We start from the raw sequence: 144,179 nt of genomic DNA, 5'->3' as shown, positions 1-144,179 counted from the left end.
TATCCATGTGGGCTTGAGTTATAGCGGATCACCGCAGCCAGGGGTGGGAGGTAGATTTCATGTAGGAACCTACAACGTATGCTGTCATTACATGTTTAAAGAATTTGTTTATGAGGGAAGGTTTTCCTAAAGAAATTGTCTCTGACAATGGAGTGTAATTTGCGTCTAATGAGACGGTCATTTTTTGTAATAATGCTATTCAGCATAAACATACAGCCAATAAGCAGATAACTCAAGACATCCTGTGTGAGGTGTATTGGGTCCGCTCACACTACGACTCCTATCCCCAAATTTAGATTTGGAATTCCCACTAGATAACTCTGAGCTTTATTGATGGTGAGGAAGGAGGAGCAGAGTTTTTAAGCTGAACATTGAATTGTATTCATTTGTATTTGGGTTATTTCATCTGCGCTATTAATAGTCCTTCTATTGTCTCGCCACAATCCTCACTGATGCATTCATTTACTTGTTGTAATGCTTCATGTCCATAATACCTTTTTTTTTTGCCTATTTACTGATTGTTTATCAAGCTGTAATAAATACACTTACCCCTAGTTACCAAACCCTTGTCTTTATTGAGGAGCCAAATGGGCTACACAAATGTTTAAATGTGAATTCTTACTAACCCCCTTGACTCTAGACAACCACTCAAAGGTCCATAGGATGAAGGCCGACCTACGCTTCCAAATGCGCCCCTGCAATATGGCCCTGTGGAAGAAACAGGATCTACAAGACGAGCAGCAGAACTTGGGAACCAGCTGAATCCAGCCAAAGGTTACAAGATAATGTTTTGTCTATATGACACCTTGCCAGCCTCTTTTCAGGTTTTGCATCTTGACCATCATTTCATATGCAAATTTCAAATCTCTGATGTCTGCGGCAGGTGAGGTTCACTCCTCCTCATATCCAAAACCTTGTAGTGTCTTACAACAAAAACACAATGAAAGAGTTGAAGTGAAGCCTCCTCCTACCTGCGGGTACTTGTAGAGCGCCAGGAGTTGGGCCATGGAGTGGGTTGTTGATGAGTACGTGTCTCCGATGAAACCCACCAGGGTGTCCCCACTCTGGCACCTGTAGTTTGGAACTGGCTCACTTTGCTGGGAAATGATGCTCAGGGTGCTCTGAAGAGCTTTTATCTCACTAGCACAAGAGTCAAATAAATGGTACCCCAGCGTGAGGTTTGGTAAGAGAGTAGGGTTTCTGTTAATCTCCTCCACGGCGTAGATGAAGACCAGGCCATTCACAACGGACTGCAAGGTAGCCCTAAAGAGTGGACAACAGAGAATATAATTATTGATTTTTCACAACAAATCTTAATAAAATGACCACCTTAGAAAATAAGGATAGGAACAATAAATAAGGCTCTACATAGAAGAGGTGTATGCTTGCATGTCATAAAAAGTCTACTTTCAAGACTAGTGAAGCTTTCCTTTTCGTTTTCTGTCTAGTTCTGGGATAGGATGAGCAAAATGTCTTTCTAGATGTGGACAATCTAGAAACTATGCCTACTCTAGCACAACTTCAGATGACAGGAAAAGTCATGGAAGGAATCTCTCCGCAAGCCATGGACTGCTGCAATAGTAGGAAATAGTCACAACTAATCTATCCAATCACAGGCAGCCCATGGGCAAGGACCAGCAGCAAATCAGAATGGTCTTAACAAAGAAGCAACCATGACTGAATCAGCAATGCAAACTCTCTGAAACAATCAGAGCTCATCTTTACTTTCCAACTCCTCCAAAAGGCTTTTTGACAACCAATCTAAATAGCTGTTGGCAGTCGTTACACTCCCTTGCACCATTATTTTCCCCTTCCCAGGAAGGAAATGAACCACTTGTATTTATCCGCCCGAGGATTGAACTCTGTGGTGTCAGCTGGTTAGCTCTCAACTACACTATAGATGTATGCATGCTGCCTATACGCTAAATACTTTGGCCTATATTTATAATTTGTTCACACAGCATAACGCAGCAAGACACCTTGCAGTGCTGCATGTAAGAGAAGGGGCAGGAAAGCACAGTATTTAAAATTATACTGGACATTCCTGCCCTTTCCTGGTGCTGGCAACCTTTGAATGCCGAGCACCAACGCAGGCACCCGTGTGCCATGGTGTAAGGGTGCCTGCGTTGTAGGCAGGATTGTGTTTGAGTATGAAGGGACAGATGCCTGCACAAACAGTCCTGAGAATTGTTTTCCTCTTTCTATTTGTGCTGCAGACATAGGAAGGAGAAAATAAATAAGAGAAATAATAAGATATTTCTCCTCATTATTATGAGTCCTGTAATGAGTGCAGCTACCCAGAAGAGTTTCCCAGTGCAGAGCAAATGCAAGTAGGGTGTCCATGAAAAGGTAATACAAATTGCCAGGCCTTTGCGAAAGGTCATCAATAAATTACAATTTCTTAAGCTTCCAGAAGAGGTTACCACATTTCAAACCAAGATACTTGAAAGAGAAGCCTTGTATGCTAGTTAAACGGAACCTCGGTACAGGGAACAAAGCTTGATTTGATGATCTCAAGGGACAGGTCTGCTGGTAAGGGACTGCCTGTTCTTGTATTGTTTGGCCTTGAACATGAAGCACAATGCTTGAAATTCAATACCCTTTTATTTATGTATTTTATTTATTCATTCAAGAGTTTTATATAGCGCTGGCTAGACCCGGAGGTATCAGAGCGCTTTACATGAGGTTCCACAAAAATTACATTACAAGATTACATCAGTTCCAATTTACATCAGATGTTAGACAAACAAATGCCAGAGCATAGAAGACGAGTTGATTGAAGTGTAGAGGGGAAGGGGGTAAGGGTAAAGGGATAGCGGGGAGATACGGTAGAGAGCCGAAAGGAAAGTCTGTCCAAAGTCCGGCTGGGTAGGTGACGGTCGAGGGGAAGTTCCAGAACCCATCTCCTCAATAGCTATCAGGTAGCTCCACCGGGCATTGGCCAAATAGCTCGGTCTCAATGGGAAAAACAATTAAAGAAACACGTAGGGCAAAAAAAATGCAGCATAGAGGGGAGGGGACTTGGAAGGAGAGAAACGGGGGGATGGGCAAGAGACAACAGGGAGAGACAAAATGAAGTCTGTTTAACGGCCGACTGGGTATTTGACGACCTAGGAGGGAGACCTCGGCTCATCTCCCCTATAGCTAAACCAGGTAGCTCCATCGGGCATTCGACAAAATAGTTCAGTCTCAATACATTGAGAGAGGAGAGAAGGAGAGACAAAAATAGAGGGAGGATGCGGGAAGAGACGACAGGAGAGACGAAAGGAAGTCTGGCTGAAGACCGACTGGGTAGGTGACGTCCAAGGAGGGAATCCCCGACCTGTCACCCCTGTAGCTAAACCAGGTAGCTCCATTGGGCATCAGACAAAATAGCTAGATCTCAAATGATGAGGGAAAATTCACAGATAGACAGGGTGGGGACTAAGGGCCAGGACAGGTGAAGGTAAAGGTCAGCAGCAGGAAAGTGAAGAGGAGTAGAGCGAGGAGAAAAACAGGGTGAGAACTAGGGCCAGGACAGGTGAAGGCAGAGGTGAATAGCAGGGGGTATGGTAAAAGGGGTGGGAGGGTGATATGACGGAGACGAAGGGAAAGTCTGCCCAGGTCCGGCTGGGTATGTGAGGGCCAAGGGGGAAGTCCGCAGCCCATCTCCTCTATAGCTATAGCCTAAGTCAATGCAGTTACTGCAACAAGTGAGAAACTGAGGCAGGTTTCAGTAGGCGAAAGACCATAAGGAGATGGGCTGGGCAGGGTCCCTAAGAATTCCAGCCAGTGTCTAGGGCCCCAAAGAGAGGCGTTTTTACACAGAACCATCACTCATTCTTGTCACCATTAAGCTTGAGTGACTACTTATCGATCCATAAGGAAATTCTACTAAAGCCCAGGTTTAGAAAAGATGCTTAATGGTTCTGTGCCAATGACAGAGAGAAGATGGTCTGTGTGTTATCGGCATATAAACATCTTGTTACGCCTCATTTGGGGAGGAGTAGCATTTTGATGCACTCCAAGGTCTACCACGAAATCAGAGATCTTGATTTTTGGAGGTGCCAAGACAATTTGGAACGCCACATGGTGGCCACAATCACTCGGCACTGCCCCTATCCCTAAGCAATGTGTAAGAAACCGGGGCATTCTTATCGATGACACTCTTTCCATGAAGGACCATGTGTGGGCCCTTTGCGTTAAGGGTTTCGGACCCTGAAACTGCTATCCAGGCTCTTCCCCTGGATTCCTTTGGATTGCATAAGAACAGTTACGCAAGCCCTGCTCATAAGTCAGCTTGACTACGGAAACACCTTGTTTGTGGGCGTGAATGAGGACCTTTATACGCGGCTGCAGGTGCTTCAAAATGCCACAGCCAAACTGGTATGTAATAAAAACAGACCAAGCTCTGCATTAATGTGCATGAAAAATCTGCATTGGCTACCCATGCATCAAAGAGCAGTATTTAAACTGCTCAGTCATACACATAGAGCACTGTACTTAAGTGGCCCTAAGGTACTCCAGGAGAAAATTGAGTTGAATGTCCCCACAAGGAGCCTTCGGTCATTACATCAAGCATTGGCCAGAACAAAGCGTATCAAGAAGGTCAGGACTGGAGGGTGCTCCTTCTCATATCTGGCAGATAGAAAATGAAATGAGCTTCCCCTGGACCTACGGCTTACTCCTAGCTACCTGACGTTCCGTAAAAAAACTAAGAACTCATCTATTACCTAAATATTAACACTCACCAGTATCCCCTTATCAGCAGACTTGTCCTGTTTGCTACCAGCGCCTCGATATCCCTCGGGATTAGTGTTGCGCTCTACAAGTAAATAAATAAATAAATGTGCCAAAGTCCATGGGTGGGTGCTTGGAACACCCATGCTCCACCCAAGGAATTCCTCCCTGGGGCAGACTAATACAAGGCCACCTTGTATGGCTTGATAAGTCTCACCTAGGTTTTCCATTGCTCTTACCCCCCCTTGCATGGCACACCCATCAATGAATCAAGTGTTGGTATAGCGCAACTACTCACCCTTAGGGTCTCAAGCAGCTGGGGGGGTCTGGAGTCCAGGATATTCATTATTGTTCAGTCTAAGAGCCAGGTCTTGTGGTCCTTTGTGAACTTGGAGAGTGTTGGTGCCTGCCAGAGGTGGAGTGGGAGGGAGTTCCATGTTTTTGCTGTGAGGAAGGAGAAGGACCATCCTCCTGTTCTGGTTTTTTTAATGCGTGGCACCATAGCTAGGGAGAGCTGGGCTGAGCAGAGGGATCTCTGGGGGGGTGTGGAACGAGAGGCGGTGGTTGAGGTAGGCTGATCCGGTGTTGAGGAGGGCTTTGTGGGAGCAGGAGAATGTCCTTTCCAGTGGTTCAAAAATAGGAGTGTGTTGCTTAGCCTGCATTTGATGAAACAAGATAAGTGGGTTTGGAACATCATTGTTTATTTGTATAATTACTTTTACCTTAATGTGAGTCTCTAATCTTCTGTTTCCTCTTTCTCATCCCTCTTGGACGGCTGGAGGTCTAATCCACTGGCGCCCCAGAACAAGGAAACAAGACACACCTAAGTTGTGATTTTCCTCCCAGATTAAGGTTTAATACATGTGCTCTTCTTCTCTGGGTTTACAATCTTTTGTGATGCTAGTTGTGGTGACAGCCAAATAAAGTAAGAAAGTGAACAGAAATGTGAAAAGAAGAATTCCTCTTCTTTTAGCTATCAACCGGTCTTTGGTTAAAGATTAATTAATTTTAATTAATTAATTAACCGCATGCGTGCGGGCGGAATTCCGCTCGTACGCTGAGATTTTTTAAAGCGCACTTTACGTGACGAGCTGGGCTCGTCATCAGCGTGCGAGGAGGCTACGCCATGACGAGCCCAGCTCGTCATCAGCGTGGAAGGGGTTAAAGATCTAATTAATTTTGGGATTAATTACTGCTTGACTTCAGTTGCAAGTATAACACAGCTCCAGCAATGCTCTGGGGCCCTACGCTCACAAAGCTGTATCGATCCTTACACCTGCTTCACGCATATGCAAGGTTTTGATGCAGCATAAGCTCAAAAGTGACTGAATGAAATGTTATACATTTCACTCAGTCACTTTTAGGAGGCGTTGCTGCACCCCCTTCTGCACAGGAAAGCCTCTTCTGGTGCAGGACTTTACAATGTAATGCACCCTCCACATGCGTCACATTGTTAATAGCACACACCATGGCACATCTTTTGCACCACCGCTGTCTCACAAAAGTGACGCAACGGCTGTGCAAAAGAGGCACAAGGGGATCATAAATCTGCCCCTAACACATACAAATTCACCCAGGCAGTTTCACCAGCAGCGCAAATTGAAACATAGACTTGTCACATATTTATGTACATATATTACATATATTACATTCAAGTGCTTCGGACATACTACAGTATACTATAGGTAAACACCTTATAGATTTATGCTGTAGCACTTCCTTATACTTCTGCACTTTCATATTCTCCATAAACTAGTAATATATTCATTCATTCATTTATCAACTACACATTCATTCTGACAAACTTTAACACACTAACATAGAAATATAGCTATTTCTTTGACCATTGAAGGTAGTTCTAAAAATATATATATATTTTTTTTTTGTGTGTTTTCTGAACAAATTCCAAGTGGAACAAAAGAATAAAAACTAAAACAACTGATGTTGAGCACAGCGATGCTCCTGCATCCTGCATTTCATCAGGTCCATAGACTGTTCCCAATAACACAAAAGTTTATCGCAATAAATGCATAGAATTTAACTTTAGCAAAGTCAGAATCGATTTGTGGGCGTGGACTGCTTGCTGAAAATGCTGCTGCAGCAGTTGATGTGCTTGGTGTAGCAGCAGGTAGGTTCTTGTGCAACGTGCGCCTTGCAGCTGGAGCAAAGTTGTTGGGGTGCAAGTTCTTCACGTGTCCCAAAGGAGTATTTTTTACATCGATCACCTCTTGAAAGAGTTGTTTCGCAAATTTTACAGGTTACTTTTCGAGCATTAACCTTTTTTTGTCCTTCTGGAAAAGCAAAAATGTCAATATGGGAAATCTCTGTAACTAGTTTCAAAAACAGTTTGGAAAAGAAAATTAAACAAACATTGGCAAAGGCAGTAAGTCTAAAATTGATGGTCAGCTTTTTAGTTTTGGAAGCTGCTGTGCCCTCTCCATTAAAACAAACTTTGGCAAAACTAAAAAAAAAATGTAGGTTTTAAAAAGCACAAACTTCCACAGTAGTTACTGGCACTGAACAAAGGGGCATATTACCAACAACTAGCGATATTTATCGCTGTGTTGGCTTAGCGGGAATATTTCTATCGCCGCCCTTCACCTGTTTTTATCGCTGAGATACCTTGCTATTAGCAAGGTTTATCTCAGGAGCGATAAAAAACAGGCGAAATGCGTGAATATCGCTGTCAATACAGCGATATTCCGGCATTACCGTGAAATTGTTCTTAGCCATGTTATCCACCTCTCATTGGATAACATGGCTAAGAACTGGTCAGGGCAGGCGTAAGCTTTTGGAGATATTCGCGCTTAGCACGAATATTTCCAAAACAACGCCTGTGTTGATCATAGGCAATAGTGATAGCGATGGCAGCGACTGTTTTCAGTCGCTGACATTTTGGCACGCCAACTTTGCATGTCATTAGCGATAATTATCGCTGACATGCAAAGCACGCCCCAAAATGCCCGCTATCGCCTACAAGCTGTCGCTAACTGGTGTTAGCGACAGCTTGGTAATAGGGCGATAAAATTATCGCCGCTTTAGCAGGAAAAAGTCCCGCTAAAGCGGCAAGAATGGCCCTTGGTAATATGCCCCAAAATTACTTTGTGTGCCGATATCCAGGTTATGATACTGCATATTCTGACCCTGGAACTATGTTTACCATATAAATACTTGTAAAGATTTTATTTCAACAACTTATCCATCTTTAAACCATGCAATATTAATTACAACTTACTTTTCACTTTCTTTTCAACAGGCCCAATGTTTCGAATGCAGCAGATGACCACCTTCAATCCATAAAAGGAAATATAAATTATACTTACCTGTTACTGCCTATATATGTAAAAAAAAAATCATTTTGTTGACTCTATCATTCATTCTATTGTCAGATAAATATTCCTTGGTGACAGTAAAATTACTACTACTTTTTAGACTACCATCAAACAATATTGTGTAGAGGAGCAGTGTTGCTTCTTGACCTTCGAAGAGGAACATTTAAATGTATATTTCAACAGGTACAGAAAATGATTGCTGAATATCAAAAAGAAAATTAAGTACCAATGTTACAGGAACTCTGCTCCAACTTTAAAAAGATTAGTATCTCAAGCTTTTACAATCCTGAAGGCTACGTTTTCTCTGAGACGATGCCCATGCATGACCATGCTAAGTTTTCTTTAGCTCCATGCACAAATGTAGTGTAACCTATCGAACACTTTAAAATGCTACCCTCCCACTAGTTCTAAAGGCGGATTTAGAATTCAACAGTTCTTCACAAAATAGAATTTGACGTCACTAAGTACAAAGTGTTTCTGTATTCTGAAAGCTCTAATGTGTCCCTTAAACATTCCAGCAAAGTCAACACACATACTAACTGAAACACACCAACCATTAGTAACCTGTTAAATTTACCAAACAACTCTTTCAAGGTGTGATCAATCCAAAAAATCCTCCTTTGACACACCAAATATAGTGCAGCATTTAAACAACTTGCACCCCAACAACTTAGCTTCACTGTAACATAGAGATTGCAGAACAACCAACTTCCTGCTGCATCAAGCACATCAACTACTGCAACACCATCTTCAGCAAACAGTCCATACTCACATATTGATCTTCAATTTGGTCAACTTAAATTTCTATGCATTTATTGCGAATAACTTTTGTGTTATGCAAAAAAATCTATCAACCTCATCAAAAACAACAAACTGAAGCGTCACTATCCTTAACATTAGTTATTAGACATTTAACAAACTTTTTTGTTATAAAAACTATCCCGTCCAAAGGCAGTGGAAAATTTGCACAGTTGCTGCCTTTCTTGGCTGGAGTTATGAATTATGCTCAAATTAATTCAAATTCAAAATGCAGACCCTTTATTCAGCCTTCATGCTAACTACTAACTGTGAATACCAGTGAGTAATTTGCACACTTGTGTCCTTTCTTCAGTCCTTTCTACCGCACAGTGACTGTACTTTCTGCACTTGCATTGTTTGGTTAGATGTGATACACATTTCTCAGGCTCCCACTGTGGAATCCGACGCACAGTCTGGGTAATGGACTGCAAAACCAAACACCCACTTCCTTTACAAAGCAGTGGGTATTTTGCACGTCTGCTGCCTCTCTTAATTTTCACCTTATTCTGCATCCACTAGCACAAACACACCTACCTGCTGCCTTTCTTGACTGTCTTTGCCAACTATTATTCTAATTCAAAGTAGAGACCCTGAAAAGGGTCAGGTGTTCTTATTTTTAAACTCTACGGCCACAGTGGGAACTCACTACACTTGCCATGCTTCCTTAGATGTGGTAGTCATTTCTCAGCCTCCCACTGCAGAATACGACACCCTCTCTGTACAGTCGCGGCCGGCATTACGTGCGGGTGGGGGGGGTTGGAAATGGGGTCCCACTCGCGAGGGGATGAGGGGGAGGCGGGAGGGGTATGGAAACGAAAAATAAATATATAAAATAAAATACAGTACTCTCACCGTCCGAGACTTCATCCCGAATCCCGCCGTCCTCGATTTGAAGTCCTGCAGCAGCACGTCATCAGGAAGGCGGCGCTGCAGGCAGCCTCCCGCCCCTCCACCGCCTCGTTCTTGATTGGTGCGGCCGGCTGCCCCAGGCTAAGTAATTTTCTCGCTGAGAGAACAGGGAGAGTGAGTGGGTGGTGTTACTCAAGGGCAGGGGGAGTGGCTTGGGGGAGTGGCTTTCCCACTATTGTTAATACTGTCTGTGTGGGCGGCCTCAGGCAGCCCACACAGTCAGTATTAACAACAGTGGGCAAGCCACTCCCCCAAGCCACTCCCCCTGCCCTCGAGTAACACCCACTCTAAACCAGGAAGTTAGTTCTGCTTTCTCGCCGTGCGAGAAGGCAGAAACAAATGGTAGTTATAAATAACTACCATTTGTTTCTGCCTTCTTGCACGGCGAGAAAGCAGGGGGGGCGGCGCCCTAACGCCCCCATGGGAAAACCGCCACTGTCTCTGTATAATAAAAAAGGATATCCAAAGATCCACTTCCCTGACAAGGCAGAGAGTAGATTGCATATCTGCAGGCTTTCTTATTTTTCACCTAATTCATCTTCTACTCGATCTAGACACCATCCGCACGTCCACACACTTATTGCTGCCTTTTTTGGCTGGGGTTATCAATTATTCTTCAATTTCATATTCTAATTCAAACACAAATTCCGATATCGAGCCTTTTTGTTGTAACTACTTCCCCAAGTAAACACTAGGTAATTTCCACTTTTGCAGCCAATAACAATATTGGACATTTTTATTAAAAATGTTGTAGCCGGTCAAGTTTCAATATCAGGAAGAACTTTTGTAACTGTTGCAATTATTTTTCATAATGGACCTTCTACAACATCTGGACATTACACTATTTATTTAAAATCATTGAAAGCTTGGATACATTGCAATGATAGGTAATTAGTTTATAAGAAACGTTTGCCTAAAGAGTTACCAAAACTTTACCTAATATTTTTAAAGTCAAAATTTTAAGGTCAAAATTTGGCCTTTTTAGGATTACTACTGTTAAAGTAGATTACTCTGGTCTTGTAGAGTATTTTATAAGTGAGGGTGAGCAGCTTGATGATGATCCTATTCATGGTACTAAGGTAGTGTAGTTGTATCAGGTAGTGAATGATGTGCCTGCAGCAGATGACATTGAGAATCACTCAGGTGGACGCCTTTTGGACTTGTTGTAACTGTTGTACATGTTTTACTGGAATTCTTATATACAGTGTATAGCCACTGTGTAGTCTGCTGCTCATGAAGGACTGTCACTGTTTTGTTTTTCTTTTGTTTACAACCCAATAGTAAATGTTTTAGAGCATGTGGAGGGTGTTATAGCAGTACAAGGAGACGGAGTAGACTTGCTTACACATACAAAGGGAGGAGTTGAGGATGAACTCTAGGTTGTGCACATGCTTGATAGCTGTTGGTACTGTCCACAATGTACTCAGCTAGCGTAAGTCATCCGAGGCTGAGAGGGTGGGTCTGAGGATGAGTACCTTCCTTTTGTGCGACTTCATGTTTAGAGAGCTGCTCTTTATGTACTTTGTGATGTTGCAGCCGTTTCTTACGCTCCCACTGCAGAATCCGACTAATACTCTGTAATGTACTGGAAAACAAAACACCCATTTACTTTACAAGACGGTAGGATCTGTCCGCATCTGCTACCTTTCTTCCTTTTCACCTTATTCTACATCCTCTACCTTAAATACCCTACCTACTACATTTCTTGCTGCCTTTGCCAAGTATTATTGTAATTCAAAATGGAGTCCCTGAAATGGGCTCAGTATGTGGAGAAGTGTGGCTCAATGGTTAGAGCGGCAGACCCTGATGCAGAGGTCTGGCCCGGGACCAGGGTTCAATACCCGCCTCGGCGGGTATTGAACCTTTGCTCGAACCTGATAATTCTCGCCTTGGTGCCTAGTCTAACCATGGGTTCCACTCTGCAACTCTGGGCAATAGCTTGCTTAATCTCCACAACGGCGCCAACAGCTCTGGATGTCTGGCTTCACCTTGGGGTGCCCAGGAGTGGACATTTCGCAGGGAAAAGCCAGGAAGGGTTCCATAGCGGTATACGGACAGCGCTGGGACACTTCCGTTGGAGGTTGCTGTGCGCTTTACAAATGCTGGCATTTCATTTCATATTTCAATTTTTCAGCCCTACCGCCGCGATGGTAACTTAGTACACTTACATTCCTTCATTTCATGTAGTAGTCATTTCTCACACTCCACTATGAAATTCGACAATCTATCAGTGGCACCATCACGGGCACTCGAACCCTGCTCACCCCCACATTGTTTGGTCTCGCAGCCGAATAGCTGCTGTTGAGACCAATACTCTAGCTGGCCGCCATCTTGGGGGTAGAACACAGGTTGCGCTCTAGCAGCTTGGCCCCTCCCAACCTCCTCCACTACAAATGACACCATCCGCGCCAAAGTCAAGCCCGTCTGCGCCCGTCCGTGCCAGTACGGGGCAATGGGCACCTCACTCTGTGCAATTATTTACATACTCCTCTGAGGACCTCTGCAGTCTACACATGACACCTCTAAGGTTAGACGTGGATATACAGGACCGCCTTGCAAATCTGGGATTAATGCAATCACGTGGCAGATTTCTGGAGTTATTGCATGTCCAGGGGAAAAACTCCACAACTATCCCCTCAAAACAGGTGACTCTTCGGATCTCCTACTTAAACACACGCTCATTAGTGAAACATAAATTGGAGATTTTTACACTACTGTCGAATGAATCACCGGACATTCTGTTTCTTACCGAAACATGGCTGTCTCCTGATTCCATTCCTGATATACTGACCGCTCTCCCTACAGATTACTATATACTCCACACTGATCGTTCTCCAGGAAAAGCGGGTGGTGGAGTGGCTTCTATTATTCAGCGTAAACATACTTTTACGACTATTACGCCCCTTAATTTGGTTGCTGCAGACAATGTAGTGATCAAGTTAGATTCTGATCACACCTCTCTGATCTGCATCATTGTGTACAGGCCCCCTCAGCCTATGCCCCTCTTCCCCCTCCCCTTGAGCGAGCAGATAGCAAACTTAGCAACTAAATACTCAAATATTTTGCTCATTGGTGATTTTAACTACTGGTTTGGCGATCCGTTAGGCGCCCCTCATTCTCTTGAATTCACTAACCTCTTAACAAATTTTAATCTTACACAACATCTCTTAACGCCAACGCATCAGAAAGGCCATATACTGGACCAGATCTGGACGACAAACCCGATTATCTCTGCCCTGAGGGTACTCCCATGCATATGGTCTGACCAAATTTTGGTCACATTCCAACTAACTCTGCCCATAAGAGTCAAGCCCCCCCTAGTTGAGGGTGGCTCAGTGAGATGCTGGAATACTATTGATAAGCCAGAATTTATGAACATTCTAACTAGCTCTATGCCAAGTCCTGTGCAGAATGTGGCCATTTACGATTCTCAGATCTCGCTGTGGCTAACAACAGCGAGCGACCATCCTGCACCACTAAAAAAGATCAGGATTAATCGAAAGGCAGAAACTCATAAGTGGTTTACCAAGGAATTAAAAGAAATGAAACTGTTACTCCGCCAGAGGGAAAGAAAATTGAGAGCTCGTTATGACTTAGGGGACAGGATCCTTTATAAACAAGAGCAGGTAAAATATAATAAAGCCATTAAAGCAGCTACGGTATGACACTTTTCCTCGAGGTTCCTTACCTCTTCCAATAATTCGAGAGAGATCTTCTCGATTGTGGATGAGCTATCTAACCCGGATAGACTGTCACTTAAACCAACTCCTTAATTGGAGCTATGCGACAAGCTGAACACTTTCTTTCTGGAAAAGATTGTAGCTATTAAAGCTAGCATTGTATGCTCTCCATTAACTGAGCCTCCGACTGATACTATCATGAATACTTCTACGATGGACATCTTTCCTATAATTAATGCTGAATCACTCTCTCCTCTACTGTCTAAAGTAAAATCAGGTTCCCCCCAGGATTGTTGTCTACCGCACATACTGAGGGAGGTTTTTTCCATCACTCCTCAGCCTGCCTTGTCCTTGCTCAACTCCTCATTAACTCAAGGCTGTGTCCCTAAATCGTTTAAAGATGTCATAGTGGTTCCTCTTTTAAAAAAGGTTGGTGGCGATCCTTCGGAACCTTCCAATTATCGCCCCATCTCTTTGCTCCCTTACCTGGCTAAGGTGCTGGAGGCACACGTGGCAAAATGTATGTCCGACTTTATGGAACACACTGGATATCTGGACTCCCACCAATCCGGCTTCCGGCTAGGTCGCTCCACGGAGGTGGTTATCTTGGCAGTCCTGGACGAGCTCCGAAGGAAGGCTGATGCTGGAATCCCCCAAGCACTGGTCCTTTTAGATATGTCTGCCGCATTCGACACGGTGGACCACAAGATCTTGGTGGACCGTGTCGGACGTGCAGGCTTTCAGGGCAAGGCCTTGAAATGGATTGCCTCCTTTTTGTAAGATCGTACGCAGGCAGTTCGCTTAGTAAATTTCACTGCTTCTAGGTCGAACACCACATGTGGGGTCCCACAGGGATCTTCTTTGTCCCCACATTTGTTCAATCTCTACCTTCTCCCCCTGATTAAAGCTTTAAAACAGAGGAAAGTATCCACATTTAATTATGCGGACGACTTGCAGCTCTCTTTCACCATAGATAATTCAACTGAGTCTATCACTAATTTTCAGGAAACTATGGTGTTTATCCGTCATTGGATGGATCATAATCAATTGAAACTCAACCCCAGGAAGACGGAGGTGCTATTGATAGGAGACAGCTGCATCTCCTGGGGCCCCCACTATTGGCCTACAGAATTAGGGCCTTTTCCCAAACCCTCCTCCTCTGTAAAAAGTCTAGGGGTAACTATTGATAGAGATCTCTCTCTGAATACTCAGGTGGGTACAGTACTATCTAAATGCTTCTTTCAATTGCGAAAGATCCAGAAGATACACCACCTGCTCACCCAGGCAGCACTGATACAAGTTGTGATAGGACTGATCCTGTCTCATCTAGACTATGCAAATTCAATCTATCTAGGACTCCCTTTGTATCAGATCAAGAGTCTCCAGCTGGTACAGAACCAGGCTGCGAGATTGATCTATCAGCAGCCTAAATGGCAATCGGTAAGACCCTTAATAAAGAAGCTACATTGGCTTCCACTGCTCCAACGGTCCATTTTTAAAACAGCTTGCCTAACATTCAAGTCCTTAAATTGCTATAGCCCCATCTTTATTAATAACCTGATATTAAGGCACACTCCCACTCGCGATCTCTGTTCCAAATATCAAAATCTGTTAGTGAGTGCCAGGTTCAAACGGAAGCGACATGGCGGCCGTCGCTTCGGGTTCCTGGCACCACAACTCAGGAACACACTTCCATTAGAGATCCGCTCCTGCTCTGAGTTACTCCGATTCAGAAAGCAGCTTAAGACCTGGCTGTTCACACAGGCATATGAGTAAATTTGTCCTGCCCGTATTATACTCTGAACAGCGCCATGAAACGTGTGCTTTACAAATGGGTTATAACATAGCATAACATAACATATAATGAGATGTGAAACCAAACATCCACTTCCCTGACAAGGCAGTGGGTACTTTGCATCTCTGCAGCCTTTCTAATTTTTCACCTTTTTTATCTTCTCAATCAACACATCATCTACACATAACACACACCAACGTGCTGCCTTTTTTTGGCTAGGCTTATCAATTATCCTTGAATTTTATATTCTGATTCAAACTCATGCCCTTTATTGAGCCTTTTTGTTCTAACAAAAGTGGAAACAATAATATTTTGGAATGGTTAAGATGAATAGACATATTCTACATTTTTTAGTACTGTATTTTGCTTTAACAGCCTCAGCCTTTTCCTAAAGTCATAAAGAATGACTGATTTCAAAATTTAAGAAAACATAAGAACACAATATCCTTATAAGTAACAGCCTCATACTGAGGAGATTTTGCATATTACCTTGAGTGTACTTCAAGAACTAATCGTATCTATCACAGGCAATGAGTGAAGATGGGAAATTAGTGCTCCAGACATGAGCTATGATTTCAAAGACGAAAGCTTTGATACACACTTTCTAGAAGCAATAAATTATGTTGAAACTTTAGAACAAATTAATTCTGATACTGCTAACAAGAAAATTGATGTGTATGAAATACCCGATGAACTGATTCAAAGTCAAGACCCTTTATTGAGCCTTTCTGTTCTAGCTATTTCCACGGCCGAAAGGAGTGGAAAATTTGCACACCTGCAGACTTTTTTCGCAGAGGTTACCAATTATTCTTAAAGTAATTCAAAGTTCAGGCCCTTTATTGAACCTTCTTCGTAACTACTACCCATGAATGGCAGTGGGTAATTTGTACACTTGCATCCTTTTTTGTGTCCTTTCTACCGCAAAGTGTGTGTACTTTGTGCACTCGCTAAACTCCTTAGATGAGATTCCCATTTCTCACGCTCCCACTGCACAATCCGACGCACAGTCTGTGTAATGGACTGGGAAATGAAACACCCACTTTCTTTACAAAGCAGTGGGTAGTTTGTGCGTCAGCTCTCTTTCTTATTTTTCACCTTTTTTATCTTCCACTTAATACATCATGTACACGCACACACACCTACTTTCTACGTTTCTTTGCTATGGTTAACTAATATTCTATTTCATATCCGTATTCAAAATACAGCCCGTTTATCAAACTTTTTTATTGTAGCTTCTACCGCGGCCAAAGACAGTGGAAAGTTTGCACACTTACTGCCTTTCTTGCCTGGGATTATCAATTATTCTTCAATTCCATATTTTGATTCAAAGACCTTCTTCAAGTCTTTTTGTTGTAGCTACTACCCCAGCCGAAAGTAGTAGGAAATTCGCACACTTGCTGCCTTTCTTTCCTAGGGTTATCAAATACTCTTGAATTTCAAATTCTAATTCAAACTCATGTCCCTTTATCAAGCCTTTTGCATGTAGATATTGCACAGCCAGAAGTCAGCTGGAAATGTGCGCACTTGCTATCTTTCTTAAGTGGGCTTATCAATTATTCCTCTTAAAATTCAAAGTGCAGGCCTTTATTGAACCTTCTTCGTAACTACTACCCATGAATGGCAGTGGGTAATTTGTACACTTGCATACTTTATTGCATCCTTTCTACCGCACAGTGTGTGTTCTTTGTGCACTCGCTAAACTCCTTAGATGAGATACCCATTTCTCACGCTCACAATGCACAATCCAACGCACAGTCTGTGTAATGGACTGGGAAACCAAACACCCACTTTCTTTACAAAGCAGTGGGTAGTTCGTGCGTCCGCTCTCTTTCTTATTTTTCACCTTTTTTTATCTTCCACTTTAATCAACACATCATGTACACGCACACACACCTACTTTCTACGTTTCTTTGCTATGGTTAACTAATATTCTATTTCATATCCATATTCAAAATACAGGCCGTTTATCAAACCTTTTTATTGTAGCTACTATCGCGGCCAAAGACAGTAGAAAGTTTGCACACTTACTGCCTTTCTTGCCTGGCATTATCAATTATTCTTCAATTTCATATTCGGATTCAAATTCCTTCTTCAAGTCTTTTTGTTGTAGCTACTACCCCAGCCGAAAGCAGTAAGAAATTCGCACACTTGCTGCCTTTCTTTCCTAGGGTTATCAAATACCCTTGAATTTCAAATTCTAATTCAAACTCATGTCCCTTTATCAAGCCTTTTTCATGTAGATATTGCACAGCCAGAAGTCAGTTGGAAATTTGCGCACTTGCTATCTTTCTTAAGTGGGCTTATCAATTATTCCTCTTAAAATTCAAAGTGCAGGCCCTTTATTGAACCTTCTTCGTAACTACTACCCATGAATGGCAGTGGGTAATTTGTACGCTTGCATCCTTTTTTGCATCCTTTCTACCGCACAGTGTGCGTACTTTCTACACTCGCTAAACTCCTTAGATGAGATACCCATTTCTCAGGCTCCCACTGCACAATCCGACGCACACTCCATGTAATGTACTGGGAAACCAAACACCCACTTTCTTTACAAAGCAGTGGGTAGTTTGTGCGTCTGCTCTCTTTCTTAATTTTCACCTCATTTATCTTCCACTTAATCAACACATCGTCTACACGCACACACACCTACTTTCTACTTTTCTTTGCTATGGTTAACTAATATTCTATTTCATATCCATATTCAAAATGCAGGCCGTTTATTGAACCTTTTTATTTTAGCTACTACCGCGGACAAAGACAGTGGGAAGTTTGCACACTTACTGCCTTTCTTGCCTGCGATTATCAATTATTCTTCAATTTCATATTCTCATTCAAAGTCCTTTTTCAAATCTTTTTATTGTAGCTACTACCCCAGCCGAAAGCAGTAGGAAATTTCCACACTTGCTGCCTTTCTTTCTTAGGGTTATCAAATACTCTTGAATTTCAAATTCTAATTCAAACTCATGTTCCTTTATCAAGCCTTTTTCGTGTAGAAATTGCACAGCCAGAAGACAGAGGGAAATTTGCACAATTGCCACCTTTCTTAAGTGGACTTATCAATTATTCCTCTTAAAATTCAAAGTGCAGGCCCTTTGTTGAGCCTTTTTGGTAACTGTTACTCGTCAATGAGTAGGTAATTTGCGCACTTCCTACCATTCATGTATAATAAAAAGTTTAACAAAAGTCAACCAATATTAGAAAAAGAGCCACTATGGTCTATGTTTATCAAATCTACTATTTTGTATCCTAATTCAAAGTACAGACCCTTTATTGACCCTTCTTGGTAACTACTACTAATGAATTGCAGTGGATAATTTCCACACTTGAATCCTTTCTTATTTTTCACATTATTCATATTCCACTCAATCAACACATCATCTACACATACACACACCTACTTGCAACATCTCTTGGCTATGGTTATCAACTATTCTTTTATTTATATCCTTATTCAATGAACAGGCTCTTTATCGAACCTTATTGTTGTAGCTACTAACCCTAGGCGATGGCAGTGCAAAATTTGCAAACTTGCTCTCTTTCTTGACTGACATTATCAAATAATCTTCAATTTCATATTCTGATTCAAACTCATGTCCCTTTATCAAACGTTTTTCATGTAGATATTGCACGGCCAGAAGGCAGTGAGAAATTTGCACAGTTGCTGCCTTTCTTAGATGTGCTTATCAATTATTTTTCTTCAAATTGGAATTCAAAGTGCAGGCACTTTATTGAGCCTTCTTCGTAACTATTGCTCATCAATGGCAGTGGGTAATTTCCGCACTTCCTCCCATTTATGTATAATAAAAAGCTTAATAAAAATCTACCAATATTAAAAAAGAGCAATTATGATCTACGGTTAACAAATTATACTGTGTCCTTAGCTTCTGTTATCTGTGACTAAATAGCTTTCATCAATCTTTCTGTCAACAACTTCCTTCAATGTACACTGCAAACACCATAGTTCACAACTTAAATTCAGCTTTGAATCCAAATGTATCTTCAGTATCTCTGCAAGGAACTTTTTTATGTACTTTTTTATATACCTACTACCCCAACATAAGACAGTTGAAACTGTTGCACTTGCACTTGCTGCCTTTCTTCGCAGCGGTTATGAATTAATATTCTTATAATCCAAATTCAAACTACACACACTTTATTCAGCCTTCTTCATAACTACCTCCCCTTAAATAGCAGTGGTTAATTTCCACACTTTAATCCTTTCTTGTCACGCACAGTCTGTGTAATGAGCTGAATATCTAAAGAACAACGTCCCTGACAAAACAGTGGGTACTTTGCACGTCTGCACCCTTTCTTATTTTTTACCTTATTCATCTTCCACTCAATCAACACATCTTCCACACATACACACACCTACTTGTTGCCTTTTTTCGCTGGGATTATCAATTACTATTCAGTTTCATATTCTGATTCAAACTCTAGACCCTTTATCGAGCCTTTTCGTTGTACCTACTACCCCAGCCGAAGGCAGTTCGAAATGTGCACACTACCTGTGTTTCTTAACTAGGGTTATCAATCATTCAAAAAATAACTACAAACTCAGACACAATATTTTCATTTGCAAACAAATTGCAAAGTAATCGTATCTGTAAAACTTCTTTGCCATGTTCATTCTTTTTTCCAATTCTTTTATCTTATACAATACTTCCATACCTAGCATCATATACTTGTCGCATTTGTAATAAATTCCATATATTCAAAATATGACCAGAGATTAACATTCCCAATGCTACATTACACCTTTTACTTAATCTACCTCTGGAGCATGACAACAAATTACAATACTACAAGCTATCCAGAGAAGCTTGTTGTGAAGACTTTTGAAGAAAATTAAAGTTGTCAATATTGATGACGTAAGCATGGTATCAAACTTAATGCTTGCCTTAGTGCATATAAAAATGCAAAAAATTTGTAAAACAGAGTATGACATATTTCTCTCAATTTATTTAAGACAGACAATTATGCTGTGTCCTCCGATTCGCTTATCTGTGTCTAAATAGCATTCTTCAATCTTTGTCTCAACAACTGCCTTCAATCTACACTACGAACAGCTGGATTCACAACTTCAATTCACCTTCCTTCTACATTAAGGACAACATTGTATTCAGCCTTCCTTTCCTTAAGGCAGAGACAATTATACTGTATCCTCAGTTCCTATCTCTGACTAAATAGCATTCATCGACCTCTGTGTGAAAAACTGCCTTCAATCTACACTACAGAGAGCCCAGTTCACAACTTTAATTCAGTTTGCCATCTACATTACAGACAGCATTCTTCTCAGCTTTGCTTTACTTAAGGCAGACACAATTGTACTCTGTCCTCAAATTCTGTTAACTGTACAAAATAGCATATATCAATGTTTGTATGCATTATTACCTACGATCTACATTACAGACAGCAGAATTCACAACTTCAATTCAGTTTTCCACATACATTTCTCCTCACTATGTGTCCTAAAAGTGCCTTCAATAAATTCTGCACTCAATACACTTCACAAATAGATACCAACACCACCAACACTACTGAAAAAAATCCATACAATCTTAATGTATTTAAAACATAGACAATTTCACAATGTCCTCACACTTCTTTACAGTTTGAGGAATAGGAAATTCAGACTTCATTTATTTATTATAAAGATGCTTAAACTGTATGTCTTTAGATTTTTTTTTAAATAAGTGACAAATATAATTTTTGTCTATCTCTATTAACAACTACCTTCAATATACACTGAACAGAGAACATACAAGCTCAGCACCAAACATACTACTTACTCACTACACCATAAATCATCACAAAAAAGAGTAAACAGTTTTATGTCAAAGTGAGACATACTGGAACCTTTTAAATGAAATTCATGCAGAATTCAATCGACATAAAACATTACTTCAATTACTGTACCCCGCCCAATCACACATCATCACTCGGTATATTCAACCTCGGCGCCAAACATTACTAACTCAGTGCACCAAAAATGACCACATCACCATATTGAATGAGATGACTTAATTCGTAAAAAAATATATCAAACTTTTCAGAGATATACTTCAACTTACTTCAGTAAATAAACAACCAATATTTATTAGAAAACTTGATTATAAAGACTTTTTTACCAATGCGTCCTGCTTGGACCACTCCTCATCGCAAACTCCACAGAACTTTCTTGCTTTAGATGCACATGTCCTGCCTTTCTTGCCTGGGATTATCATTTATGCAATCTACACTGCAGACAGCAGGGTTCACTACTTTCATTGACCGATCTTTCTGTCAACAACTACCTTCGATCTACACTGTGGACCGCCAAGTTCACAACTTGAGTTCAACTTTCCTTCTGCATTAAGAACCACATAACATTTAACATTGTTTTCCTTATCACAGATACAATTCTACTCACTCCTCACATTCTGTTATCTGTAACTAAATAGCATTCTTCGATCTTTGTCTCAACAACTGCCTACAATCTACACTGCAGAAAGCAGACTTCACAACTTCAATTGAGCTTTCCTTCTACATTAAGGACCGCATTACATTCAACACTGTTTTCCCTATTACAAATATAATTCTATGTCCTCAGATTCTGTTATCTGTAACTAAATAGCATTCTTCAATCTTTGTCTCAACAACTGCCTTCAATCTACACTGCCAACAGCAGAGTTCACAACTTCAATTGAGCTTTCCTTCTACATTAAGGACCGCATTACATTCAACACTATTTTCCTTATCACAAATACAATTCTATGTCCTCAGATTCTATTATCTGTAACTAAATAGCATTCATCAATTTTTCTGTCAACAACTACCTTTAATCTACACTGCGGACAACTGAGTTGACAACTTGCATTGACCGATCTTTCTCTCAACAACTACCTTCAATCTACAACGCAGACAGCATACTTCACAACTTCAATTGAGCTTTCCTTCTACATTAAGGACCGCATTACATTCAACACTGTTGTCCTTATCACAAATACAATTCTATGTCCTCATATTCTGTTATCTGTAACTAAATAGCATTCTTCAATCTTTAACTCAACAACTGCCTTCAATCTACACTGTAGACAACAGAGTTCACAACTTCAATTAAGCTTTCCTTCTACATTAAGGACCGCATTACATTCAACACTGTTGTCCTTATCACAAATGCAATTCTATGTCCTCAGATTCTGTTATCTGTAACTAAATAGCATTCTTCAATCTTTGTCTCAACAACTGCCTTCAATATACACTGCAGACAGCAGATTTCACAACTTGCATTGACCGTTCTTTATGCCAACAACTACCTTCGATCTACACTCCAGACAGCAGAGTTCACAACTTCAATTAAGCTTTCCTTCTACATTAAGGACCACATTACATTCAACACTGTTTTCCTTATCACAAATACAATTCTATGTCCTCAGATTCTGTTATCTGTAACTAAATAGCATTCTTCAATCTTTGTCTCAAAATCTGCCTTCAATCTACACTGCAGACAGCAGAGTTCACAACTTCAACTGAGCTTTCCATCTACATTAACCCCTTGACCGTGGCGAAAATTCCGCAGGGTTGTGGGTGATTTACGGCATGGGCGTGGTTCGGACGGCCCCCGACCGCCCTCCGCACACGCCCACCGTGACGTCGGACGACCGCCGGCCGTCCGACGCATGGAATGGGTTAAGGACCGCATTACATTCAACAATGTTTTCCTTATCACAAATACAATTCTATGTCCTCAGATTCTATTATCTGTAACTAAATAGCATTCTTCAATTTACTACCTTTAATCTACACTGCGGAAAAATGAGTTGACAACTTGCATTGACCAATCTTTCTCTCAACAACTACCTTCGATCTACACTGCAGACAGCAGAGTTCACAACTTCAATTGAGTTTTCCTTCTACATTAAGGATCACATTACACTCAACACTGTTTTCCTTATCACCGGAGGTGGCGTACTCTGCCTTTTGTGACTGGATCGTAAGAGGTCTGGACGCTCTCATTCCAGTCAAATGGACCAAGGGGCGCAGGTCCATTTCTAATCCATGGTACGGTGAGGCTCTGAGAGCATTGAGGAAGCAATGCAAGAGAGCCGAGCGGACATGGAGAAGGATTATGAAGAGGGAGATAAAGTAATCTATTTGGCTAAAATGAAGTTGTATCATTAAGCTATTTAATCTGCACATGCTACATTCTATGCAGAGGAAATAAAAGCTAGCCCTAATCACACTAAATGCATTTTTAAAATTGTGCAAGAGCTAAAGAATTCTAGATGTAGAATATCTAATCTATCCTCTACACAGCAGTGTGAAGAACTAGCCATCTTCTTCATTGAAAAGGTGCAAAAAATCTATAAGACCTTTTCGCAGCACCTTCCCGGTCCATCTGTTTTTGTTGATACTAGGATTTGAAGTACTGGGTTTTCAGAACCCAGCGGTGCCAGGGGTACACCCTAAGACTTCGGGTCCTTCCTGTTTCAGACTACAGAAACTCAGAGTCTTCTAGGTGAAGTCAAAGATCGAATTTATTGGCTGCAACCAAGTAACAGGCATCCTAGAAGTACAACATGGTGTATATTCTCAGGAGACTGCTCAATCTTACAAAGCCAGCCTTCTCTTTTTATACAAAATATTACGCTTTAGGCAAACATTCTTTGTTTTACAGTTGATCATTCACATATTTTCACTACAAAGAAAAAGCAGAGTCATGATGACAAGCCCATATTTCAGTTTGTCCAGCCCATAATCAATTATCCGGCAAGGCGCAGTATTTTCATCAGATATCGACGGGCCCCCAATAAAAACGGGCACCTCCTCCTCGTAAAGCAGGTCATAAAGTAGGAAACAGGGACAAGTGTGTGCAAGATTAGGTGTGGTTTGTGTGCGAGGAAAGGTTTATGGCATGTTGTGCCTTGATACTATCTCGTTTGGCCACTGGGAGAGGAACTGACCGAACAGGTTTGGCCTTGGGCAGTGGAGTCAGCTTGCCCCGGTCGTAGAGAAGTCAGGGAAGGTGTGCGTGTCCTTCAGGATCGTGTTTGGCCTTAATCATTGACCTATGTGAGGGCAACTCACAAAATGGCTGCCATACACAAAATGGAACCCGAGGGTTCAGGACGAAAACTACGATTTCAAGGTGATTTCGTCACTCGAATATGACAAAAATGCTTTTGCATAGTGTACTAGCCATTCTCGGTCTTCTGATATCAAAATAGTCATGGTACGACGATGTTTATAACACGGGTCCAGAATTTCAAGTACTGCAGACCCTCCTTTTGCCCTTACATAGGCAATAACCTATACTCATGCTAAACAGAGTCCAGGACTATATTCATAAAGTCATTGAGATGTTGCTGTAGCATCATCCTATTACTTAGCTCGTCCCTTGTTACAGGAGCACACTGTATGCACAGACAGAACAGGAAAAGAATGGCTAAGACCATCCCAATGACCATCAGAATTTTCCATCCCCAGCCGGATACCAGTTCCCAGAACCATCCCATTAACGACCAATCTCCTTTGTCCACATGAATAGATTCGGAAATTTTATGCAGCTTGGAAATGGCCTGGTACACTGTTGGAGCGTTATCTGGGATGAAAACACAGCAACTCGATTGGATTACTCTACATACCCCACCTCGGTCTGCAAGGATGACGTCTTACGCGACCCTGTTCTGAAGGGTCATAAGACGATCCGACTGGAGCTCAGCAGTCAAGTTACTAAGGGCACCGGCAGTTTCAACTACGGTGGACTCAACCACCCTTGTCAATTGCCTTATGTTCCTGCTGTTAACCGTGGGTCCTCAGAACGGCAGAAAACCCTTTACGAAGTCTCCAAATTCTTGTCCTGCAGTGTCTTCTTTACTGAAGACACCTCTAACTATCCTTGTCTTATGGTAATCTGCCGTAGCTGTGTAGGTGGGAGGCAACAGGAACGAAACAAAACATGTGCCCGAAAAGTCAGGGGGCAACCATGTATAGGCTCTATCATGGCAGATGAAATAGGTACCCTTAGCTGCTAGGAACGAAGGGGAAGTCTGGGATGCAAAAACATACGTTTCAGTGCAGGTACTCTTCCCTAGCTGAGCTCTGGGATTCTTGCCAATACCTTGCAGACATAGATGACCCTGATGGGGTACAATCCAGATCGGGGAAGACCTCTTAGCTTGCTGTTTCTCACTCAGAGTAGCTCCATATCCGGTCACGTTCCATCCTATGTATACTAGTGTCTCATCTCTCGGGATAGTCTCATAGGAAATATCTTCCTTAATCATATCTACTATACCCTTAACTAGAGCACTATTCTTAGGATTGTCTGTCACAGAACGTAGGGGGTAGGTCTCATGTGCGTAGATGAACATTGTTCTGTATGCCCACACAGAACCTGTATGGCTGAATGGCAGGACCAGATAAGGGATACCTTTATCCGTTGTGTGAGGCTGAAGACCGCACACCCAACAGTTAGTCATGTTCATTACTAGTTGGTGTTGGTGAAAAAGCTGAACGAAGGAGTTATTGATAAACTCTAATCTCCTAGCGGATTCATGTTCAGGAAGGGGTTGAAAAGAGTGTGAGGAAACAGTAGAAGGAGGAGGTATAGACGATGTAGTTGGTGCAAATGTCACTCGAAAAGAGAATAAAACATATCCTATTAAAAACGTCATTACACTGAACAACATAAAAATGCATAGTATCAAAAAGCGTTTCGTGGTCATCATTTTACATATTCTGGCTTTAAAGTTCATTGTTTTGGCAGGTCTCTCCATCTTGAAAAACTCCATCCTCTCTAAAATGCTGCTCGCGATGGTAGGGTGTTCTATGCTAAGGAATGCTTCTGTCAGTCCAGGGCAACTCCCTTAGACCAACCAGAACTGTCGACCTAACGTCTTCAGCTGCACCCCAAAGACTTTGGGCAACCGCGACCCCACAGCGGAACCCGGATGGTGGTTCGAAAAAACAAAAACAAAAAAGTTTATCAGATGAGAGAGCTCCACTTTCAAAATTTAGCAAAGGAAAAAAAAAATATTTGTCCATAGTTCTCGGCCTTAGATTATAACGTTTCTTTCCAGGTACAGTCTGGTCTTGAAACAGGAGTTCAGGCTCTGTAATGTCCAATCGAATTGACTGCGGCACAGCTTCTTGCAAGAGATTGTCACTTTCTTTTTCAGAAATTGTTCCTTTCACACGTGCATCACTGAAAGGCAGAAAACGAGGCACAGTTTCAGTCTCTGAGTCAGCGACACCCTCCTGGACCCACTGGTCGTACGGTAGAGGCAAAGGCAGCCTCTTGCAGTGTACACCGTGGATCCAGTGCTTCTTCCCTTCCACTCGAACGGCTGATCTCGTTGAGAAAAGAACTAGGTGAGGGCCGGTCCACCGGGGCTGGTCATTCTTTGTTCGCTGGAAATTCTTGACCAGCACCCAGTGTCATGTATTCCTATAGGTTCTGAATTGATCCCCCTATTCCTGACCCTATTCTAGTTAAACTAACTATCAAGTTAACTAACAGTCAGCCCATGAGGCAAGAAAAGCCCCCATGATGCAGATACCGTTATCTGACGCAGTCACACTACGGCACAGGAACGTGTTATCTGATTAGGTCATAACGCTTGAGATCTAATTAGACAAGCGACATTCCTCCAGCCCCTGATAAGGCATACGACATTCTCATAACAAATCAAACCTATGACAACCTGGAAAATCCGTGCGGCCATTGTTTTGATTTCACAGAGAACTTCAGTAAAAGAATGTGCTAACGAGCAAGTCGTATGACATCTTTATTGACGTATCTATGTCCATCCTTACGTCAATCTCGGCACCTTTAAGGTATAAATATTGCCGATCTTGCCCTATGCAAACACACGCGTGGTGACGAGACGGAGCAGCCATACTTGCCGAAGCCAAGAGCAGAGCAGACCCCGCTGGCAGCAGCCCCGCCTTCCTGACGCGCTGAGAGATGCGCTGCTATCTCCTGCCGAGAGACCCAGCACCGGCGCTTTCGGGCAGCCCTCGCAGGCGGCCTGGAATATCGAGAGCAGAGAAAGAGATACCATTCCTCATTCATCCTAAATTCCAGGTACAGAACTGAATAACCCCTCACAGAGAATTCCTTTAGTTATTCACTTGGCAAAAAAAAACTTAACTTAAACTGTAACTTTCTATTCCCGCCCACGCATTAGACTTAGGTCAGGTACACGGGGTAGGCGTATTTAGAAACACCAGTTGAGTACGTTTAGTCAAATGTATATGTGTATGTAATATATTTTAATCATTTTAAACATCATATGGCTCAGAAACCATATCAATGTTTTTACAGTATTATTTTATACTATTGCTTTTAATGTATGCACTTTACTTAACTATAAGTATTGCAATAATATCGATCTATTTCTCTTGTACGAGAAAAGAGACTGATCAATAAATAACACCTTTTTATTGAACACGCCTGTCTCTTCCTTTTCTCTACAATCTGATGAGACTAAGAATGCACGTACTGACTGAGTAAAATAATTGCCTTGTGCTCACACGACTCTGGAGATACACTCTTGATTAGGGGAGAGCAAAGTTGTCATGTTCTATGGTTGTCAGAAACTAAATCCCTTCTTGTCTAATCAGGGGAGTTAATTCTTTCCTGAACATTCGAGAAAGTTTCTAGCGAACTCTGAGCTACGCTGGCAAACCCAAAACTTAAGTCTAATCTCGACAGTAGTAGACCTAGTTAACGTCTGGCCTAGGCCTTTACTGCTGTAGGTATTATTCCAATGCGCAGAGCCTATTGGGAAGATAGGAACTACACTACATGGCGCCCAACGCGTTTGGAAAGGGCGATAAAACTAACGTAAGACATTTAGAGTAACTCAGTCGTGCTATCTCACTCAGACCCCTTTTCCCAAATACTCCAAAGACGTCTGGAGTGGGTGAAAGGTAATATCCTCCAAAACCTCGCAGGAGGGAACTCCTATGTATGGTTCTTGGTATAGTCAACGTTGAAGGATAAACAGTTCCAAAATATTGTGCATCTAATCTCTGTTTCCATAAGAAACCTGATCTGCAAACAAACAAAATAACCTTAATGACAGTGAAATGTCTGACAATGAGGATGAAAGAGAGGCAGTTAGATTAGCAGCTGAAATAGCAGCAGCTGATACTGCAGCACTAGATGCGGACGGGGATATAATACTCATCCCGGTCGCCAAAAGGAAATCTATAACCTTAAAACTTATAGAAAATGGACTGACACCCAGAGGTGGCACAGTCATATTCGTAATTGAGGCACACGAATATCGGCAGACAGAGGTATACTATTCATGGATACATTTTCCAGCAGCAAATGCTGTAACAAAGTACTTCCACTATTACAAAATAGAGGTACCACCTGACATTTACACTCCTTTCGAGGAGGTGGAAGTACCACTCAAATTCCAAGAGCATTTGCTCTTATTTGATGGCGCCCTAATACATAACAATCACATTACAAGGCTCGGTCCTTTAGGTAGACCAGGAGCAACGTGGCCGGTCTTAGCCGGATACACACCACACCCAGACATCGAAGGGATGTCTACAGGAGAGCTGTTAATACAGCTAAAACAATTACTAAATATTTCATAGACAATTAGTACAGTATGTAATGCGGACTTCAACAATTCAGCCAGCGATTAAACTTCCACAGCTGACCCCTCACCAGGGGAACACAAACAAAATTACACCACAGAACATCCAGTCTTGCCTAGGAAAAGTACCGGCTAAACGGGAACAAATACCATTCTGGTTGGCACAGAAAATCACCCAAATAGAGGCGGTGTTTCCTGACACCACCCCGCTAGAAAAACACAGGATTCTGACTATATGTCTCCCAATGGGAATCGCACCACACATAGAGGACTGTGACACTTGGGGTACAGTCTTTGCTTCCATCTACACAAAAACGCACGGTGTTCCATCCATTTCGGTAATACCAGATGTGCTAAAACAAATTCAAGATGAATACGGTCCAGAACCAGCTTTAACTCTTGGTATGAAATTACTGAAAGAATTCAAGCAGGTCTCGGCTATATTATTAGCCAACATAAAAGGTGAAGCAGCAAACGTGGCGATCCGCCAGAGGTTAAAAGAGACAGATATAGCAGACCAACCAGCTGAAATTGCCAGAATCATAGAAAAATCCTATGAAGAACTAGGCAGAGATAGTTTAGGTGGAATACCAGTAAAACCACAACTGACTGAAGGTCCAGAAAAAATATTTTTTAATAATAATTCACCAAAAAAGAACTGGGATGGAAACAAACAATCCAATCCTAAAGAAAAGAAATTCCAGTCCAGAGGAAGGTCTCCTAGGCGAAGAGAAAAATCTCCAAACCGAAGACAGAGGTCACCGCAGAGTGACCCCTCTGGGAATAGATATAACCTTAGAAATAGGGATAATATTAAAAAACCTGATAGATATCAAGACATTGATACACGTCCCTCTCAATCTTTTCAGAATTCCTCGCAGAAATCGGAAAGAAGAGGACGATCAGAACAAAGAGAAGAGCACGCCAAGTCCAAAGACAAGGAACCTGCTCAGCTAAAAAAGAAATTACAATTTCCAAAAAAGAAGGTAGCCAGTATCAAGGTAGTTAACAATGCCGAGAATACTGAGGACACAACTGAAAAACGGAGAGTGGGCTCAGACAATGCTAGACAGTGCAGCAGAAGTGAGCATAGCTCGCAAAGTCCTTATGAATCATCTGGAGACAGTGGACACGAATGAATATCTTCAAGTGGAAACTGCAGACACAAGAGTTAGCAAACCCCACAAGATATACGAGATAACATTACGTATAGAGGGAGATAAGACTAGGAAAATAAGGGGACTATTTTGGGATAATCTCTCCAAGGGCTATGGTATCCTTCTAGCTGAAAAAGACTGGCCACCAGAGTTTGTTAGGGAGTGCCCTCATGGCGAAGAAATAATTATGCCTGCCTTCTCGAATCAAATCCCGATTCATAAAAAATACACACTTGCTAGAAAGTGGGCAGTGGCCTTAGCACCTGCTTTATATAAAAATCATGTAGGATGGGATGAGGATTCTCCTCCTCACAAAATCCAGTTAAAATCACAACCTACTGCACAAAGGCAGTACCCAATTAAGCAAGAAGCTAAAAAATAGGTAAATGAAATACTAGATCAGCTAGAATACCAGGGGGTGATTGAAACTTGCACCTCACAAATGAACAACCCTTTGTTTCCGGTCTCCAAACCAGACAATTCATATCGTCTAGTTTTGGATTACCGACACCTTAACACATGTTGCAAAACCTTTGCAGTGCAAAACTCACACAGTGCTGCACTAATGAATAACATAGTGCGCAAAAAATACAAAACAACCTTGGACATCTCCAATGGATTCTTTTGTCAAAACATAGCACCAGAGAGCAGATATTTAACTGCATTCTCAGTAAATGGCACTCAAAAACAATTCTGTCGATTAGCCCAGGGGTACAAGAACAGCCCGTGGGTATTCTCAGCGAGAGTAACAGAATTACTACAACTATATGATGATGAAGCATTATCTTATGTCGATGACATTTACTTAACAGATGATGACTTGGAGACTCACTTGAAAAGAGCGAACACCATAATACGTGGGTTCGCTGCAGAGGGTTACAAATTCAACTTTAAAAAATCCAGAATTGCCCATCTGACAGTCCTATTCTTAGGATATGAGTTATCAAGTGAAGGCAAAAGCCTGGCTGACAATTTCCTAGAGAAATGTGCCGTACTCCAAGCACCTAGAACACTAAAAAACCTACAGTCAATTCTAGGCTTCCTAAATTTTGGAAGAACATACATTGCAAATTACGCAGAAAGGGTCAAACCCCTTTATGATCTAATTAAACCAGACTTTAAAAGCTCCAATTGGACTCAAACACACACAGAAATTTTGAGATCCTTACAAACAGACATGCTAATTAAAACAAAATTAGAAACACGTGATAACACACGCAATCTTGTGATTCGAGTCATCCCAGGGAGATGCGGATTCACATACCTGACCTCTAATGAGGGAGAAAAGGTACCAATTGCATTCAAATCACATTTGTACACAGAAGCTGAACAGAAATTCAGCAACAAAGAAAAAATAGTTCATGCAGTTCAAACCGCAATAGCTAGAGAAAAAGACATAGCTGACGGTAGACATATCACAGTCAGAACAGCAGAATCAGCCTTTGAGGCACTAACAACACCGTGTAATTTACCAACAATCACATTGAATCCGGAATGGATACAATGGGTGGATTCAATCACAACGGACAAAGTATACTACTACTTTGATCCAGAACTAGAAGAATTAAAAGATCTAAAGTATGAAAAGACGTATCCTCTGCCAATCGACATTATGCCCTTACGACATTACGCTTGTGTAATCTATACAGACGGACATGCTCAACCCTCCGTTTGGGGAGAACAAGCATACAACCCCACATGTGAGATTACAAAAGAAGTGTGGCGCGGAGGTAAACTAAGACCTCTATTAACAAAATCACACTCAGTAGAAACTAACTCAGAAAAACAAACTGAAATAATCGCATTGAAAATGGCGCTAGATAATGCGGATCGCGAATTCCCGACACTTATAGTGTCAGATTCATATTACTGCGTCAAATCATACAACAAGGATTTGCAGACATGGATTCAAAACGGTTACAAAGATGACACAGATGCACCAATAAAGCAGAAACTGCTCTGGGAACAAATAGCTCTTTTACAAAAAGAACTACCAAAGACTCACGTGACACATTCACTGAGTCATCAACGTGATGGCGTTCACGTTGTAGGGAATTCATTGGCTGAAACAGCCGCAGCGGCAGCCACTAAATCGGCTCCCGTAGTTCGAAAAAAGCGTACATTAAAATACATTGACGGTGAAACAGTGCTGGCGGTGAAAACGTCATCAAAAGGCGACTGCTCAGCGTTACCGATCAACTATCCACTCAATTATACATACATAATCGATGCAAACTCCGTCCCCTTTGCTCGAATCCCTGGAGTGGGGGATAGAGTGATTCCAAACATGGACAGGAGAAGCTTGTTAATCGCAGACGCACATATGGGTGAGGGTCTTGGACACCTCAAACTGAAAGATTCTCTGGAAGAATTACAATCACGGTACTGGTGGCCAGGCATGAGCCTGCATCACACCATGTTTGTAAAAAACTGCCCAAACTGCAACAGAGATCGCAGTGGGGAGAGAAACAGTTTAATACCTCGTCGTATCAAGGCAGATAATATCACCAGTAAAAAGCAGGGCTTGCGATTAACATATACAGGCTAGTTTCCACTTATAATGTAGATCCTCAGCACTCGGCTGACGTCCGGACTGTTATACAAAGATTTGCGAGTCTAAATGGCATATACGCTAAGAGCATGTAACGTTTGACCATTGTCTTCACTCTAGCCCTCCGGCCGGTGGGGAAACATGGCCCAATGAGCACAGCCCAGCGGGAATCTTCTCACTTCCTTCCTGAGGGTACGGGATGGTGTAAAGAAAAAACCAAGGCAGAAAGCAATCTATAATGGAAAGGATATTAGGTTCGGGAGCTGGGTGGGTCAAACATCTAATAAGTGTCCAACGTAGTCTAAATAACTTGCCAAGAAATTCTCTGAAGGGATTCAGTCCGTACGAATTATTATTTGGAACTAGAATGATTATCTCTGACCTCGACAGTCAGACTTCAGTGGTTAAAGAAAAAAGCTTTGATGTCAAAGACCGTTTGGCTATTTTGCAGGACTTAAACAAAACAAGAAAAGACCTGAGCAACATACAGTTGAAACAACAGCCAACAACCACTGAAGAATCACCACCTGTCCCAGCAAGACCTGTGTGGATTCCAAAAGTCGGGGATCTAGTCAGGGAGAAGATCGCGGTAAAGAAGGAATTTGGGCCTTCTTACAGAAAAGCAGTTCCTGTCTTGTCTGTCAACGGGACAAGATCAGTTGTACTACCGCCACTTGCTGGTAAAAAGGAGAACCGAGTTGTATCCATCGACCTGGTAAAACCACAACATGTGGCCGATAACAAACAGTAGGCCAAGTGGACTCCCAATAAGTAGCAGAACACCAAGGTTTGCTACCAGTACAGAGGTCCTAACAAAGAGGCTCATCACATTCGAAACGCCTACAGAAGAACAACAAGGACTATGCAACAATGCAATAGAACTCAGACCTCTGAAAACCCAAATAAAAACATTTAGCAGAGACACACCAATCTACAATGAAGTACCAAGTGAAAATGCAAGAAACAAAAATCCTGAACCAATTGGAACAATTGACAGAACTGCATCCGGCTACTTCATAAACTTCGATGATTCCTCTGAAAGCCACAGTGAATCAAAGACACAGCCGTCATCAAAATCCTTTAAAGACAAAGCTAAGGAACTTTTGAAACAACTGAAAGAAACATATCTGATTTCTCCATGGATTGAATTCTGGGTGGGTTTTGGTGCATTTATCCTCATACTTTGGCTCATCATGGTATTTACTTTGGGACGCTTCATTGAGGGAAAATATGCTAAAATGGACACAGCAAGTCAGAACATCAACTTGATCCTCAAACCACACACATCTTCACACGTCGAGAAAAGAGAACTTTCTTCAGCCAACTTCACAGCCAATCCTATACCGGGTGGGGTAGCATGGGACAACACTGACTATGAAATTTATGGTCCGGTCGAGATCCTGAAATATCCACACCAAATTAAGATCTCCTTGAGTGACTTTGTGAAACCAAACTCATTTGCTGTTGATTGGGACTTCGAAAGCATTAATAATATGATGTCTGATTTAGTAATGTCTGCTAAATTTACCAAACATGATTATTTGCAGGGTTCTACAAATTATGATAGTATGTATTGCTATAACCACTATGGTAACCACTTTTTACATAGATCTGCACAACCTAGAAATGTTTTAAATTATAATCAATGGGAACATTGTGCTACACCTCCAACAGGGAGCTCAAGAACCGTTTACGACAAATATTCATATTTTTCAGGTTTTAACACAAGTAATGCTGAAACATTTTATTTTAAATTGTCAAACAAGACAGGGATGAAAACCATGGTAACCAACACAAAATTGTTATATTCAGACTCATTCTTTGAAAAAATTAATACTTTTGGATTTGATTATTGGGACAAAAATGTTGATTTGAAAAGTGTTTGGGGTACAAAAGAATGGCAAGTACAGGGTTTAGAAGCTTTGTTTAGAGCTTGCATGATCCCAGAACAAATGATATTTTTAAATGACACTGTTCAACAAACCACCTGTCTTGGCCTAGCAAAAATCAAAGATTTAAATAAACCGTCTATTCCAAAGACAACAATGTTTAGCAATAGCTCTGATACAGATGAAGAGATAGACGTAAACCATATATTAAACCAAAACAGAACACATCCTGATTGGAAACAATGGTTGATCTGGCCCACAGATACAAATAACTGTCAAGACAGATTCCTGAATAAAACACAGGGGTTCAAAATGACAAGGCCAGACCCTAGATATCCCCAGAAACATCACCCAGGGATAATAACAACCTACAGTGTGGGCAAATTATGCCTTCAATGGCTACAAACTTCCACACTGCCTGAAATTAAGAAACACCTAACTTTACTTACTGATGGTGCTGACTTGCGTGATTTCATAATGGGACCACGCAAACAGCGTCAAAAGCGTTTCATAGCAGCCTCTGTATATGCAGCATACAATGAGGCCTGGAAGGTTAATCAAATTGAAACAGCAGAGAGAATACGGAAAATTGACCGTATTAATTTGGAAAAATCACTTTCTGTAGTGTATAATGGGTTAATGACTCTGTCCTCCAGAATTTTTTCATTGGACAGCATTGTGTCTTCAGCAATCGATATATTATCGCAAGACTTACTGTTATTATAACATGGACAGTCACAATTGCGTTCTATTGTACAGCTTGGCTGGACGCTACAAAATCTGCGTTCAGGCTATGTGCCTTGGCGTTTAATCAACACAACGTCACTATTCCAAATATTTAACCTTACTGATAGACAAATCGGTATGGCGCAAAAGGGTGCTGATTATACAATCTTGAGCATTGAAAAACTAGAAAGATTACCAATGACAATGTCAGAACGACCTGTCAGTGAATGGATAATCCACGGAATCATAAATATTCCAATCTCAACCTTCAGGTTTCAATACTGCCAAAAATATATACAGGCTGGCATGTACGAGAAATTGGGAAAGGGGTACCTTAAAACAACTTGGAACCTGCCCTATTCACATGCATGTGTCAGTAATAAAGGACAGAAAGTGTTTCTTAGTGGCAACAATTGTGCTATGTCACTAAGCGGCACACTTCTGTGTAACGGAATTAGTTTGCATGGAGCCTGTGAAGGGAATTCATACAACCTTTCATGTCACCAGCAAGGCGCACCTGCAACTGAAATAGAACCATTCTTTCAAAGACTCTATAATGGGAGTTACATTCTTATTGTAGACCGCAGATGTTGTAGTCTTATGCCCGGGACTCCTTATCTAGTCACTACGACTGCGAAGGTCAAGTGCTGTGGACGTTCTTTGTTCCCCAGCTCCTTTCCAGACAGGGAGGCAAGGGCATGGCCCAATTTGAAAATTACTTCTATTCGAATAGATACTTTAAGCAGAATGAAAACAGTGCTTCTTCAGACGCCTACAAGACTCACGTCATCAAAAGAAACGTATGATCTACAAGTCGCAAGGACGACTACAGAGATGCATACATTATTATCAACTAATTCCCCCGTACATTTTGCGGAAATCCTGAGCGAAATCTTAAATATTTCTGATACCACTGGGGTCTCAAAGGTATTTAAGACAGTATTTTCGATGGCATTAACACCATTCAAAGCCATACTGGGTATTTTTCCAGATTTCGTCCATTCGATTTTTGGCGGACTTCCCCTGATCCTGGGACTAATTGCAGGAATCCTATTCTTAGTCCTTATTTTTCGTTATGGCAACCCATGTCACAGATCAAACTCTCGCGACAATGGAAGATACAATCCTAGCCATTGGATACCGGGACCGGATATCAAAAATCCTGGGACTCTCCCGGCTTAGAGACCTGAACATGACTTGGTTTCTATCATTTCGACCAATGTGGCAAAGGTGTGTTTTACCTGTATTGAGGTGTCTGCTATGCGGAGAAGAATGCGTGTTAGACACCTGTCTGACGCTACAATCGGATGCGCCAGTGGATGCAGATACATTGTTGGTTCCTACCAAGGTTCACGCTTTGTGCTGCCCTCAAAGGCTGCCAATCCTGATGACGGCATTCGTGGAATCTTCACCACTACGATTGAAGAGTAGTGAAGTTCAAGATGAAAGCAGCATCGATCAGGTACGACCTTCTGTCAGCAATGCGAATCAGAATGTCAATGGAGACAATCATGCGCACGAATGCATGGTTACACCTATTTCCGACTTAGTGGAACTTTCCCATGAAGCTGTTGACAGTTTTTTCGAAAGCCTTAATGATATGATGTTCTCTCCAGAACAGAAATAGAGACTTTTGATCAAGCTCGCACACGGCGTTCCCTGAATTCGGCCTTCAACTTTGAAAATAAAGTCACATGAACAATTTTTCCCACCAGTTCACGGACAGCTATTTTTTTAGCAGCCCCAAATTAATTTTTACAAAATTTTCGGGACACTTATCTTCTGCTTAAAGTAAGAAACTATTCCTAGAGAACTAAGATTTCTATTTTTAGATACTTTATAAACTTTAGTTGCCCGCTGGTATGTTCACAAATATTTTATTATGTGATGAAATGGTCTCGAACTTTCTTTCTGTATAGCCATATTAAGAGCCATTTCATGTGTATTTCTCATATACCAAATAAGCAATAATGTATACAAATGCGTGTTTACTTTAGCGTTTAATTCATAGCTTGAGTGCATACAATATATATGACTGCAATTTTTCAGTATATTTGAAAGTTTCAAAATGCATTTATGTATTTTGGGGTGGTAAGGTATACACTATACTCTATAGTATGATGTACTATGTTATACTATGCATAGATTAGTAAATATGACCATAGTTAGCGTGGAGTGGGTGTCATGTATTCCTATAGGTTCTGAATCGATCCCCCTATTCCTGACCCTATTCTAGTTAAACTAACTATCAAGTTAACTAACAGTCAGCCCATGAGGCAAGAAAAGCCCCCATGATGCAGATACGGTTATCTGACGCAGTCACACTACGGCACAGGAACGTGTTATCTGATTAGGTCATAACGCTTGAGATCTAATTAGACAAGCGACATTCCTCCAGCCCCTGATAAGGCATACGACGTTCTCATAACAAATCAAACCTATGACAACCTGGAAAATCCGTGCGGCCATTGTTTTGATTTCACAGAGAACTTCAGTAAAAGAATGTGCTAACGAGCAAGTCGTATGACATCTTTATTGACGTATCTATGTCCATCCTTACGTCAATCTCGGCACCTTTAAGGTATAAATATTGCCGATCTTGCCCTATGCAAACACACGCGTGGTGACGAGACGGAGCATCCATACTTGCCGAAGCCAAGAGCAGAGCAGACCCCGCTGGCAGCAGCCCCGCCTTCCTGACGCACTGAGAGACACGCTGCTATCTCCTGCCGAGAGACCCAGCACCGGCGCTTTCGGGCAGCCCTCGCAGGCGGCCTGGAATATCGAGAGCAGAGAAAGAGATACCATTCCTCATTCATCCTAAATTCCAGGTACAGAACTGAATAACCCCTCACAGAGAATTCCTTTAGTTATTCACTTGGCAAAAACAAACTTAACTTAAACTGTAACTTTCTATTCCTGCCCACGCATTAGACTTAGGTCAGGTACACGGGGTAGGCGTATTTAGAAACACCAGTTGAGTACGTTTAGTCAAATGTATATGTGTATGTAATATATTTTAATCATTTTAAACATCATATGGCTCAGAAACCATATCAATGTTTTTACAGTATTATTTTATACTATTGCTTTTAATGTATGCACTTTACTTAACTATAAGTATTGCAATAATATCGATCCATTTCTCTTGTACGAGAAAAGAGACTGATCAATAAATAACACCTTTTTATTGAACACGCCTGTCTCTTCCTTTTCTCTACAATCTGATGAGACTAAGAATGCACGTACTGACTGAGTAAAATAATTGCCTTGTGCTCACACGACTCTGGAGATACACTCTTGATTAGGGGAGAGCAAAGTTGTCATGTTCTATGGTTGTCAGAAACTAAATCCCTTCTTGTCTAATCAGGGGAGTTAATTCTTTCCTGAACATTCGAGAAAGTTTCTAGCGAACTCTGAGCTACGCTGGCAAACCCAAAACTTAAGTCTAGTATCGACAGTAGTAGACCTAGTTAACGTCTGGCCTAGGCCTTTACTGCTGTAGGTATTATTCCAATGCGCAGAGCCTATTGGGAAGATAGGAACTACACTACACCAGGATCCAGGATCGATTGGATGTCCTGGATCTTCAGAGACCTGAGGCAGAGTATCATGAACCTGTTGGTGTAAAACACGCAATTTAGCCGTCAATTCATACAAATAGTCAAGCAGTACAGGGTGTTCGATCTCACTGAATTTTGTCGGCCTTGGCACTCCCCATATGTTGGGCGGACGGCCGAACACAATCTCATAGGGACTAAGTCCCACTCGCGAATGCACAGTCATTCTGGTTGAGAGGAGTGCTAAAGGCAGAGCGTCAGGCCATTTAAGACCAGAGCTCACTTGTATCTTGGCCAACTTTAGTTTTAGCGTGCCATTGTAGCATTCTACTAGTCCAGCTGATTGGGGGTGATTTGCAGCGTGGAATTTCTGTTGGATGCCTAGCCCTTCGCATACTTTCTTCATCACTCGACCCAACAAATTCACTCCCATTGTCACTCCAGACCATTCTTGGCATTCCAAATCTAGGAAAAAACTCTTTCACAAGGGCTTTAGCTGTTGATAAGGCAGTGTTGTCTTTCAGGGGATATGCTTCTACCCATCTCGAAAAGGCACAAACAACAACAAGTACGTATTTCAAATTGTTGCACCTTTCCATGTGGATTAAATCTAGCTGCAAAACCTCGAACGGATACGTAGGAGGTGCAAAATGACCAGCTGGAGTTGGGGTTCCCCTACCAGGAGTGTATTTCAAACACACCATGCAATTCTTGACTACATTCTCTGCACACTTAAGGATTCCAGCATTTTGCCATACCGGGGCCAACAACTTACAAATCCCTTTCACACTGATATGAGCCATTCCATGGGCCATTGTAACCACTGCAACACATACGCATCGGTAACAACCATCTCTGATGTTCTGACAATTCAACCCAACAACCATTTGCATCCAATTTACCCGTACTTTCTCTCCACACACTCAATTCTTTCTCTGTAGCTTCAGCTTGAATAGACTTCACACTCTCTATCGTATCTTCACACATTCCAACTTCACCAACCCATCTTGCAGGGCCTGCAACATACATTCGACTCATCACATCCCTCGCTGTTTCTTTTGCAATTTCATCAGCAAATGCATTTCCACGACCAACATCATCAGTCACCTTCTTGTGTGCACTGCATTTTACAATCGCGACTTGCAGGGGCAAAGTAAGTGACTCGGGAAGCTAATTCACCAACTGACCATGCTGTATCTTAGCTCCATGCGAATTCAGAAATCCACGTTCTTTCCACAATCGTCCAAAACTGTGAGCCACACCAAATGCATACTGGCTGTCGGTATAAATGGTCACTTTCATTCCTTTCGACAACACACACGCTCTCGTAAGTGCAATCAACCCTGCTGCTTGAGCTGAATTATGTGGGATACGTGCAGCTTCAACAATCGTATGCAAAGTCGTGACAGCATATGCTGCAGTCGTATCTCCATTCGGAAGCTTGAAGCATGAACCATCCACCCATAAGGTACCATCACACTTCACAAGAGGAGTGTCACTAAGATCTATTCTCCCTTTCGTTTCTTCTTCTGTTCTGAGAAAACAATCATGCTGTTCAGAAGCATCTAACTCTGCTACAATCGGCAACAACGTGGCTGGATTAAGGGTGTTGCATCTTTTTATGTGCACATGACTCGCTAATAGTGTCAACTCGTAACCTGACAACCGAGCACTAGTTAAGCGCTGTGTCTTGGTCCTGTTTAACAACGTGTCCACTGCATGTGGAACCATCACAATCAATGTATTATTCATCACTAAACCAGCAGATTGTCGAATGGAAACAGCTGCTGCCGCTGTGGCTCTTAAGCAACTCGGCAATGCTTTAGCCACCGGATCCAAAGTCGACGAAAAATACGTGCATGGACGCTTCCTGTTCCCGAACAACTGTGTCAACACTGACAATGCACAACCTTCTTTCTCATGGACATACAATGTAAAGGGCTTACTGTAGTCGGGGGTACCCAACACAGGAGCCAAACATAATGCATCACGCAATTCGGAAAAAGATTTCTGACATTCTTCAGACCATGGAAGGGGATTCGGTGTATCTTTACAGGTTATTGCCACCAGGGGCTTGGCCAATAAAGAAAAATTTGGTATCCATTGTCTGCAATATGATGTAATACCCAAGAAAGCACGCACTTCTCTCTGTGTCCTTGGCACACTCAATTTCGCTATTGCCTGAATTCTTTCTGGGGTCAGTTTCCTTCCCTATTCGATAAGAGATGACCTAAGTAGGTCACTTCTTGTCGACAATATTGCAATTTGGAAAGGGACACTTTGTGATGCAAATCAGACAAATGACGCAACAACGACAACGTGGCTTCTTTACAGATTTCCTTAGTATCTGCAGCAACGAGCAAATCGTCAACGTACTGAATAAGGGTAGCGCCATCAGGTAAAACAATCGTATCTAGTTGTGTCTTTAAAGCCTGACTATATATCGATGGGCTTTCACAGTAGCCTTGGGGAGCGCTATGAAGCGGAAGCTTTGTCCTCCTAAACTGAAGCCAAAAATATCCCTGCTCTCCTCGGCAATCGGGATGCTGAAGAAAGCATTCTTCAAGTCAATCACCGAGAACCAAGTGGCGGAAGCTGGAATCATAGTCAATAGGGCAGTGACATCAGGAACAACTGGAAATTGTGGCACAACGATCTTATTGACTTTGCTAAGATCAATCACGAACCTGTACACAGGTGGCTGAGAAGGATCAATACGTTTCAAAACAGGCAGAACAGGACTATTGCAAACGTTGCCTCTTGTCTCTTCAATTACATCTTTTTCAATCAAATCATAAATGATCGCTAGCAACGCTTTTTCACCTTCACTAGAGATCTTGTACTGGGAAATGCGTGGCATTTTAACATTGGCTTTCAATGTCACAACATATGGCGGTATTTCTAAGAGACCCACATCATTAGGACCAGTAGCCCACAAAATATCGGGAAGAGATGACAATTCTGTCGGAAGTTTGTCCCTCGACAAATACATTGGAGAGATCACTTTCTTACCCAGTGTGAGTTGTACTCCTGAGGGAGAACAGTACAAAGTTGCATACAATCTTTTCAACAGATCCAATCCTAACAAGTTTTCACCACAACCTATCGTTAAAATAAGGGGTGCTTCGAATTCGCAAGGTCCAACAGAAAGGGATATAGGACTAGAAACTGGGTTTCTAACCGGGGCGCCATAAAAACCTACTGAAACATTAATTTTGCCAGACAAAGGTACGCCAGGGAGTTTTGAGTGCATAATAGAACTCTTTGTAGCACCAGTATCCAACAGAAAAGGCTCTGACACACCTGATGTAATCACCTCAACGTAAGGTCCACTCTGATCTACTGGAACTGAAACAACTCCCTCTCTTTGTTTATGGCTGTCCTAGCAATCATTACCTTCCATATGTTCATCTTCTGCATAGTAGTCATCAGCATAGTACTGAGCCGTCCTACCAGACGCGTTATTCTGCTGATCAAAACTATTCATTGAATTTTGAGGTGGAAATGAGCGCGTGTTCTGAGGGAAATTTCCACGTCCTCTACCTCTAGGTGCTTGTGAAATACCTCGACCTCTTGCGATTGAAACACCATTCATACGTTGCAACAAAGCAGGGCAGCTACTTTTAAAATGACCCTCTTCCTTGCAATATGCACACTGATTAGGGCCTACAGGAAAACGTGGTTGAGAAGACTCGAACCTTTGCGAGTTTCTCTGATTCTGTTGAGGCTGCTGATAGTTACTCTGGCCACCACGTGGCGGATACGCCTGTTGTAACAGAACCTTCTTTTTTAACTCTTTAGTTTTCTTGTCTGCTCTATCCTTCTCATCTTTGTCTCTATTTTCATAATACTGTGCAGTAGCCAATATCTGTGCTGAAGAGGAAACGGCCCAAGAACTTTCTGAATCTTTTAGCTTCTTACATAACTCGGGAAGCAAATTGTGCACAAATTTGTCAACGAACAACCGTTGACCACCTTCCGTACTCATATCTTGACCACTGTGGTCGATAAACGTTTCTTCAAACCTGGTGAGGAAATCAGACACCGTTTCATCTTTCTTCTGCTTACACGCAGACAATTTATCCCAATTCACACGCATCGCATGCATTAAAGTTTTCATGTAATTGATGATCCTACCAGGGAGGTCTGCTACTAAAGGCTCTGGTTTAGCACCACCAACTTGTTGATCATTTGCAGCACTAATATTAGCCCATGAGTCACCTAACTCTTGATCATGATCTGCATGACAAATCTTTCCCCATTAAGGCGGTGGAACAACATTTCCAAACAACATGTCTATACCGGCTAAATTCATAATACATGAGCTTGCAGTCTGTGACAATTCCTTGTAATACCCTGCAGGATTTTTACGAGGATCAGGCAATGTCTGCTTAAGGGCCAAGACTTCAGCTCGCTTCCATGGAACATGTACCCAGACACGCTGAAAATGTGCTGGTACAGCATCAATATGAAGAGCGGCATCGGCCTGCACTGCTTCCTTCCATACCGGAGGAACTTCTCTCATTGGGTACTGTCTCACCTTCTTTTTAACAGAGGAATCAGACTCAAACAACGATCGAGAAACACCCTCACTCCTGAATGATAACAATGTTGCAACTGCTTTCTCAACATCGGAACCCACAATTGTTCCCTTTGCAAACTCGAACCGTACACGGCACAACTCAGGCGGATTAGGCTCTAAATCATTCTCCTCTAAATCCTCACAAAGAAAAGTACACATTTTCTCAAATACGTATCTCTGTTTTGGTGCTTCCCACTGATGGAAGACATCCATAACAGACTGTAGCTCATATCTCATCGGGTCGGTAACCCATTTATGTGCCAAATAATTCAATGTTTCCTCCTCCCTAGAATCAGGCAGTTGGCTACGTAACTGTTTGCGCTCTGAGACAGGGGTTACACTTGTTGCTCCGAAGAGAGGATACAGAAGGCTGGCAACAGTGCTAGTCATTCTCTGGCGAACAGAGGGAGAAGTCGATGAAAGGACAGGCGGAAAAGCAGAGTGAGGCAAGGCAGACGCAGAGGCAGTGTCAGGAGGAATACCAGGAGTGGTAGTCGATATAGTGGTCAAAGTTGTAGGATGTAAAGGCAGAGCAGATGTCAAAGTCGGTGGTCCTTTAGGAGGCTGCACCGGAAGAGTAGGAGCCAACTGAAGAGGTGCCGGCGGTTGTGGAGGAGCAGGATGCACAACAACCGGGGGTTGCACAACTAAAGGTTGCGAAGGTGCTGTAGCACTCTGCGCATAAGGGGGTGGCGAACTCAACAAATGTGACATTAGGGGGTCTTTTTCAAGTTCTTTTGCTGCATCTTGCTGAAGAGGCGGCAAAGCAGGGTAGCATTTATCGATCACCATTTTACGTTGCCTGTGCAACTGCTCGCTCATCTGTTCCTCTTCGTTATCTTTGAACTGCATAGCAGCTTGCATTATCGAGTTCCCCCTTTCTCTCTTATTTTTCTTCGCTAACTTAATTTCCTTCTGTTTGTCTTCCTTACGGCATAGGCGGAAAGAGTCAAACATCGCCAACCGGGCTTTCGTCTTAAAAAGTTTAACCTCTAGGTTATCTAGGATCTCCGTGTCAAAGCTACCGTCATGGGGCCATTTTAAAACACCAACTTTTCTGGTGTATCTGATCCACACTTCATTATATGTGATGGGGCCTACTCCATGTTTCACATACAGTTCATAGGTTGGAGTTCCAACCGGAGGAACCGGACACGAGTCCTCCAATCGGGAATCCCTATAACAACCAAGACAAAACACGTTTCCAAGTCTGCGAAGACCAGGCATATTCGCTCTCTAGTATAGCTTCAAACTTCAAAGGATTATCGAATACGATATTCTCGTGAAAACACGAGTCCTTCGGCTTTGGTACTTGCAAGTTCCAAATCAAAGATCCCAAGGGGATACTAAAACTAAGAACCAAACTAAGGACTGGGAGACGCTCCACTTATACTTAACCGAGGTATCGATGACGTCACCAGAAGACTCGTCTTTCGTTTCGCTCTACCAATCATCAATGGTCAAAAAAAAGGGCAATAGTCAGGGCAGCAGTCCTTCGTAGCCATCGGGAAGCAGGGAACCTCGCAGCAAAGACTTTCGGACCACGTCGACATGCAGGGGTCGATGAAGTGGCGGCCTTCCTCCAGAATTTTCACACGAAGCTCCTCACGAACCTCAGGCTTGGACCGGTACCGCTGATATCCCCCCACGTTGGGCGCCAGATGAAGTACTGGGTTTTCAGAACCCAGCGGTGCCAGGGGTACACCCTAAGACTTCGGGTCCTTCCTGTTTCAGACTACAGAAACTCAGAGTCTTCTAGGTGAAGTCAACGATCGAATTTATTGGCTGCAACCAAGTAACAGGCGTCCTAGAAGTACAACACGGTATATATTCTCAGGAGACTGCTCAATCTTACAAAGCCAGCCTTCTCTTTTTATACAAAATATTACGCTTTAGGCAAACATTCTTTGTTTTACAGTTGATCATTCACATATTTTCACTACAAAGAAAAAGCAGAGTCATGATGACAAGCCCATATTCCTGCATCTCACCAGAACTCCCGAGGCGACTCCGGGAGCAACGCTGCTTTTAAAATTACTTGGACACTAGTCTACTAGTTCTTAGCCCGCCTACCTGCTTCGCTGTTTGGCGCTACGGAGCCAGCGCTTCTGCTCTTCCTGGCTGCTCCTGTCCTGCTCGCTGGCCCAGACCGCCACCGCTGATCGCCCCCTCCCTGCTGACTCTTGGAGTGGGACGGGCGGCTCCACCATCTTGGGCGGGTCTGGGCTCGGCGCTGCAGTTCTTTGGCCCCTCCCCCCTCGTCAAGTACTTCAGGCGGTCAGCTGCTAGCGCGCCTATCCTGCATCTCACCAGAACTCCCGAGGCGACTCCGGGAGCAACGCTGCTTTTAAAATTACTTGGACACTAGTCTACTAGTTCTTAGCCCGCCTACCTGCTTCGCTGTTTGGCGCTACGGAGCCAGCGCTTCTGCTCTTCCTGGCTGCTCCTGTCCTGCTCGCTGGCCCGGACCGCCGCCGCTGGTCGCCCCCTCCCTGCTGACTCTTGGAGTGGGACGGGCGGCTCCGCCATCTTGGGCGGGTCTGGGCTCGGCGCTGCAGTTCTTTGGCCCCTCCCCCCTCGTCAAGTACTTCAGGCGGTCAGCTGCTAGCGCGCCTATCCTGCATCTCACCAGAACTCCCGAGGCGACTCCGGGAGCAACGCTGCTTTTAAAATTACTTGGACACTAGTCTACTAGTTCTTAGCCCGCCTACCTGCTTCGCTGTTTGGCGCTGCGGAGCCAGCGCTTCTGCTCTTCCTGGCTGCTCCTGTCCTGCTCGCTGGCCCGGACCGCCGCCGCTGGTCGCCCCCTCCCTGCTGACTCTTGGAGTGGGACGGGCGGCTCCACCATCTTGGGCGGGTCTGGGCTCGGCGCTGCAGTTCTTTGGCCCCTCCCCCCTCGTCAAGTACTTCAGGCGGTCAGCTGCTAGCGCGCCTATCCTGCATCTCACCAGAACTCCCGAGGCGACTCCGGGAGCAACGCTGCTTTTAAAATTACTTGGACACTAGTCTACTAGTTCTTAGCCCGCCTACCTGCTTCGCTGTTTGGCGCTACGGAGCCAGCGCTTCTGCTCTTCCTGGCTGCTCCTGTCCTGCTCGCTGACCCAGACCGCCACCGCTGATCGCCCCCTCCCTGCTGACTCTTGGAGTGGGACGGGCGGCTCCACCATCTTGGGCGGGTCTGGGCTCGGCGCTGCAGTTCTTTGGCCCCTCCCCCCTCGTCAAGTACTTCAGGCGGTCAGCTGCTAGCGCGCCTATCCTGCATCTCACCAGAACTCCCGAGGCGACTCCGGGAGCAACGCTGCTTTTAAAATTACTTGGACACTAGTCTACTAGTTCTTAGCCCGCCTACCTGCTTCGCTGTTTGGCGCTACGGAGCCAGCGCTTCTGCTCTTCCTGGCTGCTCCTGTCCTGCTCGCTGACCCAGACCGCCACCGCTGATCGCCCCCTCCCTGCTGACTCTTGGAGTGGGACGGGCGGCTCCACCATCTTGGGCGGGTCTGGGCTCGGCGCTGCAGTTCTTTGGCCCCTCCCCCCTTGCCACACCCCCGGACTCTTTCCCCCATGTGTCGCTACTTAATGGTTACCCAGTCCCGGCCGCGTAGCGGACGCGCGCAGCGGGCGCGACGAAGGCGCGCCGAAGTTGCGCCTAAGTTAAGCCCGTCTGCGCCCGTCCGCGACAGGCCGGGACCAGGGGCCACACCCCCTGCCCTTTCCTTAGCTTATACCTCCGCACAACTCCTAGCTTTCAATGCTGTTTCCCCACTTTCACCCCCACTCTTGCGCCACCTTGACACACTTGGTATTCTCGTCCCTCCTTCCCCTCACTTGACTCCGCTTCTTTCTAGCCCCAATAGCACTTCCCCCCTAGCTACTGATCCCCCCTCTGCCTCCTTTTCCTCCTCCCTCTCTGCCTCTGCCGCTGCCGCTGCTTCTGCCATACTGCTTAACACCCGCTCAGCGGCCAAACATCAGACGGCTCTCTTTAATCTTCTTACCTCCGACTCCCCAGATTTCCTTTTTTTGACCGAAACTTGGTTCACCGCTGACTCCCTTCCCGACCTCTTAGCCATTCTTCCCGACTCCTATTATGCCCTCCGGGCTGATCGTCCGGACGGCAAGGTGGGGGGAGGGGTGGCGATGATCATTCGGTCAACCCTTAAATTCCAACTTCTTAATTACCCCCCTATTTCTAATGTGGACTACCTAGTGGCCCGCTCTCTCAATCTACCTGTCCCCCTCACTGTTGTCCTTGTGTACCGTCCTCCTCAATCTATGCCCTCTTTTGTAGCCTCCATTCAGGACCTTATGGCCACCCTTGTGGTCAATAATTCTTCCGTCCTATTGCTCGGCGACTTTAATTATTGGCCGGGCGACCCCAGGGAAGACCTTCCCTCGAAAGATTTCTCAGGCACTCTCCAATGCCTAAATTTCACTTCTCATATCTCAGTTCCCACTCATGTCCAGGGTCACATCTTGGACCAAATCTGGTCCTCTCGCCCTATTGTTTCACCCCCTCTTGTTTCCCCTTGCGTCTGGTCGGATCATTTTTCCATCTCTTTTGCCATCCTCCTGGGAGTGGTTGACAAGCCTCCCCTCCCTAAGAACATCTCAGCCCGCAATTGGAATCGAACGGACCTTGACTCTCTCTCGCTCACTTTGGCTTCATCTGTCCCTACCCTCACCAATCTTTCTCTTGATTCTCAGGTCAATGCCATTGGCACATGGCTTTCCTCCTCCTGCGACCTTGTCGCTCCGCTTAAAAAGATCAAGGCGATGCGTCCTCATGACGCGCACAAATGGTTCTCTCCAGAACTTAAAACTCTTAAACTCGACCTAAGGCGGTCGGAACGCCACTGGAGACGGAACTATTGCCCCTTGTTGCGCGCCAAATACAAATTACTCCTTGCTGAATATAAAAATGCGATCCTGGCGGCAAAAACCGCCTATTTCTCTGAGAGAGTAGCTCTCGCGAATAACAAATCCCGTGAAATCTTCTCTCTGGTCTACAATCTTGCCACCTCTGATCGCTCCACCCCCAGTCCGGTTCCCTCACAGTCCCTCTGTTCTTCACTTAACGATTTTTTTATTGATAAGATCGTTAAGATCAAAGCTAACATTCCCACACTGCCACAACCCCGCCCCACCTGTCTTCCCATCTATCCTCCCTTCTCTTTCTCCTCTTTCCCTCCTCTTTCTACTGAACTATTTCTAAATCTACTGATCAAAATCAAGTCCGGTTCCCCCTTGGACTGCGCACCAGCACGCATCCTTAAAACCCTCTTCACCACTTGCTCTGGACCTCCTCTTGCCCTCCTTAACTCCTCTCTGGCTCTTGGATCTGTCCCCTCCTCTTTCAAATCTGCCATAGTCCTTCCGATTTTAAAGAAAACTGGTTTAGATCCCTCTCTTCCCTCCAATTTCCGTCCCATCTCTCTCCTTCCCTACCTGGGCAAGATCCTCGAGGCTCATGTCACTTCTTGCCTCTCCTCTTACATTGAGGAGAACAGCCTCCTTGCATCCCATCAGGCAGGATTTCGCCCGGGCCACTCCACGGAGATGGTGGTCCTCGCAGTCTTGGATGAGCTTAAGGGGAAGGCTGACTCCAATCTCCCCCAGGCTCTGGTCCTTCTCGATTTGTCCGCTGCGTTTGACACGGTCGACCATGCCATCCTTCTCGACCGTGTCAGCGCAGCGGGCATTCGGGGCGTGGCCTTTTCCTGGCTGGCGTCCTTCCTTCAGGATAGGTCCCAGGCAGTTCATCTCTCCGGTTTTTCCGCTCCTCCCCGTCCTGTCACTTGTGGAGTTCCCCAAGGCTCTTCTCTCTCCCCTCTCCTCTTCAATCTCTATATTCACCCCCTCATCACTTCTCTTCTTGAGCTGGGGGTCTCTGTGTATAACTACGCAGATGACCTTCAGCTCGTCTTCGATCTTTCTTCCTCCCCTGACTCTCTTCCCAAGTTCTGTTCCACTTTAGTTTTCATTTCTGACTGGATGTGCGCTAACCAACTGAAGCTCAATCCAGATAAAACCGAACTTGTTCTCACCGGTGGCTCTTCTAACCCCTGGACTCCCGCACATTGGCCCCTTTCTTTTGGTCCCCCCCCTGTTCCCTCTCCTTCTGTCCGCACTCTTGGCATTAAAGTCAGTCATGACTTATCCATGCACAGTCAGATCAGCTCGGTTGTGTCCTCCTGCTTTCTTTCTCTCCGTTTAATCCGGAAAATCTCCCGCTTCTTCTCCTCTGATGCTCTCAAATCCATAGTCATGGCCCTCGTCATCTCTCGCCTTGACTACGGGAATGGCTTGTATGTGGGCATACCTGCTTACGAATCTCGCCGCCTACAGGCCATTCAAAACCAAGCCGCTCGTCTCATTCTCTCCCTCCCCAAATCCTCTCATATCACCCCGGCTCTTAAATCACTTCACTGGCTCCCTGTTCGTCTCAGATCCTTTTTCAAACTGGCCTGTCTAGCATTCTTGGCTCACTCTCGCTCCGCACCCCTGTTCATCAACTCTCTTGTCTCTTCCCATGCCCCTGTCCGCACCCTCCGTTCTTCCTCTCTCTCTCTTCTTCACACCCCTCGTTTCCGCAAATCCAGAACCGGGGGAACCCGATTCTCAGTCCTTGCCCCCCAGTTTTGGAATAGCCTTCCTCTCTCTATTCGCTCCATTCCCATCTACTCCCACTTTCGCAAAGCCCTTAAAACCTTCCTCTTCCTTCAGGCATTTCCCTCTTAAATCTTTCCTGGGTCCCCTCTGCCGAGTTTCTGATCAGGTCCCCAGCGCCAGGAAGCCGCTTGGCCATCGCGCGCTTTATTAAATATTTTATTCATTCATTCATTCATATTTCAGTTTGTCCAGCCCATAATCAATTATCCGGCAAGGCCCAGTATTTTCATCAGATATCGACGGGCCCCCAATAAAAACGGGCACCTCCTCCTCGTAAAGCAGGTCATAAAGTAGGAAACAGGGACAGGTGTGTGCAAGATTAGGTGTGGTTTGTGTGCGAGGAAAGGTTTATGGCATGTTGTGCCTTGATACTATCTCGTTCGGCCACTGGGAGAGGAACTGACCGAAGAGGTTTGGCCTTGGGCAGTGGAGTCAGCTTGCCCAGGTCGTTGAGAAGTCAGGGAAGGTGTGCGTGTCCTTCAGGATGGTGTTTGGCCTTAATCACTGACCTATGTGAGGGCAACTCACAAAATGGCTGCCATACACAAAATGGAACCCGAGGGTTCAGGACGAAAACTACGATTTCAAGGTGATTTCGTCACTCGAATATGACAAAAATGCTTGTGCATAGTGTACTAGCCATTATCGGTCTTCTGATATCAAAATCGTCATGGTACGACGATGTTTATAACACGGGTACAGCATTTCAAGTACTACAGATTGGTGGCACCACCTTAGCAACTATCCCAGAGATCTCTGGGGAAGAGTTAGCTAAATTAAGCAGGAAAGTGAAAGCGGGTTCTCCATCGGACCCTATGAGGCCGGCTCAATTTATGGAGTCCCTGGTGCACTTTCAACAGCCGATCGGCGACATACTTAACTTGTCCTTTTCCACATCTATAGTCCCTAGGGCTTGGAAACAGGGATGGGTATCCCCCATTATCAAGAAGCCCTCACTGCATCTGTCAAAACCAAGATTGCGGACATTCTGGAACCGTCGCAAAACGGGTTTAGGCATGGCCATAGCACGGAGTCCGCTCTTCTTGCCTCTACTGAACACTTAAGGATGATCCTGGATGCCGGTCAGAGTGCAGCGCTGATCCTGTTAGATCTCAGCGCTGCCTTTGACACGGTCTCATATGACATTCTTCTGCACCGGCTGGAGGCGGTAGGGATTACGGGATCTGCCTTAGAGTGGTTCCGATCTTTCCTAGAGGAGAGATCCTTTCGGGTTTCGGCACCGCCATACAACTCTCAGTCTCACTCTATTGGCCAGGGGGTTCCGCAAGGCTCTGCACTCAGTCCTTCTCAATCTGTATGTGCAACCTCTGGCAGTTGTGGCAAAAGAGTGGGACCTAGCGCTGGGGTCATATGCGGATGATACCCAGCTGGTCATCACCCTAGCTGAAGGGCTATCTACATCAGCTACTAGGTTTAGAGATGGTATGGCAGCTGTCGCCCAGTGGATGGCAGACAATTGTCTACAGCTCAATGCTAGCAAAACAGAGGTTTTGCTAGTAGGGAAAAACACCGCCCTCTGGAATGAGCATTGGTGGCCGGCTTCGCTGGGCATGATGCCTACGTCAAAGCCCCTAGTTAAGAACTTGGGAGTGTGGATGGACTCCTCACTTAGCTTTCAGACCCACACAAAGAGAGTGGCAGCTACCTGTGTGGGCCTGCTGAGAGGCCTAAAACCTATTCTGAAGTATTTTGAGCCAACAGTACGTCAGCTTATTGTTCAAGCCATGATTATCTCTCGTTTGGACTATGCCAGCCTACTGCTCCTGGGTGCTAACAAAGCTGAGGTACTGCGACTCCAACGGGTTCAAAACCTGGCAGCGAGAACTCTGATTGGGCTCCTTCGCAGATGCCCTGTCAGAGCAACGATTGGAAGACTGCATTGGCTCCCGATTGCTTCTCGGATTAAATTTATAGCCCTCGTCATGGCGTTTAAGATCCTTAAAACCGGTAGACCGGTCTTACTGTGCCCATTGTTGACCTGGTACGTTCCCTGGCATAGCCTGCTCTCGTTTGGACAACACCTGGTGAATGTACCACGAACCAAACTATGCCGCATGGGAGGGTGCTCCTTTCGGGTGTTGGCGGCTACACTATGGAACTCCCTGCCGGCCCACATCCGTGAAATAGAGAACCTGTTGGCTTTTCGGAAAGGCATTAAAACTTTCCTCTTCTCATCATCATAGGCTGTTGTCTATATCTGGCTAACCTCGAGTACCTGTCTCTTTGATCTAGCAGCGCCGGGACGCCTCTTTGCTGGGGCAGCTGTTGCGCTTTACCAAACCCCTAACATAACATAACATAACATAACATAACATACAAGATCAGGATGTTTCTACCATGCCCCCTTGTAGTGTAGTTCCTATATTCCCAAAAGGCTCTGCGCATTGGAATAACATAAACGATAGTTTACACGTAGGACTGAGGTTGACTAGGTCTCTATTGAATATGTCAGACTTAATTATGAATGCCAGCTAGCTCAGAGGTCACTAGAAACTTTCTTGAGTGAACAGGAAGGAGTTAACTTTCCTGAATAGACAAGAAGGGATTAGTTTCTGACAACCGCATAAACATGACAACTTTGCTCCCCACAGAATAAGGAGTATATCTCCATAGTCGTGTGAAAACAATAGACAGCTATTTCACTCAGTCAATTGTGCATGCTTAGTTTCACCAGGAGTGCAGAGAAATAGAGAGAAGGGCGTTTTTGCATTGCCACAATTGCAATACTTGTTATAAAGTAAAGTGCGTACAGTAAAAGGAGTATTATGAAATAATACTGTAAAAGCATTGATATGGTTTCTGAGCCATATGATACTTAAAATGGATAAAATATATACATACATAAAATCATTGACTAAACGTACTCAACTGGTGCTTCTAAGATACGCCTACCCCGGTGTACCTGACCTAAGCCTAATACGTGGGAAGGAGTAAGTGAGCTGCAGTTTAAGTTAAGTTAGTTTTTGCCAAGAATCTGCATCAAGAATTCTCTAAGGATCTAATCAGCTCCATACCCTGTTTATAGAATGAAGTAGGTCTTGTATCTCTTTTTCAGGACTCGATCTCCCAGCAACCCGCAAGGGTGACTGGAAACACTGGAGCTGGATTTCTCGGCAGGAGAAAAGACAGCGTCTCTCTCAGTGCGTCAATGGGAGGGTCGGCTTCCTTCAGCATTCGCATCAGCTGGGGGTCGGGCCAGTGGATAGCCACTCTGCTCCAAACCACCGTGTGTTTGCTTAAGGCAAACGTTGGTATATTTATACCTGGAAGGTGCAGAGTTTGACGTAAGGTTGGACATAAGACGTCACTAAGAACTTACAGTTCTTTCTGGACTCCAGGAGTTCTTGTGCAAATCAAAACAAAAGCAGGGGAAATTCCCGGGCTGCTGGAGGCTTGGTTTGTTTAAAGAACGCGTTGTACTTTCTAGGAGTCCATGGGAGTAGCCTTGCCGTATTTGGACTGCATTGTCTATGACTAAATATGGATATGATTCTTATGCCTTTATAAGGATATTATTTGTTATAACCACATAAGGGCATGAATCGGGAATATTTAATTAGGGTCCTAGATACGTTTACAACACCCACTCCACGTCCGCACCAACAGTAAAGACAAGTGTTGCTTAATTTCAGGCAGTGTGGATTTCTGTAGCCATTCGAGGCATAGTTTCCCTACACTGTATGTTGTAATTATCCCTGGATGTTGTCTCTGGGAATATCTTGGGTCTGGCCTGTTCTGTTTGAACCCCTGTGTTTTGTTCAGGAATCTATCTTGACAGTTATTAGTGTCTGTGGGCCAGATCAACCATTTTCTCTAATCAGGATTTGTTCTGTTTTGGTGTAAAATATGGGATACATCTATCTCCACATCTGTAGTGCTATTACTATCAGGTATGGGTTTTGGAATAGACAGTTTGTTTAAGTCTTTTATCTTGGCTAGGCCAAGACAGGTTGTTTGTTGAATGGTGTCATTCAGGAATATTATCTGTTCTGCGATCATGCAGGCTCTAAATAATGATTCTAGACCTTGGACCTGCCAGTCTTTTGTACCCCAGATGGTTTTTGTTTCAATGTTATTTTTCCAAAATTAAAAAGCAAATGTAGAAATTTTTTCATAAAATGTTTCAGAATAAATCAATTTAGTATTTGTCAACATTGTTTTCATTCCTGTCTTATTGAACATTTTAAAATAAAACGTTTCTGGATCAGTGTTGTTAAACCCTGAGAAGTATGAGAATTTCTCATAAAATGTTTTCAAACTGCCTTTATAAGTAAAAACATTTCTAGGATTAGCAGATTTATGCAAATAGTGATGACCATAATGATTAAAACAGTACATTTCTGCATAGTTTGATGAACCCTGTAAATAATCATGTTCTGTGAATTTTGCTGACATTTGTAAATCTGACATCATATTATTAATATTTTCAAAGTCCCAATCATCAGAGAAAGTACTTGGTGTTACAAAGTCACTTAATGAAACCGTGAACTGATGTGGATATTTTAAGAGTTCAATCGGGCCATAGATTTCGTAATCAGTTTTGTCCCATACTACACCCCCAGGTATAGGATTGGCTGTGATGTTGACTGATGACAGTTCTCTTTTTTCGATGTGTGAAGATCTGTGAGGCTTTAAGACCAAGTTGATGTTCTGACTTGCTGTGTCCATTGTACTATATTTTCCATCAATAAATCTACCCAAACTTAAAATCAAGATGAGCCACAGAAGGAGGAAAAGTACACCTAACACAATCCATAATTCAATCCATGGTGAAATCAGATATGTTTCTTTGAGTTGATGAAAGAGTTCAGTCATTTTTTCTTTGAAAGTTTTAGTTGCTGGAGTTTCTTCATGTTCCCTTGGATCATCAGAAAAGTCATCGAAATTGATGAAGTAGCCAGATGCAGTTCTGTCAATTGTTGGAATTGCTTCGGAATGTTCATTTATCTTTGGATCTGTATGTTCAGAGGCTAGATCATTGTAGACTGGTGTTTCTTGACAAACTGTTGCAATTTGGGTTTCAAGAGACACAAGTTTCATGGCTTTGTTGCATAGTCCTTCTTTGTTCACTGCAGGTTTATCAAAAGTGATTAGTTTCTCAGTTTGAACCTCTTGGATTGTAGCAAAGTTTGGTCTTTTGCTACTTCTTGGGAGTCCACTGGGCCTACTACTTATTATTGGCCACATGATTGTGGTTTTACCAGGTCGATTGATACAACTATGTTCTCCTTTTTACCAGCAAGGGGCGGTAGTACTACTGATCTTGTTCTGCTGACAGCTAAGACAGGTACTGCTTTTCTGTAAGAAGGCCCAAATTCCTTCTTCACCGCGATCTTTTCTCTGACCAGATCCCCAATCTTTGGAATCCAGACAGGACTTGCTGGGACAGGTGTTTTTTCTTCAGTGTCCATTGGCTTTAGCTTGATGTTACTTAGACTTCTTCTTGTTTCATTTAAGTCCTGTAAAACAGCCAAACGATCTTTGATAGCAAAGGTTTTTTTCTTTCACCACTGAAGTCTGACAATCTAGGTCCTGGATGATCATTCTAGTACCAAACAAAAGTTCGTAATTTCTTGGCAGATTATTAAGACTACGTTGGACACTTGTTAGATGTTTGACCCACCCGTCACCCGAACCTAATACCCTCGCCGTTATAGATTGCTTTATGTCACGTTTTTTTCTCTCCACTACCGCATTTCCCTCGGTATGGAATGGACTAGAGTACCGCAATGCAATGCCCATGCTGGTCATGGCCTCTTTGTAAGCCCGAGAGCTAAACGCAGGACCCTGGTCAGAGTGTAGCATGCCAATTGCGTATGTTCTGATAAAAACTCGAAAATCTTTTATAACAGTTCTGGCGTCAGCCGAGCGCTGGGGCCACATCTAAATTAATCCTGTCTTAATAATTATGGGATCGCATTTCTCCGTCTGGATGTTTGCGTATAGATAGCCTAATGCATTCTAATAGAGGTGTCTGGGCTGGTTTCTGGTCCGGTTCACAACTGCGATCTCTGTTGCAGTCCTGACACTTCATTGCAAAGTTATAAATTTGCACGCTCATCCCCGGCCACCAGTATTGTGATTGGAATTCTATTAGAGATTTCAAGATCTCTTGGTGCCTCAGACCCATTGCCATGTGTGCTTCTTGAATCGAGTAAGCTCTCCGGTTCGTGTTTGGAATTACTCTATCCCCCACTCCAGGGATTTGAGCAAAAGGAACGGAGTTCGCATCAATTATGTATTTATTTCCGAGTGGATAATTTAGAGGTAACGCTGCATAGTTACCTTTCATTGAGGCTTTTACTGCTAGTAGCGTCTCACCATCTATTTGTTTTTTTAGTAAGCTTTTTTGTGACTACGGAAGCCGGTTGAACCGCTGCCGCTGTGGCTCTGTTAGCCAATGAATTCCCTGCAACGTGAACGCCATCACGTTGAAGACTCTACGTATGTATCACGTGAGTCTTTCGTAGTTCTTTCTGTAAAAGAACTACCTGTTCCCAAAGCTTTTTATGCTTTATTGTGGCACCAGTCTCATCTTTGTAACTGTTTTTGATCCATGTCTGCAAGTCATTATTGTAAGACGGGACGCAATAATGCAAATAGCACACTATTAGTGTGGGGAATTCGCGATCAGCATTTTCATGCGCCATCTTTAAAGATCTTATTTCAGCTCGCTGAGCTGTACAGTATCTGAGTGATTCAGTTTTAGTGATTATCGGTCTGAATTTACCTAGGCGCCAGCGACCTTTAACAATCGCGAACGCTGCATTCTAAGATTTTTTATCCACAACGTAGTGTTGTGCAAACCTGTCTGTGTAGGTTACACAGGTGTATTGTTCTAGAGGCAGAATTTCGATTGGCAGAGGATATTCATGTTCGTATTCTAGATCTTCTAGTTTTTTCATTTTTGGATCAAATGCGTGTTTCACGTCTGTTGCAGCAAGAGAATTTTCCCATTGTATCCATTTTGGATCTAATGCCACAGCATTTGGAATGCATGGTCTTGTTACTGCCCCAAGGGCTGATACTGTTGTTAAAACAGATATGCTCTTGCCTTGGGCTAGGGCTCTTTCTTTTGCTACAGCAGTTTGAACCGCAGTCAGAATTTTTTCAGTAGAACTGAATTTCATTTCAGCTTGTGTGTACAAGTGTGATTTATAAGCTATTGGTACCGTTTCTCCCTCATTAGAGGCCAGGTACGTGAATCCGCATCTTCCTGGGATGACTCGGATTACAAGGTTGCGTACGTTTACGCGTGTTTGTAGTTTTCTTTTAGTTAACATGTCTGGTTGTAATGATCTTCAAATTTCTGTGTGTTACTGAGTCCAATGTATTTGTTTGAAATCAGGTTTTATTAATTTGTATAGAGGGTTAACCCTCTCTGCATAATATAGAATGTATGGGGCAGATTTATGAGGCCCTTGCGCCTCTTTGCGCTGCAATTGCGTCACTTTATTTGACGCAACGGCGGCGCAAACAATGCGCCCTATTTACAACGTTGTAAAGCCCTGCGCCATAAGGAGGCGTTCCTGCGCAGGAAACTATCCAAACTATCTCTACCTATTTCTTCATAGGATTTTTCTATGATTCTGGCAAGTTCAAAAGGTTGTTCTGCTATATCTGTTTCTTTCAATTTCTGGCGGATCGCCACAGATGCTGCTTCTCCTTTTATGTTGGCTAGTAATATAGCGAAGACTTGCTTGAAGTCTTTCAGTAATTTCATACATAGAGTTAAAGCAGGTTCTGGACCGTATTCATTTTGAATCTGTCTTAATACATCTGGCATAACCACCATGGACGTGTTTTTGTGTATATTGAAGCAAAGACTGTGCCACAAGTGTCACAGTCCTCCACATGTGGTGCGATCCCCATTGGCAGATAGTCAGAATTCTGTGTTGCTCATGAGGTGTAGTATCAGGAAATACTGCCTCTATTTGAGTGATTCTTTGAGTTAACCAGAATGGAATTTGCTCCCGTTTTGCGGGTTTTTTGCAATGACTGATTGTATAGTCTGTGGTGTGATTTTATTTATGTTCCCCTGGTGAGGGGTGTGCTGTGGAATTTTCATTGCTGGTTGGACTGTTGAAGTCTGCATGACATATTGGACCAATTGTCTATGTATTTTGATTAGTTGTTTTAGCTGAGCTAAAAGTTCTCGGTCTTACATTTTTTCTATGTCTGGATGTGATGTGTAGCTGGCTAGAACTGGCCATGTGGCTCCTGGTCTACCTAGTGGACCGAGCCTGGTAAGGTGATTTTGATGTTTTAGGGCGCCATTAAACCAGAGCAGGTGCTCTTGGTAGGTATGTTAGTGGAATTTCAATGTCCTCGAAAGGGGTGTATTCCTCTGAAGATTCCTCTATTTTGTAATAGTGGAAATTGTGTGTCACAGCAAGTGCTGCTGGAAAATGTATCCAGGAATAGAATACCTCTGTCTGCCAATATTCATGGGCCTCTACCACAAATATGACTGTTCCACCTCTTGATGATAGTCCATTTTCTATAAGTTTAATAGTTATAGTTTTTCTTACATTTACCGGAAGGATTATAGCATTCGGGTCTTCATTTTGGGGACTTGAGTCATCCGCTAAAAGTTGAGCTGCTATTCTAGCTCTCTCCCTTTCGTCGTCCCTTTCCCCCATTTTACTGACGGAATTTTTTTTTGTTACAGAGCAAGTTTCAAGGAAACAAAGATTAGGTGCACAATATTTTGGAACACTGTATCCTTCAACCTTGACTTAACCAAAAACTAATACATAAGAATCTCTTCCTACTAAGTTCCGGCGGATATTAACCCTTTACCCACTCCAGATGTTAATTGGAGTTTTTACCGGAAAAGGGGTCTGTGTGAAAAGCACGACTGAGTTACTCTAGTATCTTGCGTTAGATTATCACCTTACCAAACGTTGGGCGCCATGTAGTGTAGTTCCTATATTCCCAATATGCTCTGCGCATTGGAATAACATAAACGATAGTTTAGACGTAGGACTGAGGTCGACTAGGTCTCTATTGAATATGTTAGACTTCATTATGAATGCCAGCTAGCTCAGAGGTCACTAGAAACTTTCTCGAGTGAACAGGAAGGAGTTAACTTTCCTGAATAGACAAGAAGGGATTAGTTTCTGACAACTGCATAAACATGACAACTTTGCTCCCCCCAGAATAAGGAGTATATCTCCAGAGTCGTGTGAAAACAATAGACAGCTATTTCACTCAGTCAATCGTGCATGCTTAGTTTCACCAGGAGTGCAGAGAAATAGAGAGACGGGCGTTTTCAATAAAAGTTGGTATTTATTGAGCAGTCCTCTTTCTCATGCAAGAGAAGTGAATTCCCACAATTGCAATACTTGTTATAAAGTAAAGTTCGTACAGTAAAAGGAGTATTATGAAATAATACTGTAAAAGCATTGATATGGTTTCTGAGCCATATGATACTTAAAATGGATAAAATATATACATACATAAAATCATTGATTAAACGTACTCAACTGGTGCTTCTAAGATACGCCTACCCCGCTGTACCTGACCTAAGCCTAATGCGTGGGAAGGAGTAAGTGAGCTGCAGTTTAAGTTAAGTTAGTTTTTGCCAAGAATCTGCATCAAGAATTCTCTAAGGATCTAATCAGCTCCGTACCTTGTTTATAGAATGAAGGAGGTCTTGTATCTCTTTCTCAGGACTTGATCTCCCAGCAACCCGCACGGGTGACTGGAAACACTGGAGCTGGATTTCTCGGCAGGAGAAAAGACAGCATCTCTCTCAGTGCGTCAATGGGAGGGTCGACTTCCTTCAGCATTCGCATCAGCTGGGCGTCGGGCAATTAGATAGCCGCTCTGCTCCAAACCACCGTGTGTTTGCTTAAGGCAAACGTTGGTATACTTATACATGGAAGGTGCCGAGTTTGACCTTCAAGCAGCAGGTAAGGTTGGACATAAGACGTCACTAAGAACTTACAGTTCTTTCTGGACTCCAGGAGTTCTTGTACAAATCAAAACAAAAGCAGGGGGAATTCCAGGGCTGCTGGAGGCTTGGTTTGTTCAAAGAACGCGTTGTACTTTCTAGGAGTCTATGGGAGTAACCTTGCCGTATTTGGACTGCATTGGCTATGACTAAATATGGATATGATTCTTATGCCTTTATAAGGATATTATTTGTTATAACCACATAAGGACATGAATCGGGAATATTTAATTAGGGTCCTAGATACGTTTACAACACCCTTTCCTTATTTCTCACTTTTTTTTTTACAGTTTTCTTCTGACTCGGTTCAAGCGACCAACAACACGGCTGCCAACACTTCTTGGTTTGGAGTATCGACAACCAATCAGCATACAGCTCGTGCACGTAAATATGCGTACGTGATTTTTCTATTCAAAATAACATTTTAAAAAATAGCCTACGAATTCTAAACCTAACCCCTGACGAAGCCTACAGGGTCAGAATCGTTCTACCCTGCACCCTTTCCTTATTTCTCAACTTTGTTTACTGTTTTCTTGTGACTTGCTTCTAGCGACGAACAAGATTGCTGCCAACACTTCCTGGTATCGAGTGTTCAGACAATTCACAGCCAATCAGCATGCAGCTCCTGCTCATAGTTCTAGGTATTTCCATATGCGTACTCTGCTATTTTTCGTTTAAAAAAAAATAAAAAATGAGCCTAAACATCCATGTACAACACCCTGAGCAAGCCTAGAGGGTCAAAATGCTTCTAGCCTACCCCGATCCCTTATTTCTCAACTTTGTTTTACTGTTTTTTTGTGACTCGGTTCTAGCGAGGCACAAGATGGCCACCAACACTTCCTGGTTTCGACTGTTGACAGACAGTACACAGCCAATCAGCATGTAGCTCGCGCTCGTAATTGAACAAATTTCCGTACGCGTCCTGCATCCCATCTCTAGATATCGCTATGATTTTACTTGCAATTTTCAAAGAAACTACAGACCAGATTTACACCATTTAACAAAAATCACAATCTGCGAACCGAACTCTACCTCTCTGCCAAATTTGGTGTAATTCCGTTCAGCCGTTCGGGCTGTAGCCCTGGCTAAAAGTCTCCATGGAAAATTGCATGGGAAAACATGTTTTGGGCCCCCCCTTTTTTCTCAGCCCCCACTCGATGAATCACCCCCAAACTTTCAGGGAAGGAGCAGAACCGAGCAGGCCACTTTCTTTTAGAAATTCACGAAGATTCGTCCACATAGAATGTTGCGGGTTTCCTATGGAAACTAGGTCCGAACTATAACTACCTACTGGCGATCGCCAGTAGGTAATATATATATATATTACCTACTGGCGGTCACCAGTAGGTATATATAGTTAGGATTTTTTCTCTATGGGATTTTTGAAAATTCTATGTCTAATAACTTTGGCGTTTGTGGACGGAATTGGCTGAAATTTTTCTGGAAAATGGAACATTTTGTTTCTGAGCAGCCCCTGAAAATTTGGGGGGGGTTTGTCAAGGGGGGGGGCGAGAAAAAAGGGGGTCCCAAAACGCGTTTTTCCCATGTTAATTTCCATAGGGCGGTTGGCCTCACTTTTAGCCCGAACGGCTGAATGGATTTGCACGAAAATTGGCAAAATTGTAGGGACTCTTAGCCCGATGTGCCTTTGCTAGGTCTCAATATATGTGCTCCTGTGAATTTTGAGTAAATTAATTTTAAAAAAAGATATATATCTAGAGCCGTGCCCCGGTACGCGTACCGGGGAGCGCTTAGGGCGCGCCAGGCGACTTACGGACGGCAAGCTGATTGGTTCTTGGGTGTCTGTAAACATTCGAAACAGTCCGCAGCGGCCGCCATCTTGTGTCTCGGTAGGATTGAGACACAAGAGGTGGAAAAAATCAAAGGGGGAAATGAGTAAAAGGGCGCAGGGTACACCCCCCTGACCCCCTAGTTTTGATGTGGGGGCCATAAAAGGGTCCCGCGGGTAAAAAAAAAAAAAATGTTATTCGATTTTCACCGGGGAGCTTACTGGGGAGCGTACCATGGAGATAAAAAATGACAGATTTTTTTTCACAAAAAAAATAGCATTTTTCTATAAATTTGAGGTCGTTCTGAAAAGAACTTTTTTTTTTGATTTTGTTGTTTTATATATTTTTTAGACTTTTTAAAACAATTTTATAATTTTTGGGGATTTTTGTCAAGGGAAAAACAAAAAACAGGGATTCCAAAACTGCTGAACAGGAGCAAAAAAATGTGAAAGTTTAGGGACTGTCAGGGCAGCGGTGTTGCTGTTTCTTTATGGCAATGAGTTCAACACTCTGCTCCCCATAGCAGAGCAGTTCGTCACACTCCGTGCACAGAAATTTGTTGCCTGCAAACTCTGGCTGTATGTTAGGGACCATTCTTCTACGGGATGGTCCCGAAGGTGTTGCTCCACCAGTGGAGGTGCTGCCGCCATCTGTGGGTAATTTCCGTGCCAGCTCTCTGACACTCTCCCTCGCAAAGTTGTTTGGGTGTCTTCTTTTGACATGCCTGATTAAATTGGCATTTCCAAAACTATATTTTTTCAGAGGATTGCCTCTGGATAAAGTACTACCACATATTTTGCAGGTTACTTTTGGAGCGTTGACTTTTTTTTGTCCTTCAGGGATGTCATAAAATTTCCAGATGAAATGTTTTTTTTTCTTCTGCCTAGGAGGGTCCTCCTCTAAAAATGCCTGTGAATCACTGCTGGATGACTCTCTTGCAGCCATTGCTGTAGATCAGGAAAGTAGGAGATGAAGACAGTACACAGAACAGCTCTTGCTCTCTCCAAGTACAAAGCAATAGTGAGAGAAATGGGTGGGTTTCACACAATTTGGAAACAAAAAAGTTCTGAACCAATGAAAAGTGTTATTTTGAAGTCACATGGTTTGACGCGCTTACGCTACGCGACTCGGGGCGCGTCCAGGGGCGTGTTTCATAAGCGCATCGGGGCGTTTAAGTTGCGCAATCGTATGCGCTTCCGGGTGCGCTAACGCGGAGCGTCATAAGACGCATCTCGCGGCTACGCGATACGTGTCTTATGACGCAAGGCGTGGCGGCTACGCAAAACGTCACGATGTTGTTTTCGTTCGCGGCAATAGCGCTATCGGGACGCTCATCAGTACGCGCCCCGAGGCGCGCCGCAAGATTGTGGTTACCCGTGCGTTCACTGGTCCGCGCACCGAAAAGAATAAAAAAAAAAAAATGACATAATTATACAATATAAAATTTGCTTTAAAATGTATTATTTTTTTAAAAAATATAAAGATTTGCTATTAAAAAACCTATGAAATTCACTGAAAAAACTATAGGTTATAGACCATATATAGTTAGGAATTAGCATTTACAAAACCTTGAAAATTCACTGAAAAAACCATAGGTTATAGACCATATATAGTTAGGAATTAGCATTTACAAAACCTTATTTTACTCACACAAAACCATTGAAATTCGCATATATAGTTAGATGCACTAACTATATATCGCGCACCCGCAATCCACTGCTGATCATGTCACATATTACATCATTCATGACATGGTCAGTGACATCACTGATGACATCACTGATGACATCTCAAATGACATCACTGATGACATCACTGATGACATCTCAAATGACATCACTGATGACATCACTGATGACATCTCAAATGACATCACTGATGACATCACTGATGACATCTCATTTGACATTACTGATCACATCACTGATGACATCTCATTTGACATTACTGATCACATCACTGTTGACATCATTCATGTGATAATACGATGAACCTCTTCAGACACTAATATAACCTTAGATACACTCAGTGTAAACAGACACTCACAGACTGTCACTCATCCATGGAGTTACTCACACACCTAGTCAGTCATGCAAAGAATCAATCACACCTCCATTTCCTCAACTATACAGTTATACACACCTTACTTATTCAAACATATACTAACACATATTTACTCTCTTATACAATCCCTGATACAAGTTCACAATGATCCATACAGCCACTCACACATTCACTGGCTCTTATGCACAGTTATTTATATATGTCAACTCTCACATGTACTGTGTTTTGCATATGTACTTACTTTGACATGTAGCACTGAGATATCCATTCACTCACCAATACACTCATGCACACAGTCAACCGCCCATACAGCTGTTTCCACATGCACTTTTGAACCCATACATCTAGTGAATCAACTGCTCACACATCTATGCACAGAGTCACACATCTCCCAGCCACCCACACACACACTCTCATAAAAATACTTGGGCAACCAATCAATAACCCATATAGTTACTTATATAGCTACTGATCAACACATGCAGCAGTTTACAGAACAACAGACATAATGATGCACAAATTAAGACAGTTTAGTCACTAACCCATGCACTCAGTGAGACACATTTAATCACTCACTCATACGGTCAGTCATGCACCTACTAAATCCTTCATCCAGACACTTATACATCCACTCATTCTTCAATATGTAAGACATATTTTAACTTTACAGAAACATACAGTCACTGGATGTTGTCATCAGTGATGTCATCAGTGATGTTATTTGAGATGTCGACAGTGATGTCATCAATGATGTCACTGACCATGTCATGAATGATGTAATATGTGACATGATCAGCAGTGGATTGCGGGTGCGCGATATATAGTTAGTGCAACTAACTATATATGCGAATTTCAATGGTTTTGTGTGAGTAAAATAAGGTTTTGTAAATGCTAATTCCTAACTATATATGGTCTATAACCTATGGTTTTTCAGTGAATTTCAATGGTTTTTTAATAGCAAATATCAAAAGCTGTAAAATGTATTCTTCTTTTAAAGGAAAAATATATTTTATATGTATTTAATATAATTTTTTTATGTATATACATTTTTTGAGGGAACAAATTTATCAACTATCATGCTGAAGAAGAGTGTGGGGAAAAAAAACCAAAGAGGAGGACTAAGAGGAAAGAACAATCAGTTCAAAAATACAATTGCTTTAAAGCATGAAGTACTTTTCCACACATTTACATTTAAATAACCCATATTAGAACATACAAAATATCTACAGAGGAGACGGTGTACATTGAGTTTTAGACTCTTCATTGGTACCTACATGTTGGTACTTACATCACCCACACAACACAACAGCTCTATTCAGAGCTACCCTACCTCAAAGCACTCTAAAATATTATTTTACTATTTCCCTTAGTTTTCCCATTGTTACGCTTTCCGGAACGCTACATATATGGGCCTCCTCAGCCACCCTCAGAAAACCTAGGGGGTCAGGATATGTCTCCCGTGCCCCCTTATACCCATTCCCAACATTGTTTATCCTCCATCTTGTGACTAAATTCATCCGAAACACAAGATGGCGGACTCCCGTTACGCTACCGGTGAGCTACCCGGTTCGCGTACCGGGTAGCGCTTCCACCGCGAAAAATCGAAAAAAAAATATTTAATTTTTTTGCCCTGCGGGGCCCTTTAATAGCCCCCACATCAATCCTAGGGGGTCAGGAGGGGTCTACCTTGCCCCCTTTCATTCATTTCCCCCTTCGTTTATTTACACCTCTTGTCTCTCGATCCTACCGAGAGACAAGATGGCGGCCGCTCCGGACTGTTTAGAATGTTGACAGTCACCGGAGAGCCAATCCGCTTCTCCTCGCGAAGTTCCGTTACGCGTCTGGTACGCGAACCGGGGCGCTAACCGGGACGCTGTCACAGATATATATATTTTTTTGAACGTTAATTTCTCAAAATCCACTGGAGCACATATCTTGAGACCTAGCAAAGGCACATCGGGCAAACAGTCTCTACAATTTTGCCAAGTTTCATAGAAATCCATTCAGCCGTTCGAGCTAAAAGTGAGTCCAACCGCCCTATGGAAAACTCAATGTTAAAAACACGTTTTGGGACCCCCCTTTTTTCTCGGCCCCCGCTTGACGAAACCCCCCCCAAACTTTCAGGGGACGCTCAGAAACAAAATGTGCCATTTTCCTGAATATTTCAGCCAATTCCGTCCATCAACGCCAAAGTTATTCAACATAGAATTTTCAGAAATCCCTATTCAAGGTCGCCAGTAGGTATATATAGTTAGGATTTTTTCTCTATGGGTTTTTTGAAAATTCTATGTCTAATAACTTTGGCGTTTGTGGACGGAATTGGGTTTTTGAGAAATTAACGTTTAAAAAAAGATATATATCTGTAACAGCGGACCAGGCAGCGGCCCAGGACGCGTACTTTTCGCGCAACGGAGCTTTGTGAAGCGAAGCTGATTGGTTCTCCGGCGTCTGTCAACATTCCAAACAGTCCGTAGCGGCCGCCATCTTGTCTCTCGGTAGGATCGAGAGACAAGAGGAGGCCAAAGCGAAGGGGCAAATGACCATAAGGGGGCATAGTACATTGTCGCTGACCCCCTAGGTTTGATGTGGAGGTTTTAAAAGGGCCCCGCGGGGCAAAAAAAAATAATAATAATAATAATCGAACGACTGAATGGATTTGCACGAAACTTGGCAAAATATTAGGGACTGGTAGCCCGATGTGCCTTTGCTAGGTCTCAATATATGTGCTCCAGTGGATTTTGAGAAATTAACGTTCAAAAAAAGATATATATCTGTAACAGCGCTCCGCTTCGCGTAACGGAGGTTTGCGAAGCTGATTGGTCATTCTGTCACTGGGCTATAGTTGGGCTACATCTGGCTGATATTTGGGCTACATTTGTTTTTTTGTGTGTCTGGCGGCCATCTTTGGGCTACATTGGGCTACATTGGGCTTCATTGGGCTACATTGGGCTACATTTGGGCTCCAACATATATATAGGCCAATGTAGCCCAATATATATTTTTCAAAGTTAATTTTCGTAAAAACCACTGGAGCATATATCTTGAGACATAGCAAAGGCACATCGGGCTACCAGTCCCTACAATTTTGCCAAGTTTCGTGGAAATCCATTCAGCCGTTCGAGCTAAAAGTGAGTCCAACCGCCCTATGGAAATGAAGGAAATGAATGGGTAATTTGTAATTAGCAAATAGCTAATCGCAAACTAGGAATGGTAAAGAATCGCTATTTATTCCTTAAAGTCCGCTATTTAGGAAATGCAAAAAACTTTGATGATACATATGGCGGTTCATCTCTAACAAGATAAGAAGCATAGGGATACATTTATGATGACTGGCGCATCACCAGGGATGTGTTAGTCATTCTGTGCCGCTGTTCCGTCACCTATGGTGTGCTGCATTTACAATGCGGCGCATCATGGGGCAAAAACAGCACAGATGCGTGATGTATCTGTGCCGTAAAGGTGGCGCATTGCTGGAGTTGTATCGCAAGTGTGATGAAGCTCCAGCAAGGGTCGGGGGTGCCCCTGTCGCAGGGTTTCTGTTCTCACACAGAACTGTGGACAGAGGATTGGAACCTCGGCGAATTAGGGTGTCCCAAAACTCACGTTAGTAATCAAAAACTCCTTAGCAAGCTAGGTACAGTGTCACATTGGATATAACAAACTCTCAATGTTTAGACAATCCAGAATATGAACTTATAGTACCTATACGTGGAACTCATGAACAGTCGGTCGTTATATATTTCTTAGAAACCAGAACATGGAGTTAAGAAGAACACATGTGTATTTGAAATGTTTATTTACTAATGCCGTCTTCTCAGGCGTAGTATCTTAGATAATACAAGTACACATATTATCAGTAGCAAAATTACCAGCATAGTTACTAGTACATAAAAAGCGAATGGTGATAGTATGTTAACATGCTGTAAATGAATAATAGTTAGCAACACTTATAAGCAGCCGCGGGCCGTGGAGGGAGTTACGGTGAGGCAGGGAGGCGGGGAGGGGGAGAAGCAGGGTGGAGAATACAAGTACACATATTATCAGTAGCAAAATTACCAGCATAGTTACTAGTACATAAAAAGCGAATGGTGACAGTATGTTAACATGCTGTAAATTAATAAGAGTTAGCAACACTTATAAGCAGCCGCGGGCCGTGGAGGGAGTTACGGTGGGGCAGGGAGGCGGGGAGGGGGAGGGGCAAGGTAGAGAGGGCTCCACCCTGCTTCTCCCCCTCCCCGCCTCCCTGCCTCACCGTAACTCCCTCCACGGCCCGCGGCTGCTTATATCTCACCCTCCCTAATACACATATTATATTATTTGCTAAGAAGGTCTCTTTGTGTTGGTTTAGGGCGTGCCCATACTTTAGTGTCTTAGATTTGAAGGAATCACATCAGCATACACCAGCTCTCTCTTCATGTGAACCGCATCAACTGTTGTGTATGTGTGTTCGGCAAAGCAATATAAAACCCGCCTCATGCCCAGAATTGGCAGAAGTTGCACTTATGTTATGAGTATGAAGTCGTGGAGATCAGACCTCATAACAATTCTGTATCGTGATGTTCTTGAAACTTTAGCACTCGCTGTACAGATATAGTTTAACAAGCAAAGCAGATAGTAGAGCAATAACATATTATTCTCATGTAAACCACGATGAACTACTAGGTGGAAAGCTAAAGCAACAACTAAGTGTCGTGTGCAGAAGTTGCAAAAAAGGAAAAATGGCGTTTAAACCGGTAATGAGCCCATGCTAACTTAACGCGGTGTAAAGATATCCAGGACCTAGATGACACCTCCCCATGATCCGGAAACGAACTGAATAAGATAATAGAAGTGCCATCTCATGAGAGCAGATTGCAAGTTTATATGTGGACGGTCCGCAAGGTAAAGCATTAAAAACTAGGAAAATTTAATGCTAAAGAAAAATAAAACAGCCAAGTACTTTATCGAGTCTTAAGCCAATAGGCAAGGTAAATAATAAAAACTTGACAAATAAGTCAATGAATTGTCAATGAAATGCTAGTACTCAGCATATCAAACATGAAAAAGGTCTATGACATAACTGTGTATGCAAAATAAGCTGCAACAGCCTCCAATAGGAAGTCACCGTCTTCATCCGAAAACAGTTCAGCCATCCAATTTAAAAGCGGAAAAGAACATACGTGCTCTCCCAGCACCGGATCCTCTATCACCATCAGAGGACAGCTCGGTGGGTTTTCAAGAAAGCTCTGTTCCAAGAAAGACTGTGCTGCCGCCAGTAAATTCCAGGGACCAAGTAGTCCATGCATCAATGCCACAGCCATAATCCTTTCGCCAGGACAAACCAACTCGTGAGTAATGATAGGAGTCATCAGCTGATTAAAGTCGACGTCAGGAGAAACCGGTCCGCAGAGACACAAATCAATGGCCCAATCGAAATCACAGGTCAGGCAGTGAAATACAGGCTGGACACAGGTGAAGTAGGAGAATCGAAAAGATAATCCATATGCCGTGCTTAATATCGCCAACGGCATTGTGCCATAATATTCTAGCATGCGATTGCGGAACAGTGTCAGCAGCTGCAGGGTGGGAGGTTGCATAGGAGGGACATCCATATTTAAAAATGTAACAAAGCACAAGAGCGTCCGCTGGTAATGCAAGTAAAAATGCCAATCCACGAACCAGAGTGGAGAAAATAGAATGAAAGGAAGCAGGAATGACTTCAAAGATTTTCTCAAATGAAGTCACGAGACCACTGGTAACAACTTTAAAAAAGTGCGCCAGGGTCTTTGTGGAGGATGCGTTAAAGATAGTCGGAACCATCTTGCTGAAATTGAAAGGCAAATCTGAATTGAAAAGGGTGTGCACCTCTGTACGGGTGTTCGCTATGTGAAGCACGAAAGTTTCACGGGCCGAACTCAAGGCCACCTCTCTCTGAGACAAAAGAGCTCTTATTCTTGCCATGCCGTTGAAATCTGTCCCAAGGTTGGTATTTGTGGCCAGATTGAAAACTCCCTATGTTCAAGTGTGGGAGGAAATAGAACATTTCTGCAGCAAATAACCCGTTCACTTACTGTTACGATAAAAGGAATACTTTTAATTAACTCAGAACAATCTTCATTATTGAGCATCAAATAACTACCATTTTCCAACAACTTGAACGTGGGGATGATAGCAGGAACTGGCGTGCCTTGCAACACGCAAGCCATATTTGGTCGGTGTTTGTTGCATGAACCGTGTAACTGTATGTGCCTACACATTAGTGAATGATCTGGCGTCTCAGTGCATTCCTCTCCATTCAGATAAACTTCTTGATCATCTTTGAAACATCTGTATGTGTATGGAAGCAACCAGACCTCATGAAGAAAAGCACTACCTAAAGGTTCATAACGACCTATTGGTATATATTTCATACAATTTGAAAACTTATATAAAGCAAAAGGCAGCGTTATTAAACCGTGGATAAGGCACGTTGCCAAAAAACCCGCAATCCTCTGCTGATGATGTCACTGAGCATGTCATGAATGATGTAATATGTGACATCATCAGCAGTGGATTACGGGTAATAGTATCTCTAGTTTACTCCCCTATAGCTGTCTTTCTTTTAACATAAGTGTCTGTTTCCTTCCCTTATACTTACTGTTTTTGGTTCGCTTTCGGTTCGCGTACCGGCGAGCGAACTGGGAAGCGAACTAAGAGAAATAGAGGTTGGCACAGTTCCAAATATTGTACCAATTTGTTAATAACGGGGAGGTAGTTCTGAAAAGAACTTTTTTTATTATTGTTTTTGTTGTTTTATATTTTTTTTATTATTTTTCGGAACATTTTTTTACTGTTTTTGAATTTTTCTGAACAGTTTTATATTCTTTTGGGTTTTTCTTGGAGGGGCAATGAAAACGATTCATTGTAAAGGGCTCAACAGGAGCAACAAAACAAAAAAAGAAGTATTTATTATTTTGGGCGTTTCGTACAAACTTGCATATGATAGTCAATAGCTCTGTTGATCAGAGTGATGCTTCTTTCTCCGTAGCAAATGAATCCATCGCAAAATACGCAGATGTGTTTTACTTCACCAAATCTCATTTGTATATTTGGCACCATCTCCCTGCCCTCTGGTCCCGTTACTTCCGGTACAACAGATCTTCTGGCCATAATAGGGAGATTATCTAGGTCGTTCCGAAACTGTGCAGCACTGTAGTTGTTAGGATGCCACCTAGTCATATGGCGATGCATTGTGTAGTTTCCGAAACTGTATTTTTTCTCGGTTCCTCTGGACAGTCTATCTTGACATATAAGGCAAGTTACGTATCTTGCATTTACTTTTTTCTGACCTTTGGGAATTTTAAAAAATTGCCAAATGAAGTTTTCTTTCCGGTGAGACGTCCTGGGCTGCTCAGGCAAAAACTGCCTCTCTTCGTGCTCGTCGTCCTGTTCTTCTTCTTCCTCTTCTTGTTGAATTATAACTTGAGCAGGTGGTCCACTCTTCCTTGGATGTGGTGGAGGTGGTGGGGAAGCACCAGCTGAAGCTACTAAAGAAGCCATTGCTCAGTGATCACAAAGGGTCTTTCTCTCACAATGATGAAAGTCAGAGTGAGGAAAGAAGGAGGGATTTTCATCATTTGGGAAAAACAAGAGTTCTCAACCAATCAAAAGTGTTCATTTTAGATTATATGACCTAGTCTTACATCATTAGGAAACCAAAAGTGAAATGAACCAATGAAAAGTGTTATTACCAAGTCACATGACTTGCTGTGTTTACGTTAAGCGCTTTGCAGGGCCTCCCGGTTTGCTTCCAGAAACCTGCGCTTTGCGACTCGCTTCGCGTACCAGTTCGCTAACGTAGCACGTCATATGACGTATCACGCGAGAACGTGAAACGTCATGCGGACGGGAGGCGTCACGATGTTGTTTTCTAACGCGGCACTTGCGGTAAAGAAACGTTTACCGGCTCGCGGTCTATTTCGCGGCATCAAGGTCAGCTAACGGGAAGCTTCCCGATTCGCGAAGCGGGAACGAAGAAAAAAAAATATTTAAAAAAAAAATTATTCATAAACATATAAAATATATTTTTGGATTTAAAGAAGAATACATTTTACAGCTACAGATATTAGCTGTTAAAAAACCAATGAAATTCACAGAAAAAACCATAGGTTATAGACCATATATAGTTAGGAATTAGCATTTACAAAACCTTGAAAATTCACTGAAAAAACCATAGGTTATAGACCATATATAGTTAGGAATTAGCATTTAGAAAACCTTATTTTACTCACACAAAACCATTGAAATTCCATATATAGTTAGTTGCACTAACTATATATCGCGCACCCGCAATCCACTGCTGATCATGTCACATATTACATCATTCATGACATGGTCAGTGACATCACTGATGACATCACTGATGACATCTCAAATGACATCACTGATGACATCACTGATGACATCTCATTTGACATCATTCTTGTGCTAATACGATAAACCTCTTCAGCCTCTGATATAACCTTAGATACACTCAGTGTATACAGACACTCACACACTGCCACTCATCCATGGAGTTACTCACACACCCAGTCAGTCATGCAAAGAAACAATCTCACCTCCATTTCTTGAACTATACAGTTAAACACACCTTACTTATTGAAACATATACTAACACATATTTACTCTCTTATACAATCCCTGATACAAGTTCACAATGATCGATACAACCACTCACTCATTCAGTGGCTCTCATGCACAGTTATTTATATATGCCAACTCTCAAATGTACTGTGTTTTACATATGTACTTACTATGACATGTAGCATTGAGATATCCATTCACTCATCAATACACTCATGCACACAGTCAACTGCCTATGTAGCTGTTTCCACATGCACTCTTGAACTCATACACCTAGTGAATAAACTGCTCACACATCTATGCATAGAGTCACACACCTTCCAGCCACCCCCACACAAACTCAATCTCCCATAGAAATACTTGGGCAACCAATTAATAACACATATAGCCTCTCGTATAGCTAATGATCAACACATGCAGCAGTTTACAGAACAACAGACATAATGATGCACAAATTAAGACAGTTTAGTCACTAACCCATGCATTCAGTGAGACACATTTAATCACTCACTCATACAGTCAGTCACGCACCTACTAAATCCTTCATCCAGACACTTATACATCCACTCATTCTTCAATATGTAAGACATATTTTAACTTTACAGAAACATACAGTCACTGGATGTAGTCATCAGTGATGTCATCAGTGATGTCATTTGAGATGTCATCAGTGATGTCATCAGTGATGTCACTGACCATGTCATGAATGATGTAATATGTGACATGATCAGCAGTGGATTGCGGGTGCGCGATATATAGTTAGTGCAACTAACTATATATGGAATTTCAATGGTTTTGTGTGAGTAAAATAAGGTTTTCTAAATGCTAATTCCTAACTATATATGGTCTATAACCTATGGTTTTTTCAGTGAATTTTCAAGGTTTTGTAAATGCTAATTCCTAACTATATATGGTCTATAACCTATGGTTTTTTCTGTGAATATATATATATATATATATATATAACATTTCTATGGCAAAATGAAACCCCTCATTTTGTTCCTTTTCAAATTAAATGTATTAGGTGTTACCATTTTATTCCAATCAAGATGACTTCAGGTGTGCCATACTTTTGTCATAAGTAAGACTGTTAGCGTTCTAGTTGTTCTTTAGAACACTCTGGGACATTCTGTCATTGGGCTATAGTTGGGCTAGATCTGGCTGATATTTGGGCTACATTTGGGCTCTTTTGTCTCTGGTGGCCATCTTGGGAGACTGCATATCAGAAATTTATTTTAATGAAATATAAGAGGATTTGAGAAGTCACTCAAAATGTGCCCTAATTTTTCTTTCTTCAGCACTAATCATAATTTCTATGGCAAAATGAACCCCCTCATTTTGTTCCTTTGCAAATTAAATGTTTTAAGTGTTAACACTTTATTCCAATCAAGATGACTTCAGGTGTGCCATACTTTTGTCATAAGTAAGACTGCTAGCGCTCTAGTTGTTGTTTAGAACACTCTGGGAAACTCTGTCACGGGGCTATAGTTGGGCTACATCTGGCTGATATTTGGGCTACATTTGTTTTTTTTTGTCTCTGGTGGCCATCTTTGGGCTACATTGGGCTACATTGGGCTACATTGGGCTACATTTGGGCGCTAACATATATATAGCCCAATGTAGCCCAATATATATTTTTCAAAGTTAATTTTCGTAAAAACCACTGGAGCATATATCTTGAGACATAGCAAAGGCACATCGGGCGTCCAGTCCCTACAATTTTGCCAAGTTTTGTGGAAATCCATTCAGCCGTTCGAGCTAAAAGTGAGTCCAACCGCCCTATGGAAAACTCAATGTTAAAAACACGTTTTGGGACCCCCCTTTTTTCTCGGCCCCTGCTTGACGAAACCCCCCCAAGCTGTCAGGGGACGCTCAGAAACAAAATGTGCCATTTTCCAGAAAATTTCAGCCAATTCCGTCCATCAACGCCAAAGTTATTCAACATAGAATTTTCAGAAATCCCTATTCAAAAAAATCCTAACTATATATACCTACTGGCGACCGCCAGTAGGTTATATATATATATATATATATATATATATTACCTACTGGCGGTCGCCAGTAGGTATATATAGTTAGGATTTTTTCTCTATGGGTTTTTTGAAAATTCTATGTCTAATAACTTTGGCGTTTGTGGACGGAATTGGCTGAAATTTTCAGGAAAATGGCACATTTTGTTTCTGAGCAGCCCTTGAAAATTTGGGGGGGGTTCGTCAAGGGGGGGCCGAGAAAAAAGGGGGGTCCCAAAACGTGTTTTTAACATTGAGTTTTCCATAGGGCGGTTGGCCTCACTTTTAGCCCGAACGGCTGAATGGATTTGCACGAAACTTGGCAAAATTGTAGGGACTGGTAGCCCGATGTGCCTTTTGTAGGTCTCAATATATGTGCTCCAGTGGATTTTGAGAAATTAACGTTTAAAAAAAGATATATATCTGTAACAGCGGACCGGTTAGCGCTCTGGTTCGCGGACTTTTCGCGCAACGGAGCTTTGTGAAGCGAAGCTGATTGGTTCTCCGGCGTCTGTCAACATTCCAAACAGTCCGTAGCGGCCGCCATCTTGTCTCTCGGTAGGATCGAGAGACAAGAGGAGGTCAAAACAAAGGGGGAAATAACTATAAGGGGGCATAGTAGATCCTCGCTGACCCCCTAGGTTTGATGTGGAGGTTTTAAAAGGGCCCCGCGGGGCAAAAAAAAATAATAAAAATAATAATTGAACGGCTGAATGGATTTGCACGAAACTTGGCAAAATATTAGGGACTGGTAGCCCGATGTGCCTTTGCTAGGTCTCAATATATGTGCTCCAGTGGATTTTGAGAAATTAACGTTCAAAAAAAGATATATATCTGTAACAGCGCTCCGCTTCGCGTAACGGAGGTTTGCGAAGCTGATTGGTCATTCTGTCACTGGGCTATAGTTGGGCTACATCTGGCTGATATTTGGGCTACATTTGTTTTTTTGTGTGTCTGGCGGCCATCTTTGGGCTACATTGGGCTACATTGGGCTTCATTGGGCTACATTCGGCTAATTAGCAAATAGCTCATCGCAAACTAGGAATGGTAAAGAATCGCTATTTATTCCTTAAAGTTCGCTATTTAGGAAATGCAAATAACTTTGATGATACATATGGCGGTTCATCTCTAACAAGATAAGAAGCATAGGGATAGATTTATGATGACTGGCGCATCACCAGGGATGTGTTAGTCATTCTGTGCCGCTGTTCCGTCACCTATGGTGTGCTGCATTTACAATGCGGCGCATCACGGGGCAAAAACAGCACAGATGCGTGATGTATCTGTGCCGTAAAGGTGGCGCATTGCTGGAGTTGTATCGCAAGTGTGATGAAGCTCCAGGAAGGGTCGGGGGTGCCCCTGTCGCAGGGTTTCTGTTCTCACACAGAACTGTGGACAGAGGATTGGAACCTCGGCGAATTAGGGTGTCCCAAAACTCACGTTAGTAATCAAAAACTATTTAGCAAGCTAGGTACAGTGTCACATTGGATATAACAAACTCTCAATGTTTAGACAATCCAGAATATGAACTTATAGTACCTCAGGATACGTGGAACTCATGAACAGTCGGTCGTTATATATTTCTTAGAAACCAGAACATGGAGTTAAGAAGAACACATGTGTATTTGAAATGTTTATTTACTAATGCCGTCTTCTCAGGCGTAGTACCTTAGATAATAAAAGTACACATATTATCAGTAGCAAAATTACCAGCATAGTTACTAGTACATAAAAAGTGAATGGTGATAGTATGTTAACATGCTGTAAATGAATAAGAGTTAGCAACACTTATAAGCAGCCGCGGGCCGTGGAGGGAGTTACGGTGAGGCATGGAGGCGGGGAGGGGGAGAAGCAGGGTGGAGAATACAAGTACACATATTATCAGTAGCAAAATTACCAGCATAGTTACTAGTACATAAAAAGCGAATGGTGACAGTATGTTAACATGCTGTAAATGAATAAGAGTTAGCAACACTTATAAGCAGCCGCGGGCCGTGGAGGGAGTTACGGTGGGGCAGGGAGGCGGGGAGGGGGAGGGGCAAGGTAGAGAGGGCTCCACCCTGCTTCTCCCCCTCCCCGCCTCCCTGCCTCACCGTAACTCCCTCCACGGCCCGCGGCTGCTTATATCTCACCCTCCCTAATACACATATTATATTATTTGCTAAGAAGGTCTCTTTGTGTTGGTTTAGGGCGTGCCCATACTTTAGTGTCTTAGATTTGAAGGAATCACATCAGCATACACCAGCTCTCTCTTCATGTGAACCGCATCAACTGTTGTGTATGTGTGTTCGGCAAAGCAATATAAAACCCGCCTCATGCCCAGAATTGGCAGAAGTTGCACTTATGTTATGAGTATGAAGTCGTGGAGATCAGACCTCATAACAATTCTGTATCGTGTTGTTCTTGAAACTTTAGCACTCGCTGTACAGATATAGTTTAACAAGCAAAGCAGATAGTAGAGCAATAACATATTATTCTCATGTAAACCACGATGAACTACTAGGTGGAAAGCTAAAGCAACAACTAAATGTCGTGTGCAGAAGTTGCAAAAAAGGAAAAATGGCGTTTAAACCGGTAATGAGCCCATGCTAACTTAACACGGTGTAAAGATATCCAGGACCTAGATGACACCTCCTCATGATCCGGAAACGAACTGAATAAGATAATAGAAGTGCCATCTCATGAGAGCAGATTGCAAGTTTATATGTGGACGGTCCGCAAGGTAAAGCATTAAAAACTAGGAAAATTCAATGCTAAAGAAAAATAAAACAGCCAAGTACTTTATCGAGTCTTAAGCCAATAGGCAAGGTAAATAATAAAAACTTGACAATTAAGTCAATGAATTGTCAATGAAATGCTAGTACTCAGCATATGAAACATGAAAAAGGTCTATGACATAACTGTGTATGCAAAATAAGCTGCAACAGCCTCCAACAGGAAGTCACCGTCTTCATCCGAAAACAGTTCAGCCATCCAATTTAAAAGCGGAAAAGAACATACGTGCTCTCCCAGCACCGGATCCTCTATCACCATCAGAGGACAGCTCGGTGGGTTTTCAAGAAAGCTGTGTTCCAAGAAAGACTGTGCTGCCGCCAGTAAATTCCAGGGACCAAGTAGTCCATGCATCAATGCCACAGCCATAATCCTTTCGCCAGGACAAATCAACTCGTGAGTAATGATAGGAGTCATCAGCTGATTAAAGTCGACGTCAGGAGAAACCGGTCCGCAGAGACACAAATCAATGGCCCAATCGAAATCACAGGTCAGGCAGTGAAATACAGGCTGGACACAGGTGAAGTAGGAGAACCGAAAAGATAATCCATATGCCGTGCTTAATATCGCCAACGGCATTGTGCCATAATATTCTAGCATGCGATTGCGGAACAGTGTCAGCAGCTGCAGGGTCGGAGGTTGCATAGGAGGGACATCCATATTTAAAAATGTAAAAAAGTACAAGAGCGTCCGCTGGTAATGCAAGTAAAAATGCAATCCACGAACCAGAGTGGAGAAAATGGAATGAAAGGGAGTAGGGATGACTCCAAAGATTTTCTCAAATGAAGTCACGAGACCACTGGTAACAACTTTAAAAAAGTGTGCCAGGGATTTTGTGGAGGATGCGTTAAAGATAGTCGGAAACATGTTGCTGAAATTGAAAGGCAAACCTGTGTACGGGTGTTCGCTATGTGAAGTACGAAAGTTTCACGGGCCGAACTCAAGGCCACCTCTCTCTGAGACAAAAGAGCTCTTATTCTTGTCATGCTGTTGAAACGTGTCCCAAGGTTGGTATTTGTGGCCAGATTGAAAACTCCCTATGTTCATGTGTGGGAGGAAATAGAACATTTCTGCAGCAAATAACCCGTTCACTTACTGTTACGATAAAAGGAATACTTTTAATTAACTCAGAACAATCTTCATTATTGAGCATCAAATAACTACCATTTTCCAACAACTTGAACGTGGGGATGATAGCAGGAACTGGCGTGCCTTGCATCACGCAAGCCATATTTGGTCGCTGTTTGTTGCATGAATCGTGTAACTGTATGTGCCTACACATTAGTGAATGATCTGGCGTCTCAGTGCATTCCTCTCCATTCAGATAAACTTCTTGATCATCTTTGAAACATCTGTATGTGTATGGAAGCGACCAGACCTCATGAACAAAAGCACTACCTAAAGGTTCATAAAGACCTATTGGTATATATTTCATACAATTTGAAAACTTATATAAAGCAAAAGGCAGCGTTATTAAACCGTCGATAAGGCATGTTGCCAAAAAACCCGCAATCCTCTGCTGATGATGTCACTGAGCATGTCATGAATGATGTAATATGTGACATCATCAGTAGTGGATTATGGGTAATAGTATCTCTAGTTTACTCCCCTATAGCTGTCTTTCTTTTAACATAAGTGTGTGTTTCCTTCCCTTATACTTACTGTTTTTGGTTCGCTTCCAGTTCGCGTACCAGCGAGCGAACTAGGAAGCGAACTAAGAGAAATAGAGGTTGGCACAGTTCCAAATATTGTACCAATTTTTTAATAACGGGGAGGTAGTTCTGAAAAGAACTTTTTTTTTTATTTTGCTGAACATTTTTTTACTGTAAGGTTCCCGATTCGCGAAGCGGGAACGAAGAAAAAAAAATATTTAAAAAAATAATTATTCATAAACATATAAAATATATTTTTGGATTTAAAGAAGAATAAATTTTACAGCTACAGATATTAGCTGTTAAAAAACCAATGAAATTCACTGAAAAAACCATAGGTTATAGACCATATATAGTTAGGAATTAGCATTTACAAAACCTTGAAAATTCACTGAAAAAACCATAGGTTATAGACCATATATAGTTAGGAATTAGCATTTACTAAACCTTATTTTACTCACACAAAACCATTGAAATTCCATATATAGTTAGTTGCACTAACTATATATCGCGCACCCGCAATCCACTGCTGATGATGTCACATATTACATCATTCATGACATGGTCAGTGACATCACTGATGACATCACTGATGACATCTCAAATGACATCACTGATGACATCATCTAGTGTCTGTGTGTTTTTGTAAAGTTTAAATACGTTTTACATATTGAAGAATGACTGGATGTATGGAAGACTGAGTGTGTGTGTGGCTGGCTGGGAGGTGTGTGACTCTGTGCATATCAATGTGTACTTGTATCAGTGATTGTATAAGAGAGTAAGTATGTGTTAGTATATGTGTGAAAAGTATGGTGTTCTGTGTTTAACTATAGATGAGGAAATCGAAGTGTGATTGATTCTTCACAGGACTGACTAGGTGTATGAGTGCATATGATAGTGTTCTAATAATAACTGACTGTATGTATGAGTAATTGTATGGGTGAATGAGTGAATGTGTGTGTAGACGTACGAATCAGTGAGTGCGTATGTAGTAACTGGTATTGGTGTGTCATGATGTCATCAGTGATGTCATTTGAGATGTCATCAGTGATGTCATTTCAGATGTCATTAGTGATGTCATCAGTGATGTCACTGAAGTATGGTGTTCTGTGTTTAACTGTATAGATGAAGAAATGGAAGTGTGATTGATTCTTTACAGGACTGACTTGGTGTGTGAGTAACTCCATGGATGAGTGGCAGTGTGTGACTGTCTGCATAGGTGTATGAGTGCATATGATAGTGTTGTAATAATAAGTGACTGTATGTATGAGTTATTGTATGGGTGAATGAGTGAATGTGTGTGTAGACGTAGGAATCAGTGAGTGCGTATGTAGTAACTGGTATTGGTGTGTCATGATGTCATCAGTGATGTCATTTGAGATGTCATCAGTGATGTCATCAGTGATGTCATTTGAGATGTCATCAGTGATGTCATCAGTGATGTCACTGACCATGTCATGAATGATGTAATATGTGACATCATCAGCAGTGGATTGCGGGTGCGCGATATATAGTTAGTGCAACTAACTATATATGGAATTTCAATGGTTTTGTGTGAGTAAAATAAGGTTTAGTAAATGCTAATTCCTAACTATATATGGTCTATAACCTATGGTTTTTTCAGTGAATATATATATATATATATATTCACTGAAAAAACCATAGGTTATCAACCATATATAGTTAGGAATTAGCATTTAAAAAACCTTATTTTACTCACACAAAACCATTGAAATTCCATATATAGTTAGTTGCACTAACTATATATCGCGCACCCGCAATCCACTGCTGATGATGTCACATATTACATCGTTCATGACATGGTCAGTGACATCACTGATGACATCACTGATGACATCTCAAATGACATCACTGATGACATCACTGATGACATCATCCAGTGACTGTGTGTTTCTGTAAAGTTTAAATATGTTTTACATATTGAAGAATGAGTAGATGTATAAGTGTCTGGACGAAGGATTTAGTAGGTGCATGACTGAATGTATGAGTGAGTGATTAAATGTGTCTCACTGAGTGCATGGGTTAGTGACTAAACTGTCTTAATTTGTGCATCATTATGTCTGTTGTTCTGTAAACTGCTGCATGTGTTGATCAGTAGCTATATGAGTAACTATATGGGTTATTGATTGATTGCCCAAGTATTTGCATGGGAGACTGAGTGTGTGTGTGGCTGGCTGGGAGGTGTATGACTCTGTGCAGATCAATGTGTACTTGTATCAATGATTGTATAAGAGAGTAAGTATGTGTTACTATATGGTTGAAAACGTAAGGTGCTCTATGTTTAACTGTATAGATTAGAAAATGTAAGTGTGATTGATTCTTTACAGGACTGACTAGGTGTGTGAGTAACTCCATGGATGAGTGGCAGAGTGTGAGTGTCTGTATAGGTGTATGAGTGCATATGATAGTGTTGTAAAGATGAGTGATTGTATGTATGAATGATTGTATGGGTGAATGAGTGAATGTGTGTGTAGACGTAGGAATCAGTAAGTGCGTATGTAGTAACTAGTATTGGTGTGTCAATGGTTTCAAAAATTATACTCTATATTTAACACTGGGTGTAACAGAGGTTATATTAAAATGTGAGGAGATGCATTGTATTGTCACATGAATGATATCATCAGTGATGTGGTCATTGATGTCAAATGAGATGTCATCAGTGATGTCATTTGAGATGTCATCAGTGATGTCATCAGTGATGTCCCTGACCATGTCATGAATGATGTAATATGTGACATCATCAGCAGTGGATTGCGGGTGCGCGATATATAGTTAGTGCAACTAACTATATATGGAATTTCAATGGTTTTGTGTGAGTAAAATAAGGTTTTTTAAATGCTAATTCCTAACTATATATGGTCTATAACCTATGTTTTTTTCAGTGAATTTTCAAGGTTTTGTAAATGCTAATTCCTAACTATATATAGTCTATAACCTATGGTTTTTTCAGTGAATTTTCAAGGTTTTGTAAATGCTAATTCCTAACTATATATGGTCTATAACCTATGGTTTTTTCAGTGAATTTCAATGGTTTTTTAATAGCAAATATCATAACCTGTCGAATGTCAAGTACGTGGTAAGTAAAAACATTTTCGTGTTTATGCACACTGATCTGCTTTGAATGCTGCCCCCCCCCTCATTTCTATTAGGAGTACTCTCTCTTTGCAGATAGTGTAGGGTAGTTAACGCAGGCCTTTGCCCCCGTTGTAATCCGTCGTGCCTGCTTCTCTCTCCATTTGATTGATTGTTATCCAAGCATTTACTGTTTTAAAATTGGTTCTCTTTGGTTCATTCTCTATTTACAAACAAGCACAGAGTCGCAATACTCTGTTTAGTCTTTGCAGATAGTGAAAAATCGTGTAAAAAAACAAAAGGAATCAAGCAAAATCAGTAGGCCACTAATGGGATCTCTTTTTGACCTCGCTAAAATAGAAACATTAGGAACAACCCCTCATGAGAAATACGAAACTAGTGAGATGAACTGAGCTCCACACCATGATGGCTGCAAGACAGCTCGGCTCCGCCACCCACCCCGCCCAAAATAACGATACACTCTATGCAAATATTACAAATATATACAACACACCAGCAAAGTAACAGGGTAAAACATTTTATTAAATAACTATTTACATAACTATTGTATACTTTTTGTTGCCCGATCCGGCTAGCTCAATCGATCGAGCATGAAACTCATGCACTCTGATAGTTCAAAGTTTTGAGGAGTGCTTGTTAGACTGTCTGAAGCTTATTTGCACCTGCTACAGCTTCACTATTCTCAATGTAAGTGCGGGCTGTTTGAGGACGTGACTGCATTTGAAAACAATGTGATGCGGTGCCTCCCTGAACCGCTTGAACGAGGCCCCCGAGGGACGGTGTGATGGCTTTTTTCTCTATGGGATTTTTGAAAATTCTATGTCTAATAACTTTGGCGTTTGTGGACGGAATTGGCTGAAATTTTCAGGAAAATGGAACAATTTGTTTCTGAGCAGCCCCTGAAAATTTGGGGGGGGTCGTCAAGGGGGGGCCGAGAAAAAAGGGGGGTCCCAAAACGCGTTTTTCCCATGGTAATTTCCATAGGGCGGTTGGCCTCACTTTTAGCCCGAACGGCTGAATGGATTTGCACGAAACTTGGCAAAATTGTAGGGACTGGTAGCCCGATGTGCCTTTGCTAGGTCACAATATATGTGCTCCAGTGGATTTTGAGAAATTAACGTTCAAAAAAAGATATATATCTGTGACAGCGTCCCCGGCAGCGCTCCAGTTCGCGTACTTTTCGCGTTACGGAGCTTTGTGAAGCGAAGCTGATTGGCTCTCCGGTGTCTGTAAACATTCCAAACAGTCCGTAGCGGCCGCCATCTTGTCTCTCGGTAGGATTGAGAGACAAGAGGAGGCCAAAGCGAAGGGGCAAATGACCATAAGGGGGCATAGTAGATCCTCCCTGACACCCTAGGTTTGATGTGGAGGCTTTAAAAGGGCCCCGCGGAGCAATAAAAAAATAAATAAATAAAGAAAGAAATTTTTCGTGGGGTGCGCCCGGTTCGCGAACCGGGAAGCGGTCTGGGGAGCGTACTACAAGGAAACAAGAATGATTGACTTTTAACTTATTGTATGTTTATAGACTTTTTTTTATATATTTTTTTTTTCTGCTGAGTGACGTCTCGGCCTATCTCCACGGGATGCAGTCCCTACCATCTCGGCGTTTAAGCCCAGGGGGACCGGTAGTGTGGGAGAGATAACGTCTGTTACGTTCGATTCGAAGAAAATCAGGAAGTGTTGAAAAACATTGTCTGCGCCATCTTGCCTTTTTTCAAATGCCACACTTTTGTCGTGCACGGCAGCCATTTTAGATGCCTTGACCAGACCCACTCTCTGCACGCTGTCGATCATTAGCATGGCTCCCCACCCTCGCAAGCATCTCCCCCAGGCACTGGTCACCCCCGCTCTCTGTCTTATGCATGGGCAATAAACCTCCCCCCATCTGCGCTGCTCTTCCTTGAGAATCACACCCTGTGCCCGCCCGACACCTCCCTTTTGCTCTATTCACTACCGCACCCTCTGACACTCCTCTTCCTCTGTGTCCGATTGTCCAGGCCGGTCCAAGGCTATCACCTAGCCCTGCAGATGTAGTTTATGGCCCCAGCTGGTGTCTATGGATCCGAACTTGTGTAAATCTGTGAAGATGAATCGATGCAGCAGGAGTGATGAAAGGTTCTGGTTATGGTGTCTATAAATCAAACCTTGTGGAGGTCTGTGAAGATAAATCAATGCAGCAGGAGTGATGAGAGGTCCTGGTTATGGTGTCCTTGGATCAAATCTTGTGTCGGTCTGTGAACATGAATTGATGCAGCAGGAGTGATGAGAGGCTCTGGTTATGGTGTCAGTGGAGCAAACCTTGTGCAACTCTGTGAAGATGAATTGATGCAGCAGAAATTATGAGAGGTCCTAGTTATGGTGTCTGTGGAACAAACATTGTGCAGGTCTGTGAAGATGAATCAATGCATTGATGTTTTTTAGATGAGACTTTGAATGTTATATGGGTAGTTCATTGTGAAAAGTATTCCACAATATAGTAAACGATTAACTTTAAATTGCTGAGATTTGAGTTGATTTTTCCCATTTCCATTGAACATACTACTTATAGCGCTACAACCTATAAAGGTTTTGCGTGCCAGTTCGACTCTGGCCCTGGTGGTGCACCCTCAAAATGTTGAGGACCAGCACTGATTGGTAGCATTTAATAACTAAAGGCTGACAATATATAAATAACTCTGAGATTAAGCACACCTGGCCATGGAATCTCACACATCATGGTTCCAGCTTTCCCTTCTATAAAAAAGTAAAGGCCACCCTTGCTGCTTTGGACTTTACAACAATTGCCCAAACTCTGATCATTTCCTTGTTAGGAGGTGGTGACTTCCTGCTCAGCAGGTACCTCCGACTGAACCACTTCTCCGTGGAAAGCAGTTAGAAATTGTGATTTCTGGTTGGCTAAGGCTTGCGCCAAAGCCAGGCAGAAACCACCATTCTACGTCAGGGCAAGGAAGTCACCCGCCAAGATAACCCCTGCTCACCCCCTTGGTAGCTTGGCATGAGCAGTCAGGCTTATCTCGGAGGCAAGGTGTAAAGCGTTTGCGCGCGCACCCAGCAACAACACCCAAGGCCCACCACAAAGGAAACTCTATACAAGGTTATATATAAAAATAGCCTTTGTATTATACCAAACACATTAGATAATAAACACACAATTTACACTGTGCCACTGGCACGGGCAGAAGTTACATGTGATGATATACACAGGACAGGGCCACATGGACCACTCTCAGGAATTAGCACTTGGTAGAAATAGCACTTTTAGAAAATAGGATACTGGTAAGAATAGCGCATATAACATATAACAATTGTAGCACCAAATTATCATGTTAGAACACAACCAGTAACCACTGGTGAATCACTGTACTGTGCAACAGCCTACGCAATGAAATCCATCATACATAGTATCCCATCAGTCTAACTACATTAGACCCTCACCACCTAAGTAAAACCTTACACTAGGGGTGTAAATCACAAAGGGAAGTATAATCTTCCTAACACAAACCTAAACAGGTAAAACTTCCTACGCAGAAATCATATCTAGAGGAATCAAAACAGGGTGCGCAAAACATACTATACACAGTACATTTCCTAACACCCAAAGCATTAGCACATGAATCACATAAATCACATCAGGGTCCAGGTTGCGCCACTGCGCCAAAACCTAAACGTAGCAGCTGCCCACTACTTGCTAGGCAGCTGGGGACAATAACAGGACCTAAAAGCTGCAGCTGGCACTAAGTGCTGCACAGCTGGAGAAGGCCAAGGTAGGGATGAAGGAGTGCATCTCTTTCCTAAGTGCAAAGTACATGTCCCTAGAAAGAAGAACCTAAACGTAGCAGCTGCCCACTACTTGCTGGGCAGCTGAGGGACAAACTGCGGCCTGGGTTCTCACCGGCACTTAGGAACAAAGACTGCGCAGACTGCTGGAGCCCTCTAGGTTCTGGAACAAACATAGGTGCATTTTGGAGCTCAAAAAACAACTTTGCCCCAGGAGCCATCTAGGCTTTGAAAATAATGGGGGCTTCGTTGGAGCCATGGGGCTCTGAAGAATAAAATGGTGCCAAGCCCCTCATGGGGACTCTTTGAATGGGGGCTTGAGGGCAAAAACACAAGCCCCTCTGGCCCTCCCATGGCAAGGTTGGAGCGGCCCACTGCGTATCTGGGGCTGCTCTGACTTGGTGCCCTCACTGGCACCACAAGCCTCTATCTGCTCCATCGGGGAGCGGAAACACAAATGCCCCCATGTCACCCGGCCCGCCCTGACTCACCTTGCTGTGGTGTGGGCGGGGACTCTTCCTCGCTGGGACCGGCACGCTGCTCACCAGGCGGGGCTCCGTTTCCACTGAGGAGCCCACGAGGTTCACCCTGCACGCTCCTTCACCCAGTCCCTCTCCGGGAACGCGGGACTCTGCAGGGGAGCCCGCGGGGCTCCAGGCAACTCTCCTTTCATGTCGCGGGGCTTCCCTGTCCCTCCTGCGAGCCCCGGGCTGCCATCGGCGGCCGCTGCTGCCCTTCTACTTTTCCCGGGGCTCGAGGAGGCGGGGTGGGCTCCCGAACTCCTCTCTTGAGAAAACAACTTCCAGCCGCACTTCCTGGTGCCGGCGTCACTTCCTTCCTTCCTTCCACAAAGAGGCGGGCCGGGGGCGCTGTGGCAATCAGGGCGGCAAATGAGGGGTAGGCTCTCTAGGGATTTTAAAAAAACATAAAGCAGGGTGAGCTCCTGCAGAATCACTGGCACTACAAACGGGGTGGGCACCCATAATTGAATCCAAATAGGCGGGGTGGCACCCGCAATCCCAGCATGAAGGGGGAATCCCTACGCTGGGAAGCTGCGTAGCACGCGCTCTCCTTCAGCTGGGTCTGGTTTACATGAAAAATAAAGCGCTCCCAGGGCGCTGCACAGGCAAAATGTCAAATAAAAGTGGGGGGGCAATGTAGGGCCCAGGGGCCAGCACAGAGGGCACTCCAACAAGGAGGCAGCCCCCATGGCGGTCCCTCCTGGGCCCCACCAGCAGCAAGCCTCCTTCTGTTAGGGTCCAAGCAAGAACTCCAGGTATCCAGGGTATCCAGGGGCTGGGCAGGGCCCAGGGTGGCAAACCTTCCCCTGGGCCCCAGCAGCATGCCCCTGGTATATTCAAGTCAGGAAACAAGAACATTTAACATGAGGTCACAGCCTCTTTTTATACACAGAAATCCTTTGTCTCCAAAGGTGCAGGGAAGGGGAGAACCAGATGCAACTGGTTCCTGAGCACTTTGTTTTGCTCAGCCCCTTTCCCTATTCAAAGGACAGGCTAGGGACATCAGACGCACAGGGGCGGAGCCAGCATTGTGGAGTGAAAGCCCAGCCCTATTCAGGTCCCAGGTCAGCCCTCCCTCACATCAACATGCAGATCTCTCCATTCACCACCGGGGCAGACCCATCCTGACTCCTGGAGCCAGGCACACCAGTCAGCTCCAGCCAATCACAAGCCAGACAGCCAATTCACATTTATTACAAAGACATGCCAGCTTCTAGAAGTGGCACTTGCACACTAGACACATCAACGCGCAGCATTTACTCTCACGAGTTCGCACATACCAAACTCAAGCCTGCACTCCCCACACATCAGGAACTACCATGGACACTCATATCCCCCATGCATTCCTATGGGAGGGCAGGCCAATCTCACAAATGCACTCAGAGAGCGCACGCACTTTACACTGCACCACAGTGCTAAGGTGCGCAAAGACCAGAAATCACTATAATGATGTAACATTAAAAGGCAAAAAGTTCAGGGGTGAACCAGCCAGAAGGGCCAAGTCCAACAAAAGCATTCTCCAAGCTGCCACCTTCAGTATAAAATGATTCATACAATAAAATGGCACCACTGCAGTGGTGCAGTGGTTGTGTTAAGTGCCCTTGGGCAAGGAAGGACATCTGACAGCTCTTTGACATGTGGAATACAGCAGTAATCATGGTTCAGTGGGCCCCTCAGGCATATGGGCTCTGGTGTCACTGCAATTGCTGCACCAATGGAAGCTATGCCCCGCCACTGCTGCCTCCCTGCTGGACCTGCACTGTCTGCTTCTAGCCTGCACCACCTTCAAGGGCCCCTACATCATCTACAATACTTCAACAGCCTGTATACTGCCCTGCCTGGCAGAAACATGAAGCATCCCAGGAGAACAGCTCCACAAATCTGCAAGAACACCAGGCTTGAGATCAAGAAGTGCAAACCACCACCTCCACCACAGACAACCAGTACTGGCACCTACACCCGGACTGGCACCAGCATTAAGCCCATCACCAACACAAGCACCAACGCAACATCCACACTGCAACAGTAAAAGCACCAACACCACCTCCATCACAGTCAAGGATATATGCCAGACCCCTGGACGCACAGTGGGAATGTGTCCCTCTACCACTCCTCCCGTCTGTGCACTCAGTGACAATCGACCCTTAACACAGCCTCTGTATATAGTGCTGGTGTGACCCATGGTTGGCAGCGGTGCCAACCACAGCATATACACTAAAACTGGTACCTGCACCAACACCTGGACCAGCACTAGCACTAAGACCTGCACCAACACCAGCACCAGCACCTGGACCTGCACCTGGACCGGCATCAACAGCCACACCTGGACCAGCACTAGCGCTAACACCTGCACCAACACCAGCACCAGCACCTGGACCTGCACCTGGACCGGAATCAGCACCAACACCTGGACCAGCACTAGCACTAACACCTGCACCAACACCAGCACCTGGACCAGCAACAGCACCAACACATGGACCGGCACCAATACCTGGACTGGCACCAACACCTGGACCAGCACCCACACAAACATCTGCATCAATACCTGGGCTGGCACCAACACCTACCGGCACCAGTACCGACACAAGCACCAATTCAGCATCCACACTACAACCAGCACCAACCCTAACACCTTGCCCTGCCAGCACAAGCACCTACACAGCACTAACATCTGCACCAACACATGCACCAACACCTCTACCTACACAAACACCTGGACCGGCATCAGCACAAACACACGGACCGGCACCAGGAGGGCAACCTGGCGGTGCTAGAATGGGCGGTCCGACAGGTCAGTCTGTGGCTGGATTTGGCTGGTTGTGGGCTTGTTTTGTGCTCTGGTAGACCGATTTTCACTGTTATTTCCTCTGATATTACCACAAACATTGCCTGCGGTGAGCACAAATACATGCAGTTTCTCTTACTCTGCAAAACACCAAGGTAGTGTCTCTTTTTAAGTAAAAAAAATGCCCTGATTCGCACATTTAAGTTTATCTATTCCATGCGATAATAGCGCTACTTGCCCAACCGCAAGGAGGGCCTCAAAACACTTCATTACAAATAATAAGGAATCCTACAAACCATGGAAGGACTCCCCACAATAAACCATGGCCCTCATTTAGGAGGATGTGATGTAGAGCATTGCAGCAAGTCACCAAAGTGAAAGGGCAAGATTGCACTGTATTTAACTAATAAAGTGCATTCCAGTCCTTTCTTCCAACTCTGATGCTGTGGTGCCAGAGTGCCTGCAGTGTAAGTAGGATTTGTTTTGAGCAGGAAGGGTCACATTCCCTCACAAAAACAATCCTCTGTTTATGTGTGCTGCAGGATGCAGCATTCCAGGAAAGAGGAATACATGAGAAGAAAAAAAGTAATTTCACCTCATTACACCTCAACTCAGGAGTCGTAAGGTTTTTGACGCATTCCCAGCTTTACAGTCTAGTGAATCTGTTAAAAACCATGAGGCTCATTTACAGACCCCCGTGCACCACCAATGCAGCAGAGGCGCAATCAGTGCTCCACACTGCCCCATATTTACAACCTAGTGCAAGGGGCCTAGTGTGTCATTTTGTAGAGCCCTACATCACATCATACCTGCACTGCATGTAATGTATGCAGCGCAGGCTCTCCCACGAAAGAATCTCCTTACAATTTACACAGTGAAATGTAAAACTTCACTGCATCACTCAAAGACTTGACTGCCTCAAACTCTCTGCCCCTTCTCAAACCAGGCGTAGGTATTGACTCAGGGGCTTTAACGTGGGACTCGCCTCTGTTTTCAGAGACATTGCTGACGTTGCGTCAGTCTTATGAGCAACTCCCGCGATGCACCACTTTCGTGCCTACATTTCTGAAGCATCCGTGAATTCTTGTGCCAGGCAGCCCTGTATTTTAAATAATGCATCCATGGCATCCTAAGGGCATTTGTGGCAGGCGCAAATAATCAGACACATCGCTGCCAAGGCACCAGTTCTTATAAATGAGACCCGGTGGGTGTTGCGAGGGAAGACCCACCACAACATTCATGGAACGCCACCCATGCATGCGCAGAGTAAGGCAATGCAGTGATTGGCGCTGCCTTTCCTTACACCTTATCTCTAAGGCATGTCAAAGCCATGCAGAGTGGCTTCGCGTGGCCTCATAGATGTGAGTTCAAGGTCTGCTCCGATGGGTCATCACAAAGAGTGACGCTCGTGCGACTCAGGGGGCTCATAAATGTGCCTCAATCTTTACTGCTATTCCATGTGACAGGACAGTGTGAGGATAAAAATATGATTATTCATTAACATATATTATAAGCATAGCAGTTTTTATAGGGGGGTGACAATAAGGCACTCACCAGTAACATATCCATGGAGTTTTCAGCACACTTAAATCTTTTTCAATGTTGTGATTGTGCAAATGACGCTGTATGACCCCTCCAATCATGAGGTCTCCGGCCTTGTACATCATTGAATGTTTGCTGGCTCTCAAGATACACCTGCTTGTGTGCTTAGAAGCACCTCCGTCAGAGCATTGAAGAAGCATTGAGACCACAGCGAAAAATAGAATATGATTCATCCGGAGGTGCAGTGTTCAGGATGTCCTAAGCCGTGGGTCACAGGGGGTTAATGCAGCTGTTCTACCTCCCTGGAGTCCACAAACTGCCTCTAATCTGCAAAAAGGAAGATATGTGTCAGCTAATAGCACCTGTTGTCACTGGTGGAATAAAAGGGAAATATACAAGGATTTTTAGGCCTGACTGCTCGTGCCAAGCTACCAATAGGGTGAGCAGGGGCTTTCTTTGGCATGACTACAGTGATGGTCCCTGCCTGGCTTTGGTGCAAGCCTTAGCCAACCAGAGATCACTTTTCTAACAAGGGGGAGGAACCTACCTACAGCAATGTCCAGGCAATAGGAGTGATGGCAACAGCAATGTCCAGTCAACATGGGGGGAGGCGACAGCAATGTCCAGGCAATAGGAGTGATGGCAACAGCAATGTCCAGTCAACATGGGGGGAGGCGACAGCAATGTCCAGTCAATAGGAGGGGTGGAAACTACCTACAGCAATTTCCTGTCAATAGGAGGGGTGGAAACTACCTACAGCAATTTCCTGTCAATAGGAAGGGTGGCAACTACCTACAGCAATGTCCATTCAATGTGGGGGGTGGCAACAGCAAAGTCCAGTCAATAGGTGGGGTGGCAACTACCTACAGCAATGTCCATTCAATATGGGGGGTGGCAACAGCAAAGTCTAGTCAATAGGTGGGGTGGCAACTACCTACAGCAATGTCCAGTCAATAGGAGGGGTGGCAACTACCTACAGCAACTGTAGTGTAGTTCCTATCATCCCAATAGGCTCTGCGCATTGGAATAATACCTACAGCAGTAAAGGCCTAGACCAGACGTTAACTAGGTCTACTACTGTCGATACTAGACTTAAAGTTTTGGGTTTGCCAGCTTAGCTCAGAGTTCACTAGAAACTTTCTCGAATGTTCAAGGAGGACTTAACTTCCCTGATTAGACAAGAAGGGATTTAGTTTCTGACAACCATAGAACATGACAACTTTGCTCTCCCCTAATCAAGAGTATATCTCGAGAGTCGTGTGAACAAAAGGCAATTTATTTTACTCAGTCAGTACGTGCATTCTTAGTCTCATCAGATTGTAGAGAAAAGGAAGAGACGGGCGTGTTCAATAAAAAGGTGTTATTTATTGATCAGTCTCTTTTCTCATACAAGAGAAATGGATCGATATTATTGCAATACTTATAGTTAAGTAAAGTGCATACATTAAAAGCAATAGTATAAAATAATACTGTAAAAATATTGATATGGTTTCTAAGCCATAAGATGTTTTAAATGAATAAAATATATTACATACACATATACATTTGACTAAACGTACTCAACTGGTGTTTCTAAATACGCCTACCCCGTGTACCTGACCTAAGTCTAATACGTGGGCGGGAATAGAAAGTTACAGTTTAAGTTAAGTTTGTTTTTGCCAAGTGAATAACTAAAGAATTCTCTGTGAGGGGTTATTCAGTTCTGTACCTGGAAGTTAGGATGAATGAGGAATGGTATCTCTCTCTCTGGTCTCGATATTCCAGGCGGCCTGCGAGGGCTACCCAGAAGCGCCGGTGCTGGATTTCTCGGCAGGAGAAAGCAGCGCGTCTTGTTCTCAGCGCGTCAGGAAGGCGGGGCTACGCCAGCGGGGTCTGCTCTGCTCTTCGCTTCGGCAAGTATGGCTGCTCCGTCTCGTCACCACGCGTGTGTTTGCATAGGGCAAGATCGGTAATATTTATACCTTTAAGGTGCCGAGATTGACGTAAGGATGGACATAGATACGTCAATAAGGATGTCATATGACTTGCTCGTTAGCACATTCTTTTACTGAAGTTCTCGGTGAAATCAAAACAATGGCCGCAGGGTTTTGCCCAGGTTGTCATAGGTTTGATTTGTTATGAGATCTCCGTATGCCTTATCAGGGGCTGGAGGAATATCGCTTGTCTAATTAGATCGCAAGCGTTATGATCTAATCAGATAACACGTTCCTGTGCCGTAGTGTGACTGCGTCAGATAACGGTATCTGCATCATGGGGGTTTTCTGCCTCATGGGCTGACTGCTAGTTAACTTGTTGGTTTGTTTAACTAGAATAGGGTCAGGAATAGGGGGATCGATTCAGAACCTATAGGAATACATCACACCCACTCCACGCTAACTATGGTCATATTTACTAATCTATGCATAGTAAAACATACTATAGAGTATAGTGTATACCTTTCCACCCCCAAATACATAAATGCATTTTGAAATTTTTCAAATATACGGAAAAATTGCAGTCATATGTATTGTATGCACTCAAGCTGTAGAATAACGCCAAAGTAATCGCATTAGTATACATTATTGCTTATTTGGTATATGAGAAATTACACATGAAATGGCTCTTAATACAGAAAAAAAGTTTGAGACCATTCCATCACACAATATAATAACAATGAACATACCAGCGGGCAGCTAATATCTATAAGCTATCTAAAATTTAGAAACCTTAATTCTTTAAGAATAGTTCTTACTTTAAGCAGAAGATAGTGTCCCGAAAAATATGAAAAAATATTTTGGGGCTGTTGAAAAACTTGCTGTCCGTGAACTGGAGGGAAATTGTTCATGTGACTTTTATTTTTAAAGTTGAAGGCCGAATTCAGGGAACGCCGTGTGCGAGCTTGCTCAAAAGTCTCTATTTCTGTTCCGGAGAGAACATCATATCATTTAGGCTTTCGAAAAAGCTGTCAACAGCTTCCTGGGAAAGTTCCACTAACTCGGAAATAGGTGTAATCATGCATTCGTGCGCATGATTGTCTCCATTGACATTCTGATTTGCATTGCTGACAGATGGTCGTACCTGTTCGATGCTGCTTTCATCTTGAACTTCACTACCCATCAATCATAGTGGTGAAGCTTCCACGAATGCCGTCATCAGGATTGGTAGCCTTTGAGGGCAGCACAAAGCATGAACCTTGATCGGGCTCAACAATGTTTCTGCATCCCTTGGCGCATCCGATTGTAGCGTCAGACAGGTGTCTAACACGCATTCTTCTCCTCCGCATAGAAGGCACCTTAATACAGGTAAAACACATCTTTGCCACATTGGTCGAAATGATAGAAACCAAGTCATGTTCAGGTCTCTAAGCCGGGAGAGTCCCAGGATTTTTGATATCCGGTCCCGGTATCCAATGGCTAGGATTGTTTCTTCCCTTGTCGCAAGAGTTTTGTCTGTGACATGGGTTGCCATAACGAAAAATAAGGACTAAGAATAGGATTCCTGCAATTAGTCCCAGGATCAGGGGAAGTCCGCCAAAATATCGAATGGACGAAATGTGGAAAAATACCCAGTATGGCTTTGAATGGTGTTAATGCCATCGAAAATACTGTCTTAAATACCTTTGAGACCCCATTGGTATCAGAAATATTTAAGATTTCATTCAGGATTTCCGCGAAATGTACGGGGGAATTAGTTGATAATAATGTATGTATCTCTGCAGTCGTCCTTGCGACTTGTAGATCATACGTTTCTTTTGATGACGTGAGCCTTGTAGGCGTCTGAAGAAGCACTGTTTTCATTCTGCTTAAAGTATCTATTCGAATAGAAGAAATTTTCAAATTGGGCCATGCCCTTGCCTCCCTGTCTGGAAAGGAGCTGGGGAACAATGAGCGTCCACAGCACTTGACCTTCGCAGTCGTAGTTACTAGATAAGGAGTCCCGGGCATAAGACTACAACATCTGCGGTCTACAATTAGAATGTAACTCCCATTATAGAGTCTTTGAAAGAATGGTTCTATCTCAGTTGCAGGTGCGCCTTGCTGGTGACATGAAAGGTTATTTGAATTCCCTTCACAGGCTCCATGCAAACTAATTCCGTTACACAGAAGTGTGCCGCTTAGTGACATCGCACAATTATTGCCACTAAGAAACACTTTCTGTCCTTTATTACTGACACATGCATGTGAATAGGGCAGGTTCCATGTTGTTTTAAGGTACCCCTTTCCCAATTTCTCGTACATGCCAGCCTGTATATATTTTTGGCAGTACTGAAACCTGAAGGTTGAGATTGGAATATTTATTATCCCATGTATTATCCATTCACTGACAGGTCGTTCTGACATTGTCACTGGTAATCTTTCTAGTTTTTCAATGCTCAAGATTGTATAATCAGCACCCTTTTGTGCCATACTGATTTGTCTATCAGTAAGGTTAAAGATTTGGAATAGTGATGTTGTGTTGATTAAACGCCAAGGCACATAGCCTGAACGCAGATTTTGTAACGTCCAGCCAAGCTGTACAATAGAACGCAATTGAGACTGACCGTGTTGTAGCAACAGTAAGTCCTGCGATAATATGTCGATTGCTGAAGACACAATGCTGTCCAAAGAAAAAATTCTGGAGGACAGAGTCATTAACCCATTGTCCACTACAGAAAGTGATTTTTCCAAATTAATACGGTCAATTTCCCGTATTCTCTCTGCTGTTTCAATTTGAGTAACCTTCCAGGCCTCATTATATGCTGCATATACAGAGGCTGCTATGAAACGCTTTTGACGCTGTTTGCGTGGTCCCAAAGTGAAATCACGCAAGTCAGCACCATCAGTAAGTAAAGTTAGGTGTTGCTTAATTTCTGCCAGTGTGGAAGTTTGTAGCCATTGAAGGCATAATTTGCCCACACTGTAGGTTGTTATTATCCCTGGGTGATGTCTTTGAGGATATCTAGGGTCTGGCCTGGTCATTTTGAACCCCTGTGTTTTTTTCAGGAATCTGTCTTGACAGTTATTAGTATCTGTGGGCCAGATCAACCATTGTTTCCAATCAGGATGTGTTCTGTTTTGGTTTAATATATGGTTTAGGTCTATCTCTTCATCTGTATCAGAGCTATTGCTAAACATTGTTGGCTTTGGAATAGACGGTTTATTTAAATCTTTGATTTTGGCTAGGCCAAGACAGGTGGTTTGTTGAACAGTGTCATTTAAAAATATCATTTGTTCTGGGATCATGCAGTCTCTAAACAAAGCTTCTATACCCTGTACTTGCCAATCTTTTGTACCCCAAACATTTTTCAATTCAACATTTTTGTCCCAATAATCAAATCCAAAAGTATTCATTTGTTCAAAAAATGAATCTGAATATATCAATTTTGTGTTTGTTATCATGGTCTTCATCCCTGTCTTGTTTGACAATTTAAAATAAAATGTTTCAGCATTACTTGTGTTAAACCCTGAAAAATATGAATATTTGTCGTAAACGGTTCTTGAGCTCCCTTTTGGAGGGGTTGCACAATGTTCCCATTGATTATAATTTAAAACATTTCTAGGTTGTGCAGATTTATGTAGAAAATGGTTACCATAGTGGTTATAACAGTACATACTATCATAATTTGTAGAACCCTGCAAATAATCATGTTTGGTAAATTTAGCAGACATTACTAAGTCAGACATCATATTATTAATGCTTTCGAAGTCCCAATCATCAGCAAATGAGTTTGGTTTTACAAAGTCACTCAAGGAGATCTTAATTTGGTGTGGATATTTCAGGATCTCGACCGGACCATAAATTTCATAGTCAGTGTTGTCCCAGGCTACCCCACCCGGTATAGGATTGGCTGTGAAGTTGGCTGAAGAAAGTTCTCTTTTCTCGACGTGTGAAGATGTGTGTGGTTTGAGGATCAAGTTGATTTTCTGACTTGCTGTGTCCATTTTAGCATATTTTCCCTCAATGAAGCGTCCCAAAGTAAGTACCATGATGAGCCAAAGTATGAGGATAAATGCACCAAAACCCACCCAAAATTCGATCCATGGAGAAATCAGATATGTTTCTTTCAGTTGTTTCAAAAGTTTCTTAGCTTTAACTTTAAAGGTTTTTGATGATGGCTGTGTCTTTGATTCAGTGAAGTCTTCAGATGAATCATCGAAGTTGATGAAGTAACCAGATGCAGTTCTGTCAATAGTTCCAATTGCTTCAGGATTTCTTTTTCTTGCATTTTCACTTGGTACTTCATTATAGATTGGTGTTTCTCTGCTAAATGTTTTTATTTGGGTTTTAAGAGGTCTGAGTTCTATTGCATTGTTGCATAGTCCATGTTGTTCTGTAGGTGTTTCGAATGTGATGAGCCTCTTCGTTAGGACCTCTGTACTGGTAGCAAACCTTGGTGTTCTGCTACTTATTGGGATTCCACTTGGCCTACTGTTTGTTATCGGCCACATGTTGTGGTTTTACCAGGTCGATGGATACAACTCGGTTCTCCTTTTTACCAGCAAGTGGCGGTAGTACAACTGATCTTGTCCCGTTGACAGACAAGACAGGAACTGCTTTTCTGTAAGAAGGCCCAAATTCCTTCTTTACCGCGATCTTTTCCCTGACTAGATCCCCGACTTTTGGAATCCAGACAGGTCTTGCTGGGACAGGTGGTGGTTCTTCAGTGGTTGTTGGCTGTTGTTTCAACTTTATGTTGCTCAGGTCTTTTCTTGTTTTGTTTAAGTCCTGCAAAATAGCCAAACGGTCTTTGATATCAAAGCTTTTTTCTTTCACCACTGAAGTCTGACTATCAATGTCAGAGATCATCATCCTAGTTCCAAATAATAATTTGTACGCACTGAATCCCTTCAGAGAATTTCTTGGCAAGTTATTGAGACTACGTTGGACACTTATTAGATGTTTGACCCACCCAGCTCCCGAACCTAATATCTTTTCCGTTATAGATTGCTTTATGCCTTGGTTTTTTCTTTACACCATCCCGTATCCCTCAGGAAGGAAGTGAGAAGATTCCCGCTGGGCTATGCTCATTTGGTCATGTTTCCTCTCAGGCTGGAGGGCTAGAGTGAAGACAATGGTCAAACGTAGCATGCTCTTAGCGTATATGCCATTTAGACTCGCAAATCTTTGTATAACAGTCCAGACGTCAGCCGAATGCTGGTGATCTACATTATAAGTGGAAACTAGCCTGTATATGTTAATCGCAACCCTTCCTTTTTACTCCTGATTTTTTTCTGGAGTAGAACGACGAGGTATTAAACTGTTTCTCTCCCCACTGCGATCTCTGTTGCAGTTTGGGCAGTTTTTTACAAACATGGTGTGACGCAGGCTCATGCCTGGCCACCAGTACCGTGATTGTAATTCTTCCAGAGAATCTTTTAGTTTGAGGTGTCTGAGACCCTCGCCCATATGTGCGTCTGCGATTAACAAGTTTCTCCTGTCCATGTTTGGAATCACTCTATCCCCCACTCCAGGGATTCGAGCAAAAGAGACGGAGTTTGCATCGATTATGTATGTATAATTGAGTGGATAGTTGATCGGTAACGCTGAGCAGTCGCCTTTTGATGACGTTTTCACCGCCAGCACTGTTTCACCGTCAATGTATTTTAATGTACGCTTTTTTCGAACTACGGGAGCCGATTTAGTGGCTGCCGCTGTGGCTGTCTCAGCCAATGAATTCCCTGCAACGTGAACGCCATCACGCTGATGACTCAGTCAGTGTGTCACGTGAGTCTTTGGTAGTTCTTTTTGTAAAAGAGCTATTTGTTCCCAGAGCAGTTTCTGCTTTATTGGTGCATCTGTGTCATCTTTGTAACCGTTTTGAATCCATGTCTGCAAATCCTTGTTATATGATTTGACGCAGTAATATGAATCTAACACTATAAGTGTCGGGAATTCGCGATCCGCATTATCTAGCGCCATTTTTAATGCCATTATTTCAGTCTGTTGTTCTGAATTAGTTTCTACTGAGTGTGTTTTTGTTAATAGAGGTTTTAGTTTACCTCCGCGCCACACTTCTTTTGTAATCCCACATGTGGGGTTGTATGCCTGTTCTCCCCAAACGGGGGGTTGAGCATGTCCGTCTGTATAAATTACACAGGCGTAATGTCGTAAAGGCAGAATGTCGATTGGCAGAGGGAATGTTTTTTCATATTCTAAATTTTCCATTTCTTCTAGTTCTGGATCAAAGTAATAGTATACTTTGTCCGTTGTGATTGAATTCACCCATTGTAACCATTCTGGATCCAATGTTGTTGTTGGTAAATTACACAGTGTTGTTAGTGCCTCAAAGGCTGATTCTGCTGTTCTGACTGTGATATGTCTACCGTCAGCTTGATCTTTTTCTCTAGCTATTGCGGTTTGAACTGCATGAACAATTTTTTCTTTGTTGCTGAATTTCTATTCAGCTTCTGTGTACAAGTGTGATTTGAATGCAATTGGTACCTTTTCTCCCTCATTAGAGGTCAGGTATGTGAATCCGCATCTTCCTGGGATGACTCGAATCACAAGATTGCGTGTGTTATCACGTGTTTCTAATTTTGTTTTAATTAGCATGTCTGTTTGTAAGGATCTCAAAATTTCTGTGTGTATTTGAGTCCAATTGGATCTTTTAAAATATGGTTTTATCAGATCATAAAGGGGTTTGACCCTTTCTGCGTAATTTGCAATGTATGTTCTTCCGAAATTTAGGAAGCCTAGAATCGACTGTAAGTTTTTTAGTGTTCTAGGTGCTTGGAGTACGGCACATTTCTCTAGGAAATTGTCAGCCAGGCTTTTACCTTCACTTGATAACTCATATCCTAAGAATAGGACCGTCAGATGGGCAATTCTGGATTTTTTAAAGTTGAATTTGTAACCCTCTGCTGCGAACCCAAGTATTATGGTGTTCACTCTTTTCAAGTGAGTCTCCAAGTCATCATCTGTTAAGTAAATGTCATCGACATAAGATAATGCCTCATCATCATATGTTTGTAGTAATTCTGTTACTCTCGCCGAGAATACTCCTGGGCTGTTCTTGTACCCCTGGGCTAACCGACAGAATTGTTTTTGAGTGCCATTTATTGAGAATGCAGTTAAATATCTGCTCTCTGGTGCTATGTTTTGACAAAAGAATCCATTAGAGATGTCTAAGGTTGTTTTGTATTTTTTGCGCACTATGTTATTCATTAGTGCAGCACTGTGTGAGTTTTGCACTGCAAAAGTTTTGCAACATGAGTTAAGGTGTCGGTAATCCAAAACTAGACGATATGAATTGTCTGGTTTGGAGACCGGAAACAAAGGGTTGTTCATTTGTGAGGTGCAAGTTTCAATCAACCCCTGGTATTCTAGCTGATCTAGTATTTCATTTACCTGTTTTTTTGCTTCTTGCTTAATTGGGTACTGCCTTTGTGCAGTAGGTTGTGATTTTAACTGGATTTTGTGAGGAGGAGAGTCCTCATCCCATCCTACGTGATTTTTATATAAAGCAGGAGCTAGAGCCACTGCCCATTTTCTGGCAAGTGTGTATTTTTTATGAATTGGAATTTGATTTGAGAAGGCAGGCATAATTATTTCTTCGCCATGAGGGCACTCCCTGACAAACTCTGGTGGCCAGTCTTTTTCAGCTAGAAGGATATCATAACCCTTGGAGAGATTATCCCAAAATTGTCCCCTTATTTTCCTAGTCTTATCTCCCTCTATACGTAATGTTATTTCGTATATTTTGTGAGGTTTGCTAACTCTGGTGTCCGCAGTTTCCACTTGAAGATATTCATTCGTGTCCACTGTCTCCAGATGATTCATAAGGACTTTGCGAGCTATGCTCACTTCTGCTGCGCTGTCTAGCATTGTCTGAGCCCATTCTCCGTTTTTCAGTTGCGTCCTCAGTATTCTCGGCATTGTTAACTACCTTGATACTGGCTACCTTCTTTTTTGGAAATTGTAATTTCTTTTTTAGTTGAGCAGGTTCCTTGTCTTTGGACTTGGCGTGCTCTTCTCTTTGTTCTGATCGTCCTCTTCTTTCCGATTTCTGCGAGGAATTCTGAAAAGATTGAGAGGGACGTGTATCAATGTCTTGATATCTATCAGGTTTTTTTATATTATCCCTATTTCTAAGGTTATATCTTTTCCCAGAGGGGTCACTCTGGGGTGACCTGTGTCTTTGGTTCGGAGATTTTTCTCTTCGCCTAGGAGACCTCCCTCTGGACTGGAATTTCTTTTCTTTAGGATTGGATTGTTTGTTTCCATCCCAGTTCTTTTTTGGTGAATTATTATTAAAAAATATTTTTTCAGGACTTTCAGTCAGTTGCGGTTTTACTGGTATACCACCTAAACTATCTCTGCCTAGTTCCTCATAGGATTTTTCTATGATTCTGGCAATTTCAGCTGGTTGGTCTGCTATATCTGTCTCTTTTAACCTCTGGCGGATCGCCACGTTTGCTGCTTCACCTTTTATGTTGGCTAATAATATAGCCGAGACCTGCTTGAAGTCTTTTAGTAATTTCATACCAAGAGTTAAAGCGGGTTCAGGACCATATTCATCTTGAATTTGTTTTAGCACATCTGGTATTACCGAAATGGATGGAACACCGTGCGTTTTTGTGTAGATGGAAGCAAAGACTGTACCCCAAGTGTCACAGTCCTCGATGTGTGGTGCGATTCCCATTAGAAGACAGATAGTCAGAATCCTGTGCTTTTCTAGCGGGGTGGTGTCTGGAAACACCGCCTCTATTTGGGTTATTTTCTGTGCCAACCAGAATGGTATTTGTTCCCGTTTAGCCGGTACTTTACCTAGGCAGGATTGGATGTTCTGTGGTGTAATTTTATTTGTGTTCCCCTGGTGAGGGGTCAGCTGTGGAAGTTTAATCGCTGGCTGAATTGTTGAAGTCCGCATCACATACTGAACTAATTGTCTATGAATTTTTATTAATTGTTTTAGCTGTGTTAACAGCTCTGCTGTAGACATCCCATTGATGTCTGGATGTGGTGTGTATCCGGCTAGGACCGGCCACGTTGCTCCTGGTCTACCTAAAGGACCGAGCCTGGTGATGTGATTATTATGTTTTAGGGCGCCATCAAATAAGAGCAAATGCTCTTGAAATTTGAGTGGTACTTCCACTTCCTCGAAAGGAGTGTACTCATTAGGAGGTTCCTCTATTTTGTAATAGTGGAAGTACTTTGTTACAGCATTTGCTGCTGGAAAATGTATCCATGAATAGTATACCTCTGTCTGCCGACATTCGTGTGCCTCAATTACGAATATGACTGTGCCACCTCTAGGTGTCAGTCCATTTTCTATAAGTTTTAGAGTTATAGATCTCCTTTTGATGACCGGGATGAGTATTATATCCTCGTCTGCTGCCTGCATGGTAGCATCAGCTGCTGCGAGTTCAGTTGCTAATCTAACTGCCTCTCTTTCATCCTCATTGTCTGACATTTTACTGTCCAAAAGGTTATTTTGTTTGTTTGCAGATCAGGTTTCTTATGGAAACAAAGATTAGATGCACAATATTTTGGAACGGTTTATCCTTCAACGTTGACTATACCAAGAACCATACATAGGAGTTCCCTCCTGCGAGGTCTGGCGGATATAACCTTTCGCCCACTCCAGACATCCTTGGAGTATTATGGGAAAAGGGGTCTGAGTGATAGAGCACGACTGAGTTACTCTAAATGTCTTACGTTAGTTTTATCGCCCTTTCCAAACGCGTTGGGCGCCATGTAGTGTAGTTCCTATCATCCCAATAGGCTCTGCGCATTGGAATAATACCTCCAGCAGTAAAGGCCTAGACCAGACGTTAACTAGGTCTACTACTGTCGATACTAGACTTAAAGTTTTGGGTTTGCCAGCTTAGCTCAGAGTTCACTAGAAACTTTCTCGAATGTGCAAGGAGGACTTAACTTCCCTGATTAGACAAGAAGGGATTTAGTTTCTGACAACCATAGAACATGACAATTTTGCTCTCCCCTAATCAAGAGTATATCTCGAGAGTCGTGTGAACAAAAGGCAATTTATTTTACTCAGTCAGTACGTGCATTCTTAGTCTCATCAGATTGTAGAGAAAAGGAAGAGACGGGCGTGTTCAATAAAAAGGTGTTATTTATTGATCAGTCTCTTTTCTCATACAAGAGAAATGGATCGATATTATTGCAATACTTATAGTTAAGTAAAGTGCATACATTAAAAGCAATAGTATAAAATAATACTGTAAAAACATTGATATGGTTTCTAAGCCATAAGATGTTTTAAATGAATAAAATATATTACATACACATATACATTTGACTAAACGTACTCAACTGGTGTTTCTAAATACGCCTACCCCGTGTACCTGACCTAAGTCTAATACGTGGGCGGGAATAGAAAGTTACAGTTTAAGTTAAGTTTGTTTTTGCCAAGTGAATAACTAAAGAATTCTCTGTGAGGGGTTATTCAGTTCTGTACCTGGAAGTTAGGATGAATGAGGAATGGTATCTCTCTCTCTGGTCTCGATATTCCAGGCGGCCTGCGAGGGCTACCCAGAAGCGCCGGTGCTGGATTTCTCGGCAGGAGAAAGCAGCGCGTCTCGTTCTCAGCGCGTCAGGAAGGCGGGGCTGCGCCAGCGGGGTCTGCTCTGCTCTTCGCTTCGGCAAGTATGGCTGCTCCGTCTCGTCACCACGCGTGTGTTTGCATAGGGCAAGATCGGTAATATTTATACCTTTAAGGTGCCGAGATTGACGTAAGGATGGACATAGATACGTCAATAAGGATGTCATACGACTTGCTCGTTAGCACATTCTTTTACTGAAGTTCTCGGTGAAATCAAAACAATGGCCGCAGGGTTTTGCCCAGGTAGTCAAAGGTTTGATTTGTTATGAGAAGTACTCCGTATGCCTTATCAGGGGCTGGAGGAATATCGCTTGTCTAATTAGATCGCAAGTGTTATGACCTAATCAGATAACACGTTCCTGTGCCGTAGTGTGACTGCGTCAGATAACGGTATCTGCATCATGGGGGTTTTCTGCCTCATGGGCTGACTGCTAGTTAACTTGTTGGTTTGTTTAACTAGAATAGGGTCAGGAATAGGGGGATCGATTCAGAACCTATAGGAATACATCACACAACGTCCAGTCAATAGGTGGGGTGGCAACTACCTACAGCAATGTCCATTCAATGTGGGGGGTGGCAACAGCAAAGTCTAGTCAATAGGTGGGGTGGCAACTACCTACAGCAATGTCCAGTCAATAGGAGGGGTGGCAACTACCTACAGCAACGTCCAGTCAATAGGAGGGGTGGCAACTACCTACTGCAATGTTCAAGATAATATGTGATTTTTTTGGTGGATACAACATATGTGTATATGCATATGTAGTTTTGTGTGGAAATACCCCCATACACGAAGATGCCTAACTTGATATGGTGGGCAAACCCCCCATAAATGAAAATGCCTAACTTGACTTTTGGGGTTACAATCCCCCCATACATGAAGATGCCTAACATGATTATGGGGCAAATACCACCATACATGAAGATGCCCATCTTGTGTTGGAGATAGATACCCCCATACATGAAGATGCCCATCTTGTGTTGGAGATAGATACCCCCATACATGAAGATGCCCATCTTGTGTTGGAGATAGAGACCCCCATACATGAAGATGCCCATCTTGTGTTGGAGATAGATACCCCCATACATGAAGATGCCCATCTTGTGTTGGAGATAGATACCCCCATACATGAAGATGCCTATCTTGTGTTGAGGTAAATCCGCCCATACTTAAAGATGCCTAACTTTATTTTGGGGCACGTACCGCCATACATGAAGATGCCCATCCTGTATTGGGGTAAATACCCCCATACATGAAGAGGCATTTCTTGTGTTTGGGGTAAATATCCCCATATATGAATTTGCATATCTGGTGATAGTGAAAATAGGATATGAAAATACATAAGAGTAACTGTGGGTCTGGGTAAAGAGGAACCCTAATGTAAGTCTCTAATGATGTAGACCCTCACCTAAGTGCATCCAAAAAGTAAATGTGGTATGCAACAGGACGTCCGCACAGCGTGTCAGGTTACCATCAGTTAACCAACCTGTACCGCCCTTTCCATCATTTGGACCACTCCACAGAGTGGAGAGCCCTCGTTGTAACCACTTCACCTGGATCTAATCGTGAAGTGAGTGGGACCTACTAAGATGTAGGGTAGGCAGGGTATGGTTACTAGAAACAGTGAATGAAGGAAAAGTGAATAAGAGAAAGTGCTCAGTTAAAATTGGAGAGTGAACGCAAAAAACACTTTATTCTATGGGCGTGCACTTCCAATAGATAAAAACATGATTAGTGCAAAGAGCCAGTAGGTTCAGCAAATAACTACTGGTTAGGTGGATAGTGAAAATAGCCCTATACAATAAGTTTCATTACCTGGGTTGGGGGTAAAAATAAAGCATTAAAATTGAAATGATGAATGAAAGTTCTCTTCCAAAAATAAAATCTAATATCTGTACATGTGGAGTACACGCTGGAGGTATTTCCGCATAAAGAAGCTCACACTGTATTGTCAATGAAAGGTATTCACACTTTGTTGCAGAACAACTAAATGCTAACCTTGAGGAATGGGTAGAGTGGCAGGTGCACCACAGGGTCACCTGCAGACCATGGTTATGTGGGCCTTCCTAGACCACCACAATTGACTCACACACTTACACAGTCCCCACCAGGACAATGCAACATTAAGTCCCAATTTCCATGGATCACCAACTGTTTTTCAATTAGATGCTGCTCATCGGCCTGTGTGACAGAACCACCATGGTGCACTGCCTTACATGTATTGATAGAGGTGGTGTCATGTTGAACACACAAACTTCACTTTCAGGACATGACAGGTGCAGGGATTTGGCCTCAATCTAGGGACCTTGCAATGAGGTAAGTCACAATTGGACTGTCTGACCTACATACCACAACATTGATCTGCACTGTGCTTCATTTAACTACAAAACGTTTGACCAGTAAAAACACACATGCCATGTCCAAGAGATGATCACAGATTGAGTGACAATTACTTTTAGAGTGCCTGAGCATCATTCTGATCACAATCAGAGCATGTGTCCATAGCATGGTGTGTATGCAGGATGAGGGATTTTCTTCATCAGGTAGTTACACCCAGCATGCTAAATTCTAGGGGAATAGCAAATTTGACGCAAGACCAGGATTTGAAATAAACACACATATGTGTGATCACACAGTGAATGCATAAGTCCACCACAACACGCACTGAAACATTGCAAGATAACACCACTCTAATTTAATCTAATAAACATTCTTGACAGCACAATTTGTGCAAAGGAACACCTCCCCTGAGAGGGGCATCTTGGGGGCATGCCAGGCACCAAAGGGGGTAAACTATTTTAGACTCGGTTGGGTTTTGGGAAGGATGGGAGCAGGCGGGGTTTCAGGTTCCACTGCAGTGGTTGGCTCTGATTGTGAGGGGGTGCAGCTGCATGGGGATTGGCAGTTTGAGCTGGGGATGGTGTGGCCTTAATTAATTTAGGGATCTTTCATTTTGTGAGTGGTGAGTCTGACATGGGGAGGGGAGGTGTCTTTTTCGTGGGTGTTTTAGCCAATTTTTATGTATTGAGCCTGTCTGAGGATCTATGGAGTATAAGAGTGGTGCTTTTGACCGGGAGGATTTCCTATGGGGAGTTGATGCTTTTGGTTCCTTGGAGGGTGTGGTAGGTCTAGCAGACGCCCCATCTTCTTAGATGAGGATGCATGTCTGTGGAGGGAAAAAATTAAATCGGAACAATGTGGGGAGCCTGGTCTAAGGGGGTAACGAAGTGGAAAAGGTAGGGGTTGTGGCTACAGAGGGTTGTGAGGTATGCAGAGTGTCACTGGATGCATGTGTGTCTTGGGCTGTCACTTCCTTTGGTGTGAGTGTGTTGTCTGCAGCATGAGTGTGTGCAGGTGTGGCTTGTGACTTTTGTCTGAGTGTTTGTGTGCTGCGTGTTGATGGTGCAGTGTGTGACTGTGTGTTTGCATGTGCTTGTGTCAGGGAGGGTAGTTGGGATGGTAGATGAGTAAGAGGTAGGAGGGGGTGTACTGCTGTAGGAGAGAGAGTGCTGCCGTCAGTGTTGAGGTCATAGACTGTTTTGATCTCTGTAGGGCAGACATCTTTATGTGAATACTCTCCATGTTCGATGACATTTCTGTCAAAAGAGTTGCGTGTGCATGGAGGACACTCAGCATTGATGTCTGCCCCACAGAGATGGCAGCAGGGCAGACAGGTGCAGGGGGGAGGTGCCTGGCCCAAAGGAGAGTTTGCCCCTTACAAGGTTGGGGACAATGACAGTGGAAATGGGAGCAGCAGGGAGGGTGGAGATGGTATTCGTGGTGATGGTAGACTCTGATGTTATAGAGGCAGTCTCTGAGTCCCCCGCCACCACATGGGAGTTCTAACAGGAGCTGTGATCTGATACAGAAGCTGGAGATGTTGTTGTAGATCTGCTGCCAGTGAAATTCCCCTCACCTTCTATGTCACTTGGTCCCCCTACCAATGGCTCTTCACTGGACCCAGTTTGACGTCTACTCCCACAACATCTGTGGCACTCTCTGCTCCTGCGTCCGCTGATGATGCTGTGACCAAGTAAGAAAAAGATTTACATGAGTCATCCATGCCTAGTTGACACATAGTTAACACACAGATGGTTTACGCCATCATTGAGGGACCATAAAAGGAAGCTTAGAGCGTTGGAAAGAGGATGGAGAAAAACCAAGCAGGACATAGCTAGGAACCTCTACCGAAACTCTCTTCACCTATATAAAAAGTCTATTGCTCTAGCTAAAGCAGATTATTATGAGTCCCGCCTAAGTAAGGCAGCTAATGTCCAGAAAGAGACCTTTAAGATTTTGAGGGAGCTGAGCAAAAAACCCGAAAGCTCCCAGTCTCCCATAAACTGCAACATCTTTCAGGGATACTTCTTGGAGAAAGTGAGAACCATTATCCAGGAAATAAAGAGTGGCATGGCAAATGGGATGGCTATACCTATAGCCGCTCATAAACCGGCTGACTGTACTATCACACTGTTTCCAGAGATTGATATATTGAGTCTGGAGCAGTTGATGGGTAGAATCAAATCCGGCTCCCCAGCAGACCCGTGTCCACCCAGTGTCTTTCGGGTAGCTCGCCCGTTACTGGAGGAATGTATCATCTCCCTCCTCAACAGATCCTTGGAAACAGGGTATCTACCAGCTGAACTTATGAAGCACGTGTAAGACCTCTACTGAAGAAATCGGGCGCAGACCCCGCAGTGCTAAAGAACTACAGGCCTATCTCTCAGTTGCCATTCCTCTCAAAAATACTGGAACAGCATGTATTAAAATCCTTGTCCATGTACCTAGAGTCTCACCATCTACTTCATGAACGACAGGCAGGGTTCCGAGCTCATCACAGCACCGAGCTGGTGATGCTCTCGGTGTTGGATGAATTGAGAGGCATGGCTGACTGTAAGAAACCGAGCGCCCTGATTTTGTTAGATCTTTCAGCGGCGTTCGATACCGTCAGCCATGCCCTGCTTCTGGATAGATTGAGTGACTTCGGGATCAAAGGCCTGGCCTTCAGATGGTTGCAATCCTTCCTCTTGGGAAGGACCCAAAGGATACAACTGGGGGACGAAACATCCGAGGTGGGGACTTTAGAATGTGGGGTGCCTCAGGGCTCGGCCCTGTCCCCACTTCTATTCAATCTCTACCTGCAACCTCTGATTGCTTCCTTGGCAAGCATGGGCTGTAGAGTATTTAACTATGCGGACGACACGCAGCTGTTGCTGAGTGTCAATAACACAAGCGCCGCACAACTCCAAGCCCAGAATATTTTGAGGTACACTGTACCATGGATGACGGAAAATCTTTTGAAAATCAATCCAGATAAGACCGAGGTATTGGTGATTCCATCTACCACCTCACCATGGTGTGACCTCTACTGGCCTGCGGAGTTAGGCCCGGCTCCAAAACCTAGCTTGAATGTAAAGAGCTTGGGGATCAAACTGGACTGTGATCTATCAATGGCCAGTCAGATCTCTTCTGTGGTGGGAAGCTGCACTAATATCATCCGACAGCTACGGAAGCTAGCTCCCGTCCTTTCTCAATCCATGATGCGCTCAATCGTAGCAGCCACTGTTATCTCAAGGATAGATTACGGTAATGCTCTCTATCTCACCCTGCCGAAAACCCTGACCAATAGGCAACAGGTCGTTATGAACGACGCTGCACGACTCATTTTCAGGCTCCCAAGATGAACTAAAGCATCTCCCCTGTTACAGAGCCTGCACTGGCTCCCTATCAAAGAGCGAGTGGAATTTAAGAATCTGTGCACAGCTCACAAGGCAATCTACGGTCTGACACCCTCCTACATTAAAGATCGCTTGGTGGTGTACAGTCCAATGAGAATTCTTAGATCCTCAGATTCTCAGTTATTGGCCTGTCCCCGGTACAAACTTGTAACCAAGGGAGGGAGAGCCTTCTCTGTGTTAGTCCCCCAGTTATGGAACACGCTACCTGAGACGCTGCGCAGGGAAGGGAACGTCCTACGGTTAAGAAAGATGCTAAAAACACTGCTGTTCAGAAGAATCATGAGAGCTATATAGGCCAGTGGATGCCTTTTATTCTGTGATTGCCAAGTTATCGTTCTTACCACCGATTTCCGAGCACCTAGAGACCTGCAGGTGATTGGGCGCGATACAAATCCAAAATAACAATAACAATAACAATAACAATAAAGCGATATCAGACATCACATTGAGCTGTGCAATTATCACGGGCTGCATGAACAGAAATGGTACTTGTTAGCCTGCCACTCTCACATTGCTCAATGACACATTATGTGATCAGAAACTTTGCAAGTACCAACATCAAAGTACAGAACAAGAATGTTGACTATTGGAGTTTGTGGCAGGGAATATTGTGTCTTGTGCTCAAGATGGTCTTGTGCACTGGCATTACTTTCTCCTCTTCTGCATGTGAATAGAGCCATCAAAAGGTTTATATGAATCTCAGACATCATTGAGACATGGTACACATCCTTAAATCATCAGTCATCTAATGTTGAACCATTGGCTCATATGACACGGCTCACATGTCTACCTTGTCAAACATGCACAATGCATACTCATTGCATGAGTCATGTTACACAGTTCACAGTGATTGATGACGTGTTCAGTAGCTTTGCATACCCAATGTCAGTAGACACATATGAGTGTCATCATGGAGACACCAAGGAAGCACACATAGCTGATCTGACAGGCATGTAGCACACTGTCCTGTGTCATCTATGCATAGTGTCATGTAGCACAATCATATATATTTGAATACTTAAAACAAATAAAGTTTCATAGCTGTAATTATTGGTCTAGAAATGGCCACATCTGAAATTTTCAGCTTTACAATGCCTCCGGTGGAACACCATTCCACTGGCACATCTGGGTGCACATCTGCATGGAGTGTTGTGAATGAACCCATTCACAGCATCAGTGTACTCTACATTGTTGAACAATCTTGCACACACTGAACAAGTCCAACATTATATGGCCAAAGACTGACTGTGCCTCCCTTCTATTAAAAGTATGCACAATGTGTACTGCAGAGATTGCTCATGTCTTACATACCATGTGGTTAACACATTTTCAATTGGTACACATTTTATGTCTCAGAATCAGACAGTAATGCCAAAAAAACCTTGTTTACCAAACCATCATGTTTGAGTATTCAAGACCAGAAACACACATGTCAACAGTTGTGACTGTGTAGTTCACATCATACCTCAAAAATCAAGACATGTTGCAATCAGTGACAACCTGTGTTTGACAACGAATGGCTTGTGATTTCACCATCACATACTCCTACACATGGACTCACTTTTCCAAATGTTGTTTGTATATTTTGACATGACTACATGGGAAGGGCATTGTGACATGTGACCAGAGTTACCCTAGCTGTGAAAGTCCCCGGGATACATGTGATCACAATTGGCAGCACGTCCATGATAAAGACCTTTGCACACGGACCAAGACAAACAAATCTATGTTTCTACATGGAGAAATCCTTTACGCAAAATGTTTAGCATGTGATTTGAAAAATTGGAATCACCTATCACAACATACTTCAATGATTTGTTCCTACCACTCTGAGAACAGTATCACACATCAGTGGATGTGCAAACACTTGTAAAGCCAGGGGATTCGTGCTAAAATGCATATACATGTCTTGAATAAATTATTAAGCACACGTGTGCATGTCAACACTGTTACATTCCCTGAACATAACTCATTCACATGTCCCTGATCTGATGAATGGATCATTAACTGTCATCTATTGCCCCATCTGCTTTTTTCATCTAGTGCGAATGCCTGCACGTTTGGCAGACTTACAACCGCTAAAAGTGCCTTCAAGCTCAGATCACAAAACCTGCCAGGATCAGTATAGAAGTGTAACATGAAAGTGACTCGCCCCCTCCTTGCTGCTGTTGGGCTTTCAACTGCCCATCCAGGTCAGGGAAGACCACTGCTATGAAGCGTCACGTGTCAGGGAGCAATATTTGCCAGCTGCCTCGCTTGCCCAGTTTTGACAGGCCCAATTGGAGCTCAGCAATCTTCTTGACCCAGCCACGAAGGTCCTGCCACCTCTTGTGGCAATAACAAACACAACGATATGCGACCCCCACATCACGCACCTTTTTGCCGATGGTCAGGTACATTCTCTCCTTCTCATGGGAGTTGACCTGTAAGGATGACATGGTGATAGTCCTTCTGTCCACATGTGTCATGTGTCACTATCATACACTAATATACCTCGCTCATTACATGTATCAACAAATAACTAAGAGTAATGCATGTGGCATCATGTGCATCAGTCATGTGTACAATCTAATATCTGCTCCAATTGGGACAGTGATGACATGTTTGACCCAGGACACACACTTCTACAGCAGGGTGCCTGTCAAAATTAGTTCCAGACACCCAGTAATGTTTTAAAATTGCACAAATAAATATTTCTGATTGATTCTGTTAGAATTGGGGGTCTCTGGTTGGCGCAAGTAGGTACTTGTGACAAGCAGGGACCCTCTCCTCTAAGTCAGGGCAAAGGATGACCCTTCAGAATTACCCTTGCTCACCCTCTAGGTGCGTGGCGTGAGCAGCCAAGGCGATTCTCCAGGCGTTTAGTCAGTTAAGCATTTGTAGAGACACACACAGTAAAATATACCAATCCCCCCACAAATGGACACCAGGCTGTGAGTATATAAAAATACGCTTCTTTATGTAAAATATATATATCTCTTAGGTCAGACTTATCACAAGATCAAATAACGGTTCTGTATGCCCACAGGTTGTAAATAGGCAAGCTCTCTTTTAGTTATAGTTCAAAAATGCACTGTTCTTCTCTTAAGTTGTATTCCACAATGTTCTCTTGATTCTTTGTTTGTTTCTGCACTCGGGTGCGCTGTAGACGGGTGAAATCCCGACGCCCTGCCAAGTCTCACGCTTCCCGCGTGAGACGCGATCGGCCCGGCCGGGTCTCTGACAGCTGATGGCCCTCCTGGTCTGCGGGACCCCCTCGGGGGGGAAACACCGACCTCAGAGCTGTCCAGGTGGAGGGGAGGCCCACGGACCCGGCGCAGCCCCAGTCACTCGGTCAGGGGCTCCGGTTGCAGCCTCGTCTCCCCGACAGCTAAAGGATTCCAGCGGGAGGGGCTGGAGCGCTCTTCTCAGCGCGGAGCTGCAGGCAGGCACACAGAGCGGTGCGAGTCAGCGGAACAGGGGCGGCTCGCACCGCGGGTGATATTCACAATTCCTGGGCCCTTGCAGGCAGGCTGGCAACCCCAAAATCAAGGGTAGAAACAAACGTTGCGGGCCCCGAGCCCGTTGACGGTCTCGGTGGCGGCTTTCCTCCGGGGACAAAGGCGAGGTGCCCAGCGGCTCAGGCAGAGCGCGGCTGGCACCCGAGGCGTCCGTCCGGGTCGGAGGTCTGTCCCCTGGGTCTGTTTGCGTCCGGTGGGGATTTCTGGCGGGAGGGTGAGGCACAGCAGCGGGCCCTCTTAGGCGGTCGACACAGCGATCCCCTCAGCGGGGGAAGAGCGGCTCAACGGAGCGGAGCTCTTCCTCGGCGGGGACGAGGAGACACAGTCGGTCACGGCCTCAGGGAGGGGCTGGGGGGCACCACAGCAGTGAGCCTTCCAGGCGGTCAACACAGCGATCTCCTCAGCGGGGGGAGAGCGGCTCAACGGAGCGGAGCTCTTCCTCGGCGGGGACGAGGAGACACAGTCGGTCACGGCCTCAGAGAGGGGCTGGGGGGCACCAAAGTCACAGCTCCGGCAGTAGTAGATATCCCGGTTAATTACCGGCAGACGAGCAGAGGCAGGTTGAGCCAGATGGTCCTGTGGCTCAGGTCAGGGGGCAAGCTCAGTCAAGCCCTTGGAGAATGTTTAAGCACAAAGCAGCAAAGTCTTTTCTCATCAAGTCTTTTCCTCTCCTTTCTCAGCAAGGCAAGCAGCAGGCCAGTTCTCCCAGCGTCTCTTCTCCTTCTAGTCGGGCAGAGGTCCTTCGTGGTGAAACAGGATTCTAATTCACAAGGAGCAGGGCTCCTACTTTTATACACAGTTTCTTTTGTTCTCACTGGCCAGGGGGGCCTCTGCATAACTGCTTCAGTCTCTGAGTACTTGTTGTGGGTACTTATGACTTCTGTATTCAGTGTGAGGGCAGGCACATCAGCCGCTCCCCAGGGGGGCGGAGCCGGCATTGAGAGGGCAGGAGTGGCCTGAGTATTTTGTTGACAAGCTTCGGTCCTTCCTGGGCCAGGTGCAGGCTGAGTCATCAGTCGCTCCCCAGGAGGGCGGAGCCAGCATTGTGGTGGCAGAGCACAGCCTGATGCATCATTCAGGGGAAACTCCCACCACCCATTAAGGGGTCCTCCTGCTAATCACTACCTGTCAACTCCCAGCCCTGTCACTCACACACACCAGACAGTCAGATCCACATCCAAGCAGAGGCGGGCTGAAATGGTTAGGCAAGCAAATGCTAACTTTCTAAAAGTAGCATTTGCAAACACAGGATATTAAAATAAACTTTACTAAAAGAAGTATTTTATTATTCTGAGTTCAGGCATACTAAACATGAATTTCTACCATGTTCCCTGAGCCTGCTGGGATTATAGAGTGTAATAATTCCAGCAGCCCATCTGGCCTAGAAGGGAACTGGTAGCCTTACAATAGTGAAAAACGAATTTGGCAGTAGTTCACTATTAGAACATACCACACACATCAGGGCATGTTCTACCTTACACTTACAATGCACCCTGCCCTCAGGCCTACCATAGGGGTGACTAATATGAAGTTAAGGGAAGGTTTAGGGGCTGGCAAGTGTGTGCACTTGCCCAGCCAGGGTGACAGTACCAGACTGCACGCAGGTTCTGCAATGGCAGACCCTAGACACATTTTAAGGCTGCTTCTGTGGGTGGCGCAACCAGCGCTGCAGGCCCACTAGCAGTATTGGCATTCACAAGCCCTGGCACTCCTGGTGCACTTTACTGGGGACTGACAGTAAATCCAATGAACCAATCAGGTATATCAATCACATGTACACTTTACAGTAGGGAGCACTTGCACTGCGGCACGGGTTGGCCGTGGCGCAGTGCCCTGAGTAGCGGACACCAGCAAAAACATCTGAGGCACAACAGCAAAAAGTGGAAGGGAAACTCACGCCAAGGTGCCAGGTCTAACACGTGTCCCCTCCAGCTGAAATGTGGGGGGAACTACCCTTCCCCAGGGAGTTCCACATCACTAAGGCGGAAAAACCTGGACAGACCGTCAGCGTTGGCGTGATCTGTGCCAGGGCGGTGTTCCACCGTAAAGTCCATACCCTGTAGGGAGATGGACCACCTCAACAGTTTTGGGTTCTCACCCCTCATCTGCATCAACCATCTGAGGGGCCTGTGGTCTGTCTGAACCCGGAAGTGAGACCCAAACAAGTAGGGTCTTAGCTTCTTCAGTGCCCAGACCACAGCAAATGCTTCACGCTCTATTGCACTCCACCTACTTTCCCGTGGCAGTAACCTCCTACTGATGAAGGCTACAGGGTGGTCCCAGCCCTCCTCAGTCATCTGTGAGAGAACAGCCCCTACACCATGCTCTGAAGCGTCTGTTTGCACTATGAATTCCTTGGAGAAATCAGGAGCCAGGAGCATGGGTGCCGTGCACATGGCAGTCTTCAGGGTGTCAAAAGCCTTCTGACAGGTGTCAGTCCAAATCACATTCCTGGGCTGCTTCTTAGAAGTCAGCTCTGTCAAGGGGGTCACAATAGTGCCATAGCCCTTGACAAACCTCCTGTAATACCCAGTGAGCCCCAGGAAGGCTCTCACTGCAGTCTGGGTCTTGGGGGGTTCCCAAGCCAGGATGGTCTCAATTTTGGGTTGCAAGGGTGCCACCTTGCCACTCCCCACTTGGTGTCCCAAGTACACCACGGAACCCTGCCCAATCTGGCACTTGCTCGCCTTGATTGTGAGGCCTGCCTTGCGCAGGGCCATCAACACTTCCCAGAGGTGCCGCAGGTGTTCTGGCCAGGTGCCACTGAACACTGCGATGTCATCCAGGTAGGCGGCACTGAACTCATCCAGCCCAACCAACACCTGGTTGACCAACCTCTGAAAGGTGGCAGGGGCATTCTTCATCCCAAATGGCATAACCCGGAACTGGAAATGCCCATCTGGTGTGGAGAATGCGGACCTCTCCTTTGCCCCATCGGTCAAGGCGATCTGCCAGTACCCAGACGTTAAATCAAACGTGCTGAGGAACCGGGCAGCCCCTAGCCGATCAATGAGCTCATCAGCTCTGGGGATAGGGTGCGCGTCAGTCTTGGTGACTGAATTGAGTCCTCTGTAGTCCACACAGAACCGGAGTTCAGGTGTGGCTCCCGGCGCAGCAGCCTTTGGGACCAAGACCACGGGGCTGGACCAAGGACTGCTGGAAGACTCAACCACCCTAAGAGCAAGCATCTTGGAGACCTCCTCCTTGATGCAGGCCCGGACCCTGTCAGTTACCCTGTAAGCCTTATGCTTCACAGGTAAGCTGTCTCCTGTGTCCACATCATGGACGCACCAATCTGTGACACTAGGAACCAGGGAGAACAGGTCTGGAAACTGCCCCAGCAACTGGCGGCAGTCTTCCTGTTGCTCAGGGGTCAGGGTGGGTGAGAGGTTAACTCCATCCACTGACCCATCTTTCTCACAGGCCACTAAGAGGTCAGGAAGAGGCTCAGACTCCTCTTCCATTCCATCATCAGTGGCCAACAGCATGCCCACTTCGGACCTTTTCAAGTGGGGCTTGAGGCGGTTGACATGTAAGACCCTTAAAGGATTCCTGGGCGTCTTCATGTCCACCAAGTATGTCACTGAGCTCTTGCGCTCCACAACCTCAAATGGGCCTGTCCACTTATCCTGAAGTGCACAGGGTTCCACTGGGGCCAAGACATACACCTCTTGTCCAGGCTGAAGCTCTACCAGAGTGGCATTCTGGTCGTACCACCGCTTCATCTCCTCCTGGCTAGCTTCCAGATTTGCCTCAGCAAGTTGTCTGAAGCGCCTGGTTTGGTTTCTGAAGGCCAGCATGTAGCTATATACATTCTGGGGAGGTTTCCTGGGAGATTGCTCCCAGCCTTCCTTTACCAAACTCAGTGGTCCTCTCACGGGGTGACCATACAGCAGCTCAAAGGGGCTGAACCCTAGAGACTTCTGTGGCACCTCGCGGTATGCAAAGAGCAGGCATGGTAAGAGGACGTCCCACTTACGCCTCATTGGACCTTCCAGGCCCATGATCATGCCCTTTAGGGTTCGGTTGAATCTTTCAACCAACCCATTTCCTTGGGGATGGTAAGGTGTGGTGAACTTGTAGGTCACACCACACTCTTGCCAAAGGGACTTCATATACTTGGATATGAAGTTGGTCCCTCTGTCGCTCACCACCTCTAGAGGGAACCCCACTCTGGAGAAAATTCCCATTAGTGCACGCCCCACCACGGGGGCCGTCACTGTCCTCAGAGGGATGGCTTCAGGGTACCGGGTGGCATGATCCACCAAGACCAGGATGAACCTGTTGCCCATGGCTGTCTTGGGGTCCAGAGGCCCAACAATGTCAATACCCACTCGTTGGAATGGAGTACTGACCACAGGGAATGGTTGGAGTGGAGCCTTGTTCTTCCCTCCACTCTTCCCACTTGCCTGGCAAGTTGGACAGGTCCTACAATGAGCATCTGAGCTCTTGTGCATTTGGGGCCAGTAAAAGTGGGTGACAAGCCTGTCATAGGTCTTGTCCATCCCCAAATGTCCTGCTAACGGCACATCATGAGCCAGCCCCAGTAGGAAGGCTCTGAACTTCTGGGGTACCACCAGCACACGGGCTGACCCAGGTTCAGCAGTCTTAGGCTCTGAATACAGGAGGTCATTCTCCCAGTACACATAATGTGTTTTGGCCTGAACACCATTGGCCTGGTCTGCAGCCTGCTGCCGCATACCCACGAGAGAAGGGCATTCTTTCTGCTCCCTGCAGAATTCCTCCCTGGAGGGGCCTCCTTCTTGCTGCCAATGGGTCAGCTCAGGCAGGTCCCCCAGTTCAGCAATCTGTTCCCCTGTAGGCTCCAGGGCATCCCCCTCAAGGTCTGCTTCCTCCTGGACCGTGGGAACAGCAGGGGCCGGTCTCCCGCGCCCCCTGCGCCTTCTCCCTAAGGCCGGTTCCTGGGCCTCTCCTTCAGGTCCCAGGACTTCTTGATCACCCCTACTGGCTGCCATTGACCGGGTGGTCACGCACGCCCAGTCAGGCAGACCCACCATCTTCAGGTGAGTCGTTTTCTCCACCTTTTCCCAAGGGGAGTCCTCCAAGTCATTCCCTAGCAAACAGTCAACAGGCATGGTTTTCCTCACACAGACCTGCAGAGTACCAGAGACCCCCCCCCACTCGAAGGGAACTTGAGCCATCGGACACTGACTCTCTGAATTGTCAGCGTTGACAACCCTACAGTAGGCATGGGGTACAACCTGCTCTTGAGACACCAGGTGCTGCCTCACTGCAGTCACACTGGCTCCTGTATCTCTAAGAGCCTCAGCTTTCTTACCATTGATGGTAACCACCTGTCCATATTTTTTAGTGTTAGAGGGCAGGTAGTTTGTAGGGACCATCTCACTGTCTCCTAGTGAGACGAGGGTCATCTGAACAGGATCTCCACCCCCCGGGACCATCACTTCTTCTCCTAAGTGAACACTGGTCACTTGTCGGGGCGGAGCACCAGTGGGTGCTGGTTTTCCAAACAGGCGACACTTGGGGTCACTGGCTATGTGCCCCGGGTCACCACATTTGTAACAATTGAAGGGCCCCTTTGGAACAGGTCTACCTGTCGGGGCCCCATTCTGCTTTGGGGGTGGGGGAGGCTGAGAACCCTTCTGCTGGTTCCCTTGGGGATTACTTTGGGGGCCTTTAGGGAACCCTTTCTGTTTACCCCTGTCCCCCCCACTCTTCTGCTGGGGACCCTGCCCACCCTTGGCGGAGTCTCCCACTGGACCCTTGTGGACCCTGGTGCTGAGCCAGCGGTCCGCCTCCTCAGCAAGCTTCCTCGGGTTGGACAGCTTGCTATCAATCAGGTGTTGGCGTAACTCAGGAAAACAGTTATCAGACAAGTGCTCCCATGCAATTAAATCAAAGAGACTTTGAAAATCATTCACCTTGTTACCCTTCACCCAACCATCCAGGGCTCTGCAAAAAAAATTCACATACTCCACATACGTAGTCCCAGGACGCTTTGCACACCCCCTGAACCTCTGTCTATATAATTCAGGGGTAAGCCCATACCTGGTCATTAAGGCCTCCTTCATGTGGGGATAGGAAATCTGTTCTGCAGTGGGCAAATCTAGCAGGGTGTCCCGCCCTTCGCTAAGGAACCTTCCCCACAACCCCGCTCCCCAATCTTTCTCAGGGACCCGGTGGGAGGACATGGCTACCTCATATGCCCTAAACCACTGTCCTATGTCATCCCCCCTAAAGAATTCTTTAACTATATCTTTGGGGATGTACACCTTGGACTCTACCTGCACCGGCGTTGTGCTGCCACCAGAAGGAGCTGTTCCCAAACCTCTTTGATCCAACTCCTTCATTCTCAGGTCATGGTCCAGCTGGCGTTGCTGTGCCTCCATGGCCAATCTTTGCTTGTCCATTTCCAGTTTTTGTTTTTCCATTTCCATTTGCCCAGCTAATCTTGCCATCTCCATTGCATGTGCCCTGTCTGCGGCCCTGTCTGCCAGCTCCTCTGGTGACAGGCCTCTGGGGGGCTCTCCAGCGCCATCTGGTGGAATGATATCCACCGGGGTCTGTGGATCTCTTGACTCCCTCCAGGCTCTCAGCGCCGTCACGAGTTGGGTCTTGTTGCTCAATCCACCTTTGGCAATTCTGCATTTTGTGCAGAGATCTTTCAGCTGGTCATTGGTTAAGCTCCTCAAGGCTCCCTCTCTCCAATCTATGTCATCTGCTCCAGAGAAGGTAGAGAGCGCTCTTCCGGCAGGAAGTGAGCCAGGCATGGCTTCAGTAATGGCAGATGTCTCAACAAAATTAGCAAAAAGGAACTGGAAACCTGTGGCTGCGTTATAGATCTGCTCTCCCTATGTGGTGATCAGTAATTCACTGTATGTAAACTACAAATGCAAATTCGCAAATCCTCACCGCTGCGACCAATGTTAGAATTGGGGGTCTCTGGTTGGCGCAAGTAGGTACTTGTGACAAGCAGGGACCCTCTCCTCTAAGTCAGGGCAAAGGATGACCCTTCAGAATTACCCTTGCTCACCCTCTAGGTGCGTGGCGTGAGCAGCCAAGGCGATTCTCCAGGCGTTTAGTCAGTTAAGCATTTGTAGACACACACACAGTAAAATATACCAATCCCCCCACAAATGGACACCAGGCTGTGAGTATATAAAAATACGCTTCTTTATGTAAAATATATATATCTCTTAGGTCAGACTTATCACAAGATCAAATAACGGTTCTGTATGCCCACAGGTTGTAAATAGGCAAGCTCTCTTTTAGTTATAGTTCAAAAATGCACTGTTCTTCTCTTAAGTTGTATTCCACAATGTTCTCTTGATTCTTTGTTTGTTTCTGCACTCGGGTGCGCTGTAGACGGGTGAAATCCCGACGCCCTGCCAAGTCTCACGCTTCCCGCGTGAGACGCGATCGGCCCGGCCGGGTCTCTGACAGCTGATGGCCCTCCTGGTCTGCGGGACCCCCTCGGGGGGGAAACACCGACCTCAGAGCTGTCCAGGTGGAGGGGAGGCCCACGGACCCGGCGCAGCCCCAGTCACTCGGTCAGGGGCTCCGGTTGCAGCCTCGTCTCCCCGACAGCTAAAGGATTCCAGCGGGAGGGGCTGGAGCGCTCTTCTCAGCGCGGAGCTGCAGGCAGGCACACAGAGCGGTGCGAGTCAGCGGAACAGGGGCGGCTCGCACCGCGGGTGATATTCACAATTCCTGGGCCCTTGCAGGCAGGCTGGCAACCCCAAAATCAAGGGTAGAAACAAACGTTGCGGGCCCCGAGCCCGTTGACGGTCTCGGTGGCGGCTTTCCTCCGGGGACAAAGGCGAGGTGCCCAGCGGCTCAGGCAGAGCGCGGCTGGCACCCGAGGCGTCCGTCCGGGTCGGAGGTCTGTCCCCTGGGTCTGTTTGCGTCCGGTGGGGATTTCTGGCGGGAGGGTGAGGCACAGCAGCGGGCCCTCTTAGGCGGTCGACACAGCGATCCCCTCAGCGGGGGAAGAGCGGCTCAACGGAGCGGAGCTCTTCCTCGGCGGGGACGAGGAGACACAGTCGGTCACGGCCTCAGGGAGGGGCTGGGGGGCACCACAGCAGTGAGCCTTCCAGGCGGTCAACACAGCGATCTCCTCAGCGGGGGGAGAGCGGCTCAACGGAGCGGAGCTCTTCCTCGGCGGGGACGAGGAGACACAGTCGGTCACGGCCTCAGAGAGGGGCTGGGGGGCACCAAAGTCACAGCTCCGGCAGTAGTAGATATCCCGGTTAATTACCGGCAGACGAGCAGAGGCAGGTTGAGCCAGATGGTCCTGTGGCTCAGGTCAGGGGGCAAGCTCAGTCAAGCCCTTGGAGAATGTTTAAGCACAAAGCAGCAAAGTCTTTTCTCATCAAGTCTTTTCCTCTCCTTTCTCAGCAAGGCAAGCAGCAGGCCAGTTCTCCCAGCGTCTCTTCTCCTTCTAGTCGGGCAGAGGTCCTTCGTGGTGAAACAGGATTCTAATTCACAAGGAGCAGGGCTCCTACTTTTATACACAGTTTCTTTTGTTCTCACTGGCCAGGGGGGCCTCTGCATAACTGCTTCAGTCTCTGAGTACTTGTTGTGGGTACTTATGACTTCTGTATTCAGTGTGAGGGCAGGCACATCAGCCGCTCCCCAGGGGGGCGGAGCCGGCATTGAGAGGGCAGGAGTGGCCTGAGTATTTTGTTGACAAGCTTCGGTCCTTCCTGGGCCAGGTGCAGGCTGAGTCATCAGTCGCTCCCCAGGAGGGCGGAGCCAGCATTGTGGTGGCAGAGCACAGCCTGATGCATCATTCAGGGGAAACTCCCACCACCCATTAAGGGGTCCTCCTGCTAATCACTACCTGTCAACTCCCAGCCCTGTCACTCACACACACCAGACAGTCAGATCCACATCCAAGCAGAGGCGGGCTGAAATGGTTAGGCAAGCAAATGCTAACTTTCTAAAAGTAGCATTTGCAAACACAGGATATTAAAATAAACTTTACTAAAAGAAGTATTTTATTATTCTGAGTTCAGGCATACTAAACATGAATTTCTACCATGTTCCCTGAGCCTGCTGGGATTATAGAGTGTAATAATTCCAGCAGCCCATCTGGCCTAGAAGGGAACTGGTAGCCTTACAATAGTGAAAAACGAATTTGGCAGTAGTTCACTATTAGAACATGCCACACACATCAGGGCATGTTCTACCTTACACTTACAATGCACCCTGCCCTCAGGCCTACCATAGGGGTGACTAATATGAAGTTAAGGGAAGGTTTAGGGGCTGGCAAGTGTGTGCACTTGCCCAGCCAGGGTGACAGTACCAGACTGCACGCAGGTTCTGCAATGGCAGACCCTAGACACATTTTAAGGCTGCTTCTGTGGGTGGCGCAACCAGCGCTGCAGGCCCACTAGCAGTATTGGCATTCACAAGCCCTGGCACTCCTGGTGCACTTTACTGGGGACTGACAGTAAATCCAATGAACCAATCAGGTATATCAATCACATGTACACTTTACAGTAGGGAGCACTTGCACTGCGGCACGGGTTGGCCGTGGCGCAGTGCCCTGAGTAGCGGACACCAGCAAAAACATCTGAGGCACAACAGCAAAAAGTGGAAGGGAAACTCACGCCAAGGTGCCAGGTCTAACAGATTCCTACTGCCAGTAATGCACAGTTGTCACACATGTCCAAGGGCAATGCACTGTCACACTCACTTACCTGCTTCGCTGGTGTGCAGTACATCTGCTGTGTGGTGGCAGGAGTGTGTCCAGCAGGGCCTGATTTTCCTCCACGGTGAACGCTGGGGCCCTGGGGTGTGTCCCTGCCATTGTGGCTACCAGAGGATGTTGTCACAGCAGCAGAGAGATGAGGAAGTGCAGGAATAAAACATGTAGTGCAGGCAAGTGAAGTCTCAAGGGAACAGACAGACGTATATCTAAACAGCAGAGGCGGTCTCAGATACATGCATCAAAGTGATAGGTTTGCCTCGGTTGCATTATACGAATCGGGCCAATGCATTATCTTACTAGCAAACAACACACCTACCACGACGTTCAAACACTCTTCATGTGATCTCTTTTGAAATGGATACATTGGTTGTCTGAGTTAATAGAGTTGTTTTCCATGCGCTGAAGACATGAGTCGAAACTTGCATCGCTCACCATGCCAACAAACAACCAATGGCTGTGACCGAATTGTTTTGGATGAGGAGGATGTGTCCTTTGAATACTCACCCACGTCTTTCACCATGACAACCAAAAAAATTAGATGTACATTAATGAGACACACATCCATGAGGAGTTAACCTAAGAGACACATGCCACACTGTATAATTTGCATAAAGCACGTCTGGATTAGAAGTGCTGTTTTCTGCATTGTAATGGTCACAGTAAACATCATTTTATGTGTGGTCGTAAATGTACATTCTTGCCTTGAAGTGCATTAGTGTCCTGTATGACCAATTGCACAATTTAAAAAATTCAGACTGTAGATGTCTGAAGTGTCAGTAATTTCTAAGGATTTTACCATTGGATGATTGGACTGTGAAATCATTTGGCATGTTCATTTGGTTTGTGCCTTGTGAATTACTAGGCTATCTGTGTGCCCCAGATTGCAGTGTATGAAATTGTTACCTATTTCTAAATCCACTACAGTGAAAGTAATCTGTGTATGTGAATTCATGTGTAGACAACAGTGAATGACAGTGTAGAAACTGTGATAGTGTTGGGCATGACTATGTATTTGAGATGATGTGTATATCAGGTGTTAAACATCTCTTGAAATACATGTTCCTATTCAGTATCATTAATGTACTTGTAATATTTGTAAACACATCAAAGTGACATATTTTAACTATTGATCCTTGGAATATGTGCTGTTTGCAGACAGTCATGATGTCAGACACTAGTGACGTATACATCAAACCAGTATAATTGCTGTGTCACCATACCCTGATAACATGTCTGTGTGTGGTACTGATGCTGGGATATGTATATAGGGTCATTGTGTGAATGTCAAATGTATTTGAAGGATCTGTAGGTTCAGTTGTGTTCACATTACATGTTCTCTTGTCTCTAAGAATGTTGCTTGGTACATTGTGACTTGACACCAGCTGTGTTTACACTCTACACAAAGGTACCGCAGATGACCTGCAGTCCACAGGCCCTTTCCAGACCTGGCAACCATGGAAGATTGTGACTCCATTAGGAAGAACCGCTTCACAAGCACAATCATTGAAGACTTGACTGCGCAGTTGTCACCTCATCTACAGCCTGGTCGGCCATATCCACTTGCACTGACGCCCATAGTGAAGGTTATGGCAGCTTTGCATTTTCTTGCCACTGGTACATTTCAGTACAGAGTTGCAACATCAGATGGGATGTCACAAGCCATGTTCAGCCATATTCTACAAGATGTTTTGGCTGCAGTGAGGAATTTTCTGTGCCAACACATAAAGGGCCATATTATCAAGTCCTGGCGATAACTATCGCCAGCGCCAGTTAGCAGGAGTTTTTTATCGCCTTATTTCGCGGATAAATATCGCATTGTCATCGACATATTATCAACACGATGGTAACATGCAATAGAGTCAGGGAATGGCGTAGAATACTCCAGCTAACTCCTGCGCGATGGTGATAGTGATTTAGGGGGTAGCGGGCGATACTTAGCGAATAACACATTAGTGGCAGGATAAGTCCTGCTAAAGCTGCGATAGTGGGCGTAAGTAGGAGGTTTGAGGAATGTATGGCGGGCAGAGGGAATTTGAGAGTGGGAAAGAGAGAAACAGGGACTGTAAGCAGGAGGTCCGAGAGAAACAGCATTGACAGTGACTGTGGGTAAGAGGTCAGCGCCAGCCAGGGACAATAACTGTGAGTGGGAGGGGGTGGTCAGAAGGCTAGTTACAGGGACTGCGCGTATGGGGAACGAGAGAAGCAGTACATGGCAGGGGCTTTGGGTAGGGTGTTAGGAAGAGACATCTGGGCCTGGTAGGCAACAAGGACAGCGTGCACAGATGTGCGGCTAGAGACATGAACTGTGAGTAGGAGGTCAGACAGATACAGCTGGTGACAGGGACAGGGAGTAGAATGTCAAGCAAACCCAGTGGGTGACAATGACTGTGATATGGGTGTAGGGAGAGACAACAAGGTACAGGGTTCAATAAATGAAATGAAAGGAGTTGAATCAGGGACCACCGGACACAGACCAGGCAGAGACATCTGGTGGGGGTGGCAGGGAAGACAGCCAGTGACAGAGGCCAAAATGAGACGGAGGGCAGTGCGAGGCTCGAGGAAACAGCAAGTGGCTGATGTGGAGAGAGAGCGAGAACAGGCAGAGAGCAGCAGAGGGGGCAGGATGGACAGGGAGAGAGCAGCCCAGGGGGCAGGATGGACAGGCAGAGACCAACTCAGGGGGCAGGATGGACAGGGAGAGAGCAGCCCAGGGGGCAGGAAGGACAGGCTGAGACCAACCCATGGGGCAGGATGGACAGGTAGAGAGCAGCCGAGGGAGCCAGTGTCAAGAACTAGGGCTGCCAGCGAATGACACCGAGGGAGCAGGATGGACAGGTAGAGAGCTGCCGAGAAGGCAGGATGGAGAGGCTGAGAGAACAAATGACAGGGACTGAGGGGGCCGATGGATGCAGATGTCACCACATTAGACATGCAGTGACAGATATTAGATGGTAGTCGAGCCTTCAGAGTGGGCAGACAATTCTCTGCACAGTATTGCAGCAACAGATGCCAATTGTTTTAGACAGAAAGAATTCTAGGCAGGCTCATGACATTTTCAATGTGTAATAGTTTCACATCAATAGTGTTGTTGTTTAGCATTTTAGAATCCAAGCGTAATTTACCGATTCATTCCCTTATATAGCTATATTTCACATTGCCCTTATATAGGCATAGAAATCATACCCATATTTTGACTTAACCCATCCAGTCCAAATACAGGCATGGCTACTTCCACTAGTTGCAAAAAGCCACAACGATTTCTTGGAAAACTCGGCTTCAGCAGTCAGGGACATTCCCGTACTTAAATATTGATTTGTCCTAGAAATCATGGACTTTTTAAAGAACTACCATTCCCTTGGGATTCTTTGATGACGTTATTATGTCCGACTTTACGTCAAACTAGGCACCTTCAAGGTATAAATATGCCTACACTTGCCCTAGCAAACAGATGGGGGTTCGGAGCAGCTCGACTATCTACTTGCCCGATGCAGCTCGCTACAGCAAGTGCTGAAGGAAGCCGACCCTCTAGCAGACGCACTGAGAGAGAAGCTGTCCTTTCTCTTGCTGAGAACCCATCTCCAGTGTTTCCACGCTCCAATGGGGTGTTTGGAAATCGAGTCCTGAGACAGAGATACCAGACCTCCTTCATTCTAAAACCAAGGTATGGAGCTGATTAGACCCTAAGTAAATTTTTGGATAGATTCTTGGCATAGAAAACTAAACCTATGCTACACCTCACTTACTTCTTCCCTCATACTAGACTTAGGTTAGGTACACTGGGGTAGGCGTATTTTAGAAGCACCAGTTGAGTACTTTTTAGCTTTGCTATTTATGTATGTATTTATCTATGGTCTAGAAACCATACCATGCTTTTACAGTATTATTTTATAATACTCTTCACGCTGTACGCATTATACTTTGCAACCAGTATTACGATTGTAGCAGTTCACTTTACTTGCTTGAGAAAGAAGACTGAAACCCTTTTATTGAAAACGCTCGTCTCTCTATTTCTCTGCACCTCTGATGAAACGAAGCATGCACGATTGACTGAGTAAAATATCTATCTATTGTTTCCACGACTCTGAAGATCAGTTTATTCTTGGGGAAACAAAGTTGTCATGTTTATGCGGTTGTCGGAAAATAATCCCTTCTTGTTTATTCGAGAAAGTTTCTAGTGACCTCTGAGCTAGTTGGCACTCACAATTAAGTCTAATATATTCGATAGAGATCTAGTAGACATAAGTCTTACGTCAAATATTTGTGTATAAGGCCCGCAGCCCTACAGTGCAAAAAATGCATTGAGTTGACATCCAACAAGGCCAGTCTTCAAACACAAACTGTGTGAAGCGCCTCGAGTTGTCACACACCTTCAAGCGCTTACCTCTTCCTCCTCTCTTCATGCCCCAGCACATCTTGTCCGCCCCTGTTCAGCCTCAGTACAGACAAGGCACAGCCCTCGTCCCTCAAGCCTGGTGGCATTGCCTTTCCTTTGGGTGAGTGATGAATGGCTCTGACCAGGATGACCTCAGGAGCTGCGGTTGCCAAGGAGACTCGATTTTTGAGGTTGCATTTTTCCATAAATTTCCATTTCTGCGGATTGGCCAGGAAAAACCTTCCCTCCTAAGTTTTTTTGTCTGAGGGGGTCTGCCTGTACCCCTGGTTACGGGGAAGAGGGGCTCCCAGGAAGTCTCTCCAGACCACCATCGGACACAGCACTAGCAGCACGACTGGCACTTCTGGTCTCTTAAATCCAACATATATTGTTAAAGTGGAGGGATTTGGGAGCCTGAACTTATCCGATCAAACATATTTTATTAGCGATGGTAGAAGAGATGTGATTGGTTGAGTTCGTTAGTCTCTGTTTCACTAGAAGGGAATCCCGGTTACCTAGCCTGAACTAATTGTGTGATCTTGTGCGCCTACTGTCCACTTCCAATGCCTACGCTTCATAACCATCGCAATCAGAGGGAATTTAGAAACAGGCCAGCCCCTCTAGTGAAGAACTTTACAAGATCAGGCGTTGCTACGAAAGCCTTTAAAGTTAATAGTGGCAATATTGTTGCTCTCTGAGAGATTTGGCAAGAGAATTGTCGTGCGAAGAAGGAAGATAAGGAGGGGTTGTGTTCAGGTGATGACACGTGAAAATACACTCTGTGCCAATTTCTGTGGGAACCCAGCTCGAGCCAGTGAGCAGAGCCTCTTTCCGAAACCGAGGCACCTGTAGCAGCGTGAAGGTGCAGAAAATGTGAAGTAAACGCTGCCCATCTGCGTCTCAGGCAACAGGGCACACTGTCCATCTGTGCCTTCTGTTGCAGGGCACACTGTCTATCTGTGCCTCCTGCAGAAAGGCACACTGTCCATCTGTGCCTTCTGTTGCAGGGCACACTGTCTATCTGTGCCTCCTGCAGAAAGGCACACTGTCCGTCTGTGCCTCCTGCTGTAGTGGGGCAGCCTGTCAGGATGTGCTCAGTCCAGCAGAGCACACTATCCCTCTGTAATATACTGCCCCTAAGCACCGCCTAATCACTAGGACACACTAGCCTCTCTGCTTCCTGCAGCAGAGCCCCTGCCACTCTATGCCCCTGCAGTGGGGCACACGTGCCTCCTACAACAGTGCAGCGTTTCATCTATTTCTTCCAGTAGCAGGCCATACTGCCCTCCTTAATGCCTCCTGTGCAGTGTGCCCTGCCCTACTGCAGCAGGACACACTGCCCCGTCACTCAGCGCCTCAGGCGGCAGGGCACACTGTCCCTCTGTACCTCAGCAATATCAGAGACTGCCCCCTCTCTTTGCCTCCGCAGGTCAGAGCACACTGTCTCTCTGTTACCACATGCCACCCAGTTGTCCATGTGTATGTGCCCTCTGCGACAGAAGAAGTGGGCACTCTGCCTCCGTGTGCCTCCCGGAGCAGCGGACACCAGTGCCCATTGGTGCGCAGCAGCGGGGGCGCACACTGCCCCTGCGTGCAGCAGAGTGCATTGCCCTTCTGCGCGGACGGTACTGTGGCACACCAGCTCTTTAAGCCTCTGCTGACGGCATACACTTCCTACATATCACTATTTAAACTTCAGTGAGTGCAAAATAACCTTTGCACCCCACACCAAACTGTGAACCCAGAAATACCTTTTTTATCCCCTAAAAAAACACACCAATATTAAAAATTCTGCCAAAACACACCCAAAATGTCATATTTTACCCCAAAACACACCCCAATTTTCATATTTCACCACAAAAAAACACCCAACATTTCATATTTTACCCCAAAACACACCCATTGCAGATCCGAAAACCTAAACCCATACCCACACGAAAATACTTAATATTACACCATTACTGACCTCACAATGTGTTGTACCCAAATGCGATGTAAAGGCACATGCGTTGTCGGAGTTGCATAGTTAATTATGTACTTCCTGCATTGTACTGGACATCTCCCATGCCAAAGGTAACCGTAGGTTAGCCCTTCTGTGTCCGTCTGCCATGGACCGGGCTCAGCACAAAGGAGCCTTCCTCTTACACACTTCACTGCTAGGACGGCAGTGCTCTCCTCGCCATCAACCCTGGACGCCACCTCGCCTGCCAGGACCAACCTCTGCTCCAGAACGGACATCGCCATCACCATCACTGACAGCTGCAGTATCACCCGCAAGGAGCAGCACGACCTACGAGGACAGAGCATTGGAATCACCTTACAGAGGCACACTCTGACTGACCACGCACTCTAATGATCCAATGGTGACTATGGAACACTTCAGCTCCCAGATCCAGAGCAAGCCCAAGCACATCCACTGCGGTACCCTCATGTGCAGGCCCCCCTGCCCTTGGCCCCCATTGTCAAATCCCATTGTTGACCTCATTGCACCCCAGGGTCTCCCATCTACCATTGACGTCCTACTCGGTTATCTCAAGTTCCACCTGGACAACCCCCAGTGAGCAGAACACCACTGCCTTCTGGGGAAGGTCCCCAACATCAGACGCAAGCTGCAACTCACCTCAACAGGCCACATGACAGGACACGTGGTCAAACACGTCACCTCAGCCAAATGGAAAACACCGGACTCTCCTGGAACGACCATCATTGGTAACATCACCTCTTCAACTTGCCCACCGGACAAAACCGCCATCATTGCACTCCCTCGCGGCTGGATCAGGGCCACAAAAGAACCTATCGTCAACTCCCTCCACACCATCACTACACCAATGCTTCCAAACGATGACACCGCAGCACATAACCACCACCGATTGATCTCCAACAGCGGCAACATTCGGGCACCACTCATGGATAGCACTGCGTCAGTACCTTCCGCCTGTCTAATGGCAGGCGTGAGGGTGAGGCAGTGCCACAGGAATAGGCTGGACCCATGCATTTATGGAGTTGCGTCACAGTTGTGACATGACTGTACCAATGCGTGACATTAGCACAGGCGGATACGTCAGGATTCCTGACGTATCTGTCATTACTTGCATCATGGAGCGCTGTCCAGTGATTACAGCGCATCCATGCTGTCGCAAGAAGGGCATAGTGAAAAGTGTTGCAACACTGTCTTTCTTGTCGCAGCGCAGCAACACTTTTTATGACTGGGGCACAGGTATCGTATTGATTGTGCGCATTCCTGCACTGCACAACATTGCTTGCATCGCTGGCCAGCACCAAAACCTGCAGAGATGTGGGGCCATAATATTAAGAACGACGATAACAATATTGCCGTTTTAGTGGCAGGAAACTGCCGCTAAATCGGCCATAAGGGGCTTGATAATATGCCCTAGAGAATTCCAATAGAAGCCCATGTTCACACCAGAACATGGGCTTCTATGGGAATTCACAAGGGCATATTATCAAGCCCATTATTGCGTCTTTAGTGGCAGTTTCCTGCCGTTAAAGTGGTGATAATGTTAACGCCAGTCTTGATAATATGCCCCTACATTTTTCTGTTTTCAATGTCGGAGACTCTGGGTATCCCAACCTACCTTGGTTACTGGCACCACTACGTTACCCAGTCACCCCTGCCAAAATGCGGTATAATGAGGCACATGGTAGGAGCAGGAGAGTTTTTGAGCTGTGTTTTGGCCTCCTGAAGACACGATTCCACTGTCTCTGCCGTATGGGAGGAGTCCTACTATATGCACCTTTGAAGGTGTGCAACATCCTCACTGCTTGCTGCATGCCCCACAACCTGGCTATACGGAGGGAAATTCCACTTATAGAGGACGATGGAGACCAGCATCCATTAGCGTGGGGGGATCCTGGACTGGGACATGACGACAGTGGGGATGATGATGATGGCGTGCATTTGAGGCAACAGCTTATCAACAGCTTCTTCCCATGAGTGTAGTTATGCAATGAAAGTAGGGACGTTCTCCCAAGTTTTTGTTGTTGTGATGCTAGTGCACAATGTGTATGTATGTTTATGAGTGTATACAAATTGCAATGATGTTAGTTGTATGATAAGTATTTGTGAGATAGAAAATTTGAGATGTACAGTGTTTCTGTGAGTCAAAGATAGTTTACACACTGACAATCTTGTGCTTCAGCTGACATGCTTGTCAAAATTGAAGGGGCTCAGTTCTATGTTTCTCCGTACCAGGGTACTTGGCCGTGTCAACCATGCAATTTGTGAACCCACCAGACCCCTGATGCTTTGATCTACTCCAACATTGGACTTGTTTGTAAATCCATGGCACGCTATTCCTTTTGGACCGATGGACATTTTTCTTCATGTTACAGCTTTTTCTTTCTGTGTGATGTCCATTTAAATAGTGTTATTGCGCAAGGTTCTGTCAGGGAAATAATCCCATGATACACAAAGATTAATGCCTTGTCTGTTTTCACACATCCAAAGTAATTTTTGTTAAATAAACTGGGGACCTCTGACGTACAACTTCCTCGTCCATAAACCCGGCAGGAAGTTGGAACCATTTCTGGATTTTATACAGACCCCCAGAGATAGAACCCTTTTCCTAATAATGAGATACGGCACCTTCCCTTTAAAAAAATTCATGGAAGGGTGGAAGGGCAGGAGGGTTCATGATCTAAAATGTCCAGGTTGTTTGTGTCCGGTAAAATCCCTTGGCCACTTTCTGTTTGCTTGTAATGCCTATAAACATGCTAGGGCAAAATGGCTGAAACCTGTGTGTAGGGAGATGGGCGTTAGAGACCACAGATAAGCTTTGCGTATTATTTTAACCAACACTACCTCAATGTATATAGTTTGCGGGATAGCTAAGTATTTGGCCAGTGCTAGGTTTATACGATCTAGACTGCTTTTAATGACTTAAGAGTGCATCCCTTTAATATAAATCTCTGTAGACTTTCTCCACTTTTTAAAACTAATTGTAATGATGATTTTTTCTTCTAATGAACTTGTAGTAATACCTGTAAATGTTTAATGTGGTTTTATGTCTGTATTTTTATGATATATTTTTATCGAATAAAGTATTACAAACTAAACATGCTCCATGATCCACTGTTATGCTAACAAAAGTTTGTTTATCTTTTCTTTAAATGGTGCTAGTATTTTGACTAATATACTTGATTGCATCTGTAACATGTCCTAAGGTTTGGGCCCTGACCTAGTTGTGTCCACCTACAGTGCGGTGACAACTTACAAATAGTCACAAGACCATAATGTACTCCTTCCAAGTATTGTATTACCAATGTTGTGCATACTTTCTACTTTGCTTTGTTTCAGCATCCTTACAGTTATTACATTTGTTTTTCAAAGTAACGACATTAACAGTTGTTTTCGTGCAGAGTGATTTATTTGAGTGCATAATATGAAGATATCAGTGCACATCATGGTGGTGCAATCAAAAAAATAACTTATATAAGTGCAGATAGGAGTTGGTAGTGTTTGTAGATGAGGTTTACCAAAGCGGATGCACAGTTCTGTGAGTACATTGTCCAACTTAGACCCTCCAGACAATGTGGGAGAGTTCTGTGATAGTCAACAAAGTGAATGCTTGACACACAATGGAGGGTGTCAGGAGCAGGTAGTCGCTACCTGGGTGTGTCCTCACCATTTCTTCTTAGGACGACCGACTCCCCGTTTTTCGGGGGGACTCTCAGTAGCAGGCAGCGGCAGTGCAGGGGGCTCTCTGCCAGAGTTTACATCCCTCCCTGTGGCTGTTGCAGTGGATGTGATTGGCACACAAGGAGGTGTAGAGATGTTGTTGACAATCTGGCGGAGGGAGGTGGCAATGTCCCTGTACACTGCAGTCTGTTCATCCATTTTTTCCATGGACATAACTGTAAATAGATTGGACTCATTCATCCATGATGCAGAGATAATTTTTTGTGATGAATATTTTTGAGACATGAGGGGGATTGATGTACATGTGCTGGTATGTGCATCATTGGGCCTGTTGTGTTTAATTCACATAGCATGTTGGAAGACATTGACTGGTTTCTGACACCCTATGAATGACATAGGTGTGTTTAGAATATCCACATCTTTACTTTCACGGTGAGATACATACACTTTCTTACCCTATGTGGGTACTTCTTGTGCCTGTGTACTAGTCTTAGTGCATGTGTTTAGCAGTCACATTGGTGTTGCTGGCTACACACTCACATTGTGTTAACTTATCCTGATAGTTGTGGGAATGGAGTGATTGGGGTGCTTCTTGTTTTCATCGTATTCTACACATGTGAATGTCTGTGAATAGGAACATTGTGTGACATTTTACCTTTGTGTCTACACCGATCATGTACTTTGTTCATTGACTCCATGGTCAAATGATTTCACATTCTTACCTTTGGGTTATTTTGTGGCAAAGAACTATGATTAACTAATGTTTGAGTGATTGTTGTATATTTGCGAAACTTACACCCCACCTCCCACCCAGCACCACCATGCCACATGGAAGAGTGTTATGCAGCCAATGTTTGTGAGTGTATTTGAAAGATATGTGTATATGTTGGCTGGTCTTTGTGGCACCTATGCAAATGTGGCAGTTGTGATAGGTTCAGACAACAATCCCCAGTGTCTGCCATCTTGCAAGTACACATGGACTCACAGAGAGATAAACATAGCCCACAATGAAGTGGTTGTGCTGTGTGTGCAGTAGTGTTTGCTGTTCTTCAAAATCCCATAAGTGCCACTCCTATCAATCAATCAATCAATCAATAATAGCATTTGTATAGCGCGCAACTCACCTGGAGGGGTCTCAAGGCCAATGTTCCCTCTCATTTTTTTCTTCTGTGGGTGGCATTGTATGGTCTCTGTGCACTGGAGCCAATGTTATGTGCGCCAAGAACCAGACTGCGCGTGTGGGGGCAGCAACAAATATTAGTGCAAAAATCACACCAAACCTTTGCTTAAAAAGTGAAACGATGGTGCATTGCCAGACATGCAGCACCACATGATGGGTCTTAAGGCATGTTTGCATTCAAATACACACACCTTGACATTAAATTGATTACCCAAGCAAGTACACTTCGGCTTTGGAAAAGCACAGCACTTTAACGGTGGTACCAATATAAGATTTTTCATTAATACAAAAACATTTTCTTTAAATAAAACCCCACATTTTGCTATTCTGTCTAAATTCATAAAGAAACCACATATCTAGGTATTTATTTAAGGATGTACGCATTCTGAACAAGGAACACAACCCCAGACCTCCCCCCCCGCTCCCCCCAACAGGTTTACATTCTATACCATCTAACGAAAGGCACACACTACTGCACACCACGCAAACATATGCACTTACCATGGAACGCTCTAAATCAAATAAGGTGTCCATAATGCCCACCTCTTATCAACTTAATAAAGATGAGAAATGGTTTCACAAGAACACAAAAATACTGTAGTTCCCTCACTCTAAGTCCTTTTTATCACAGTACAGGATGTATCTGTAGACATAAGCATACTCAAGTTAGTGTCAAAATCCAATTCATGATTCCAGGTTATGTTCCTCAGCTAACTCTAAGGGAGTCCTGCTTTCTGTTTTTACCATCTTACCTTATACTTTGATGTAGATAACTATTCAGGTCAGTGTAATTCCTTATTAATCGATTTCAATGCATTGCCATTGTTTGCTTTTAAAATCCGCAATAATATAATACAGCTCTAAGTATACATCCCTAAGCCTAATGAGTAGACCTGTTGTTTTGCATACTATAATAGACCCACCTATAAAAATGGAGCTTGATGCGATCCATTTAAAATCTCAAATCATTTCGATCATTTAGGATTTGTACAAATTGGCCCTTTGTCCAGATGGAACTGAAAGAGACCAAGGAGGAAATTAATAAACAAAATGTTTCTCTCCGACTACCAGAAAAGTGACCGTAGAACTCACATTCCCCACCTATTCTTCCTATCATAACAGTGCCAGCGCTCCATTCTAGAAATCCCGTTCAAGGCAAAGAATTGTAAACATGTTAAAACCGGGGACCCCCATTGTCGTTCGGGAACCCAGTGCTGCTCAGGCATTGCTACAGGCTCGAGGCTGTCGGCATGCTGTTTGTTACCAAGTGTGTGCCTGAGACTGCCTTTCCAAAATGCCCGGAGCTGCGTGCATGCTGCTGTCTGCCCCTGTTACTGGAAGAGCTGGATGTGGGTTTCAGAAGTCCTCACACGGTCCAGCTCATAGGCGAGACCTAAATAGCATAAAGGAAATGTAACCAACCTCTGTGAAAACAGTAGAGTGGGAGGCAAACCAATCAAACCTGTGCCGGTCAGTGCACCAGTTCCTGTATGTAATTCCCTGTGTATTGGCAATAAGTGGATATCTCTTCCCAGAGTGCAGTCTCTCAACCACGAGGGCATAGTTTTGCACCCTGAGTTAGAGGGTAAAGGGCAGAGATTCTGCATCTAGGAGGGAGACACCACACGTAGTAGAAAACCCAGATATGATGAACAGTGACTAAATACAAAAGGAATGGTTCATGTATCTAATATGTGTATGATTATATACGATATTTACTGTTTGCCATAAACAATGAGGATTGTGACTAAGGTACTGTGGGTTTCATTCGACTAAATCTTCTTCAGGGCTTATTAAGTATTACAAAAATTATTTCATCAACCCTTGATCTTGCGGGATATTTCTTATTGCATGAACTCCAAGTAGGCATCATCTCTAATGACTGCTGCCCTCGCCAGACCAGAGTAGGATGCTAAACAATTAAACAACGCTGCAGCTAAATCTGGAATTAAGAACTTTCTGCCCGCACAAACAGCCAGACGGAGTTCAAAACCGAGGACCCCACATAAGAATGTCCTACTTTCTTTCTTCCCTAATCAGTAAATAGGAAAAAAGTAACCCAGGCAGGGATGTGAGTCAGACAGGGAATATCCTTTGAGCACCAGACAGACGCCCAACCACCCCTCCTCCACTTAATAAACCATATTGTGCCCCATTCTCTATTAAGAGAAGAAATGCAGCACCAAATAGAGCATGTGCTTTTAAGTGATTCTAAAAGCACACACTGTTTTTGGTGCTGCATTTCTTTCATTTTCTCGTGTGCGACTGTGGGGCTCATTGTTTGCTTTTGTTTAAAGCATTCATGTTAATCGCAGCTCCTGATGGGCTCTGCCATTAACACGACTACTTAAACAAAAGCAAACAATGAGCCCCACAGTCGCACTCGAGAAAACAAAAGAAATTTAGCAAGTGCTCCCCTCGCTCCTTGGGAGGGAGCACTTGCTAAATACCTCTTCAAGTTTGAAATGCCCAATTTTCGCGCTGCAGTGGCGGCGCCAATGCTCTCGGTGATGTGTGTGGGCGCTACACGGACAGCACTGCGCGCTCGGGGGCACTGATGTGCGCGCCCGCTCAGGCGCGCGCGTTCGAGGGAACACTGCTCAAGGCACTGGGGGCGAGGGGTCTGCTACTGCTCGAAGAAACAGGTCTTGAGTTGCTTCCTGAAGGATAGATGGTCCTGGGTCAGCCGGAGGTGGATGGGAAGGGAGTTCCATGTTTTGACTGCCAGGTAGGAGAAGGATCTTCCTCCGGTGGTGGCTCTGCGGATGCATGGAACGGCGACGAGGGCGAGGGTGAGGAGTCTGAACGTGATCCTCTTGCCGTTGGGAAGCCAGTGCAGGTCTCTCAGGTGTCCGGAGATGTGGCTGTGTCGGGGGATGTCCAGGATGAGTCATGCGGAGGCGTTCTGGATGCGTTGGAGTCTTTTCTGAAGTTTGGCTGCAGTTCCGGCGTAGAGGGTGTTTCCGTAGTCCAAACGGCTGGTGACGAGTGCCTGGGTGACCGTCTTCCTGGTTTCGGTGGGGATCCTCCGGAAGATCTTTCGGAGCATACACAGGGTGTTGAAGCACGACGACGAGACGGCGTTGACTTGTCTGGTCATCGAGTGGGAGGAGTCCAGGATGAAGCCCAGGTTACGTGCGTGGTCCGTTGGCTTGGAAGCGGTGCCAGGGCAGGGGGCCACCAGGAGTCGTCCCAGGCGGAGGGCGATGATCCCAGGATGAGGACTTCCGTCTTGTCTGAGTTCAGTTTCAGGCGGCTGTTCTTCATCCACTCGGCAAAGTCCTTCATCCCTTCGTGTAGGCTGGTTCTGGTGGTGGCGGGGTCGTTTGCGAGGGAGAGGATCAGCTGGGTGTCGTCGGCGTAGGAGATGATGTTGAGGTTGTGTTGGCGTGCGATGGCTGCGAGGGGGCTCATGTAGACATTGAAGAGGGTGGGGCTGAGGTATGATCCTTGTGGTATGCCGCAGATGACTTCGGTGGCCTCGGATCTGAACTGGGCGGACTCTCTGGGTTCTTCCGGTGAGGAACGAGATGATCCACTCCAGTGCCTTCTCTTGGATTCCGATGTTGTTGAGGTGCTGCACTAGGGTGCGGTGGCAGACCGTGTCGAACGCTGCGGAGAGGTCCAGGAGGTTGAGGTCGGCTGTTTCCCCATTGTCGTGCAGGGATCTGATGTCATCTGTGGCTGCAATGAGGGCGGTCTCGGTGCTGTGGTTGTCTCGGAAGCCAGACTGCGAGTGGTCGAGGGATCCGTTCGTCTCGAGGAAAGCGGCAAGCTGTATGTTGACGGTCTTCTCGATGACCTTGGCAAGAAAAGAGAGGAGCGAGATGGGACGGTAGTTCTTGAGGTCGGTGGGGTCCACTGTTGGTTTCTTCAGGAGGGCGCTGAGCTCGGCGTGCTTCCAGCTCTCCGGGGAGGTGGCGGTGTTAAAGGAGGTGTTGATGATGTTCCGGAGTTGGGGTGCGATGATGGAGTCGACTTTGTTGAAGACGTGGTGGGGCAGGGGTCGGTTGGTGATCCAGAGTGGATGGTGTTTATCACGCTGGTGGTGTCTTCGGTGCTGACTGGGGGCAAGGCGCAGAGGGTGGTGGTGGGGGGCGTTGGCTCGGTGGTTGGGTGCGTGGTCTGTGCGCCCAAGCTGTTGTGTATGTCGGCGATCTTGCTGTGAAAGAACGAGGCAAGTGAGTCGCAGAGGTCTTGCGAGGGAGTGATGTCGTTGTTTCCGGCTCTGGGGTTGGAGAGCTCTTTGACGATGCTGAAGAGTTCCTTGCTGTTGTGGGCGTTATTGTCCAGTCGTTCCTTGAATGCTGTCTTTTTGGTGGTGCGGATCAGCTGGTGGTGTTTGCGGGTTGCGTGCTTGAGGGCAGTCATGTTGTCTGTGGTCTGGTTGATGCTCCAGGCTTTCTCGAGGGTACGGCAGTTCTTCTTGGAGTTCTTGAGTTCGTCTGTGAACCAGGAGGCTTTCTTGCTGCCGGGTCTGCTGGGAGGGGTCTTCAGTGGTGCGAGGTTGTCTGCGCAGATGGTGATCCACTGTGTGAGGTTGCTGGCTGCTTCATTGGGGTCCGTTTGTGCTGGCCAGGACATGAGCTTAACTCACAGTGTGCTCAAATGTAATGGTCGGCTGTCTGGCACTGGAAACTTGTTTCTGACTTGTAGGCAATTCGCTAAGAAAATTGTGGATACGCACAGCCTGTTATCATAGGTTGAATCAGGTTGAAAGTTGTAGGCAACCTGCCTTATTCCCTTGCGCACCACACAGCATGCCACTCTCCCTGCCATTACATATTAGTATGTCTACTCACTGTCAGGTAAGCACGGATTTTAGTTGTATTTTATGGCTGTTTCTGCAAATGAGTGTTCACAATGGACAGACATCCCATCTGGCCATGTACTACGCACACTCATTCTTGCACGCAATTCCAGCACAGATGGACCTATGCTTTCCTGCAAGTGTGTGGATGTGCATTGACAAGTCTGGCAGACACTGGTGCCCGGTGCTTTGAGCACAAATCAATGTTGCTGTTTGTTGATAAGTCAGACACCAGTTCACCGTATCAAGCATCCTGCTAGTGAAGTCAAAATCACTGTGTGTACGCTTAGTTCATGTTGGTCAGTTTGTGATGTTGATGAAGATGTATGCTGTCCACTGCCTGATGTGATTAGGAGGATTTAGAAATTCTCTTCCTCCCAGCGGCACAGCACAGTCCTCTGTGACTTTGGCTAACTGGCAGTGATTGTAAGGGTTCTGACAAGGCTGCAGACATTGGTGCATGGTGGTAAATGAGAAGCAAAATCCCAGAATAGACTTTGTGCAGACAACACCATGCACCAGTGTCAGGGATCTTGCTGTTACACTTCTATTCACTGTCAGTTAGGCATTGTCCCAGGTAAAGTGGTTGTTCCTGGTGGATGTAGTACTCCAACTCCCACCAGGCTCTGTCCTTCATGCACTCTTCCCATACAGTGAAAACAGACCACATGTCAGAATTGTTTCTGTGCGGTGATTAGGAATAGATTGAAATTTAGGACACTTGTGCCTCTTTTCTGATTATTGTTAAAATCCAAACAGGGACTTGGGTTAAAAACACCAGTCCACATTGTTAACCCCTTCCACGCTCATGACGAGCTGGGCTCGTCATGCAGTAGCCTCCTGCTACGCTGATGACGAGCCCAGCTCGTCATGAATAATGGGGTTCAAGGAGTTCCAGTACAGGAGAAAAATCCCCATAGCGTTCAAGGTGTTAAACACCTTGTCAGTAAATTGCTGCTCACTTATAAGTATAATCAAAGAATATGTAGGGGTTTACTCAAATTACCCTGTTGTACCTGGTTAAAAATTACAAGGATAAAGAGAAGAAAGTGGCCACTTGTTGGAAAAAGTAGTGTTCACCTATAACATAAAGGCAATACACTCAGAGGTTGTCTTATATGCACACTCGGCTTGTATTACTCTCAAACCTTAATCACAAAACTGTGCATTTAATAGTCACATGATTAATCAATTCTCATCAGATTCCTCTTTGTCAAAACATGTCGACGCAGACGTGTTTCGGCCGTCTTGTACTTCTTGGCCTCCTCTGGACAAGGTAGAGGAAACAAACATCATGGATATAAATCCAGTTCCCATGCGGTCAGGACCCAGATATATAAAGTCCAAGAATGTCGCTTCAGTACTTATTATGTGAACTTCAATCGAAAATGTTTCCAGATAAAAGAGCCACTAGGGGCTTTCTACACCACTCCCTTTCTTTTTCGAAAGCCTTAATCTCCTTATGAGCCTCCGTGTGGGACTTGGCCCGCAGGGCAGGTTCACCCCTAAACTTTTTGCCTTATGTGTGACCCTGTGTCAGTGATTTCTGGGTCTCTGCGCACTTTTCCCTGGGTCCCAGAGTGAAAGTGCGTGCGTGTAGCATGGCTGGCCTGCCCTCCCATAGGAATGCATGGGGAATGTGTGTGTCCCTGGTAGTTCCTGATGCGTGGGGAGTGCAGGCTCGAGTTTAGTATGTGTAAACTCGTGAGAGTGAATGCTGCGAGATGGTATATGCGGCATGTATGTGTCTAGAAGGGAAGTGCTACTTCTGGACATTGAGATATGTGTGCGTGTGCTGTGAGGGTGCTGGAGCGTGATTGGCTGGAGCTGGCTGGCATGCCAGGCTCCAGGAAGTCTGGATGGGTCTGCCCGGTGGTGAGTGGGAGATTAGCATGGGTGATGTGTGGGAGGAGTGTGCCTGTGTCCTGGATGGGCTGGGTTTTCCCCACACAGTGCTGGCTCCGCCCCCCTGTGGTGTGTCTAACGACCCTAGCCTCCCCAGTGAATGAAATGGGTGGTTGGGCCATTAAGAGTGCTCCAGAGCCAGCTGAAACTGGTTTTCCACCCACCCTGCACCTTGAAACAAAGGATTTGTTACTATAAGAAGGGGCTGTGTCCCCTTAGAAAATGTTCTGCTTTTGGATCCTGCCAGAGGGGGCTGTTGCTGCTGCTGGGGCCAGGAGGACCGCCACTTGGACTGTCTCCCTGCCTGGAGACCCATTGTGCTGCCGCTGGCCCAGCCTTGCCCCCCTGCCTGCCTCCAGCCCCTGCTGGAGCCCTGTCCTGTCCTCCAGTGCTGGGGAGCACTGAGGACTTCGTTGCCTGCAGCCTGAGAGCGCTGCTCTCTGCCCTTCAGCGCTAGGAGCGCTGAGATTGCCTGCCTAGCGCTTGAAAACGCTGGATTTTGCCCGAGCGCCGTGAGCGCTGTATTTTGTCCGCCCCGTGTGGTGGTTTGGCGGCGCGGGTGCTACCCCGCTCATTGCCGCGTTGTTGTGCCCGGTTTTGATTGATCTACGAGGGAGCCCACTCCTCGGATCATCTGGGAGCCCGCCTGCCTGCCTAAAGCGAGCCGCCGCGCTGCCCGCGGCGACCCGGAAGTGAAGGGACGGCCGTCCAATCACCGCGCGGCCCGGGAGAGTCAACCCGGAAGTCCCGCCTCCTCCACCGAGCCGCGAGAGAGCCTGCCGAGGCTCCCCGAGAGGAGAGGAGAGCCCCGGGACCAGCGGGAGAGACCCGCCGCCGCTGGAGAGCCCAGCGCGAACCCGGTGAGTGAAGGTGCCTGCAGAGGAGGGGGGGAGCGTCGGGACACATTGCCGGTGTCCGCCCCGCCCCCTCTCTGTAGCGCGACCTCGCGCCTGTAGTCAGAGCCAGAGAGGCTCTTAGGGGGCCTTGTTGAGCGACCCGAGTCCCCAAGAGGGGGACTCCAACCCGAGCCTAAAAGAGGCTCCAACGACCGGCGCATTTCTTGTTTGGCGAGCCAGAGAGGCTCGCGAGTACATTAACTACGAGCCCAGAGAGGCTCTGAGGGGCATTTCGTCCGTGAGCCTGCAAGGCTCTTGAGGAACATTTGTCTGTAATCCGGGTCCCCAGAGCGAGGGACCCCCCAGCCCAGCGAGGCTGCACCTGTTCATTGCTGGAGCCCTGAGAGGCTCAGCAGCCCCCCCTTGCTGGGGAGAGAGCCTAAGAGAGGCTCACCAGTGCCACAGTGGTGGTTCTTTGAGCCCAGAGAGGCTCCAACTTTGCGCTAACTTTCCCTGCTCCAGTTGCCCAGCACTTTGTGGGCAACTGCCACGTTTAGGCCCTGACATTGGGACACCGGGACAGTCACAGGTGGTGACTGGTGAGTTTGGGGAAATTGGTATTTGTTCTGCACCTCTGAATGTATTGATTATGCGTCATGTGCCATTACACCTCTGAATGTTACGGCATCATGTGTTTTGCTTACACCTCTGAATGGGTAGATTATTCATCATGTGTTCTCTTTGTCCTTTTACACCTCTGAATGTTACGACATCATGTGTGTTGCTTTTGCACCCCTACAGGTAGTGTGACGTGTAGGTGGTTGTTTTCTCCCTAGTACAGGTGGTGCTAGTGAGGCCCTGTTACCAGTAATTACTGGTTGTATGCTCTACTTAGGTATTGCTAAAGTGTTATTACTGAAAGTATTGCTTTATTACTGAAGGTATTGCTTTATTACTGAAAGTATTGCTGCTAAAAGTGCTGATACCCTTGACAGTGGTTCCAGTGGCCCTGTCCTGTACAAATATCCCTTGTAAATTCCGCCCGTGCCTGTTGGCACAGTGTAACAAGATGTGTGTTTTATCTGATGTATATTTATTATAATACAAAGGCTATTTTTACATAACCTTGTGTGGAGTTTCCTTTGTGGTGGGCCTTTAGTTGTTGTTGCTGGGGTGCGTGCGCAAATACTTAACCTACATCGCCTCCAAGTTTAGCCTTGCTGCTCGCGCCACGTTACCTAGAGGGTGAGTAGGGGTTATCTTGGCGTGTAACTCCCTTGCCCTGACTTGGGTGTGGTGGTCTCTGACTGACTTTGGCGAAAGCCCTGGCCAGCCGGGGATCCCATTTCCAACATTGGCGGCAAGCGGTGGGATAAGGATTTGTGTTTGCGTTGTACCACAGTAGCAGCTGGCCGCACTTCAAAGCTCTACATTTGTTAGATAACCACATTTTGGGGATTATTGTTTTTGGTGAAATTCCATTGTTTCTTCTCCTGAAGAGTGTCATTTTATAATTGTGTTCAGTACATTTGTCCCCCGCCCTGCTTCCAGAGTTTGGTACCTGTGTCACTTTTGGTCAGGTTGAGAAGTCAGGGGTGGTAGAAACTGCCTTACCGATCCGAGGGGAGGGTGTGTGTGGATGAATGGTGTGTTTCCCTGGACGCATGAGTGAGTTCTTTTTTTAAGGAGAGTGTGGAAGTTTTGGAATTGTGTACTCCTACTTCAGATTGCTAGATCCCTTGTGTTGCACGTGTCTGTGAGCATCCTGTCAAGATGGAATCTCCTTTTAACCTTTGTGGCCTGTTTAAGTACAGTGTGCATGAGTTGGTACGGTTATGTAAGGAGAGAGACATCCCAGTGAGTGAGTCAGACACCCAGTCCAAGCTTAGGGATAACATGATCCTGTGGCAGAAGAGTGACTGGGAGCGTGAGCACAGTGAGAGGGAGAGGGCCCGGACCGCACACCATGAGGGTGGTGGGTCTGAGGGGAGCCCTGAAGAGTCTGATGTGGAGAGTGAGTGTGACAGTGGATGGGCGCCAGCAGAGAGTGAGTACCCCCTAGATAGGGAGTCCCTTGCTGGGTCCAGTGTCAGGTGTAGCACCCCATCCCTTTCCCTGTCCCCAGAGGAGTGGGTGGATAGGAGAGAAGAGAGGGAGCACCAGCTGGCCATGGAGAAGCTCCGGTTAGAGTATGCCAGAGAGATGGCGCAGCTGGGTGTGAATGAGCGGACTGCAGAGGCTGAGAGGGCCTTGGCCAGGGAGAAGATAGCCCTAGAGTGTAGGTTATCCCCTGAGCGCAGTCTTAATTTTCTGGATCCCCCAGGGAGGGTTGAGTCCAGTGGTGGCAGCTATTTAGATTCCAGTCTAGAAATTCCCAGTTCCCCGAGTATGGTTCCTGTTTCCCCAGAGGAGGAGAATAGGTTGAGGTTTAGGAACCTTAGGAAACCGTCTCACCAGTCTTGGGTAGACTTTGAGGATGACTGTTGTGGAGCCCTGTGTGATTGGGTACGGGAGCCCACGAAATGTGATTGGGACATATTGTTTGATATGTTTCTCAGAGAGCAGTTGCTCAGTGTTGTTTATCCAGGATTGCGCCAACACCTAGTAGGGTGTGGATTGTCTGAACCATCTGACCTGGCAGAGGAAGCAGACCGCTGGGAAAGGGCCAGAGGTTCTGTAGAGTCATTGGTGAGTGACTCCGAAAGTAGTGGGTCAGGGATCTTCCAGCCCAGCGTGGTGGAAGAGGCTCAGTGTAGCCCAACTAGGTCCCAGTATAGTGAGAAGGGTGTAGGGGCTGACTGCCTGGCTCAGTGGAGCAGGAGTCAGTGGGTGGCTGAGAGCCCCCCGAGGCCCGAAGCCCTGTCTCAGAACCTGGGTGGTTTCTTGAGGGAACACCAGGTTGGGGACCTAGGCTGTCCTGTTAGCCCATTTGAGGAGGATCTCCTAGTGAGTAGAGGACCTGGAGCGTCTGTAACCAGAGCTCCTGTGGTTCCAGAGGCTGGCAGTACCGCTCCGGTAGGGAGGGTACAGGAGTCCAGCGTGAGGAGTGATTGGGGGATGAGTTTCCCAGTGGATGCACCAGTGGACCAGAGACTAGCCAGTTGGGCTGGATCTTCTTGGAGGGACCAGGGTGGTGCCACTTCTGGTCTGGGGGATCGTCACGCACTGTCAGGTGGACAGAGGGCGGGAGATCTGCGCCAGACAGACAGTCACACAACAGAGGTGTCATTTGTTAGCCTCAGGGGGATTGTGTGTGAGTCCCCAGAAGTCCTGGAGTGCCAGGCAGTTGTTCCACCAAAGGTTTTAGACCGGAGGTTGGGTGGCCAGGTTCAGGATCGGCCTGACCTGAAGGGTAGGACGACTGTAACCAGTGTCCTGACCGGT

Source organism: Lissotriton helveticus, chromosome 3_1 (assembly GCF_964261635.1).
Source record: "Lissotriton helveticus chromosome 3_1, aLisHel1.1, whole genome shotgun sequence".
Classification (NCBI taxonomy): Eukaryota; Metazoa; Chordata; class Amphibia; order Caudata; family Salamandridae; genus Lissotriton; species Lissotriton helveticus.
This window is presented reverse-complemented; position numbering follows the sequence as displayed.